General features: G+C 34.3%; 9 protein-coding genes and 3 long non-coding RNA genes across 20 annotated transcripts; 7 read left to right on the top strand and 5 right to left on the bottom strand.

Moving 5' to 3' along the window:
- Nucleotides 1-3621: 3621 nt before the first annotated feature.
- Nucleotides 3622-41310, top strand: LOC135135002 (dynein axonemal heavy chain 8). The gene is made up of 58 exons (XM_064063933.1): nt 3622-3777; nt 3847-4069; nt 4121-4269; nt 5204-5402; nt 5460-5623; nt 5798-5974; nt 6026-6349; nt 10689-10832; nt 11440-11714; nt 11771-12110; nt 12161-12287; nt 12340-12744; nt 12800-12979; nt 13039-13192; nt 13753-13976; nt 18383-18522; nt 18578-18758; nt 18810-19147; nt 19203-19621; nt 19687-20127; nt 20185-20356; nt 20413-20566; nt 20624-20985; nt 22784-22989; nt 30114-30334; nt 30390-30538; nt 30592-30728; nt 30781-31027; nt 31076-31188; nt 31367-31593; nt 31652-31749; nt 31803-31921; nt 31984-32212; nt 32264-32450; nt 32504-32851; nt 32905-33023; nt 33076-33412; nt 33465-33735; nt 33790-34019; nt 34078-34294; nt 34357-34675; nt 34724-34950; nt 35001-35400; nt 35457-35840; nt 36924-37061; nt 37115-37411; nt 37465-38198; nt 38252-38800; nt 38849-39125; nt 39184-39382; nt 39433-39694; nt 39751-39990; nt 40076-40243; nt 40353-40494; nt 40546-40735; nt 40790-40911; nt 40963-41124; nt 41185-41310. The coding sequence occupies exons 1-58, from the start codon at nt 3640-3642 to the stop codon at nt 41308-41310; spliced, it is 13821 nt and encodes a 4606-aa protein (XP_063920003.1). The 5' UTR covers nt 3622-3639.
- Nucleotides 41311-45169: 3859 nt separating this feature from the next.
- On the top strand, nt 45170-47108 carry LOC135134902 (ubiquitin carboxyl-terminal hydrolase). Its single transcript, XM_064063784.1, has 7 exons — nt 45170-45435; nt 45487-45498; nt 45553-45681; nt 45733-45878; nt 45936-46092; nt 46435-46566; nt 46613-47108. The coding sequence occupies exons 1-7, from the start codon at nt 45400-45402 to the stop codon at nt 46700-46702; spliced, it is 702 nt and encodes a 233-aa protein (XP_063919854.1). The 5' UTR covers nt 45170-45399; the 3' UTR covers nt 46703-47108.
- Nucleotides 47109-50615: 3507 nt separating this feature from the next.
- Nucleotides 50616-51548, top strand: LOC135135106 (transmembrane protein 223). The gene is made up of 2 exons (XM_064064092.1): nt 50616-51084; nt 51142-51548. The coding sequence occupies exons 1-2, from the start codon at nt 50733-50735 to the stop codon at nt 51444-51446; spliced, it is 657 nt and encodes a 218-aa protein (XP_063920162.1). The 5' UTR covers nt 50616-50732; the 3' UTR covers nt 51447-51548.
- Nucleotides 51481-61287, bottom strand: LOC135135105 (kinesin-like protein KIF11). The gene is made up of 9 exons (XM_064064091.1): nt 61088-61287; nt 60838-61032; nt 60599-60770; nt 60381-60546; nt 59604-60323; nt 59399-59531; nt 54865-55211; nt 54610-54813; nt 51481-51726 (listed from the first exon to the last, which is right to left on the bottom strand). Exons 1-9 carry the CDS (start codon nt 61268-61270, stop codon nt 51621-51623), a joined length of 2226 nt encoding a protein of 741 aa, XP_063920161.1. The 5' UTR covers nt 61271-61287; the 3' UTR covers nt 51481-51620.
- Nucleotides 61288-62795: 1508 nt separating this feature from the next.
- Nucleotides 62796-73927, bottom strand: Top2 (Topoisomerase 2). Of its 2 annotated transcripts, XM_064064581.1 has the most exons (10): nt 73728-73927; nt 67996-69844; nt 66912-67904; nt 66516-66711; nt 66117-66460; nt 65803-66065; nt 65088-65105; nt 64307-64474; nt 64093-64255; nt 62796-63690 (listed from the first exon to the last, which is right to left on the bottom strand). In XM_064064581.1, exons 1-10 carry the CDS (start codon nt 73740-73742, stop codon nt 62948-62950), a joined length of 4752 nt encoding a protein of 1583 aa, XP_063920651.1. In that variant the 5' UTR covers nt 73743-73927; the 3' UTR covers nt 62796-62947. The 2 variants fall into 2 exon arrangements, with proteins under 2 accessions (XP_063920651.1, XP_063920652.1); XM_064064582.1 differs by lacking the exon at nt 65088-65105.
- Nucleotides 73928-74254: 327 nt separating this feature from the next.
- LOC135135516 (N-acetylneuraminate 9-O-acetyltransferase) lies at nt 74255-77660 on the top strand. Its single transcript, XM_064064583.1, has 6 exons — nt 74255-74803; nt 74863-74959; nt 75023-75271; nt 75317-75584; nt 75635-75870; nt 76123-77660. Exons 1-6 carry the CDS (start codon nt 74677-74679, stop codon nt 77537-77539), a joined length of 2394 nt encoding a protein of 797 aa, XP_063920653.1. The 5' UTR covers nt 74255-74676; the 3' UTR covers nt 77540-77660.
- Nucleotides 77661-81916: 4256 nt separating this feature from the next.
- On the top strand, nt 81917-84943 carry LOC135134986 (cap-specific mRNA (nucleoside-2'-O-)-methyltransferase 1). Of its 2 annotated transcripts, none has more exons than XM_064063918.1 (12): nt 81917-82006; nt 82059-82165; nt 82226-82381; nt 82430-82594; nt 82651-83115; nt 83167-83350; nt 83410-83650; nt 83704-83894; nt 83950-84081; nt 84138-84357; nt 84411-84645; nt 84698-84943. In XM_064063918.1, exons 1-12 carry the CDS (start codon nt 81994-81996, stop codon nt 84743-84745), a joined length of 2157 nt encoding a protein of 718 aa, XP_063919988.1. In that variant the 5' UTR covers nt 81917-81993; the 3' UTR covers nt 84746-84943. The 2 variants fall into 2 exon arrangements, with proteins under 2 accessions (XP_063919988.1, XP_063919987.1); XM_064063917.1 differs by having other exon boundaries at nt 84411-84640.
- Nucleotides 84944-88419: 3476 nt separating this feature from the next.
- LOC135135536 (serine/threonine-protein phosphatase 4 regulatory subunit 4-like) lies at nt 88420-98124 on the top strand. 3 transcript variants are annotated; one of them, XM_064064621.1, is made up of 14 exons: nt 88420-88676; nt 88726-88805; nt 89923-90229; nt 90285-90397; nt 90539-90639; nt 90696-90824; nt 90878-91107; nt 94304-94484; nt 94534-94859; nt 94913-95144; nt 95201-95503; nt 95587-95728; nt 95790-96626; nt 98009-98124. In XM_064064621.1, exons 3-14 carry the CDS (start codon nt 89999-90001, stop codon nt 98034-98036), a joined length of 2853 nt encoding a protein of 950 aa, XP_063920691.1. In that variant the 5' UTR covers nt 88420-88676; nt 88726-88805; nt 89923-89998; the 3' UTR covers nt 98037-98124. The 3 variants fall into 3 exon arrangements, with proteins under 3 accessions (XP_063920691.1, XP_063920689.1, XP_063920690.1); XM_064064619.1 differs by lacking the exons at nt 88420-88676; nt 88726-88805 and adding exons at nt 89436-89660; nt 89712-89870; XM_064064620.1 differs by lacking the exons at nt 88420-88676; nt 88726-88805 and adding exons at nt 89436-89655; nt 89712-89870.
- Nucleotides 98021-99273, bottom strand: LOC135135537 (haloacid dehalogenase-like hydrolase domain-containing protein 2). Its single transcript, XM_064064622.1, has 3 exons — nt 98924-99273; nt 98341-98854; nt 98021-98292 (listed from the first exon to the last, which is right to left on the bottom strand). The coding sequence occupies exons 1-3, from the start codon at nt 99007-99009 to the stop codon at nt 98122-98124; spliced, it is 771 nt and encodes a 256-aa protein (XP_063920692.1). The 5' UTR covers nt 99010-99273; the 3' UTR covers nt 98021-98121.
- Nucleotides 99274-99770: 497 nt separating this feature from the next.
- Nucleotides 99771-103578, top strand: LOC135135538 (uncharacterized). Of its 5 annotated transcripts, none has more exons than XR_010281592.1 (5): nt 99771-100774; nt 100827-101797; nt 102752-103059; nt 103121-103291; nt 103339-103578. It is a non-coding gene; the product is annotated as an uncharacterized LOC135135538 (long non-coding RNA). The 5 variants fall into 5 exon arrangements; XR_010281589.1 differs by having other exon boundaries at nt 99771-100577; nt 100630-101797; XR_010281590.1 differs by having other exon boundaries at nt 99779-101582; nt 101688-101797.
- An 88-nt stretch (nt 103579-103666) lies between these two features.
- On the bottom strand, nt 103667-105592 carry LOC135135539 (uncharacterized). The gene is made up of 2 exons (XR_010281593.1): nt 105286-105592; nt 103667-105232 (listed from the first exon to the last, which is right to left on the bottom strand). It is a non-coding gene; the product is annotated as an uncharacterized LOC135135539 (long non-coding RNA).
- Nucleotides 105593-117515: 11923 nt separating this feature from the next.
- Nucleotides 117516-118070, bottom strand: LOC135135548 (uncharacterized). The gene is made up of 3 exons (XR_010281597.1): nt 117997-118070; nt 117800-117951; nt 117516-117751 (listed from the first exon to the last, which is right to left on the bottom strand). It is a non-coding gene; the product is annotated as an uncharacterized LOC135135548 (long non-coding RNA).
- Between the last annotated feature and the right edge of the window lie 2403 nt (nt 118071-120473).

A 120473-nucleotide genomic window follows, 5' to 3' on the forward strand; every position in this document is an offset into this window, starting at 1 on the left:
GCTCTGGACATAGAACACCTCAGCTCAGCACGTTTGTTGCTAGCGATAAACTGGGAGGCGACAAATCAATCCAATATAATAATTGTAGGTACATCTAATTGTTATAAATAATAAATAAAAATGTTACTTGCTGTTTTATGAAGTTATCAAGTGTTTGTAGGACAGCATTTTTGTTGGAAAGATATTTTTATTTCAAAACCTGCATATGACGTAAGTCGTGGTTAAAAGCTCATCCAGTGGATTTCATCATTTTTATCCTTTCTAAGAGTAAATTTAGTTGGAGAATGTGTGTGACACCTGATTAGTTTTTTTTTTTGTATGTCTTATCTATACTTCTATACTTATATAATAAAGCTGAAGCTGTTGTTTATTTGAACACGCTAATCTCAGAAACTACTGGTTCAAATTCAAAAAATCTTTTTATGTTGGATAGTCCATGTATCATATCTACATATAGGCTATATAACATCACGCTACGATCATTAGGAGCGAAGTAGCACTGAAAAATTCGGAAAAACGGGAAAATTATTCCTCCTTTGACAGCTTCCGTTGCTTACGCTGCTTAAACGGTTAAAGTTACGTAAAAATCATGTATGACGAAATTGTTCCCCTCTAAAAGTTCTAAAGAAAAGTCCGCGACAGCATATGTCTATCTTTTAAGGTCGAGTCAGTATAACCTTTTTTATGGTAATGAAATTTGTTCTAAAATAATAATGCATTATTATGTATAAAATTCTCGCGTCACTGTTTGTAACCGAACTTCTCCGAAGTGGGTTGACCGATTTGTATGAAATTTTTTATGTATATTCGGTAGGTCTGACAATAGGTTGTAAACTATTTTTTAAACCCCTAAGTGATAAGGGTGGCCCACCCTAAAAAATTTTTGTCTATTTTTTGGACAAAATTTTTTATTTTTATTTTTTTAAGATTTGGCATCAAAAAATACACATAACCCTAAACTTTCACCTTTCTACCACCAACCCCCATTTTTTAATCGTCTATAAAATAAAAATCAATTGCTGTTCCTGTTAGTCTCGCTAAGACTCAAAAACGGCTTGACCGATGTGAAAATTTTTTTATATTACGGGGATGGTTTATAAATAAAAAAATAAGGATAACTTAAAAGAACAGTTAAAAAATAAAAAAATTCTAAAAATTTTGTATGGGAATCGCCACTTCCAATTAATTTCAATAGTTGGCGTTTCTGACGGACCTGTCGTTTAACTGACGTGTCATACAAAACTAATTCTTCCGTGCGATTGTGAAAAGTATATTGCATTTCAAATCGTTCTTTGTTTTTTCGTAAAAAAAAAACGTCGTTTATTTTAAGAAAAGTCTTGGTTAAAGTGAATTTAATTACACATTGCGAAAGTTTCTTATTCATTTTGATCTGCCATTCTATTTACCTATATTCACTTTGTTGGTTTCGACAAAACCTCAAAGTTTACCGTTATTCGAGGATTTAATTTGAAGTTTTCAATATTTTAAAATTCTCAAGACAAAATTTACAGATTTGATTGACTGTGAAAATAATTCTGTGTCGTTTTATGACGTTCATTAAAATGCCGAGAAAACGACAAGCTCACATAGGTCCACGAAGTCAATCAAATGTGCGACGAACTACCTCAGGTGCAAACCGCAATGATTTATTTCATGGGTAATTCGGATATGGAAGTTGATCAGCGTTGTGCTCATAATCAACATAATCAAACATTGAAGCGAGACATTGGGTGGTATGAATAAAACTGAGTGGATACTCATATTCGAAGTACGAAGTACCTACTTCATTATTACTCTTACATACCTGAGCATCTACTCTATGTACTGAGTACCTACTTGGAAACATTGTATCTCTCCGGACACAAACTGAACATCTACGCGTTTTGTGAGCATTTAATCTAGAAATGAGCATCGGCGTGGCAAATAACTGAGCTGTCTGTAAAGCAGCTTAGAAAACCAGTAGGATCGTTGTAAGAGTGAATTTTAACTAAACATGGTGACTTTCATGAACGTGGAACGTCGTCAAAAGGTGCATTCAGTTTGAAAAACACATTAGGAGCAGGAATATCGAAAACTTTTCATGTAATTAACTTTTATTTATGCATAAATTGTGCAGTACTTATACTTTGGTGACTCGATTTTTGCCTTGATGGTTGAACACTGTCACTGTTGTCATTTTTTGTTGTATCGAGATGCTACTTGAGCATCAACTGTTACTTACTGAAGTATTAGTATCATCTAGAAAAACTAGAAATATTTTGATTTGATATTCGAGTAGATACTTCGTATTTCGAGGATGAGCATCTACTGAGTTTTATTTATATCAACCATTGTCAAAAAATTGATTGAACGATTCCTTCGCACTAAAATTATAATGGAACATATTCAGCATTTTCGAGTTGAGTCTTTTCTTCACACAATTTTGTGATGACCTAATCAACATTTACTATCAACACGTATACCACCTTGGATTGGTGCAGTGTAATACTAAAAATAACTGTATTGTATTCCCAAAATTATCTGCGAAAATCGAGTGAGCCATTCCATCAATTTTTTGGGGGGATAAATAAAAAATTTTTTTTTCAAATATTCTTAACAATTTACCATGCTTACAATAACTTATATACAAAGTATTCATTTTTGCAACTCTTGAGTTATTCACTAAAATAAATTGACTGATCCATATATTTTTTTGAGTCACTGTAAAAGCAAATCTAAAAAATATGAATGCAATGATAAATTACGAAAATATACTGATGATATTTTCCACATTTTAGATAGGATTTATTCGGCAAAATCTTGAGATGACGTCTTCAAGTTTTTGGGCTTGATAAACAGATATATATATTTTGATTGAAAACCTACCATGTCAAACAATAACTTCAAAACGTCTGCAATATTTCAAAATTCAGTTTTGCAATTCTTGATTAAATCAATAAAATAAATTGACTCAGTGATTAATTTTTTTGAGACACCCCCTATAAGCAAAACTAAAAAATATGAATGGAATGATAAATCACAAGTATAGTCTCATCCTATTTTGGACATTTTAGATAGGATTCATTTGGCAAAATTTTGGGCTGACGTCATCAATTTTTTGGAGAAGATAAGTAAATATATTTTGAATAAAAATTTCTTATGCTTATCATATGTTTAAAACATCTGCAAGATTTCAAAGCATTCGATTTTGCAGATTCAGAATTAAATTGTAGGTGAAACGAAGTTCACGGGGTCAGCTAGTGTTATATATATATATAACGTACAGTCACCAAAAATCGTCCTGTATTTGGAGTTGGACTTTTAACTGTCTTTTTCAGGGTAGCAGAGGATGAGAGAAACAGCTCTGATTTTAGGATGTTTTTGTTTAGCACTTTACTAAGACCAGCTATGCTACCAAATTCTCATTACAACTACAAATAATCCCTTTTCGATGCGGACAAACTTTAAGATAACAATCGTTCTTCAGAAACTACAAAAACCTCTTCAATCTAGTAGAATTAATTTTTGTAAATCATTACAGTAATTTGTTTTTATTTCGTTGCTATAGAAGTGAATTTCAACAACAAATGTCAAAAATCTATTTTCAATAGATTTACAATTTTATTTGTGTTTATTTCCTGTAGTTAAAAAGTTTTTAAAATGAGTCTAGAACCAGATAAAGACGACTTCTCCATGTTGATGGACGTTGCCAGATACATCGCAAAGTCAGCAGAAGCCAGTAGAAAATCAGGAAGTGCAACAGCATTTGCATTGGCGGAATCTTTCAAAGAAAAATTGGTATAGTTAAAAGAACAGCTTACGATAATTGTTGCTATTTTCACAACGTGGCGCTATAACTTTTGTTAGGTAAAAGCGAAGGAAAGACGTAGCCAAAGATATCAAGAATTACAATTACCTCATCGACATGTCTGTGATTTGATAGCTATGCACCTAGATATAGAGCCAAATGAGGTTCTTGAAGCTGCTGTAGATAGCGACACTAACATCGAATTGTTGGACAGGTTACTTTCAAAGAATGGTATTTTAGGAATGTTAGTTTATTACCAAGATGGACCTGGTTATGAAATCGGTATTTTAAATATTTGTAACAACAAATTCTTTTATATTTTATTTTCCCCAGATTCAGGAAGGTTTAATCCTAATGCTGTAGCAGACGTGACCATCAAGCGCTTATATTTTACTGATGGAATGGACTCAGCAATGAAAGAAATGGTACTTGGCATATACAAGTTATCAAATGTTGACATAAGCTTGAAAAATATTACCGACGTAAGTTTACATATATTCCATTTACGATCTTTCTGGATAAGGGATGACTGAGGAAATTTGGCTTTATTTTAGTTTAATAGCTTTAAAAATGAAGTTATGAATGCAATCATTCCTTGAGAAATATTGAAGCATGCGTTGCCAAAGTTAGATTTTCTTTATCGGGTGGTATTGTCTTTGTCATTTGTACTGAAACACCATCTGTTGATTTTATTTGAAATTTAGCAACTGGTAACAGTAACAGCTTTCCGTCGACTGTGCACGACTTTTTATTAGAAAATTGTCTGAATATGAACCTTGCCAAATTTATGATCTATGATTTATGATGATTCAATAGAAATGGCAAAGACTATACGATAAACTTCGCTGTTAATGAACTTTTTCCTTTGCTGACTTATTTGATGTTTTATTATCATGTTTAAGATCATACGTACAATTTATTACTAATATACGTAGGTACAACATATCTAAAAAATTGACTTAATTTCACCATAAACTTGGAGCCTTAAACATAATCATCATCAGTTTAAATATGTGATGTATAACTACTAGTTATGCCCCTCTATTTAGCATATTTTTTAAACTTCATCTTTGCTGCATAAATAAGTTAAAATTTGAAAACAAAGAAGGGTAAACTTACTGGCTGAGTTTAATGTTTGAGTACAATCAATTTGAAAACCAGCATTATTAAATCTTAACATAATAATAGCAAAGAAATATTTAACCTTAAACCGAACATAACTCTACCACCAAGGTTAGTTAATAGAGAATCTATTAAATGACTTTGTCTACCACTTAGTTCCGTATCCTTCCATTTTTCTAAAACAGTTTATCCAACACATAAAAACCACAACCACCCCTTAGCCAGAAAAATCGTTAATGGAATATATTTTAAAATGATTATTATTTTTATTTTCGCAATGATTTAAATTTCCAGGCTCTCTTCGTTACAAAATTCGACATTGAAGCTGAAAATGGCAATTCTGTAGCCGTTTCTTACAACCTGTTGGCACAACTTATTGACCCATCTGTTAAGTTGAACAAAGATTGGGGAGACCTGCCTAAAACAGAAGTTGGCCTTCGTCAAAAAATCAATTTTGAAGGAGATTTTAATTCATTTGTTGATTTTTTAAAACGTATGTACCCAATTTTAATCGTCGCTTTTCAAAAACCGTCAATTTTATTTGTTTTAGAAACTAAACTCGATCTTGAAATGGTTGTCAACTTTATTTACGACAAAAATTTATATCGTAGAGACTTAATAAACGAGAAGAAGCGTATTGAAGCAATACTGAACTCGGCAACCGTCCACCAAGTAGAATCGACTGTTAGAATTTGGTGTAAACAAATGGAACGGGTAAATTTGCTGCTATTTTACACGTGTATTTAGATGTTTTTTTTATTGCCACATTTTGTCTTTTAATTCTTCCTAAATTTGAATTAAATTAAGTTAGTTTTAAATGAAAAAATGTTTGATAGAAATTAACTTTTAAAACTAAAGTTGTTAACTAATGCATGTTTTAAACATCAGGCTCTAGTCCAATATCAGCAGTTAAGACGGGAAAACGAATTTGTTGGACCTCTTGTGGAAATTGAATACTGGCGGAGACAACTTGCACGCTTTACAAGTATAGTGGAATTTTTGCAAGATACTCCTTGTAAAACTCATATTCAGTTCCTCGAAGCATGTAAAAGCAAGCTTTTAAAGGTAAACATAAGGAGCACAAGTTTCATTACTTATTTAATTCTTTTTTCAAAGGTTTGGTCTAAACATGAATGTGCCGTAATCGAAGCAAAAAACGAATGTGCCGACAACATGAGATACTTATATGCTTTAGAACAATTTTGCCATCCACTTTACAGATGTGAAGCAACAGAATTATTACAACATATTCCTCCTCTGCTACATGCCATTCGAATGACTTATACAACGTCTAGATATTATAATAACACCGGAAATGTGACAGCGCTTTTAGTTAAAGTATCAAATCAGATGATTAATGTATGTCGAGCCTATTTAAACTGCAATGGTGCTAAAACGGTATGGAACCAAAAAAAGCAAGTTGTGTTAGACAAAATTAAGGTAAGACAATATCTGTAATAATATGTATGGGTATTTCTTCTGAAACTCGGATAACTTAGCAGAGAAATTAAGGATTACAAATTGCTTTATCTAAAATTATGTTTCTTTATAATGGTTTTGATTGAGCATTGATTAAATTGTGTGTGAAAGGATCTTTTATAAAGTAGATATATATTTTAGAAGACAATAACATTTGTTTATTGCTCTACCAAAGGGTTTGCAAATGTCAAAGCTAAGTTATGACTTTATCTTTGGTTCCAAGAGACTGACAAGTCCATCAAAGGACGAAAAGCAACGTTATTAAAAATGAGTTAGGTATATTATTATTATTATTATATTAGTTTGTTTTTTATTTTAATCAGTACTTTTAATTACATTAATTTTTTCTAAAAGCAAACATCCTTCTATGCTACATGTTATTATTTTTATAGTTTTACTTGTATCAAAAATTACAGAAAAAAACAAAAACAAATTTAAAGCTTCAATCTTACACATCAAAACTTAAATCCTTTTCAATCTTAAAAATTAAGAAGTCGTCTATGTTATAAATTATTATCTTTATCACAAAGTCTTAGTTTCAATGAAAATTAAAATAAGAAAAACAAACAATCATAAAAATCATAACGTAAATCTTCTTCAGTATTAAAATCCAAGCACAAATTAACCAATATTACCTTCTAGGGACTCATGAATGTTAAAACGAAGAACATCTTTTGATTAAAAGGAGCCTTATTTCTTTTAGTTTTCATACAATTAACGTTATAAAAAAGACATTAAAAGAAAAATTTATCAAAAACAGTAATAAAAAATTAAAGGAATATTTTTTACTAACGGACTGAAATTTTGACCACCACAACTAGCAAGGAATAGAAAATGGCTGATTCGCAAATAAAGACACTATAACTAACTTCAAGTGATTGCTTTATGTTGAAGTTGAACAGATATAATATGTTTTTAGCTTTGAAAAAAATAGTTCATTTTCAAATTACATGTTTGACAAAAAACTGATGACGGATGTTGAATGCGGTAATTTAACTAAAAAAATTTTACTCGTTCTGTCCGAAAATATGGTATCAGGGGCGGCTCATGACTTGAAAAATTGATGAGGCAAAGCACAAAACGCTCTAAAATATAAATAAATCAAGATTACTTAAATATTTTCTATTTAGTCAAATAAACAAATTTGTAAACTCATTTAACTGTCCACAAAGAACCAACGTGAAGGTGTAAGGAGGTCTTGCAAGGAAAGGATGAGAATGACAGGACAAAAGGAAAGGGAAGCGTGGTCAGAAAAAACTAATATAACTTCTAACAAAAAACAAAATTAAAATAAACTATAAAGAAAACATATCGAAAAAGATCAAATACAACATAAAATAAAGCTAATTTGATTTATAACAAAAAACAAAATGAAAAAAATATAAAATATAAATACGGATTTATTTTAAATTTTTTTTATGGATCAATTAACGATTTACTCAAATCAGGAACCGGCGGTTTTAATTCCTTAACTACATACAATTTATCATCATACGTGAAAGTAGAAAAAACAGAACTGCCATTGTCATTTAACGTTAGTAGAGAAAAATTCCGATTTACTCGTAATCTTAAATAACGATTACCGAAATCAAATTATGACAAGCACAAAGCACCAACGCGACCCACGCAAACGTAGGCACTTTTAAGACAAAATTCTGTTACCGAAATTTTGAATAAATTTATACACACACAGATTTGTGGCAAAACAATCAACGGCCTAATTTTGAATACTCCTGCGAATGCAGACTGCATTGTAATCGCACGTTCCACGCGCGCAAATATTATAGTTGTCCATCTCTTTTGCAAGCACGGAAATGAGGCTAGCCTCAATTTTGTCTTTTTTCAACTCATACCGCTTATGAGTGTATTGCAGGTTGCTTGCCTATTAACGACATGATTTCTATATATGCTGTAGAGGCAAGCTTCGAGTCGGCCTCATTCGCGTCAAAAAATACATGTTGTGCCGAGTGTTTAAGCGCGCTGTTTAATTAAGGGAGCAACGAATACCTACCGAGATAAAAATAAGAATATAATTTTCTATATTTATTTTTAAAATTTTAGAAAAAAGACACAAATTATTGGCCGAAATGTGTCCGTATAAAATAATAAAAATCCTAATAAGGCGTAAAATTCATTGGTGAGGCACTGCCTCACCTGCCTCATAGGACAAGCCGCCCCTGTATGGTATACCTACATTTCACAAAATTATTAAAATTAACGAGTGGTGACCAGCAAATTATAATCAAGTAATTTTGTTTGCAACTTGTATAATAATGGAACATCATTATAAACAGTGGAATGAGATCTACGTTCGTTTCTGTTAAAAAAGTGACCAAGAAAATTACTACAATAACAACAAAATAAATCGACACCCGCTGAATTTAAAAAATAAGAGATTTTAGAACGAATAATTAAATTAAATAAATTATTTATTATAATAAATCTAATCAATGCATATCATTACTTGGTCTTAGTACCCGTAATGATAGAAGTCTTGCCTGAATGCCGGTCATTTCCGGGTCAGTGGTGGGTCTTAATAATAATATATTATAATCTAATTTATTTAATTTTAAGTATAAAATTCCTCATCTTAATAAATCCAAACTTCGTCGTGAGGGAAGGTTACCAACGAGATTGGTATGTTCTCCAGAAGCTCTAAATAAAGTCCCATTGCATATAAATTGAAATGCATTGTCTTTATAATAGTATTATTAAATAAAGTTACAAATGTAGGTATACCTAAACTGACCATTTTTTTTTAAGTCAAAACGGGACGTCCATACATACTACTAATAAAATAAATCTAATATAGAATATAGATATACCATACATACATAACATAACATACCCCAGTGGGAAGGTTAACAACAAAAATAAACAGAACTTTTTAATCTTCTTTCTTTATTTTATGTTCACAAAAATTAAAAATATTTTTAGTATTATAAGTAGTTATGAAAAATAAGAAGCAATCACCAGCTTCATTAAAGTAAAGCACCATTTATGTGACAGTAATTATTAAATTCCAACATAATAATATTATATTTTTAGTCGTATTTATATTTCTCGGAGGAACAAATTTGCTTTAATATTGATGGTGATGCGCGGTTTTAGAAAACGGGACAATTTTGCGTTTCAGATCATTATATGGGGACAACGGGACAGGTGGTCCAATAAAAGGACAGTCCCGTTCAAAACGGGACGCCTGGTCACCTTAGGTATACCATAATTTCGGACAAAAATAAATTTAAAATGTATACCATATTTTCGGACGGAGGGAGTATTTATTTATATTTAAATTTTGTCGATTATTTACACTACGTAAAGTATCCTTAAATATATACAAATTAAAACTAACTGGGTCGTATGCTTTTCTTTTCGTTAAGTCATTCACTATCTACAATTTAATGAACGTCTCTACATATTAATTAAAGGAAAATAATACGAACCGCTGTGTAAACCTAATACTTTAAAACATACATTCATTCTAAAGTGAAAATATGTAGTAGTGACAAAACCAGGAACTGATATATGAGACAAGTAAGAACGATTAAAAAAAATCAATACATACAATATATTTGGTACTATGATATGATGATTCGGCGTGGATTAAAACTCAACAATTTATTTCTTAATAACTCGTATTTTCACGATTAACTATTACAGCGATTATGTACAAAAATTATTCCGGCGAATTTCACTGGACGCTTTTGACTCCACTAGCTGAATAATAATCCGTTCCCCAAAGGTGGATTCTATATAAACAGTACGCGGTCCTCGCTTCTAGACTTCTCCGGAATCCCCATTTGCGACTTTCGTTTCTAGGCGTTTCTTTAGCGCTCCGTCGCTCAGTCGCAATGAGGATGAATCATCACCGGTGTAAGACGAGAGAGTTTTCGACGGCCAAAGGCATCGTACCGAGGCGGCGTAAGGGTGTATTTCGTAACTAGATATATGATCGGGTAGTACTGGTTTTTGTGTATTTCTCATCATTAAAAATTATTCAATATACTTGATAGGTGTCTAAAAGGCATATGAATACATGACGTTACCCGAGTTTTGTAGAATTACCCGTACAGGTTGTACATTCGATATAAATAAGAGAGGTATTTCAAATGGTATTTTCTTGTTTAGTTCACTACCTATAAGTATGTTATAGACTTATTTATGTAGTACGTATAGGTCATCATATAGGTGTCCTCTAACAACGCGTGGCTCTATACATAAAACAATACTATTATGCATGAACAATCCAAAAACATCCGATGTTTAACTTTAGTAATTTGCAATATTTTTTTCACAGGTTTGCTTAGACATGTACCTAAAATATTACCAATGTTTTAAACACATCCAAGAAGAAATGAAAGAAGCAGGGGAATCTCCTTTTGAATGTTCTGAAATGTATGTTTTTGGAAAATTTGAAACATTTAAAAAACGAGTAGAAGAAGTAAGTAAAAAATTCTTGTTATAATAGTATATAATATAACATAAACAAACATTTTTTGTTGTCCTGTCTATTTCAAATGGAGATATTTATTTGCTAGTTACCAAAATAGCAGAAGCCGTAGTGAGGCAGACTGTCACAAAATTGTTAACCAATACATATATATGTTTTAACATCGACCGTCTAGGTTTAAAAGTCGAAATTAGTCTTTTCGTGTGATAAATCAGGCCTGCAGTCAGAATTTTTGTCACGTTAAAAATTGCTTTTTTAATAAATGATTTACCTGAAATACATAATTATGGATTTTTTCCATCTGAATATACAGTTTACTATTTGTTAATTGTCGATCAAGTCGGGGGTCACTACTAAATCAAAATTATTATTCACCGTATAAATTTTAAACACAGATACTAAACGTTAACTGAAACAATTGCTATAACTAAATAAGTACTATAGTAAAATCTAAATTGTGACGGATACAGTTTAAATATTCGTCTTCTGTTTCTTTTTGTTTAATAATATTTTGTTTGTTCCAGTTATTTAACAGATTTTAAGTTTTTGCAGCATAAATATATGAATATAAAATCTTACAAAATTTGTAATTTTTAAGATTGTTGATGTTCTTGAAACAACGACTAGATACTCCATTCTCCAGAGCAGTAAAATTGAAAACATTGATCTCTTTGCGAACAAGTTCAAAAGCTTCTTTCAACATATTTCAACACAAAAATACGATGCTTTAAATCATCGGTTACCACATTTTGATAAAGATTACAATGAATTTAAACAAAACGTTGTGGACACTGAGTGGGAATTGGAAGAATTTGTAGGCAGTTCATTGGAAAAAAATACCAACGTATATAATGTTCTTAGGTTATTACGAAGGTATCAAGGAACATTCAATACAAATAATAAAACCGTTGAATGCTTAATTAATTTAGGTTTGAGAAACTGAAATTAGAATGTTTGCATCTTGATGAACGCTATTTAGAAGCCATGGAAATGTTTCAAAAAGAACTTGAGGATTTAAGAGATCGCTATAATGAAGACAGACAAACGCCTTTATTGCCAAGGAATATGCCTCCGGTAAGCGGACGTATTATGTGGATAAGACATTTATATAGAAGAATGGAAGAGTGCATGGAAGTATTTATAACCAAACCTAGAGTGATGCGACACAGGGACGTTCAAAAATGTATACAGTTGTATAATGCCATGGCAATGGTATTCATACATTATGAGCAAATTTATCATGAAGCATGGTACAAATTCGCTGGCCAAGTATGGAATAATTGTATACAACCAGTTTAATTCTGGAATCTAACTTACAGGTTCGAGCCTGCTTAAATACACCAATTTTAACAAAAGATCCAAAAACTAAGAGGTACAAGGTCAATTTTCATCCTTATATTTTGGAGGTAATTAGAGAATCAGAATATATATACAAACTGGATCTTCGTACGAATGCCTTACTTATTTCATTCTATTTAACTTTATTTGCAAATTTTAGCGGTCCCTGATGTTGGTCAAGTTCTTGTGTTCTGTAAAGAAAAGATACTAAATTCGTACGAAGTTATTAAAGGCTTGGTTGAACGTAATGATAATATTAGAGGCAACATTCCACCGTTGTTTATACCTCTAATTCGTTTACAATTAATGAAAATGGAGGACGCGTTCAGACCCGGATTTTCCGTAATTACTTGGACTTCCACTAAAATACCGGAATATTGTGACGAAGTTAATGGAGTTTTGGATTATATTGAAATGTTTGTAAAAGAAGTTAAAGATATGAAGGAAGCCAGAATTGATGAAGTATTAGATGCTATTGCCTCAACCACTTTAGTGCATCTTCCTAATGTTGCTTTAATACCAAGCGAATTTTTAGAAGAAAATAAAAAATACATGGACCAAGGCGGTAACTACATTTTGTAATTTTACATACAATATAATTTCATCATACTTCTTTTCAGTCAAGGAAATAGAATTAAAGTCATCAACTGCTGAACGTGCTGTCATTGATTTGATTGAAAAATTTTTGAGCGTTATCGAACAACCAGAATTACAAGATAAAAAGTATGACTGGCTAGATCCAGATAAAGCCATCAAACCTGTTGGGTCCGCTTCTCGTCTAAATGTATCTCCAGAAGCGGGTATTGTTCTGTGAATTTTTAACAGGAATGTAATGTTTTAATGTTGTTTTTTTTTTAAGCTTTCAGAGAAATCGACAGAAATGCACCATTAGATTTAAATTCAATTCATAATGACTGTTTAGAATTGTTTGCTTTTTTTAATATGAAGCTTTCTGAAGCTTTGGTTAAATGCATTAAATTATCATTGGAACAAATTAAAAAAAGGACGGCAAGGTAAAACCATGTTAAAGTAACAATTTACCCGTGTAGTATGTACAGTCATGCTCACATAAATCCCGTACAGATGACAATCTGAATTTATATCCATGCTATTGATTTTGTATTGATTTTGACACAACGTAAAAGTGAGGTTGTACGGGATTTATGTGATTGTAGATAATTAGCGAAATTACGTTCCGTACAACGTATTTTACGTTAACGTACACAATCTCCAATAGGGACACTGCATTTTCTATGTTTCTATAGATATAACAGTTTTTTCTACGTTTTGCGTGCTGTACGTTCTACGGAACGTGGTTTCGCTAATTGTCTAATAACTGAACACTGTATGTCATTTTATGAATTTATAAATTGTTTATGTAAGCATCTGATTTTTCAAATTTGAGTTGTCATAAATAGCACTCTCTTCATTGACCATAACAAACAAAATCTAGAATTTTTCAAAATTATTTGCTCGCTACTTAAAATTTAATCATACTTGTTTATAAAAGCATTTCGCTTAACAATTTGAAAAATTACGGTGACATTGTCCAACAAACGTAAATTTATTGTAGTTTGAGAGACGACAGCAGCGCGATGAATTCACCAGTTATGAAAACAAATATGGAACTACAAATCCCAATCATAGTTATTAATCCTACATTAGATGAAATTCAGAATTATTTTACACAAGTTATAACAAATCTTCAAAATACAATGAAATTTGTTTGCATGTGGGGACAACGTGGTACTAAAAAGAAGGCAATAAGGGAGAAACCTCTGAAATTTAAGGAAGTGGGTAAGTATAATTATTATAGCACTACAATTTAAGTTAAAGGAAATCGATTTTTCTACGATACTATTTTTTTTTTTTTCACTGATAAGTACGATACAATGATGTTTTTTGTGATATTAATAATAAATTAATATTAAGACAGTATATATAAGTAGGTATTTATGCATTTAACTACCGTTTAATTTATTAAATTTTTGTTCTATTTGGCCATGACGTGTAGATTCTACGACAACTGGTCGCAAACAATTGATCGCGCGACAATTGATCGCAAGCAACTCGTCCGCAGCACAATTGGTCGCACGCGACAATTGATCGCGGCGACAATTGATCGCAGCGACAATTGATTGCACGTAAATTGATCGCAGCGACAATAGATCGTACGTAAATTTATCGCAGCGTCAATTGATCGCAAGGTAAAATTCATCGGAAGTATTTTCTTTTATTAAAACTAAATATTTTGTATTCTGAATTTTAAGTTGCAATAAATTTAGCAACCAGGTAAGGTGTAAATATCGAATTAAAAATAATTTGAATATAGATAAATGACGAAGTTTGTAGTTGCACTTTAAAAATTAAAAAATACGAGCGTAAACACCTTGTTACATAAGATTTTTTATTAATAAATTGTCATTTTGGTTATTTTTTTTTTAAGAGATTGTTTCTATTTATCTCGTTGTTTATTTTACCTATTATATTATAGGAACTAGCTTCATTATAATAAGTACTCAACATAAAAACAAGTGTTTATTGTTTTTAACTAGATTACAGTTATTTAAAAAATAATATTTTTAACAACCTTTAAATTTTAACACGTTTTGATACAAAATTGCCTCTATTGTCTATTCTTGTCTTTATACATATCACCAAACAATAAAATTTATGAACTAATAGTACATCTAGAGTACCCATATGCAGCGAATATAAATTCCACTGGAGGGATATAATACTTATTTTAATCCCTTGTAAATTGCAACGGATCTTTTACAGGGTTTGAGAAAGGTTTACGTGTATTGTAAATATATATTGCAAAAACTTTTGTTAGAGCGTCAAGAATAATTTTGTGTTACCGGGAAATCTAAGAAATGTAGGTACTTATGCAACTAAAAACTTATTTTTTAATTATTATTATGTGACTAGTATTGTACTGAAGAAAAATGCAGTTGTACCATATGTGGGTGTAAAAAATACTTATACAGGGTTAGTCACGAGAAAATTATTTCTGAAAATTATTTTTACGCAACCCAAAATACGAATATCATGTACCACTTGATACTAACTGAATTTAAAATGAAATGCTTAATTCATGATTGCTTTGACTTTGGCAATGTCATTTTGACAATTCTGGAAAAGGAGGTTACGCGAGTGTCCATGGTGGTACCGCAGCCAATTGGAGATCTCCGCTGGCGCCGCTAATAAGTTTGTCAGGGCTTGCTTCGAGTGCCTCTTGATCTTTTGCAACCGATTAATGACGAGAACATTATTTCTAAAAATTCCTTTTACGATAGATATTTCTGTGACGTGTAAAACAGCTCTCAGATCTAAAAAAAAAGGAAGAAATAATTGGTTCGCAGTTTTCCATGAATGACCCTACTACGGGCTGCCAGCTGATTTTATTCTTCTCCGCACTTTGCATCCTACAAAAATCTACAACATGGGCTGGAGAAGCCCACCTACATCCGGCAGATTAGGCAAATAATTCTGAGTGAATAGTCGGCCTTCCGAGTGAAAACTTTTCAAACTTCCCAAGCTAAAAATTAGTCACGCCATTGCGAATAACCACTACTCAGTGGCGTCGTCATCCTGGTTGTTTGTACTTTTTAACGGTATTCACTGTTTGTAGAGAGCGGAAAATATGCAGCAAAATTTTGGGAAATATGATCATATGATATGCATCAAATTTATGCAAATATGCAGTAACTTGGTTAATATATGCAGAGATATGCAGTTGCATATGCTCCAAAAATAAAAAAAAATCGTAATAACCGAACTAAATTTATTTACAAATTACAAAAATAGGTTTCCCGAGCATAAGATTTATTACAAAAAATACCTAAATCACATTGCAAAGTGTTTAATTAATTCTCACTAACACAAATCACATTCTTAAAGATAATATCGTTATACTAAAAAATAAATATAAACAGAACAAATTGAAAAATAGTAGTAATCGACTATTTAATTACTATTTTGGTAACAGTTTATTTTTAAATATTTTTCGAAATATTCTAACAAAAAGTTTTTCCGGTGATTCTAAAATATGCTTTTCTAAGTAGAAAAAGTGCGTCCAACGTTCACAGTTGTATAAAAATCCTTACCGGTTTAGAGCAGGCGCGACAAAACAGAGTTCCTTCTTGAAGAATAAGTTCAGGAAAAGGTTTAATCCATAAATTAATTTGAGTTATCGTCGCCATATTGACCCACCTGTATCGCTTTAAATGCTTTCAATGCAAACTCACGATGAAAATTAATAGGTAGGGTAACGTCCCTTCGACCACCATAAAACATACCATTAATACAATTAAGTAACAAACAAAAATATTGGGAATGAACGGTACTTCCAAAAGTAATTAGAGCCCGAATTTACCTGGAAGAATGGCTTAACACCCGGTGTTTCTCCAAACTACCATAAAATCCAAACCTTTACTAGTTATTTGAAGCTCAGGACAATATTTGCAATATGATTAATGAAATTTCGTTTTTCTAGATAAATGCCGATAGAATGACATTTTTTTTTTTTCAAATTAGCACAAAAATTGATAAAAATGCAAAATATACACCCGTTACGTGAAATATGCAGCAGAAGGCAAATATATGCAAATATGCAATTTTTTTATAGCTGTATTCATTTTTCATTAGCATGATTCGTTCACATTTTAAATATCAAGACTTATATGCAAAAAATAACGGATATGCAAATTTCATAAAATCCGCTCTCTAACTGTTTGTATTACTTGTTACTCGTGATGTGTTGATTGATTTAAATATTTTAAATAATATTAATTAATAGAGAACATAAATCTGTTATGTGCGTTGTTTTATTCAACAAATTTTATTCCATGAGCCGCATCAAAAAAAAAAAAACTGTACGTCACTGTCATCGGCAGTCTTATCTGGGTAATGAGGGGTACTGTTTATGACACTTTACCGGTTTGGCTCGAAACCATCATTTTAAGTCTGGCACTTCCTCCAGTATGACTATATTCCTTTGCTCCATGGTCAAAACTAATCTTTTTACGATCTTGTTTACAGAAATGGCGTAAAAGTGGAGATTGGTATGTAGAGGTACTTAGCAAAGGGAACGAGATAAATTATTCATTCTGTCGTATCTACAAGTGCCTTATTAACAGTGTGAGCGTTCAAAAAAGTTCTGAATGAAAAAACATCTTTGGTTTTATCATGGATTAAAGATAATGCAAAACTAATTTGTAGTGAGCAAAAAATTGTCTGCAAAGAATGCAATAAACTTCAAGATTAATTGTTAATATATAAATTCAAATTTCTTTGCACCAAATTTATTAAAAACTATATATATTTCATTTTTTAAACTATCAAACGTAATGAAAATAATACTTTTTCCCTTAAAACTGTAACGAGAGTTTTATCACGATTTATTTATAACTTTTTAATTTGATAGTTGTAATAATTTTAAAAGCATTTTTTATTAAAGAAAAATGACGTCTAACACGTTTTGAAAGCTATTTTTTTCACTCGTTTAATTGACAAACTTTAAACTTGTGAAAAGAAAAGCTTGAATGACTTACTTGAGCGTCTAATCAATAAGACCAATAATCCAAATGAACATTACAGTAGCATACCGACGAGATGTATTAGCATTAAAAAAAATATTTTACAATATTTTCACTTTTTTGCACTTTGGTTTAGTCGGAAATGAGCCTAATAGTTACCGTTTTTATGGAACTCGTATGTATTTATTTTGACACTATTTTTAGAAATAATGAAATTTTTGAGAATATAGCACATTAATTTATTTTCCTCATTCATAACAATTACTTATTTCTCTATAAACGCTATCATTCTTCGCCTGCGATCAATTGTCGCATGCGACCAGTTGTACTTGCGACGAATTGTGTTGCGATCAATTGTGACTGCGACAAGTTGTCGTTGCGACCAGTTGTCGCTGCGACCAATTGACGCTGCGATCAGTTGTTTGCGATCAATTGTCGCGCGACGAATTGTGCACGACGAATTGACGCGGTACCTGACGTGTACGTCAACAGTGAAATTCAAACGGAGGACGTAAGGGTAAATACCATCTAGAGCAGAAATTTTAAAAAATTATAAATTTTATTTCGAATACGGTGTTAATTTATGAAAAATAAGCAGGCTACACTTTGTACCACCACCCTATTTCGTTTAACTTTACGCTATAATTTTCAAATATTTTTCAGCTCAATTGGTAGCCAAAACACCTCCTGCCGATAGAAATTACTACAAAATCGTAACTGAAAACAAGGAAATTATCCGGATTTTTATGAGTCTACAAGGCGTTATGTATTTACTAAAACCAGATGTCGCAAAATTGTTACAAGTATGTATTTCAACAAATCAGTCAAATTACCAACAACTTATTTGCTTTATTGCAGAAATATCTGGATTATTCATATTTGTGGGCAGAAAACAGAGACGATGAAATTGAAGAGTTTTGTAACCAAAATCCATTAACAGTAGAAATAGCGGAAAAATTCCAAAGCTTTGAAAACAGAGCCGACATGATCCGAGACTTACCTGCATATCATATTGTGGATTCCATACAAATTGATATGGGTATAAAAAGCAAATTAATTTATCAGTTCTTATAATTCTTAAAACTTACAGAAAAATTTAAACTAGCATTACTTGTCGAATCAGATGCATGGAAACATATCTTAGGAAAAAATCTAGGAAAAAGATATAGAGGGAAATTGTTGGAACTGGTCGACTTTATCAAAAATAGAGAAAAAGTTTTAAATAAACCAATAAAAGATCTGGACGACTGCAGACTTGCCATGGCATGTTTAGAATTAATTAGAGAAAACTTTATCGAAATAGATTTGGATCTAATAACAATGGAAGAAGCTTACAACATATTTAGTAAATACAAAATTGATATTCCCAAAGAAGATACAGAAAGAGTGGAATCTCTTAGATTTAATTTTAACAACATGGTTAATCACGTAAGACTGTGACACTTATACTAGACAACCTAATTAATGAGATATCATTTCCTAGGCAAAAACTGTTCAAGAAAATATATGCGAGGTGCAAGGTCCTTTGTTGGAGGAATTAACGGAAGGTGTTTCAAAATTTAGGGATGAAGTTGAAGCTTTTGACATAGACTTTGAATTGAATGGTCCTATGATACCAGGATTGTCAGCACGTGAGGCAAGTGATAGAGTGCTTGCTTTTCAAGATCGCTTTGATGAATTGTGGCGTAAATTTGAAATGTATAGCAGTGGAGAAAAACTTTTTGGTTTAGAAGTTAATGATTATCCCATTTTACATAAACGCAAAAAAGAATTTAACCTCTTGAATAAACTCTATGGTTTATATTTAGCCGTAAACCACAGTATTGACGGATACTTTGACATTCTTTGGGTTGATGTGGACACAGAAGTTATTTTTGCCGAACTTCAAGAGTTCCAAAACAGGTATAATAAACAACCTTATTATATTTATTTGTATTATAATAACTTTAATATTATCTCTACAAAAGGTGCCGCAAGCTGCCCAAGGGAATGAAGGACTGGCCTGCCTTTTTGGATCTAAAGAAAAAAATCGACGATTTTTCTGAAACATGTCCGCTATTAGAGCTTATGGCTAATAAAGCCATGAAAGAAAGACATTGGAAAAGGATTACTGCGGTCACTGGTTACTCGTTTGATATTGACTCTCCTACTTTTACATTAAGAAATGTTATGGAGGCGCCTTTACTTCAGTTTAAAGATGACGTAGAAGATATATGCATAAGTGCTGTTAAAGAAAAAGATATTGAGGCAAAATTAAAACAAGTTATTGCCGATTGGTCTATAGTCGAATTATCTTTCTCCCAATTTAAGACCAGAGGAGAACTTCTCCTGAAAGGTACAGAAACTGGTGAAATTATTATGGCACTCGAAGATAGCTTAATGATAATGAATTCCTTACTGAGTAACAGGTACGTTAAAAACAAATTAACAGAAAAGTTGAAAACAAAGACGAGTTCATATTTTAGGTACAATGCGCCTTTCAAAAAAGATATTCAGACTTGGGTTCACAAACTTGTTGATACGTCCGAAATTCTAGAAAAGTGGTTAATAGTGCAAAATTTATGGGTCTATTTAGAAGCGGTTTTTGTAGGTGGAGACATTGCCAAACAACTTCCTGGAGAAGCAAAACGATTCAACGTAATATTTGATATATGTTTAACAAATACAAGAACTTTGCTGTATCTTATTTGCAGAATATTGACAAATCATGGATAAAAATTATGACGCGAGCTCATGAGTTACCCAACGCGGTTGAATGTTGTACGGGAGATGAAACAATGGGCCAGCTCTTACCTCATCTTTTAGAGCAACTTGAAACTTGCCAAAAGAGCTTAACTGGATACTTAGGTGACGAACATCTAGCAAAAATACTAATTTATTTATCTATTGATATTTTAAAATCAGAGTCCAAAAGATTGTGCTTTCCACGGTTCTTCTTTATATCAGACCCAGTTTTGTTGGAAATTTTGGGACAAAGCTCAGATCCAACGTCGATTCAAAATCATCTACCCAGTTTATTTGATGCAGTATACAGAGTGGAATTTGACCCCAAAAAAAATGATACTATTATAGCCATGTTGTCTGATCTGGGTGAATCAGTTAACTTTGAGAAACCCGTTGTGTGCGCTGGTGGCGTCGAAATTTGGCTGAACACTCTGCTAGAAATGGTTAAAGAAACAGTAAAAACTGTAATCGCAGGACAAGCACAACTTTTATCAGATCCAGAATACGACTTTATTCAGGGCTTTATACCACTATGTGCTCAGGTAAGTTATGAAGCACTTTTTATCAATTCACTTTTTGATTTTATTGACACTGTTGCTTTTGTTGCCTAGACTGTGGAATACTTATCCCTCTTACTATTTATCTTTAAAAATAATGCTATTGTAAAGATAGCAAAGATATATGTATGGTTTCATGCAATAAATAGTTCGGTTACAACATGTACAAAATAAACTTGCACGACAAAGCTGAAGACCTAATTCCAAAAATTGTGGTCCACGAATGTGGGCATGTGATGTGTACTTTTCTAAATATATTTTACATCCCTAGAGTAAGCTAAGGAAGATTATGATGAAGTCCATTGGGCGACTGGTTGCTTTCATATTTTCTCGATGGGTCATGATACTTATTAAAGTATGAAAAAGTGCGTTTCCGTCTGCCTGCCTGTCTGTCTGCCCGCCTGTCTGCTTGCCTGCCCGCCATCCGTTCCTTATTTATTCAATAAAACAAATTGACTCGTTCATTAATTTTTTTGAAACATGCTATATAAGCAATTCTAAAAATATGGATGTAAGATAAATCACAAATATAGACTCATCCACTCATATTTTTTTTGCACATTTTCGATAGGATTTATTCGGAAAAATTTTGAACTGACGTCATCAATTTTTTGGGAGGATAAACAGATACATTTTGTTTACAAATTTACCATGCTTAGGACGTCTTTATAAGGTCTGCAAAATTTCAAAGCAATCGATTATGCAGTTTCTGATTTGATCAATAAAATATATTGACTCATCAGTTATTAATTTTTTTAGTCACCCTGTAAAAGCAATTCTAACAAATATGAATGGAGTGGTAAATGACAAGTATAGATTTATGATATTTTGCACATTTTAGACTTATTTGGTAAAATTTTGAGATGATGTCATTAGTTTTTAAGGGGGTTGTAAACGGATAAATTTTGATTAACAATTTAACCATGTTTCCGACAACCTTAAAACGTTTTCAAGGTTGCAGAGCATTCGATTTTGCAATTTCAAAGTTAAATTGTAAAGTGTTGTTATACAATTTTGATTTTTTTACGAAAATATGAATGCCTAGGTAAAAGCTCAACACGGATTCATAAACTACAAATTTAAATAACATTTATAATAAACTTGCGATCATTAAAATCGGGCCACTATTCAAATATAGCGTATAGCGTGTTTGGACTGGCCAACACGTAGCCCGGATATGAATCCTATAGAATATCTGTGGGATGAACTTAAACGAAGAATTAGAGATAGGATCCCGGATCCTGGGTCATTCCAAAAGCTCAGAATATCCATTGAAAAAGAGTGGGCTAATATCTTGCAAGAAGTTGTCGTCACCTTAATTGAGTCCATGAATAGACGAATGCAAGCGGTTATTAGAGCTAGGGGGTGGCAACACCGAATATTAACATCATTTTCTTCTTTAAATTGTTGATTTTGTTAACATAAAAAATTTCGTTATTGAACAATTTTCTTTTTTGCCCAAAAAAGAATATTGCAAAACAATTTCATGAAGTTTTTCGTAACTCGTAATACAGTTCGGTGGAAAATTTGATTCAAAGTCAAATGTAAATAGTGGCCCGATTTGTGTGGCCCAATTTCAATGCTCGCAAGTGTATGTTGTTTATAATAATATAATTTAATATGTTGTTATACAGTTTTGATTTTTTTACGAAAATCTGACTACCAAGTTAAAAACTCAACACGGATTCATAAACTACATGTATATTATGCAGATATGTTCAACTATGGCAAAACTCTTCACTCTGCTGACATAAATAGCTGACATAATATTGTCTGTTTTTAGGCGGGACTTGTTGGTATTCAGATTTTATGGACCAAAGAAAGTGAAGTTGCAATTAGAAAAGCGAAAGTGGACAGAATGATTATGAAAATTACAAACGCCAGATTTTTGGATCTTCTTAATGCTCTCATCGATTTAACTGGAAAAGATCTATCTAAAAGAGAACGAACTCGTTACGAGACTATGGTAACAATACATGTTCATCAAAGGTAAAGCAGTTTTCGATTTTTAAAAGATCCTGTAGGCTATTCGAGCAGTGTATAAAGTTAGTAAATAATGCATTTTATGAGTATTAGCGGTCAACTAATAAATCACGACGATTTTCTGAAGAAATCTAGGCATAAATCTTATAGAATTTATCACAGTTGGGGATGGAATGTAGTGGTTCCTAGTGTGTGGGCGGTAGCTTTCCTTATTTTCGCAATGGTTCTTCGTCGTGCATTGCTAATTTGGCGTCCAATGCTTTATATCAAATCTTCAACTTGATACGTAGGATAATTAAAGGCGGCCGGAGACGATCGCTATTGTTCATAATGCTTTCTAGCGATCTTAATCGCTCTGGGATCGCTTCGGTCACGAAATTTTCAGAGATGACGATGCTTCGTAAATCGTGTGTCACATTATCAGCTATTCAGGGTTCGGCCGAACATGAGATATACTGAGATAAAACTACTAGATCTGAATGAAACCTTCTATTTTCAGATTTCGATTTCGCTTCCCCACGGGGTTCACTGCCGGGTGGTAAAACATTAAGTGATACCGAGACTAAAGTGACTTTCTACTTTGTAACGATGCGCTCCCGTCCGGCCGCCGAAGAGCGAGTGATTCCCTCCAGCCAGCGTACCAGTTCGGTCACCCCTCTTCTTACAGGCGGCCACGACTGATGTCGCGTGACGTGACGATAAGGCCGGCTATAAATTCTCTCCGTTTTCCGCAGACAAGTAGAGTGTGCCTCGGCAAACCGGTACGCTCTGCCCTTCCCTCTAACTTTCCGCCCTCCAGGCCTTAACCGCAGGACTTCCCGACATCCCCCAGGCATCAGACGGAGGATTACCGTCCCAACCGACCGTCCCCCAGACATCAACAGGGGGATATACCTTTCCGTCCTCCAGGCATTAACCGGAAGACTTCCCGACATCCCCCAGGCATCAACTGGGGATATTCTATCCGCCTCCAGGCATCAGCCGGAAGATTACTGTCCCGACCGACCGTCCCCCAGGTATCAATCGGGGGATATAACTTTCCGCCCTCCAGGCATTACTCGGAGGGTTTCCCGACATCCCCCAGGCGTTAACCGGGGGATATTCCGCTCAGCCTTCAGGCATCAACCGGAGGATTCCCGTTCCAACCGACCATCCCACAAGCATCAACCGAGGGATTACCGATCCAACCTAGCACCGCTCGGCATTAAACACAGCGTTCCGCCTCACAACCATCGTCCACTCTTTATACCTCAACTATATGCTTGAGTTGCTGATTGTTGCATGTGCTGCGTGTTAAATAAATATTCTCATATTATTAGTGTTTTCTTGGAAGTCCTGGAATTGCCATCTGCGACCATTCCCGCACCGAAAACGGAAAAAATCTGTTACAAAAATTTGGCACCCGAGCAGGCACGATGAAGACGATAGTGATCTTCCGCCTCCGAAGGATCCTCAGTCGCCCGACGCGGACGAGGATGAAGCAACGGTAGGTTTAGAAGTGGCTGATACGAGGGTGGGATGAATCTGCACCCTGAAGAAGACACAACTAATGGTCGATATGCAACGGTTTGGGCTGTCCATTGATGGAAGTCTGGACGAACTTCACCACAGAATGAAGACCTTTCCGAAGGAAGGACCCGCCGCCGCTGGCGTTACTTTCCTCCTGGCGCTCTCCAGCCGGATGTCACCCGAAAACCCAACCGATCCGCCCATAAGGAAATCTGCCGGAGGTATTCCTCGTAAAGCAACCGAACCATTCATGTGGAAACCCGTGATAGACGTTCCCCAAAAGGAAGCTGAACGTCCAGTGTAGCAGCATACTAGAGAAGTCCCGCGTAGGCCGAACTTCGATCCGCCACCGTTCGAGCGCTCACCTGCTGGCGTGTCGATTCCCGATATGCTGAACCAGATCCGGAAGTGGAACGTCTCCTTCTATGGCAAGGCAAACGCTGTCGCTTTCCTAGAACGGGTCCACGAGCTGGCAGGCGAGTACTCCATACCCCGTCATCACCTGGTGAGAACACTGCATGAATTGTTGCGTGGACAAGCTAATCCTGTGGTATCGCAACAACCGTCACCAAATGAACACTTGGGTCGACTTTGTGAGCATATTTATGACGTATTTCGTTCCGACCGGATATCAAGAAGGGCTGGAGGAAGAAATTAGTCGAAGAGTACAGAAACCGCAAGAAAAGGGTCGCAATTTTATTATTCCCATGCAGACTCTCATTTGCCGTTTGGGCACTTGGAATGCGGACCAAGAGCTGAACTGCATCTATAAACACCTACCGTCATACCGCCAATATATACGTCGCCGCGATGTCCGAAAAACCTGGGGTGGAATTTTGTTTCTACCGATACGTTACGAAGCGATAACGAAGCGATAAATGACAAGGACGAAAATATAAATTTCAGATACGAAAGAAAAAGACGACCAAATTTTTTCGGTACCAATATTTTATCGTTATAGAAACAAAATCCCACCCCTGAAGCGGGTTATCCTGGACGCAAAACGTTTTCCCTCTCAAATCAGTTGTAAGTCCAGCAATGTGAGAATTCTTCATCCGTCGAGTAGTACATTCTGCGTTTTACCCATTTCATCAATAAATCTGGCGTCTACGGTTTCCATACAAGTCTGATGCCTCGTCTCTTGTAATTGCCGACACAGACGCTGGCTACTACAGCGGTTCCTTCAGTTTTCTCAATCTCATACGTTTACGACCGGCCTGGAACGCGGTCGTATACTCTGTCAGTTGAGTGTCCAGAATCTCACATTATTAATGAGTACTCTATGTTTCTAGGTACGGAAGTAGTGGCGGATGTGCCGTTGCATCAAAAACAGTTACTGCAACACTTTCTCCATCACACACCGATTTTGTCGTCAAGCAGCGCTTTGCAGGACCGCTTGCGTCTTTGTGAGGCTTCCTCGTCTAACTCTTGAAGCTGCGGATTAACTTCAGAATGTTAGCCTCCCGAAAAATTTGATTACTCCTGACGAGACAGGGGCCCTGAAAGCTTGTCTGAGAACTTTTGTCTGGAAGACTTCCAGACGATGAAATTGGATTTTGCAAGGCTTGCAGCTCCAGGCTACTGAGGCATAAGACATGGTGGGGCGAATGATTGTTTAATAGAAAGAAATTTTTTCTTGATCAACATTTTGCGTCTGTCGATTAGTGACGCCAGGACGCCTTTGATTTCATTCGTCTTGGCTACAATGTAGTCAATTTTGTTTTAGTCCAGTCATTTTAGGATAAAAAAGGGATCAATCTCGGAATGAGAGATAATAAGCTGAATTTTTGTATATACCTTAATTTTGGCGTTTTAAAAGTTGTGTCAAAAGTCTCATAAAATCTCGTGTCTGCGTCGTAAGTTATTCAAGGTCAAACATGAAGAAAAACAGTTTTTTGCGATTATCTCGGTTTCTATTGCTCCAGTGATGTTAACATCTATTATCATAATTGTAGAGCACAAAATTTGGGACAAATTTTATTTGAAACATTTTTTCATACGCTCAATCGTTTTTGAGATAGAGAGCAGTGAGCGCGCAGCGCTCATCCATACGTACTGTAATGCAATCAACCGTGAATATCTATGAATACTACCTTGAATTTTGAAAAATTTGTATTATTTATCAATTAATACATTATATTTAAACATTTTACATATTTTCAACATATTCATTGAATAATACTTACCTACTTTGTGTAATTAAAAACGCATTTAATGAAATATTTACTGTATATCTCAATTTATTTATATCTTTAAAATGTGTAAGGTTTTAAATAGTTATTTTTTTTATCGTGATTATAACTGGAAGGTCTGGAAACAACGATTCAGGGCACCGAAGATGATAACGATGAAACAGAAATTCCCGAACGTCCAGAAGATGACGGTGAAGAAGAAGAAAATTAATACTTTTGTTCTTTAAATTATTAAAGATTTCTAGATTTTCACTGCAATTCAATTTCAATCATAAGAAATGTACAGGTACTGAACAAAGATAAAATTAAAATACATTAACTCGTTTTACTTCCTTAAATTTTTACTTTGAAAAAATTAATATAACTTTTAGATATATAATAATATAACAAGTGTAATATATTATCTAATATATAAAAACTTACACATTTGAAAGATAAAGTACTTAATTATTTTTCTACTTAAAATCTACTTTCAATAAATTAAGATATACATACAATAAGTATTTCATTTAAAGAGTTTTTAATTCCACAAAGTAGGTAAGTATCATTGTATTGAAAATATGTAAAATGTTATTAAATGCAATGTATTAACTGATAAATAATACAAATTATTCAAAATTAAAGGTAGTATTCACAGATATTCACGGTTGATCGCATTACAGTACGTATGGATGAGCGCTGCGCGCTCACTGCCCTCTATCTCAAAAACGATTGAGCGCATGAAAAAATGTTTCAAATAAAATTTGTCCCAAATTTTGTGCTCTACAATTACGATAATAGATGTTAACATCATTGGAGCAATAGAAACCGAGATAATCACAAAAAACTGTTTTTCTTCACCTTTGACCTTGAATAACTTACGACGCAGACACGAGATTTTATGAGACTTTTGAGACAACTTTTAGAACGCTAAAATGAAGGTATATACGAAAATTCAGCTTATTATCTCTCATTCCGAGGTTGATCGCTAATTTGACTGGACTATTTTGTCCTGCCAGGGAATGATCTGCCCGAACATCGAGACGTGTCTTACCGGACTTTGACGACTTTTCGTGATGAAGAGCGCAGAGCTTTTATCGGGATGTGATGAGCCAGCGTCTACACCATTCCTCCAGCGCATCAGTGGCCACCTGTAAGTAGATAGCCACATTGTGTGCCGATTTGGAGCGCACAAGGACAGCGATGTCGTCTGCATAGATTGCGACACTAGTTCGAAGGTGTTTAGACATGTCTACGGTGAAGATCGCATACAGCAAGAGAGAGAGCGCTGATCGCTGAGGGACTCCAGCGCTTATTGGATGTTCTACTGATAAAATGTGGCCTATGTGGGCACAAAAAGTGCGGGATCCAGAAATGAGTCGCTGTCGTGTTGTATCATCGCCAACGGCATGCCTACAAGGTGGAGCTTGTAAACAAGTCCCTCATGCCAGACACTGTCGAAGGCTTTGGCCACATGGAGAAACACTGCACCTGTGAATTGTTTCCATTCAAATCACTTTGTTGCGAATTCTGAGACCCGAAGAAGCTGGTGCGAGGTGGAATAGTGGGGTCGAAAGCCGAACTGCTCGTGGCGAAGGATGCTAGTTCGTTCACGATCTCGGCAAGCTACTTCCGTATGACTCTTTCAGCGATCTTCCGCACCGACGATAGAAGACTGATGGGACGATGATTTTGGGGAAAGGATTGATTTTTCCAGGTTTCGGAATGAAAATGACGTTGATTTGTTTCCATCTACGTGGAAAGAACTGAAACTGACAATACCTACCAAGGCGATGATAGCCTCGTCGGAGCTGTTCTTCAGTGCTTTGTTCGGGATCTGATCGGGACCTGGGGCTTTCCACGGCTTAAGACTTTGGATGATGGCTTGGACTTCGTCGGGATTGGTTTCGTTGTCGTCGGGTTCTTTCTCACGAAGATCTTCGACGATTTCTTCGACGAGGTCCATGTGTTCGTCGCCTGCATTAGGATCTATGTTCGTCTGGCACTGGATCTCGAGACTGTGAGCGAAGGCGGCTGCTTTTTCCTCTTTGGTGATAACGATCCCGTTGTTCGCGCTATAAATTGGTGGTAGTGGCTTCTTGTCGCTTTTCAGCGCTTTAGCCATCCACGTCGATTGGTCCTCGGTATTAAGGGATTGGCAGACGTGATGGAGGGAGCATCATCGACGATAACGAAGGTGTCGTCGGACGTGGTAGGTTTTTGTCCTAGGGAAGTCTTCTACGTCGCTAAAGAAGTCGAATAGGTTTCGCCGCGAAATCGGTGGCGATGGTGTGGGTGGCAGTCTCTTGTTACCGGTTTTAGGGGAAGCAGGATGCATCGTGGTGGGGGGCTCGGGCGTAAAGGCAACCTCCATCAGAGCTTCTTCTTATTCCTCATCTTCGGCAGAGGAGGAGGGGATCTCAGCATCGCCGAATTTCGCTACGACTTTTTCTTCGAGTGCGACGATGCGGTGTGTCAACGCGTTGACGGCATTAAGAAGTTAGGCGATGAGATCGCTCTCCAACATGGTGGTATCTCCTGTCTGCACCACGGTGGTACCGGCAACGGAAGCTGTGTTTGTTGTTGTGTTCTCCTTTCCCCTTGCAAAGTAAGAAGAAACGAGCTCTAAAAGAACTGAAAACTCACTGGCGACAGCTCGCTTGTTGGATCTAATCACAGCACAGTATCGAGTCCACAAAACATACAAAAACATTTAAACATGCAAGGAACTGGAAACGGGTCTTCACTCATGGACTGCACTACACGAACTGGTATCTGAAGAGGCAGATGACTGGTATGGTGCTGATCTATTCTTGCTGGGGCGAGCAGTGGCTTTTATAGGTCTTATCCCTCCTTCCTCTGGATCCAAGTGGGATTGAAAACAAATGGGTGCGTCGGGGGTGTCAATTCAAAGGTCCTCCGTTTCGTACAGCTATTACTGCTAAAATTCATTAATTTTCATGAAATTAACGGTGGTACGCGATCATGCCACTCTTTGGATTTTTCGACGGTTATTAATGAAGACACTGCTGTGATAGCTATTTCCTCAATATCTGACGGATTTTCAGGATCGGACATGTTTGTGTTGTACTTTTTGTGTATTCGCGTTGAGAAAATTATTATACAGGATGATTAACAAATACTGTTTGAGTTGGCAATAGAATTAACTAATTTTGAGAAAATTTTCTTGCGCTGCTATTGCCGAACCTGATTGAAATATTGGGCGCTATATTACTTTTAAGCGCTACTGTTAAAAAATGAACTAAAAGCCCTTTTGTGCAACGAGCCAAGCTTACAAAATGATGCCTTTCATAATTGGTTACGAAAATATCTGCTACCGATTTTTTCAGAAAATTTGTACGTTTTTAGTAGTTTTTGTATTATTTATGAAGTTGGTATGCTGTCAACTCAAAGTGCAACTAATAATACACTTACCAATAAATATTTCAGGGACATATTTGATACTATGTGCAAGCTGAAAGTAAAAACTTTACTAGATTTTGATTGGCAACAGCAAACCAGATTTTATTATAATGAGGAAAATGATGATGTACTGGTGAAAATAACAGATGTCATCTTTTTGTATCAAAATGAATATTTGGGAATTACCGAAAGATTATGTATTACACCATTAACAGATCGCTGCTACATCACGTTAGCGCAGGCCATTTGTATGTAACATTTATGACTTATTCAATAATCAATGTTTTCACAATTCATTAACAGGGATTAATATGGGAGGAGCACCAGCAGGTCCGGCAGGAACAGGTAAAACAGAAACCACAAAAGATATGGGAAGAACTTTGGGAAAATTTGTCGTTGTATTTAACTGTTCAGACCAGATGGACTTTCGAGGTTTAGGTCGCATATTTAAGGCAGGAAATTTATTAAAAATAGTAAAGCATAGTTTCTATTTTATTTTTTTCAGGGACTGGCTCAGTCTGGAACTTGGGGATGCTTTGATGAGTTTAATCGTATTGAACTGCCTGTACTATCAGTGGCAGCGCAACAAATTTATATAGTGTTAGTTGCACGAAAAGAGAGAAAACCGTCGTTTATATTTATGTATAACAGTTGTTAGCATACTGTGAATTATTAAATACAAATGTTATTCTAGGGATGGAGACACCGTCTCAATGAATTTAGAATTTGGAATCTTTTTGACAATGAATCCTGGATACGCAGGACGTCAAGAACTACCAGAGAATCTGAAAATCATGTTTCGTAGTGTAGCTATGATGGTGCCTGACAGACAAATTATTATTCGCGTAAAACTGGCTTCTTGTGGTTTCAAAGATAATATAATTTTAGCGAGAAAATTTTTCACTCTGTATGAGCTATGTGAGGAACAGTTATCAAAACAAGTATGACTATTTTTTTTTTAACTTTTCTTCAATGCATCATGATCGTAGGTACATTATGATTTTGGGTTGCGGAATATTTTGAGTGTTTTACGTACTTTAGGTGCTCAAAAAAGAGCTCATCCAGCAGATACTGAAGAAACCATTGTAATGAGAGTATTAAGGTATAATTTTTCGGTTTTTTTTTTTTATTATAAAACGATTTAGTTGTCGATAAAATGTTCTGGCTGCTAACATATTTTAATGGTTAAGATCTTAGCACATCGAACATAGACAAAGAAACAAATATTACTATTTATAAATTGTTCTTTAGTTGTCGATATTATACAGTGATACTTTTAGAGATATGAATTTAAGTAAATTAATTGATGAAGATGAACCACTATTTCTTTCATTAATCGAAGACATGTTTCCTGGTATTAAGTTACAAACACACTCCTGGAAAGATTTGCAGAAAGCTATTTCTAATCAGTGTAGTAAAATGGAATTAATAAATTATCCAGCATGGAATTTAAAAATAATTCAGTTATACGAAACTTCGTTGGTTAGACATGGACTCATGGTTTTAGGTAAAATGCAAGATGACATAATTTGATTAAAGCAGTTATTCTATGTGTATTCATAAAGGTCCGACGGGCGCAGGAAAAACTAACTGTATGCATTGTTTAATGAAAGCTATGACTGAAACAGGACTACCACACAAAGAAATGAGGATGAATCCAAAAGTGCGACTTTTCACATTCATAGAGAATATATTTCATTATAATCAAATTTTAAGGCAATAACAGCTCCTCAGATGTTTGGTAGATTAGACGTAGCAACTAACGATTGGACTGATGGTATATTTTCTACTTTATGGAGAAGAACGTTAAAGATTAAAAAAACAGACTACGTTTGGTAAATACTTCAAACATTAATGAAATTATTAAATTTGATGGTCGAAATTTTTATATTTTAAGGTTGGTCTTGGATGGTCCCGTTGATGCGGTGTGGATAGAGAATCTCAATTCTGTCTTAGATGATAATAAAACTTTAACTTTGGCTAATGGAGATCGTATTGTAATGGCCCCTAATGGAAAACTGGTTTTCGAACCAGATAACGTAGACAATGCTAGTCCGGCCACTGTATCTCGAATGGGCATGGTATTTATGAGTGCTTCCGTTCTACCGTGGAGTCCTATCTTAGAGGTATAATTTTATTGCAACATACGGTTTTAGAAACTGGCAATAATTTTGTAGGCTTGGTTGAAAAAAAGATCTCAGCAAGAAGGTGATGTGTGTAGAGTTGTATTTGGCAAAATTTATGAAGACTTACACGCTTTTATTCAAGTTAGACTTAAAGCCAAAATGAAAATAACTGAAGCATTATATATCCGTCAGTGCTATGATGTGTTAGGGGGGATTTTAGACGTCGGCGATGAGACAAGTAATACAGTGTTGTATCTATTTACTTTTTGTACATATTTAGAACACTTGTAGAAGTGTGGACTGACAAACAATTAGAACGTTTAATTTTATTTTCAATAATGTGGTCACTTGGAGCAGTTTTAGAATTAGATGACAGAGCCAAGATGGAAGAGTTTGTTACAACGCACCAATCTAAGTTAGACTGGCCAAAGTGCAGTGAAAGTGACACAATTTTTGAATATGTTGTAAATCCTAAGACAGGAACTTGGCAGCACTGGTCTGATAGAGTCGAACAGTTTGTTTATCCAACGGATACTGTGATAGAATTTGTTAATATTTTAGTACCTAACGTTGACAACGTTCGTACAGCTTTTCTCATTGATACCATTGCTAAACAAAATAAAGCCGTGCTGTTAATTGGTAACTTTATCTTTATTTATATGAAAATATTATTCACAATATTTAATTTTCAGGAGAACAAGGGACTGCTAAAACAGTAATGATAAAAGGGTATACCCATCAATTTGATCCTGAATATAAATTAAGTAAATGTTTTAATTTCTCCTTTGCTACCACTCCCAATATGGTTCAGGTAATATAACCGAAATTTGTGTGTTTTACATAACCCATATACCTTAAAACAGAGAATTATTGAATCATACGTTGATAAAAGAGTTGGCACAACATATGGACCTCCGGCAGGTAAAACCCTTACAATATTTATTGATGATATCAATATGCCCGTTATTAATGACTGGGGTGACCAAATAACCAATGAAATTGTCCGTCAGTTAATGGAATGTGGAGGTTTTTACAGTTTAGATAAACCGGGAGACTTTTCATCAATTGTAGATGTTAATTTTCTTGCTGCAATGATACATCCAGGAGGTGGAAGAAATGATATTCCACATAGATTAAAGCGTCAGTTTAGTGTTTTCAACTGTACTTTGCCCAGTATTAAAGCCATGGATGTAATCTTCAGTATGCCCAAAGGTATCGTACAAGAACTTTCTTGTGATGACAGTTGCTTTAGGTCAGATTGCCTGTGGATACTTCTGCATTGAAAGATTTGATCAGGAGATAGTCGATTTTGTCCCCAATCTTATTCCTTTAACAAGAAATATTTGGCAGCAAACAAAAAATAAGATGTTGCCTACCCCAGCTAAATTCCATTACGTTTTTAATTTGAGAGATCTATCTAGAATATGGCAAGGAATTTTGAATGTACAAAAATTAGAATGTAGATCTATAAGTTCGTTACTGAAGTTGTGGCGCCATGAGTGCACTAGAGTTATTTCTGACAGGTACTAAGACATTGATGTACATTTGACATTTTTCCATTATTCCATTTCTTTAAGGTTCATTAAAGCAAAGGAACGAGATTGGTTCCAACAACTTTTAAAGAATCAAATAAAAAAAGATCTTGAATCTGTTGCCGACGAATATCCGGAGCAACCCACTTATTGGGTTGACTTTTTAAGAGAACCACCTGAACCGACCGGTGACGAACCCGAAGATTTTTCTTTTGACGCTCCAAAAATATACGAAGAAGTACCGAGTTGGGAGTTTTTTAAGGAGAAGTTATTTGGTAAATTGTTTTTCCAATATTATTACTTTTTACTTAGTACCAACATACAACTTTTCAGGATTTATGGACCAATACAGCGAACAAATCAGAGGTGCAGCCATGGATTTAGTTTTTTTTCACGATTGTATGGTTCATTTAATGATTATTTCTCGAATTGTTAGAACTCCAAGAGGAAATGCCCTTTTAGTTGGAGTTGGTGGTTCTGGCAAGCAAAGTCTTACTCGTTTAGCTTCTTTTATTGCAAATTACAAATTTTTCCAAATTCAAATGACAAGGTGCAAATATATACATTGTAATAAATAAATCAACAATTTAACTAATTTTCGGATATTTATAGAACATACAATTTGGGTAATTTAATGGAGGATTTAAAATATCTCTATCGAGTCGCAGGTTTTGAAGGACAAGGAATTTCATTTATTTTTACAGACAATGAGATTAAGGACGAAACATTTCTGGAAAGTCTTAACAATATTCTTAGTTCTGGAGAAATAGCAAACCTTTTTGCAAAAGATGAAATTGATGAAATTCAGACAGATTTAATTCCTGTAATGAAAAAACTTGCTCCAAAAAAAGTACCAACAGGCGATAATTTATATGAATTTTTCATTAGTAGGGCTAGATCTAACTTACACGTCGTCTTGTGCTTCTCACCTGTAAGACAAACTTAATTCTGTCTTATGAAATATGTGCATATTTTTTAGGTTGGAGAAAAATTTCGAAGAAGGGCACTAAGATTTCCTGGTTTAATTTCGGGTTGTACAATTGACTGGTTCTTTAGATGGCCAAAAGATGCATTAAATGCGGTATCAGAACATTTCTTACATGAATTCAACGTAGTTTCCACTCCAGAAACAAAACAAGAGTTGATCTTTATTATGGGCGATATACAAGATTACGTGGCTTTAAGCTGCATTAGTTATTTTGAGAAGTACTATTACCTAAAAAGTTATACCACACAAATACCGCTTCCTTTTTTAGATTTCGACGACGAGCCTATGTTACACCAAAAACGTTTATATCTTTTCTAGAAATATATAAAACTGTTTACGCGCAAAAGTTGAAGAATATTGGTGAAATGGATACAAGAATGAGAACAGGTTTAACTAAATTAGTGGAAGCTCAACAGAATGTTGACGAATTAAAGAAAGAATTGATTATTAAAGAACAGGAAATGAAGGTCGCGACAGAAGCTGCAGAACAAGTATTAGAAGAGGTAATGGCAGCTTCCGAAATTACAAATAAAATTAAAGAGGAAGCAACCATTGTAAAAGACAGAGCTGAAAAACTCGTAGAGATTATTAGTGTCGATCAAAAAGAAGCGGAAAGTAAACTACTAGCGGCTAAACCTGCCCTGGATGCTGCGGAGGCAGCTTTATTGGTCAATAGTTCGCTGATTTATATTTGATTCTATTAAAATTTATTATAATTCTTCAGACTATTAAAGCGGCAGATATTGCAACCGTACGAAAGCTTGGGAAGCCACCATATTTGATTACTCTGATCATGGATGCTGTTTTAATTTATTTTAAAAGAAAACTAGAGCCTGTTAAAGCAGACTTTGAGAAGACGTTTTTGTCGTCATCTTGGACTGAATCATTGAAAGTTATGGCTGACACGAAGTTTCTTAATAAATTGCAGGAATACCCTAAAGATACAATTAATGCAGAAATTGTTGATTTACTCCAACCATACTTTGCTTATCCACAGTATACCTATGAAAGTGCTAAAACTGCTTGTGGTAATGTAGCCGGATTAATTTCTTGGACTGTGGCAATGGCTTCTTTTTTTGAAGTCAATCGTGAAGTTTTGCCACTAAAGGTACTTTTTTATCAATTCTACTCAAATCACAATTAAACTTGAACAATTCTTGATTTGACCACATTTTTTAAATAAACGTTATTGTTTATCTTCTTACGTTAATATTATGATAATTTATTAGTATGGACCACGACCGTAGAATAGGATGGGTCGGTCGATACACTACTATAAACATTCATACATCCCTCATCAGCGACGTTATTTGCCGATCACCTATTCTGGTTTTTGTAGCGCCGGTCCAATGGATCCTATGGGCATCTGTTCATAACAGATATAATTAGTAGAAAAAATTGTACTTTTCTAAAAATTTTGTATTGTTAATTGTCATTTACAGGGCACTTGTAAACGAAAATCCGTAAATTAACTAGGATGATTTCACATTCCAATGATAACGTGATCGGCAAAAAGTGTTATATTAAACCGCTAGTGTACATGGTTAGAATGAGAGGAGGGAAGATAGTGGGAAAATGTAACTAATACCGCGCTTTCGAATAGAGTCATAAATGGCTCTTCTGCTTCTGCAAACATAATTTATTAAGAGAGAGCATAAGAGCAGTAGGAGTAAAATTTACTTGAAATTTTATATTTTTAGAAATATTTTCGTTTTTATGCCATAATTTCACAAATAGTAAGACATTTTTATTCCCTATGAACCTATTTTAAACTAAATGGTACCGCCTCTGATCCCCTGCAAACAACCGACCGTTTCCAATGTGGTACAGAAAGGGCTCTTGCCTGGAACTGTTTTGCCGGGGTTTTTGGTCAAATGAGATATGCTCCCTCCTGTCATCCTACCTTCATGATACTAACCTACGTATCTATTCTACAACCGTGGTATAGACTCATTAGTATTGGTAAATGATCGGCGTTCAGGCATGATTTCTATCATTACGGGTACTAAGACGAAGTAGTGATATGCACTAACGAAATTGTTAACAAATGATCTTAGAATATATAAGCTTTTCGTATCCCTATTCCGACTGTAGGCCAGTCTAAGATGTTTATTTAGTATATTTTAAAATATTAACAAATCATGTACATTCACTAGTTTTTAGTGTTTATTTAACGCACTAATGTTTTAAGGCAAATCTGGCTGTACAACAAGCTAAACTTGATAGAGCCCAAACGGAGTTGGCTAGTGCTATGCAGTTACTAGCGGAAAAAGAGGAAGAAGTACGATTGTGTCAAATTCAGTATGAAGCGGCGATGGCACGTAAACAAGTTCGTAAATGTGTACTACGAAAAATAATTGCACGAACTAGCGTATGTTATAGGAAGTTTTCGAGGACGCAATGAAAGTAAAAAATAAGATGGATTCAGCAACCGCGTTAATCAATGGTTTGGCTGGCGAAAGAATCCGCTGGACTGAACAACTTGCTCAATTTAAGGCTGAAACCAATAGATTAATTGGTGATGTAGTTTTGTTAGTCGGTTTTCTGAATTATTCTGGACCTTTTAATCAAGAATTTCGACAAAATTTACAAAAATTTTTATTGGACAGTTTATTAAAGCGTAAAATACCAGTGACAATGAGTTTAAATTTGATAGATAGTCTTACTGATACAGCAACGGTATGTTGTTGATGGTGGAAAAAAAAAGGTTTTTGATAAAATGTTGATTCCAGATCGGTGAATGGAACCTACAAGGTCTACCTAACGACGAACTGTCTATACAAAATGGGATTATTGTTACGAAGGCTGCAAGATATCCGTTACTCATTGATCCACAAAGCCAAGGAAAATTCTGGGTCAAAGCAAAAGAAAAAGACAATAGTTTGATTGTGACTTCACTGAATCATAAATACTTTAGAAATCATGTGGAAGATGCTGTGTCATTAGGATATCCTCTGATTATAGAAGATATTGTCGAAGATTTGGATCCAGTTTTAGATAATGTGTTGGAAAAGAATCACATTAAAGTTGGAACAACATATAAAGTCAAACTGGGAGATAAAGAAGTAGATGTAAATGCTCAATTTAGATTGTATATAACAACTAAACTGGCCAATCCATCGTATACCCCTGAAGTATTTGCCAGAACTTCGGTTATTGATTTTACAGTGACTATGAAAGGATTAGAAGATCAGTTATTGGGTAGAGTAATTTTGACGGAAAAGAAAGAACTAGAAGCAGAAAGAACAAACTTGATGAGAGATGCCACAATTAACCGACGAAAAATGCAGGAACTCGAATCAAATCTTCTGTATAAATTGACAACAGTACAAGGGTCACTTTTAGATGATCCAACAGTAATAGATGTTTTAAATGTAACGCGCAATACAGCTAGCGAAATTCGAGAAAAGTTAACTATTGCCAAAGACACGGAAATTAAAATTAATACAGCAAGAGAAGAATTTAGGTATATTCGTCTTATCTTTTTTTGTAAAAACTATCTTTAATTGTATTTAATAGGCCAGTAGCTACCAGAGGAAGTGTTTTATATTTCTTGGTAGTGAGCATGGCAATGGTTGACAATATGTATCAAACATCGCTAGTACAATTTTTAGAAAGATTTGATTTGTCAATGATGAAATCAGAAAAAAGTACCATAACTTCAAAAAGAATTCAGTTTATAATTGATTACTTAACGTACGAAATTTACAAATATAAATCGCGAGGCCTCTATGAAAGACATAAATATATGTTTGTACTTCTGATGTGTTTAAAGATTGATGTGGAGAGAGAACACATAACCCATGAGGAATTTCAGTTTTTTATTAAAGGAGGTGCGGCATTAGATCTGAACACCTGTCCACCAAAACCAAGCAAATGGGTCACTGACATGACTTGGTTAAATTTAGTAGAAATATCAAAACTTAGACATTTTCAGTACATTATCCAGCAAGTTACAGCAAATGATAGACTCTGGAAATCTTGGTTCGACAAAAATGCACCAGAAGAATCTGTAATACCTGATGGTTATAACAATTTAGACGTTTTTCGAAAACTTCTCCTCATAAGGTATTTTTCTTTTTTTTTGCTAAAAATGCAAAAACAAATATTTGTTAGAGCATGGTGTCCTGATCGTACTGTGACGCAAGCCACCAAATATATTGGACATTCACTTGGTCAGAAGTTTGCCGAACCTGTAATTTTAAATTTAGAAATTCTGTATAACGAATCCCGCCCTTTAACGCCTGTTATATGCTTCTTAAGTATAGGTTCTGATCCTACACCTTATATAGAGCAATTGGCAAAACGGTTGGAAACTAAAGTTAAAGCAATATCTATGGGCCAAGGACAAGAAGTTCATGCAAGAAAACTTATCACACAAGCTTTATCGGAGGTTAAAACCGCGGTGCACTGCAGATATACATTGTTTTCTGATTTTTTTATTTCTGAAGGGTTTTTGGGCTTTGCTTCAAAACTGTCATCTCTCTTTGGACTACATGAATGAACTTCTTTTACAATTTTTGGATCTTGAAAAAGGAGCAGGCACATTCCACCCAGATTTTCGACTGTGGATTACCACAGAAGGACACGGAGAGTTCCCTATTAGTTTACTGCAAATATGTATAAAATTTACAAACGAAGCACCTTCCGGTATTTTATTTTCTAATCGCTTTTTTAAATTTAATTATTCCCCAATTCAGGCGTTCGAGCGGGTCTGCAACGTACGTACACCTCAATGAATCAGGACATGTTGGATTATTCGGATGCATGGCAATACATACCGCTGATATATGCTATATCATTTTTACACACCGTAGTACAAGAAAGGAGGAAATATGGGCCCTTAGGTTGGAATATTCCTTACGAATTTAATTCAGCTGATTGGTTAGCCAGTTGCTTATTTGTTCAAAACCATCTAGACGATTTAGATCCCAAAAGAGGAGTTAGCTGGCCGACGGTTAGGTTTGTTAAAAAGTTCATTTGCTCCGTAACATATGAACATGTTATTTATTTTCAAGGTACATGCTAGGAGAGGTACATTATGGAGGTCGTGTTACAGATGACTACGACAAGAGACTTTTAAATACATTTTGTAAGGTTTGGTTTAGTGACGAAATGTTTCAAGACGATTTTATATTTTACGAAGGATATAAAATTGCCAAGTTCAAAAATGTGTCAGAATATATAACTCATATTGACACATTTGCCACTGTTGACCCACCCCAAGTTTATGGGCTTCATCCTAACGCCGATATTACGTATGCAATAATTTCACTAAATTCTCATTTCTTTATCCGATATAATAAATTGTTTCATTCATTAAAAATTTTTCATACACTGCAGGTACCAAACGAATACAATTAGTAATATGTTTTACACAATGGTATCCATTCAGCCGAAAGAGGCTGGTACTGGTGGCGGAGAAACAAGAGAAGACGCCGTTACTAGACAAGCGAAAGAGATGTTAGAAAAACTGCCAAATAATTATGATCCGTATGAAGTAAAAGACAGGTAACAATGATAGTTTTTATTAGTTTAAATTAATTTCATTAATAAATTGAGTAAACTGCTCTGTTTGACAAAAAGCTTTTAATAACATATGGTTGTGTTTCCATTATAGATTGCGAATTATGGGAATACTAAATTCATTAAACATTTTTTTGAGACAAGAACTAGATAGAATGCAGAAAGTAATAACAAATGTTCGAACCACACTTAGAGAGCTGTTATTAGCAATTGAAGGAATAATAATAATGAATGAAGTAAATGCAAATTTTGCTTGTTTTGTAAGATGCGAATTTTACTTGTTATAGGCACTCAGAGATGCTTTAGATAATATTTATGATGCGCGTGTTCCTTTTGTTTGGAGAAGAGGATCCTGGACAGCAAATTCTTTAGGATTCTGGTTTACAGAACTGTTGGAAAGAAATGCTCAATTTAGCGACTGGTGCTTCAACGGACGACCACTTACATTCTGGATGGCTGGATTTTTCAATCCACAAGGTTACATTATGCTGTATTTTCTTTGCATTCATTTCGCTAAAAGCAAAACGAAAGGTTTTCTTACAGCAATGAAACAAGAAGTAGCACGAGCTCACAAAGGATGGGCTTTAGATCAAGTCAAACTGCAAAATATTGTCACAAAAAATACAAAAGAAGAAATTGGTCAACCACCTATCGTAATATAAATCTCAGTCCAATATAGTAAATCTCATCGTTTTTGTTTTTAGGAAGGCGTATATGTCCACGGATTATTTCTTGACGGTGCCGGATGGGATAAAAGAAATGCAAGGTTAAATGAATCTATTAACAAAGTGTTGTATACACTTATTCCAGTGGTACATATTTTTGCTGTGTATGGAACTGAAATAAAAACGACAAATATTTATGTGGTAGAAAATACAAGTTACATTTGTAGATTAATTAAATTCAAAAAATTAATACATTTTTAGTGTCCTGTTTACAAAAAAATGAGAAGAACTGGTTTAAATTATATTACGATTTTGTATCTCCAAACTGTAAAACCTCCAGATCACTGGGTTCTTCGTGGAGTGGCTTTGCTTTGCGACACACAATAATTTATTGTTTTTCATTTTGAAATAAATGTTTATTTATCTCCCCGTTTATCATTTGATCAGAAACATTAAAACATTTCTGAAAGTGAAACATTCATATATAATATATATATGTATACAGGTTTTTAACATTACCCACACGGTCGTTACCCCAAGCAGTGCACGTGTTGGGTCTTTTAAAATAAATAAATAAAAGATTTATTTGCCCAACAGAAATAATTCCATTTATAGAATAAATCAATTAGGTACACCTCTTAATTCGTAATACGTCACAATAAAGAAAAATAAAGAAAAAAGAAAAAGGAATACTTAGAAGAATTCCATGGTTTTCAGTAAATTGAATTGCCAGACTTAAACCGCCATGCATGTGTTACATTGCTCTTAAAGCGGCCACACAAATAGAGGGAAGAATCAAGACTTGAATGTAGGTACGTTCCACAGGGTACAGTTAAAACTGCTAGTGTGTGGGGAAGAATGTGGCATCTGCAGTCAAGTCTGTTGGAATCAAAATTGGCTTGATTTTTAGCGTGCACAGTTATAACTGCGTGAAGAAAACTCAGTGTGTGGACACAACTGATTTTTATACAGGTGTTCGCTAAGTTGAGACATTCCTTCAAACACGTGCTATTACACTTAATTCTAAAGGGTTTTAGCCTAAGTCACTTAAGCAAAAGTGGCATTGTAAGAAAGTTAGATAGTTATTTGTAATTGTACTTTTCTAAAATTTTGAGTTCGGTCCTGTTCATTCTATCCTAATTGGAATACGATACCTACCTATACAATATCCATTGTTACCATGGTTGTCATATTTTCTAATAATGTCAATAGTACTTGTCCCTTTATGACGTTTCAAAAATCATTTGGAAGTTTCTGATTTTAACTCTTCATTTCTATTTCGTAGTTCAAAGTTTAAAACGTCTACCTATTCGAAACGATAAGAAAAATTTATAAACTATCTAGGTGAATCACAACGGTAAGTTGTTAGATTTATTCATGTACTAAATTGATAACTGAAATGTAACAACAGAATATAATTAATCAGATGGCTAATTATTTGAAAAAATAAAATGTAAAAACAAAGAAGTGATGTTTCACGAAATGTCTAACTTAAGAATTCTCACTGCAACTGCGCACCTGAGGAATTCACAGCAAATGCTCAAAATTGTTGCCGTTATTTGCAATGCAAAGCCTTGATCTTCGTATCCAGGAATTGCCACAGGACAAGAGCCCTTGCTGCTGTCGAATTTGGTTAGCGGCATTAAAAATACGATCTCGTAGCTCCTCAACTGTGTGTATTTCACTCGTATAAACCAACTGCTTCATGTGTCCCCATAAGTAAAAGTCACAAGCGTTTAGGTCCGGCGAACGGGGCGGCCAGGCAATGGGGCCATTTGGCCCTATCCACCTATGAGGAAAAGCGTAATTTAAATAATTCCGCACTTCCAGACGATAATGTGGTGGTGCGCCGTCATGTAGGAACCACATGTTCTGCCTAATGTTTAATGGAACTTCTTCCAGTAATTCAGGCAAAACGTTTTGCAAAAAGTTGAGATACTGCATACCATCCATGCGATCCGGTAGAATAAATGGTCCAATAAGTATACCATTTACAATGCCAGCCCATATGTTTATCGAAAATTTGTGCTGAAAATTTGTGCGGCGAATTGCATGCGGGTTTTCAAAGGCCCATACATGGGTATTACGAAAATTCATTGTACCATTACGAGTAAATGTTGTTTCATCAGTGATCAGAATTTGGTTAATAAAATTTTCATGGTTCATAGTTTGTTCCAAGAGCCATTCTGAAAATCGTACTCTTTGGGGTTAATCAGGAGGTATTAAAGATTGCACACGTTGGACGTGATAAGGATGGAGCTGATTTTCACGTAATGTGCTCCATACTTTGCTGTGACATGTATTTACTCGATGAGCAATTTTTCGGGTTCTAATTGCTGGATCTTCGCCTATTATTTCTAGAATTTCCTCTTCTAGATCTAACATCTGTTGGAGTCTTGGTCTACCGGCGTGTCCTCCACGATGTTCCTGTAAGTTTCCAGTTTCTCTAGCTCGCTGTACGAGATTCGTAAATTGACGAGGCCCAGGGGATGCCTTCGGAGGAATCTTTCTGCATACATTCTCGACGCCGCAGCAGCGTTTTGGTGACATTCTCCATAGAGTATTAACATATTTACAAGCTCACTTTTTCAAAACGATAAGCACCTTGAAAATGAGCCATGTCAATAAATTTCAATGACAGCTCTGACAATACTCTAAATTCATATCCATGACAATGATATTTTTTGTAAACGCTAATCTTTAATTAGAAATTTTGGACAGGACCGTCTCTAAAAATTTCTAAAATTTATAAAAAGATGAAATCAATAAATATCAAAATTTTACTAAGGTAATAGAAGCTAAATCGCTCTAGAGCAAGGCATAAAACTACGTGTTAAAAGGAATGTCTCAACTTAGCGAACACCTGTAGACATGGCATTGAAATGCGTCTTTTACTATGGTGATATACAAAGGTCCGTTTTTCTGACATTTGAAGAAAAATGATAATGTTCTTCTTTGATTTTTTTCACACGGGGTTCTGGAAATTCTTTTTCCTATGTTTGAATTCATTTACTTTCTCTTTTATCCATGTGTGAAGTTTAAATTATCCGAGGTCTTATTACAGCTGGCGAGGTTGTTTATGCCTCCAATTTGGAGATGTAAAAACAATTTCAAAATAAGTCGCTCTTTATGTAGCAGGATTTATTCCCCAATAGAAAAATCCTCTCCAACTCTTCATCTCGTCTCTTTTTGCTATTTTTTATTGAAAGTGCTAAATTAAGAACAAATCGGAAAACTGTCCACGTTGACATCCCTTTTACAAGTGACCGCATTAATCTGAAATTTGTACTCCTCAAGTTCTAACCTCGAATAAATAAATTACTGAACTGCAAAGCTAACTAACAAATTTCTGTTATGCCACACTGTATCAAGATCTTTAAACAAGCAATAAGTTACATGAAATTAAATTATACCACACTTGGTCAACAAATTCGAACAAAGAATTTACACGAAGGTTAAATAATGTGTTATTTCAAATTATTAATTATGTTGAAATGCGTCCACCGATTATCTCGTGAACCGAAACCCCCACATTACATACAAACAAAGAAACACGCATAGTCAGTATGAACAAATCTCTGATCTCGGAAACGCTCGGCGTAGAGCGGCGCCGTCGAGAATAAATGTTCAATTCAAGCCGCAAAAATATTATTAAACTTTCTTGAGAAGAATGAGACATGAAACAAACGATTAAACGTGTAACCAAGGAATGTTGAAAAACTACATTCATGAAATGAACTGACATTAGCCCATGGTACTATAGTAGACTCCCGCATCTGGTGCGTACACTCTAAACGCATATTTAATTTTATTAGACGGCCAAACTTTGATATATCTCCTGAGGTCTTCGCCGGTCATAAGACTTATTTCGTTGAACTGTAACTGGAACTATCTATTTGAAAGTACATAATTATTTAACCAATGATAAAGATCGTCAGGTAAAAAGAATCGTATTACTGGTTGTCTAATTGCTGAAATTTTATAATAAAATTGAGTACAAAAAAAATGTACGATGTTTTTCAAAGGTAATATTCAAGACAAAAAAATCATTCTTTGTGTGTGCAACAAACACAGAAAGAACCAGTACATTTGCTGTTTTTGACAAATATAGGTATTAGAACAAAATCTTTCTTTTCATCAATCAGTACTAAAAAGACTCGTCATCTATATAAAACAAGGAATTCTTTTATATGCCGTCGTTTGTCCAAAAAATTAAAAAATTCACTGTTAGACTGTCTCTATGGAATTTGAGCCTTTTCTTTTAATTTCAATTCCGAGTCAACGCCACAGACACATCAGAGCGTGACAATAGGCATACAATAGGTGTGATAGTGTGATGTGTGATGTCTGATGTGTGTGACGATGTGACGTCAAGCGTCAAAATCAGTTGTAAAGCCGGTATCGTCATTTTTGGAATCCTACTAATTCAGCAATCATTATTATAAATTAAGTAACAAAAAGGCAGTATCGATAGTTATGTCATCACTATTACCATTGGAATCTAATCCCGAGGTAAGTTTTGGTTACGGCAGGAGATCTTTAAATAACATTATTTTTTTATAGGTTATGAATAAGGTGAGTACCCGTTGTTCACATTTCAGCTATATTCAGCAAGAAAAAACATTGTAGTTTTTACATTTATTGGGAGTTCCTAATAAGTGGAATATTGTTGATGTTTATGGTTTAGATGGAGATGCCTTAGCTTGGGTTCCTCGACCGGTATTAGCTTTAATTTTACTGTTCCCATGCAGTGAACAAGTAAGCTTCACGTTTTTCTCGGGATTTGTTTTATTAATATACGCTTTACAGTTTTATAAACATGCAGAACAAGAATGTTCGGATTTAAAAGAAAAAGGTCAAGTTATTGCATGTGATTTATTTTATATGAAACAGTATGTTTCTAATGCATGTGGCACTATTGCTCTCATACACTGTGTTGCAAATAACACAGAAGAGTAAGTTATATATAAATAGAAATGTTTTATTTTTATTAATTGTGTTTGTAACTGAAGGCTCGGCCTTCAGGATGGACCATTTAAAAAAATTTTAGTTGATGCCAAAGACTTAACTCCTGAAAAGAAAGGAGAAATGCTTCTAAATTCAGAAAATAATGAAGTTCTTAACTTAATAACAGCTCATCAAGAATTAGCCATGGAAGGACAAACAGAGGTAATTTATATTTGAATTTAAAAAACAAAACATTTTGCATGTACAGTTGCAGTGACTGAATCTTGGGCTCTTGGGCAGAGTTGTCAGTGAACTGTCATAAACTCTAAAACATCCTTTAGAAACGTTTAACCCATTTTTTTGTTTGTCATTACTGTCTAATTAAGTTGATTTATAAAATGACGTGCCAAAATTAATTTTACTTTTTTTAAAGCATTGATCACAGTGACAGTAAAACTACATTTACATTTAGAATTTTGAAAATAACACATGAAACTTGCCCAAGATTCAGTGATTGCGACTGTATAAATGTTACAAAAAATTTTACATCAAATTTTTGTTAAGGTCAATCCCAATGAACAAGTTAACCACCATTTTGTCGCACTAGTGGAAAAAGAGGGTCACTTATATGAGCTAGATGGACGCAAAGAATTTCCAATCAATCATGGACCAACAACAAAAGAAAATTTCCTGGAGGTAGGTTAGGACTTATTTAATTTTTTTCTAACATATGTGATTATAGGATGCAGCAAAAATTTGTCGTGACTTTATTGCCAGAGATGCAGAGGATGTAAACTTCACTGTGATGGCTCTAACAGCGTCAGATAATTAGAATCAAAAACTATACATTTTGTATTTTGGATTATTGGGTTTTATAAGAAAGAATCTATGAAATGTAATCTCAAAATGTGAATACTAGTATAGTATGTTTATAAATTAAAAAAAAAAGAAAAAACACCAACATTGCATTTTAATGAAAAAATACATTGAAAATTTGACTATCAGCATCTTAAGCGTTTGTACTCTATGTGGCATAAGTGATGTCTTTTTAAGTTTGTAACGTTTTGCGAGAATTTGTAACTTTTTGTCTTGGGTGTTTTGCAAATGCCACTGAAGGTGACACCAGTCGCCTTCAGTTTTGCCAACAATGCAATAGTGATTCTTTAGTTTATACATAAACAATATTATTTTTGTTATGTCATTTTATGTAGCTTTGAAATAAATAGCATGACTAATAATGTGACTTGTTTTATAGTGTGATGTTTCATGTGGAAATGAATTTATAAGAAATAAAATAAAAACGTTTAATATATAAATACATATACATTTGCTTAAAAATAATGGTTCAAAGAACTGCTATACAAATACCGAGTGGTTATTAATGATTAAACCAAATTTTTGTGTTGACCATTCTGAATTATTGGCAGCCATGCTAATATGTCAATTCACAGTTATAAATTTTGACATTTTGACTGGCAGTGACAACATTAAATACGTTGCCAACCAGAAAAAAACCAGAAACAATAATAGACTTCTACCAAAGTCATTTAATAGATATTCTCTATTAACTAACCTTGGACTTCTACCACCTCAGTCACTAGTCACTACCGCCTAAAATATATCGCCTATATCATGTTTCTCTTTTGAGTTTATTGTTCATAATGGCTTACTTATGTATAATACATATAATTAATAATACTTATTAGGGATATGCTACAATGCTTTGTGAGATAATTGTTTTAATTATCGTTTCATCCTCACCTGACTCATGACATTCCGGCCTTTAAATTGAACTTGAAAGAGTTTGAAAGGCCAGCGAAAAATTCAAAATTTGGCCTTGGCTGCGATCGTTTTTTTTTTTAAGTGGCGGGAAGACGTTCTTTCATACAAGTGCATACACTGTGCGTGTGATTCGAGAGCGCAAGAAATAATAGACAAAATTGTTTTGGAAGGGGAGCACGGCACCCACTCGCAGGAGGAAAGAAGCTGCGAAGATTTACTCCTCAGCGCCAAAACCCCCTTGTTATTATTCACGGACATATTACATTTCAACACCTTAAGATATATGAAAAAGGGACACTCGCGAATTGACAGACATACACATATGAAAAACGAACAAACGCAACATCCTAAACATCTGTTTGGAATCAATGCAAATACATATTTGAATATCACAAACTCAATAAAACAACAAAGCAAAGTCTGAATTAAGTAACTGGATGCAAATACACAACTTATTACGGGCGTGTGGCGGCAGATTTTAAAATTACGGCAGTTAACAGGAGCACAGCAAAAGTACCCCTGGGGTGTTGTAGCACAAGCGAAGTTTGGCGTTACCGGCCTGGGGCTGTTCTCCCCCCACGACGGTGATTCTATCTATCACAAAGCCTACCCGCACGCATATCTCCATTACGAACGTGCCCTGCGAAACTAGGCCATTACGGTCGCCAGACCCGCAAGTGGATCTCGACTATTGGTCCAAGTCGAGAACTTTACAACATCAGCGGCCGCCCCTGAATCTATCCAAACCTGTAGACTCGTACAGGTGACACGATTAATCTCGCCAACTCGACTAGGAACCGAACTTCGCTTCTACCACGTTTTCTGTGTTATTTAACGTCAATTCCATTTTTAAATATTCAATCTCTTATAACTCAAATATTAACAACAACTGAACAAGTGTTAAAGTTTCAACGAGCAATAAACAACATTTAAATTCGCCATACAAACTTGTGAAATTTTGAACAACAAATAATTCTTATGTGAGATTAAAATTGGACATCAAATAATTTATATGATAGAAACATTCATCAACAAAATATTTACAAAACAAACTTAGCAAGGATTTATGAAACAAAAGACCTGGTGTGAAATGAACTTGTACAAATAGAAATATTATTTAATTTAGGTTAAAACTGTTAAAATGAAATTTACGTTCAATTAAAATTATACAACAAATAAAATTACTGAAGTTAAAACTGTGAGATTGAGAAATATTGTATGAGGTGAAAATTTGCCAAGTTAACAAAATTTACATGAGATTAATATTTGCCACACTTTTTCAATGATTCAAACAAAGAGTTTACATTATGTCAAACTATATCATGATCATGATCTAGGTGATTGGTTACTTAAAAAAGAAACAATTTACTTTGAAAGTAAAGGGCGGGCATGCCTTGATAAATTTATCAATCTGTAGCGTTGTGAGGGCATGCCTTGATAAATTAATCAATCTGTAGCGTTGTGAGGGCATGCCTTGATAAATTAATCAATCTATAGCGTTGTGAGGGCATGCCTTGATAAATTAATCATGATAACAATGATAGCCGCATAAGGGAAGAAAACATTTTAAACCCCTCCCGCCAGTTCGCAGTATAATGAACTTGTTTAACTGCCATAAATGAGCTATTAGCAATCTTGTGTGAAGAATTTAGAAGTGTTATAATGTAACACTTACGTATATGCATCCAGAAGCTTATTCGTAATTAAACAATAAGGTGTTTTCCTGACAAAGTGAATTTCAGGAAATCTTCTAGCAAGTGGTTTATTTAAATAATCCTGATTGTTAAACTGTATTTGCACTAGCTGACTATTAAAAAAAACTAACTTGATTGGTGAATTTACAAACAATGAAACAAATTTACAGCACGTGCTTCGCGTTGACCGGAAGTGCGCATTTCTCCGATTAAAAGGCCGCAAGAATTAACCGCGCGGGTTGGGGACAACTGTGTCATTATGAAAGTTACGATTGATTGTGGTTAAACAAAGGCTTCCTCCCATTTTATTAACTACCAAACCAACTAATTTAAACCTAGCGCTTACCACGTGGTTACACTCACACAAGCACATTCCGAATAACGCTACGCCATGCAGCTTCTCTACCTACCCTCTAACCCTGTAACTAGCGGTACGTGCCGCCATCTAACTCAGTAATCATGCAAAACTACCCCTAAGCGCTACGTGCATATTTGGTTGCCTACGTTTAACGATTTCCTTTTTTGCGATTGAATTTTTTTTTCTTTCAAATTCAAATTATTCAAATGTGATTTCGCGCCGCTGTTAATTAATTTCAGTGCGAAAATTTTGATTTAAATTCGGTCACCACAGTGTGTTGGTATCCGTTAATCAAACATTTCATTGTTTGGTCCATGGCAGTTTCTTTTTAAATTTGTGAACAGTTTCAGGTACTATTATTGAAGAGTAGGACCCACTCAATAAAGAAAGAAAGACCTCGCTGGGACCCAATAATATTACCTAAAATAATTCTCGGAACCGAAGAACAAGACAATATTTTTAAATAGGAGTGAATAGTTTGCTTGGTGGTAATAATTTTTTTTTATGAATTTTGAGTTTTAAGTTTCAGTCACAGACTACATTTCAGTTGTCTAAACCAGTAAGATCATAGAGTAAGATTGAATCGTGCTACTACATAAAACTTTTCAGTTTTGTGTGCTCTTGACTTTTCCACTCATTTAAAAATATACATATAATAGCAAATAGTCCACAGCCACAGCTATATTTATGAGAAAGCAGAGAGGTTTTATATTTACACCAATTTACACGTTCGTGTTTAGTCTTTGGAGACACAGCCTTTTTCTCATAGAACAACCACTTTTTCTTTTTTAACTTGGGACTTTTTATTCAATGGTCCCCAGATTGCCCGCTGCCCCAATCAAACTTCGATTTAGAGAAAGAACGAGAACATATTCTTATTCTCCTCTCCCCAGTCCCCTCCTCATCTCTAAGTTCGCACCTCGTTGCGATTTGTGAGGTGACATAACCTAGATTTATGAGAAAAACGTAAATAAAGTAACTTATTATCAATCTTTCGATACTTTAACAAGTTGTGGCAATTAAATAACATGATTGGACTGTGTAGAGCGCGGGATGTGTTTACTAAAATAATTACAAGATCTACCGTTAATAATTTTCAAATAAGCAAGATTCGATATTCGAATGAACGCCCGTTAGATGTTAACACCAACGTTGCTAAAGATGTTATATTATTTAAATACGATAATTCTCGATTTTTTAAAATTGTGAATATTTTTGCTGCGTGTCAATTTGTATTTTGGTCTTACCTGTCTGTGTTTTCATACACTACCCTTCGAGATGCCCCAGTTGATCAGTCAAAAGAGACTGCGTGGTGGAGGAAAATCAACCTCGGCGAAAATAAATATAGAAATAGTTTAGCGTTAATTTCGTTCGCTATAGGTTTGTTTTATATCAATAAATTACTGAAACCATTAAGTTAAGTATATTTGGTTTCAGGTTATGGAATTTTAACAGTAACTTGGATGTATACCCTAAAATCAGTTCGTTATCTGATTTTACATCAAGGTGGTCAAAATATATCATTAGTCACTTACACGCCATTTGGCGGCAATCGTATCCTAACAGTAAATTTGAAAAATGTAAGTTGTAAGGAATCGAGAACTGTGGCAAAGTCTCAGTTACCAATTAAGGTAAAGGGTCATTACTTACACTACATACTAGATATGCGAGGCGACTTTAAAAACCCAAAATTATTTGATTATACTGCTGGCTTACAACGAAAATGGAGAAAAATAGGTTAGCCTTAGGTTTATTTTGGAAAGAATAACTGACAACTTTGGATGAATAAAACTGTATTTTTGTACAAACATATAACAAACATAAAAATCACTCTTGTAGAACTATTTAATTTACTCATTTGTACCCATGTATTATATTCAGTTTTAAACCCTATTTCTGCTATGCTTTTGTGGTAATTAATTTCGTAAAAAATTTTCTGCCATAAATTTGTCGTACTTTTTTTCCGTCCAGTAGGGCATTTCTTTCAGATCAGATATTGACTTGAATTTGCCCTTTAACAACCTGAAACGTTTTCCTATATGTAAACAGATGCTCACAAACAAATGATAATAATAATTGATAACAGCGGTTAAATTTCGGTAACTTTCTATTAAGTACGTTTTTCAGTGTTTATTTACAAATTTTTTGTATAACTTCGTCGTTCATAAATAAAGTATAATAGTTTGGTCCAGAATATCTAATATTATATTAACAAATACATAATCCCCAGCTCATGGTGAGATAACATTTCTTGCTTTGCTTCCACTCGGCTATACTTTGCCAAGTCTCTGCGTGCCAAAAACAAGTACAAATCCAATTTTCTTTTCTTTTCTTTTTCAGTCGAAGATTTGTATAGGTGTCTCTAGTTTTTATAACTTTAATGGTTTTTTCACCATAATAAGATAGTAGATTGAGAAAGATTTTAAAACATTTAGTTGGCAGTTGTCATTTAGAATATTTTTTAATGCCTTCAAAAACGTTAAAGGCTGCCGAATTGATGAACGACTTTATTTATACAAGATTTCCTAATTATTATTCATATATCCAACTGGGCACTGACATATTCCGTTTCTTTCGAAATGTGTAACAACGAAAGTTTAATTTATCCATAATTATTCTGACAGATGCCAAATGTCTACAGCATTTATAAATTCACGGGTAACTACATGTACGAAACTTTTTTGAAAATCTGTAGTCCGCACGATTTAAGTTCAACACAGTTATAATTTTGTACAAAAGTAAAAAATGCGTCGGCCGAAGTCCACTTAATCTTAAAGGATAGGTGCATCCTCAAAGGGGCCCGTCGTACTTTCTTAGTCACAGCAAAGAGTAGAAATATTCAAGAGACGACACTCGAACAAGGAAACACATTTCTAGACGCAGAAAGGAAATCTACCCCAAGTTAAAAGTCCTGTCGTGTACCGCCGTCACTATTCGTATCATACTGGTTCGAAGTGATTTTTATTGGTGAAGACAAGCAACGTGACCAAACGCACGCGTAATTATCAGGTCAATGTATTTTGACAGTGACAGCAGAAGCAAATAGACCTATGAAATAGACTACCAGCGAAAAGTGCATTACGGTACGGGTGTTTTGTTTTCCTAAATTTTCAGTTACTCTTAAATTTAAGTGAGTTTCGTGAAGTATCTGTTGCATCTTTAGAAATTGAAGAAGCTGCAAATAAGTTATCTTTTGCTGTTAACAATTGTGATTATCATACTCAGCCTTTACCAGAACAGAATGCCTTCAAATACGTGTGCGGTTATCTGATTCACAAATGTCTTCAAGCTCACAAATGTGATGTTTGTACACAGTTTGCTACCGTCAATCAACAGTTAGACGATAGTAACTTGTTTGTTCATTATAAAGCGTATTCTAATGAATATTCTTTATTTGGAGGACTAAAAACACCTCATGAAAGTTTTTATAATTATATTTACTTATTAGAAAAAGTATTCTTTAGTAATATCGAAGACAAATTTGTTCAACCTAGAGTTGGTTATAGTTTGTATCTTTCATGTAAAGAAATTGTAGGTTTTACGCATCCTTGTACGAGTTTTCCTTATGATTATTTATTACGATTGTTTGTTCGTCTAAGACTTTTTTATGTCATAAAGAACAGTAACAGAAATTTCAAAAATACTTCAAAAAAGAATCGTAAAATCTGTATTCTGATGGGTTTGTGAACTTGTAATGCTTGTTATCCAAATAAAGACCTATTAAATTCTGAAACAGTAATAGTCAATCTTCTTCCCCTTATCTGTATTAAGAGTGTTTACAAGATTGTTTATCCCTCAATAAATCAAAAAAATATCTTAAGTTTTTTGCGAATGCTAACGTGCTTAATTTGAACTTCGCGCCGAAATTCTACCCCGATTTAAAGGGACATGGAGTTTCAAGGTCAATGAAATTGAGCTGTGAACATCAAAGATTCCGACAGGAGTGTCTCCTCTTGAATATTTCTCCTCTTTGGTCACAGTAACTTTTCTACCTGGGTATCTCGAATTTAATGTTTTATTCATTTCCATGTTAAGTTTACTTAAGTTTGCTTTCCTTTCTTATTACTTGTAATTTAAAAACCAGTTCTTTGCAGAGACAAAATAAATAAAACCACTCCCTTCTCAAGAGCACAAGTTATGGTTCTGTTGGCTCACTATGTTGAACTTAAAACGTGCAAACTATTTATTATGGATTGCAGTATTTATTCTTCCATTGTTACGGTAACAACACGCAATGAAGTCTTCCATAGTTTTAGAAAGATAAAAAATCTTCAAAATTTCCCCTTTTCTTGTTAATGTAAGGATTAATTAATAATGTAGAAATATTTTGAGAGAAACGCACCAATATAACGTAGTAGACGTAAAATGCAATCGTCCGTATATCTGGAATTTTATTTTTATGACTTTACGAAGTATTATTTATTTATATTTATTTTCCTTCTTTAAAATAAATGTCTTAAAAAGGTTTCTATTTGTAACTTAAACATAAAACGTACGTAATTTGAAAGTTTCTTTTAATAGTGAAGAAATTCTACTTTGTGTATCAGCTCGAGCGTGTACTCACTTGGACATGAACTAAACGAACGCACTCAAACAATCTAACCACATGCGCAAATGAAAATCTACTGCACACGTTGATTTTTTCATTTTCAGATAATATTCAACACACAACTGACTACAGATGTTCTGTGCGGATTAAATTTACCGAATTAAAATGGATTCTATTTGGCGTAGCATGTTTGCTAGATACATTGTCGCAAAATTTGTTCGAGCATTCGGTTCGTCCATGCCCGCGTGAATATCTTTTACACTAAGACAATTTTTCCAAGTATAGGTACTAGTCAACAGTACAAAGAAAAATGTTGGCTCACTTGTTCACATTGTCCGAAACAAGTGAAAACTTACCTGAACAACAATATTTTTTCAGCAGTTTTAGTACCAACTGTATGTAATTTTTCTAGTTGGCGAAGAGTTCCTTCGTTTAGTATAGTCAAAATCTGTTTTTTTCGAGCGGTTAGAAGGTTATCTTGCGGACTTACTATTAACGTTTGAGATCTACTGGCCTTCTTACAGGTACATGCAAGAGAAGGTGAATAAACTCTTGTCGATCTAGAAATTAAATAAAATTATACAACAATGATTCATTTATTACCACGTTACTCTTTTGATTGTTGCTCAGGACTATCTAACGGTAGTGTGTCGTCATGACCGCTGTTGACTTTTTTCATTTGTAATCGTACACTACGCCGTCTGGATATATTCTCCTTTGCACTGATTTTATCGTTTTCATTTACTTCACCATTTTTCATCTGAATTCTTAGACTTCGTCTTCTGAAGGTATTATCTAATTGTGTATCACATGACTTCTTTGGTTGTAATTGTACACTATTTTTTCTTCTTAAGTTATTTGTTTTAGCGACTGGTGCAGGTACTTTAAAAATTGTATCACTTTCCGCGTTCAGATGGCTGCTTTCATGATACAATGAATTGTTATTATTCGAATATCTCTGAAATAAACATGTGACATATTGAAAAACATGTTTCAAAGAATATGTAAATTTGCAAAAATCAATTTAAGCAAAATTACTAAAAGTTTTAGAAATATTTTTGTTTTTATAGTATAATTAAGCAAAGAGTAACACATTTTTACTTCATATGAACCCATTTTAAACCAAACTGCACCGCCCCTGAAAGAGTCATAAACGGCTCTCGCGTGGAGCTGTTTTGTCGGCATTTCTTTAACATTGGTCCAATGAAGCTGCTCCCTCCTATCATTCTACCTCCTCTAAAAACTTGACATGTGAAAATTTTACTGAATAATTTGTATCTAAAATATACAAACATTGAGTCTATACTTGTCGTTTTTTTACGAAATTTTGTCATTAGTATTACATTGATGTATCGTGGCTAAAAATTTGATGGTGTCATTACAAAATATTATGAACACGGCGGTTGAAACATACGCATAGTATGCTCCTTGGCCCGTAGTTTGATAATCCATGCGTATCTTTATTTTAGTTTCTAGGGGTTATCATAGAAAATTAAAATTTGCAAAATCAAATTTTATTTTTATCTACCAAACTATAATTCAAGACCTCAGATGTTCTGTCCAAAAACTTGGGACGATTTTTTTTTACGAATATTACGTCCTTGACAGCTAAAATAATGGTAAATTGTAGTATACATATTGGTTATGAAAACTAACTGTTCTAATTGTTTGTATTTTTCATTCATGGTATGATTTAACAAGAAAAAAAATCGAAATTTTTGTTTCACTTAATATTTATGTACCTAAGGCGTTATAAGGATTATATCTAACCCGAGGGATCGATGTTGCCCGTGGGCATTATACCAACTATAATAACGTCCGTTGTGCAAACATTTTATTCTTCACCAGTTTCATGAATTAAAATAAGTTTAGACTGAGTTTTGAAATATCTCGACACCATATAGGGTGTTTTTGAAATATACTACCAAAAAGAGCAGGTAATTGGTGATAATAAATAGAACCAATTGGCAAAAGATACTTTATATAAAGGTTTTTTCGTTTTCGAGATAAAATTAATCGAATATTCGGTTAAAATTTCCAGTACGCCAATGTATTAAAGGTAATTCAAAATGCAATCTTGTTCGCTTAGCAACAATAACTTTTATTTGTCAGGGTATTGTTGTCAATTTTGTGTCAGTTGTATTAAAATGGTTTACATAAATGCTGAAGTAACTGATATGGTCCTACTGGTACTTACTAAAATAAGACCGATTTTGGCAATACACTCTTAGAAAAGAAAGGGTGGGTGGGCGGGGTAGTAAGATAAGAGTGATTTTCGCAAACGCGATCCCTCTAAGAAAATAGAGGGCGGGTGGCCGGGTTTAGTGCCTGCTAAGATAAAACTGATTTTGGCAAATGATATATCCTCTAAGAGAAGAGAGGGTGGGGGGCGGGGCTAGTACCTACTAAAATTAGACCGTTTTTGGCAAATGACATTCAGGACTTTTTCAAATTCATAAAAAATAAAACACTAAAAGCTCAAAAGATTTTTTCAAGTTCATCCGGCAACAAAACACCAGATTCTGGGGCTGGTACTTACAAGATAAGACTGATTTTGCCAAATGACATACCCTCTAAGAAAATAAAGGGTAGAGGCAAAACCTTGGCAAGCATTGGCCCCGCCCACCCAGCATTTATTTTCTTCGAGAGTATACCATTTGGCAATATCAGTTATTTAACCTAGCAAGCACTAGCCCCACCCACCCGCACTTTATTTTCGTAAAGGGCTAGTACCAGCTAAGGTAAGACTGATTTTGGCAAATGACAAACCCTCTAAGAAAAGGGAGGGTACCTGCTGAGATAAGAGTGATAAGAACACTGCGGCACTCAAGACTTTTTCAAATTCATAAAAATAAAATACTAAAAGCTCAAAAGATTTTTTCAAGTTTATCCAGCAACAAAACATCAGATTCCTTTAAATTTATCCGAAAATGAAACACCAGGAGACCTAAAATTAATTGCACCCAACCACCCACCCTCCCTTTTCTTATTTTAGCAAGTACTAACATGATGGAGCCCCTGTCCACTATACACATGACGTGCGGGAATAGTTAAATCAAACATTTCCAAGAAAATGGATAGGAAGAAATGATCCAGTACTGTGGCCTTCTAGGTCGCCAGATCTAAATTCTTGTGATTATTTTTTATGGAGGCATATGAAACAATTAGTTTACGCAGCACCTATTAATTCCATTGAAGAATTGACAAAACAGGATTCATGATGTTGCGGCTACTATCAGAGCAAATCCAGACATGATAAGAAGAGCGCAAAAATCACTAATACGTCGAGCTCGGGCAAGCATTGCGAATAATGATCGGCATTTTGAGCAATTTCTATAAAAAATAAATCGTTTTTGTTTCACTACTCGCTTCTGTAATTGTTCAATCTTAATTTAAAAGGCAAGATTTCTTTTCAAAATCCAAGGATTTTCGACTTGTCAGATCTGACTTTACCTTTCCTCACTATGCATTTTGATTAAAAATTATTTTAAATTCGTTGCTAGGTTTTCATTCAAATTAAATGCAATCAATCTTACGTGATATTTTCATCAGTGGTAGTCTAAGCAGGTGGTTAAAGGTGGTTTTTTTCATCGTTAAAAAAAATTGAGACACCCTGCATAATAAACTTGAGCATGGCGTTCGTCTGGTTTGCACAGAAAAAAAACTACGGGTTGATGAGGGTTGTTTATTTTGAACCTCATTTGTCAGGTTTAAATTAAAAACTGGAGACTCCATCACAAATCGTTGAACAAGCTACAAAAGGCAAGTCTCTCTATAGTGCCTTAAGGCGTTATGAGCTGGTTGCTACAACTATTTCTTTCATTATTTAAGTATTTAAGGTTGTAATAGCGTTTTACCAGTTCGAGATCAAAATTTCCGATATTACGCGAAACTGGTCGCTATTACGCCCCTGGCCCTGGTGTTTATTACGTTTTTTGTACGATGGAAACCACGGTGGAAGATCGGAGCAATGAAAATTACAATTCGTAGCGCGTCACAGTGCGTAACCCCAAGCGCTACCTGCCTTCACCCCTGTGGGATGACACTGCCTGCTAACTCCCCCGCAAGAGCCTCGTCTTGCCGCCCGATATAAAGGGACCCTAGGCAACCCACCGGCATCTTCCACCGCCATTGGACTTCTACTCCACGATCAAGTTCAGGGGTGCGATTTTGTTTCTCGATCGAAGTGATAAATTATCACTTGCGATAAATGTCATTGCGTAGCTTTTAAATGCAAAAGTTTGCATTTATTCTTTGCATATAAGCTTATTAAATGCTCAAACGTTTACAATTACCTTAATTTTAAGAACTTATAACTCAGAATTACGATTTTGAACTTCTATTTTGACATTAATTTCGAGGTTATGTATCCAAAATTTATCAGAGCTATCGAGCAAATATCACTCCATGAAGACGTGATTTCGTGACAGAATCGAGAAATGTGACAGAAATGTAGCATCTCAACCAATCAGCAAACGAGATTTTATCGCTATCGAGTTTTTTTCGATCGAGAAACAAAATCGCACCCCTGGATGCGAGCTCCCGAGACTTACATCACGCAATGCAGAAAAAAAAAGATCTTTTCAAAAATGTTAAATTTGACCCCTCATGCCATTGTTGATGGAAATTTGAATATTTCAGAGGATATTTACTTATCTATCAAATTTCAATGAGTTCTGATAAACCGTTCCCGCGATATTCAACTGTTTCCATACTCTAGCAACCCTGCATAGAAAAGTTTCAAAGTATGTATGTATAAGTATGTATTAATACATATGCATGTAGATGTTAAACGGAAGGAATATTATTTTCTATGGAATAGACCCATTTCATGTAAAGAAAGAAAGAAAAATATATTATAGAGAAAATTATGCTATTGGTGGCTTTTAAATCGAGAACAATGAGAATAAGAAACGCGACTTGACACAATAGCTACACTTTTGTACACAACATTGATGCACCATTTTACTCCCTTACTACTCTGATTCCGCAATTTATTTACATAAGCATTCATATTGTCGCCATAACGGAAACACTTGTCTGTATCATGTCAGGTGCTTGTAATGCTTCTTTACCTGTCCTGGTGAGAGGGCCAGGTGGGCCTACCAAACTTAAGGTCTACATATAATCAAGCCAAACACTTACATCAGTTCTGCTACAATTCAAAATGTGTGGATTGTCCCTTGCAAATACAGGACTTTCAGTTGTTATTGAGGAACCAGATCCACTAGTTATCAATTTGGCTCCGTCATCGTCAGACATAGCATCTTTGTCAAATCTGTCCCATGAAATTCCAATATAAAAACAAAATTATAACTATCAAAATCGCGATAAAGTGACAAAAAATTACCTGGCACACATTTCATTTTCTTTGTCTTCTTTCGGAAATTTTATTCGTGCGGGGCGTTTCATTGTACTTGTAATGACATCTTGCAACTTATTCATCAACGAGCTTTCCATCTGATTCATGTATTTTCTAAGCACAGGACTAAAATTTTGTTGATGATCACTTGTTACAGAGGTCATACTGGAGGAAAACAGAGGCGAGATATCAAATTTTGAGTCATTTTCAGAAAGAGCAGGTTCGTGAATCAAAGGCAAAACATTTCTACGTTTTTTAAATGGAGTCTCATGTAACAAGCCATTTGACCTCTTTAAAGGTGTCTGTAGTTTTGGACCATTGTTGGTAAATAGTGTTGGATTATCTTTACGATACTGTACAATAAAATCATTTACTTCAGGTTTATTTTTCATTTTCTTGACGCGATTTGAAAATTCTAACGTCTGTAAAGTTTCTCCCAAATCATCTGAATTAGAACTAACACAAGCAATGAGCGAGATAAAATTCCTCTTATTCAAGGAATCTTGAAGAATGGTTGTTATTACTGACTGTCGATATGGAACATGACCAGAATTACTTGATAATGCTGTCATGACTTGTCCAAGACTCAATAATCCTTTATTGATATTAACCCCTTCATAAAAACTAGACCCTTGATTACCTGTCTTTCGAACACTTTCAGAACCTGCTAGATCTACTAAATTCAGTTTTGCAACTGTTTCGAATTCACTAAAAAATAAAAAATTTGTAGAACTACATATATTTTTATATATTTTGTTTTGTTACCTATTGCGAATGCAACAATGAATGGAGAAAATTGCATGTGATCTGGAGCTATTTGTATTTTGTTTTGTTCCTCCTATATGACGTTGTCGACTTCCACCTTGTAAATATCGTAGAGCTTCATTCATGTTGTGAACCATCACTTTTGTAAAGCCTTGAACTGTGAAACCTGTGGAGGTCAATGTATGTATTAGTAAATAAAACATACTTAGGTGAAATACCCTTTATAGGAAGAGGGTGTTTGGGTTTATTTGACTCTAGCAAGTCAAACACTTTTTCATTATAAATTTCAATGAATGAAATGGTAATTTCGACTTCATTATCTTCATCAGCACAATTAAAAAAATCCTCCAAAGCTCTCGATATTAACCCAGCCTCGCTCTCATTTTTTATCTAAAAATCATAGCGTCAATCTGTGAAAAGTTCCCTTATTTTTAACATGAAAACTAAGGTTACTTACATCCGGATTTGTACCAATTGTGTATGTTTTACCAGTGCCAGTTTGCCCATAAGCAAAAACCGTACAGTTATAGCCAGCTTTTACTTTCTGAACTAAACGTTTTACAGTGTCATTATAAATCTCTTTTTGTGTCGTCTCATAAGTAAATACATTATCAAAATGGTATGACTGGGATTTATCAACTAGTAGCAAAATCTGCAAATAATTTCTGTATTTTTTCAGTCCTTGGTGAAATTTTGATCATATTTACCGCTGGTTGTTTGTTAATAACTTTTAACGAACTGTTTAATATTTCTTCTTTTGATGGTGGTCTTATTCTAACAGAAACATTTACAAATTCTTCCATTATTTTAAAACACGATGAAAACTTATTTTGATTGTATTGCGTAAATATTACACGTTCAAACAAGTCATGAATTACGACTGTTGTCATAGAACTGTTGTTTTGGTTCACGGATTTTTACCGTTTGAAATTTGAATTGTACAAACAAGATGACGCCTGCGTATTTTGTGTGAACATGTGTGAATAGCAATTAGCAACGAGTGCACCGACAGAGCGCTTGCGCATATTTATTAAAAAAAAAAAAAAAACTAATTAAAAACTTAATCATAGTAGGATAAAAATTCCTACTCGTTACGATTCCGCACTTGATGTAATTTTATGAGAATTATAATTAATATGTATTTTCTCAGGACTGACGCTTGGCCATTTGTTTAGATATCCACGTTAATATTAATAATAATAAGATTTTACAAAAACATAACATGATTAGTTAATATAAATATATAAATACAGTTATGACATATATAATATTCTTAATAGTGAAGTAGATATAAACAATGCCTATGTGAAATTTAAAAAATCGCACGGTACAGTATAGGTAAAACGTTTTGCGACGATGCATTACGTATTAAATAAAACCCTTCATAAACCACAGTAATTGTATTCATAATTTAATGTGTGTGGCACTGACAATCTCAAAAATGAGTAATTATTGACAACAATCAGTCTAGTAGTTTAGATTATGTTTGTTAAGATAACATCAACACTGAAACAGAAACTGTTTTGGGTAGTTCGTAACATGAAACAATAATTATGAAGTTATAGTAGCCTGCATAGATATTGTAGCCGTCCATAGAGTCGAAATTTGCGAATAAAAATAAAATAAAACCGGTTCAAACGGAGCCGACGGTGGCTCTCAGAGTCTGACGTCACTCTGGCACACGTTGCACAGAGACGTATTTAATATTAAATGTCATTTTTTCCGTTATGATATAATCTGTTTAATTTCTGAGCTGAACTCGTCAATAAAATCGAAGCTTTGTTCACTGTACACAAGTTGTGGTATGGTATATTCATCGTTGCGGAGGCAGGTGGAGCGAAAAACCTAGTCATCTTAGCAGCAAACACGCCTATAAACTAGTCCACGTGGACTGTTTGTTTCCTGTCATATTTTACTTTGCTTGAACCAATTGTGTTGCACCAAACGGTTATTACACTTGTTGAAATAAATTTTCAAACTTCCATCTTTCTCTAGATCATCGGTTTCGTAGCTGTGTGACAAATCGTTTGTCGTAGATAGAAAATAGTAAGATTACAGTGACCCTAAGATTTTGTGCAAACAGCCTTAAATACACCCCTGTGTGATATGACGCGTGCCGTAGTGACAGAACTTACAAGCCGTCGTCGGCTCCGTTTGAGCCGGTTTTATTTTATTTTTATTCGCAAATCTCGACTCTATGGACGGCTACAATATCTATGCAGGCTACTATACAAATAAAACGGTGCCCAATAATTTTGTACATTCGTTTAAACGATCGCATCTGCATATAGTGAACTACCAAAGAATTTTCAATTTGCATATAACTGGAACAATATCAAGTTTTGTTTAGTTTCATTTTAACAAACTTGTATCCAGCATCCACCTTAAATGATCAACTTTTTAAAACACCAAATATGTTTTTTATAATAATTTATTATTAAAACTTTATGATACGGAAAAATAATTAAATTCTTATAATTAAAGATACACGTAAAAGTTGCTAATTATTACAAAAAATACACGAATTTTTACAACAGAAAAATGTCCAAACTGAGTAAAAATTACACTCAGTCTGATTCATCTGAATCAAACACGTACTTCGTCTGTTTCGCATTTCTTCCAACTCGTCCGGTTTTGATGGGAGGAGATTCTGATTCCTCATCTGAATCACTGCTGGCTTTTTTCTTTTTTGATTTTGTCTTCTTCGTAATTTCGAAATCTTCGTCCTCTGACGATTTTTTCTTCTTAGATTTTGGTTTTTTCGCCACTTCAATATCCTCGTCGTCTGACGACTTCTTTTTCTTTTTAGGTTTTTGTTTCTTACCTTCATCTGAATCAACTTTCTTTTTCTTTGTTTTAGGTTTACTCATCTCTTTCTCAGAAGAAAACATATCTGAATCTGAATCAGAATTAATCTTTTTCCTTTTTTGTATTTCGCTTTGTGAACTATCAACAGCATCATCTTTCTTTCTCCCAATAAGGGTATCAAACATATCTTCTGATGTTTCGTTTCTTGGAGGCGGCGATTCATTTTCACTGTCTGAACTCAAATTAATCTTTTCCTGACGTTGATCATTCTCTTTGATTGCAACATTGTCAAACAGCTCTTCTCCGCCTGAAGACGATGAATTATCTTCTGACATATCATACTTTATCTGTTTTGTAGCCGCTCTTTTGCTCAAAACTCTTTCTTTCACCATTGGACTTACAACATTAGAAAATTCAACATCAGATCCACTATTGGCATCATTGTCTTCTTCACTGTCTAGAGCCGTAGCTTTTTTGCCCCGTTTTTTAGGACTTCCGTTAACTACAATTTAAATTAATTTTAAATTACAGTACAACTTTCATGTGGATTAAAGTAGGTTGATTAAAAAATGGCGCACGTATAACTGTATCACACCATGTTAAGGACTGTATATTGAGCAAAAAAATATATATATAATAAATTTGAAAAATCCTTTAGCCCAAATGTAACGTGTTCGGTACATGAAATCGATCGGAATTTTATTATTCAAAATAATTTTGGAAATATCGTCTTTAACCATAGTTGTTTTCATTTTATAGTATTACAAAAATCTTTTAAAATTATTCAAAGTGAATCTGGCAACAGTGGCTAATTTCACCTATATGTATCTAAACCGATGCTGTACCGTTGAATTGGTGCGCTATTTTTAAATCACCTGTACTATTAAACAATCAATGTGCTTACCTTTTCCATCAGGACTTTTCTTTTTAAAATTAAGTTTCGTTTGCTTCAAGCCATCTTTTGCTTTTTTAGATTTTACTTTTTTCTCAGCCTCTTCTGGAGTCCCAACTTTATCCTTCAAGGATTTTTTATTTTGTACTAACACGTCAAATTCATCCTTTTCCTCCTAGAATTTGTATTACTAACAACAAAGACAACAATCTATAAAATGTATTACATTTAATTCATCAGCCAAATTTTCTTTTTTGATTCCCCTTTTTCCTTTGTTTTCTTTACTTTTGGCAGCTAACTGAATCCGTTTCTTCAATTCATCAGAAATAGTTGGTGCAACTCGTTGAGCAACTGGCGACGGCATTGTCTCTTGGAGCTGAAGCTTCTTCCTTCCCTGTTGGCAGAATAAAATTACCCTTCCATTTCTAATATAAAACTACATATATAGCTCCTTGGGGCTATAATACGTATGATCATACACGCATGCTATATTCTGATAAATTACGACAATATATAAGTTTCTAGAACTCATTCACCAAGGTACTAAACTGTCACAATAACAACAACTAAGGACAATATCAAACATCGTAATTGAAACTTAACAGCCAACTTAATCACTCGGTCGCTAGCACGGTTGTAATTATTTGTTATTGTTATAAACGGCACATTTAAAAGAACGCCAAATTACTCCTATAATAAAAATGTACAACTGCGACCGAAAGAAGAAAATTTTCATATTTAAGCATTGAAATATGTTCAGCGCAATGATTAAAATTAATTACTGTGTAAACCTATCAAATGTGTAACACTAACAATGAATGTACTGTTTATACATTAATTGTAATCAAAACAAATATTTCAACTGTTCAATAAAACTTTTAAGTTGTTTCATATGAACTAAATTAGAATAATAAAATGATCCTTAATAATAGTAATAATAACAAGCACAAGCAAATTTATTGAATGATTCTTTTGGCCGCAATGTGAATTACTACTATGAAACTTACCCGTCCAGTTTTTATCTCCTTGAGCAAGACATAAATAATAATACAATTAATACATACGAACAAGTTAGTGTTAAAAAGAAAGAAAAAAAAAATCGAAACAATTTACCATTATCATTTAAAGAGCACAGCATCTTTGATTATTAATAGTTATGGTCTATAAAATTAAAAAATTTGATTTTTCTACTTAATACTATATTTCATTTTGTCGACCGTGACAAATTTTGAACAAGGTGATAAGTTAAAAGCTTTAGTTTAGGTTTAAGTTTGGAATAAAATATTGAATGAAAATGTCTTACTTGCTTGTTAAAAACGAGCTCATCTCTTTTGCACACAAAAAGTGCAAAATGCACTTTCAGTTTTGTTAAATAGTATTAAAAAAAAATGGATGTTTATCATTTTTGGTCAAACAAATTTCAGTCCAATGGTGTGCTACAACGGGTGTGTATGTGTGTTTTTTTTTTTTTAAATAAGGAATTTGTAACATTTTTCTACAAATTTCAATAAATACAAGACTGTAGTAGTACGACTACTACAATCTGTGAATTTTTGTATGCTCTGTTGAGTTTTAAATAGTTGTTATTATATAATATAAACACCACAAATCAATTTTCACAGTAAGTCATGTGTCAAAGCAATATGAAAAAATGGTGTTATACCTATATTGTTATTGAACTTTGTAGGTACATTTTTTAAACGTACATAGAACCACACTTACTGGCTGATTCTTTTTGGCAGGTTTTAAACCTTGTTCCTCGTTTCTCTCCTTTTCTTCCACTTGATCTAATTTTTCCATGAAAACATCAAGATCTTCCCTCCATAAGTCTGCTTTAGTTTTTTGCTTCAATACTTGCAATTCTGCTAGTTTATTATCACGCTGGCGCAACAATTCGTTTTTCTTTTCTTCAGTCAACATCCACATTGACATTCCCAATAAATAATCAAACTTCTGAACGTCACTTGAATTTCTAAATGCTTTTTCTAAAAATCAAAAATCAGCACAAGTATATATTTTTCGTTTTATTTGCTAACCAGGATCAGCTGGTGGTTTCTTGGAGGAAGTGGATTCAGTTTCAGCACTCTCCTCTTCATCTTCTCCAGCTTGTTCTTGTTCCTCTTCTTCTATACTTCTTTTCTTCCACTCTTTGACAGGATCAGGTGCATAGCCCTTATTTAATAATTCTTCAACAATGATCTTCCGTTTTTTATTTTCGACCACTAGTGTGTGATTACACTTTTCCATTATGAAGCGGGCTTGGTTACTTAGTTTTGCAGCTTCTGCTTCCAACATACCCTCTAAATAATCTTTTCTCTTCTGGTACATCGTCAAACGTAAAACGTAAAATTCCTTCAAAATGTCGACTACGGAATCAAACCTTAAACATTTGTGCAAATACTATAGAAGAAAATTAACATGAAAATATTACAAACCTTTTAATACAACCAAGTTCATCAAAGGTACACATGGAACCTGTTGTGAGCATTGTCTGCAATTTGAAAATTTTATGTAACCCTTCTCTTTGCATATTTTCCATTTGACCAGGTTGTAGCGTCAAAATAAATTTGACGGTTATATCAGTGTTATACTCTTTGTAGTCATTTAAAACAGCTTTCACTTTTTCCGAACCTAAGAATAAATAGGATATTGAGAGACACTACATTTATTTTCTCCTGTACATTAATGCAACAAAAAAATTTTTAAGCAACCATTAAAACTTTGAACATTAGATGTATAGAAAAAAACATTGCATTATGTAAGCTATTCAGAAGATAATACATTTATCGCAATTACTTTTGCCTACGTTAGTATAATGACTAACCACTTACCATGAACCAAAGGCTCTAGTACATTTTCTTTATAACTCTGTGTCCATGTACCAACAGGTAGTTCAGTAATTTCAAGCTTGCTGTTACCGATGATGGCAATTTCTCCACTGACAACGTACCTCTGATCACCAGCGTCGTCTATAGTACCCTTGAAGTTTTTGTACCATGGTAACATGGGTGCAGGATCTTCACCATCCAGCATTCCACGCAAATGCGCAACAATCTCTCTGGGGTTATAATTTGGAATTTTTGTCATCCACCCCGTACCAATACCGTCAGCACCATTAACTAATACCATTGGTATAATTGGAATATACCACACTGGTTCAATTTTTTGATTATCATCGTATTCATGTTTCAGTAAAGGATCATCGTTTGGATGAAAAATAAGACGTGCCAAGGGTGACATTTTTGTAAAGATGTACCTTGCACTAGCAGCATCTTTTCCTCCTGCCACTCTCGTGCCAAATTGACCTATTGGCTCAAGTAAATTTATATTATTGCTTCCAACAAAATTCTGTGCTAAATTGACAATTGTCATAGCCAATGAGACTTCACCGTGATGATAAGCTGACATTTCAGCTACAGATCCTGCTAACTGAGCGACCTTAACTTCTCGCTTATCATTACGTTTAAAACAGGTGAACATAACTTTCCGCTGTCCAGGTTTGAGTCCATCCACTAAACAAGGAATGGATCTGATATTGTCCGCATTTGAAAACAAAACCAATTCAAGATTGACGAAATCTGTGAATGTCACGTACTTTGTATCTTTCGCGTACAAATATTTTTCCGGTAGACCAATTTCTTTTCGTCGTTTGCTTTCTACCATAAAATTAGTTAACCACTCTTTACGATGCTCTACATGCTTTTTACTGAAAGCTAAGACTATGTGATCGTCATCCTGTTGACCTTGATAGCGAAATCGAATGCGATGCCTGTCCATATTGCTGAAATATTCTTTGGCCTCCTTGGAAGTTGAAGTACCCAAACCTAATTGAAATGCGATTAAATGAAAGAATTGCTTAAATTAAAGTGTCCAATAATTTTTGGTACAATTTATCGTGAGCACAAAATATCATACCTTTGTAGTACTTTATTTGATATGTGTGATGATTTGGTGTGTTCGATTTCCATTCTTCAAATTCTGGCAGTGAATAGAATGATAACTCCTCATTTTTCTTCCTAGCTTTCACAATAGGTGTAATGAATTCTTCTAAGAAATTCTGTCGTAGCAACTCTGGCCAGTTGTAGTGAATAAAATTAATAAGTAAACCTTTAATATGAGATCCATCCTGATCTTGATCAGTCATTATCATTACTTTGCCATAACGTAAAGTTTTCATGTCTTCTTCAGAATTGTATTTCTTTTTATATTGCAGCCCAAGAATTTTAATAAGGTTGTTTATTTCTTGATTTTCCAAAATCTGTTTATGTGTAGCCTCTCTTACATTTAAAAGTTTACCTCTCAAAGGAAACACTCCGTAATAGTCTCTCCCAATGACTCCCAATCCTGCTACAGCCAACGTTTTAGCTGAATCTCCCTCAGTCAATATTAAAGTACACCGTAATGCATTTCTGGTTCCCGCTTCGTTTGCGTCTTCCAATTTAGGAATGCCTTTGAGCTTTGACTGCTTCTTACCACTAGTTTTGGCGAGTTCATTTTGAGCTTTAAATCTGGCCCAAGTTAACACTGACTCAACTATACCACTTTTTGTGATTTGAGTAATAAATTTTTCAGGTAAATTACATTTAGATCCAAAACTCTTTGCTTGTAAAGTCATGTTCTCTTTGGTTTGGGAGTCAAATGTAGGATTTACAATCAGGCAATTTACGAAAATCCACATATGGTTCTTAACTTGAAAAGGTTTAATAGCAACACCCCCTTTGTTCTTTTTCTTCAACACCTCAATCAACTGTTTTACAATCATATCAACTACGTAATCCACATGACGTCCCCCTTTTGTAGTAGCTATGCTATTCACAAATGACATTTGTTGAAATCCTCGATCTGAGATAGTCATGGCAACCTCCCATCTCTCGTTTACAGTTTCATGAACAATTTTTAGCTGACCACCTGTATCATCTTCTTTCCCTTTTACAAACAAATCAACGTAATCTTTGAAACTTTTAATAGGAACCCTTTTTCCATTCAACATTACTTTGACGCCTCGCGTAGAGGCAGCTACGTCAAACGCTCTTCTCGACATTAGCGCCACAATGTCATCATCTAATTTATCCATTTTAAACTTCTCCAAATCCGGACTAAACGTGATCTTCGTATAATCGTCCCCTGAGAATTCCTTAATTTTTGGTTCAGACGCTTTTGTCATATTACTTCCCCATGTTTGTTTATACTGTCGTTTGTACTCTTTTGTGGCAGTTTCAACTGTAAATTTTGTGCTAAATATATTACAAAGTTTCGCACCGTAACCGTTTCGACCTCCCGTAACCTTTTCTTCTTCGTCGTTGTAATTTGAGGATGTTAAAAGATGTCCAAAAATCATTGTGGGTACATACATATTTTCATCTTTATGCATTACGACTGGAATCCCCTGTCCGTTGTTCCACACTGATACAGTATTAGTTTCAGGATTGATTTCAATTTTTATGCAGTCCATTTTTTTATCTCTTTGTTTATTATCGGCAGCATTTACCAAAATTTCATCAAAGATTTTATACAATCCAGGAACGTATTCAATTTGTTTTTGTACAATTACATCTTTTTCGCCGTCATAGACCCACATAATTTCCGAAACTTTCTCTACCGAACCTATGTAGGTATCGGGACGGAGGAGAATGTGTTCTAATTGTGATTTCTTTTGGTACGTTTTTTCAATAGTTTGTTTTTTTGAAGCCTTTGGTTCCGCAATTACTTCGCCGTTGTCACCACCACCCCCGCTGTCGTTATTTGTCATTTTGGCGAACATACTCTGTAAAAATAAAAATACTATTGTAGTACGTAAAATTGACTTTATACAAAATAATAGAAAGCACCATCATAATGCTAGTTTTTTATGTTCACGTAAAAACAAGTCTTCACTGTATTCTCAAAAAAATATATATAAATAGACATGATCATGTAAGCAAGTCTTTACCAGTAATACCTAATTTAAATTTACATATTTAAGTAATGAATGTTTTAACAATATTTTTTAATTTTTCGTTTTCAAACATGTACCCGTCTGTCAAACATTGTGCATCTCGAATTGCCTGCAATAATGTTGTTTCTCATAACGTAGATTGGGCGCTCCTCTATTCTTGTAATATTGTATACAAAACTTCCTTGACATACACCTTGTAAAATTTTTATGACTTAAGCGGCTTAAGTTAAACCACCCTTATAATGGACCCGATCCGCAAGTTATTACCACTGTCCTGCCACAAATCTACCAAATGCAATCGCCCAGGTATTGTGTGGCACTCTTCGCGCGCACTAGTGTCGACCACTCGATGCGGTCAGCTACATCGAGTGCAGTGGCATGACCTGATACTCGCGTGTTTACAAACTGATGTAACAAATATAAAATTAAATAAATAATAAAAAATTATTATACACAAAATAAGGTTATGCGCCAACTTCTGAAGAATTCTTGTTATTTTGAGAGTTTCTAGCTGTATTTAAAATGTTGCATCACCACATACTGTTCTAAATGATCTTCTCTAAAATAATTTCTTTTTGCCGTTCAAACATCTTTAAACATGGAAAACGATCTTTCCACATCACAACTTGTTACTGGTGCATTAGAGAAAATGTTAATCAAATCCGAATATTTTTCACACAATGCATCACAAGTAAATGCATTAAAAGCTATGTCTATAGCTATAGAATTACTTTTTTTTGTTAGTTTTGTACTCATTTGTGCATTAATTCCTTTCAGCTGTTCAAATAAACCCTCAATTTGCAATATTTTGTTTTTCGAAAAATTTTATTGTAGGTATAATGTCGTTAAAATTGGTGCTTATGAATTCCACTTGTTCTAGTAAGGTTTGTTTACATTCTTTTATACTGACCGCTTCATCAGGCAACTGTAAAACACAAGATTTTATTAAAAGAAAATTTTGAGCATAAAACAACGCTGCTTCCAACCACGTACCCCATCGAGTTATAATTGGTTGAGGAAGCAAGGGTAAACCAGGGCAATGTTGTTTATATAACGTTACCATAGATGGAGCTTCCAACAAAATTTTTGCAGCTGCTTATTAATTTATTTACGTCTGGAAACTCTTCCCAAATGACTTCACAAATTCTGTGAATTGCATGTGCAAAACACGTTAGATGCAAGACATTTGGAAAAGCTTCCTTGAGAAGTCGGCCTACTTTTAACATTGTGGCAGCAGCATCGGAAACAAAAAGTAATATTTTTGAAACGTCTGCGTTGATAATGTTTACCACAGCTTGTTTTACGATTTGGGCAATTTCTTCAGCGTTAACACTAGAGCGAAATTGTGTTGAAATTAAAAAAGGCTCGTATGGTATGTCAGGATGCAAAATACCAGCAATAACATTGACAACACACCTACCTTTAATTTCTATTGTTTCATCCGCGCTAACCCAAATATAATTATCAGATAATTTGTTTTTTATTTTACAAATCGTTTTGTCATAGTGCTTTTCGACGTAATATTTTCTTAAGGTGGACGCATCGGGTAAATTACGACCCGTATATTTTTCATAAATTGTTTCAAAACAGGGTGATTAACTTTTTGTAACGGTATATTTGCCGAAATAAACGCTTCACATAACTCCCCAAAAAACTCTGTATTTGATGTTCCTGCCACGCTGTTTGAGTGCTTTTTGGTCTTTATATGTCTTCAAAGACATTGTTTGGTTCGCATTTTGATGTTTTGAGAACAGAAATTGCAAATTACTCTACCTTTCTCTATAAATGTAAACGTGTTACCAAAATCTTTAATAAGGTGTTCCATTATTTGCACTAAAATTTAGCTTCTAAAAATATAAAAATAAATCCAAACAATTCTAATATCTAAATAAAAAAGTAATTTTCTAAAAGTCAGTAAGCAATCGCAACTAGATCCACCGCTTATGATAAAACTAATAAAAAAACAAATTCAAAAAATGTAAATCAGAACTCAACTATTTTATTCAACAGTTGTAAATACTCTCCAACCCTTTAACAATTTTAAAAATTAAAAACGTTAAAATTACAAATGATAAACGTAAAGAAAAAATAAAAATTCTCAACCAATGAAAATCAAAACTAAACGTATTCTTCAAAATTATAAACGACGTTTCTAGCTAATACGATCTAGCCAAATGACCACACTGCACGTGGACGTAAACACTGAGAGCTTCAAGTATGCAATAAACATTGACCATCGGGGTATCGGGTAGCAGCTCCCGACCGTCCGACACGTTTACGCCAAGGCATCCTCTCTCTCGCGCGCGCCACTGTTCGCGTACTTGGTAGATATTTATCAAGACTTTAGTTATTACTGTCCATTGTTGCGTAATGGAGCTGTAAAGTCTTACTAGGTAAATGTGAACTGAGTTAAGTTATACACTAGCCAGTCTGACTTATAAATTATAAGGGTGCTTTGGCTTAAGCCGCTTAAGTCAAAATTTTTATATGGTGTATGGTATGTCAAGTGAGTTTTGTATAAACAGTAAGAGAGGCAAAGCGGATTAAATGTAAAAATTGTATCAGTTAAGATCTAATAAAATTCATGAAATTAAAACTGATATCCAAAAAGGTACAAAATATTCAAACCTAAGTAACACATGATAACCTTTTGATTTAAGTTTATTATTAAAAAGTATTTATACTTTAAATATTGCAATGGTGTTACTTTACATGAAGCCTATTGTAACCAGTGTTACAAAAAAATCATATGTCAATAATTTTTAAACTTTAAACATTTGTTAATTCTAAAAGATAGAATTCCACAACTGCTGATATGACATATGTGCATGTACTATCACGGCCAAAAAAATGGAAACACCTAACCTGCTCATGCCATCGATTTTTATTTAATTTTTCAATTGTATTTGTTAAATTTATTTTGTGTCTGCTTTAGAATGAACGCCTTTGATTTCCTGACGTCTTTTAACATCAACGTGACAGAGAAATTGCACTTACAATAGAAAAATTCAATAAAAATCGATGACATGAGCAGGTTAGGTGTTTCCATTTTTTTGGCCGTGATAGTACATTTGGAAAGTCTGTAAGAAGTGCCAGTTGTACTTGACCACTGCTTTTTCTATTGCGGACTGTAACCAAATTGTCGCAGTCGATCAACATAGAAACGTATAGTGTAAATTATACTTAGTACGAATATTTTATACCTATATAAATACTACTACACTATCAGAGCGTTGGTAATTTGTATCACAAGCATGTATACCCAATTAAATTTGTCGTCTGTCGTGTTGAAGTTTTTATATAATTTTAAATCATAATGAATGCTGAAATCCCTGATCTAAAATGACCATATTATAGACCATTCCTTATGTTTTTTATATTATATATAATGTTTTTAATATTTAGTCCACACCTTACCACTTTGAATTAACTCCAACTAAAAATGGAATCCTGTAATCGTAATTTTATGAGGAAATTATGAGAGCCCTGTTTGTTCCTGTTTGTTTTGGCTGAAACTACATACAGTACAGATGCACTAAATTTAACTTAAATAAATACATATAACAATTCAAATATGAGTATGAATATAAGCTTAAAAAGCTATTCGGTTAATTTTGGCTTGTGTTTGTAATTTTAAATTATAAAGGACGCTACCACATAACCTTAAATTTAAAAAAACGTTGCTATTCCACCCTTGAAGACAACTTTGTACCTTAATATCTGCCATTATCAGTCACTAGTAGCCTTCAGTTGGCTCTTCACTGCACAAATACTGTTCAAATATAATTAAAACACATTTTTATGCTTCTTAAAGTCTTAACAACAAATGGCCGGCTTCTTTGCGCCAAACCACACAGTTCACACACTCACAGTACACATCGCAAGCGAAGCTCCAGCATCACGACTGCCATACGACTGCCTTCGTGACATTAAAAAAAATTACTTCGGATACTTCCGTAAATAATGCAGAAAAGTAGCCAATCAGTAACGCTGTGAATATTTTACTGTTTCTTTTTAACCAATTGAATTCAAAATTTTGAACAAAACAACGTTGAGCCAGTTCAAACTTCAAATCAATATGGCTGTTGCGTTTATCTGGCAATCCACAGAGCTTGTTGGAAATTTTCGAAATGTATTATTTAGAGAAAAGTTCATAAATCATTTGAATAGTTTCGAATGTTAAAAGTAAAAAAGGTATACTACTGAGCTCAGTATTTCTGTTAAATCCATTCTAAAATTTAATTATTATTACTTTATAAACTGCGGCGATGTGACGTGTAGCGAAGAGATCGGAAAGATATTAGGTGGCGGTCACAAGTGAAAGTATTGCTCTAGTCAGTTTAGCCATGAAACACCGACTATTGCCTGGAATCCTGGAAACTGGAATCTACAAATCAGGAATTGACAGGATTTACAGGACTCTGTCTCTGTGGTCATAAACGACCTTCTTCCGCGTTTGTGGTTTTTGCCGTCGCGTTCAAAATACTCCATATGTCAGTTGGTCGCGCTAGGTACCAACTACTGATAACAAAATTTCCATGTGATTAATCCACCAAAACTGCGGCGACAATAAAATGACAGTTCCCAATTTGTCAAGAAAAATTTATAAATTCTCATGTGACTAAAGTAGAATGTAGTAATCAAGTTTTGAAGAAACTATTATGAGCAGTGATAAATCTCGGATAGAAAAAATTATAGATCAAATTAACGCTTCTAATGCCAAGAAAATTGCACTCTTGTTAGTGATAGGATTTGCGTGTTATCATGGAATTCTTCATGTTAGATACGGTAAACTTGGTTTGCAGTCCTAGTATAACACCTACACCACATAATTTATTTGTTTATAGGAACGAATTCTTGCAAATGGTTATTGTCTGATGGTCGATATAAAGGTGACCAAGAATGGCAACCCTATGGATGTATGCTGCATAGGTATACGAAAATGTAAGATTATATGTTGAAGTGAAATAAGTTTTATTTTACTATATTACTGAATTATTTTTTTAGTGATACCAGAAAATGTTTACGTTACATAGCATTTTATGGTACCAACACCCACTTTGTGTTTATGGGCGATAAAAGAGTTCAAGATTTGTACGTGACATTTATTAATCACCTCCTAGAAGAAGATGCAGAGGTTTTGCGCTCACCACAAGAACTTGCAAAAAATTTAACCCACATAGATAACAAGTTAAAATTAAAAGTTGAATTTTTTGGAATGCCCTTTATTTCTAAACAAATGATTGATAAATTCAGGTATGTAATATTGACTTAATTTTCTTTTATGATAATATTTTTAAGACAGTGGCAAGTATCTAAAGAATCTCCATCTATTATAATTGCTGGGTGTGCACTAGAATCCATTAAATTATCAAATGCTTCCCTTGCAACTGTTGAAGAATATAAAATTAATTTAACACGACTTGTTCTGCCTATCAACCATCTACACAAGAAAAAAACAAAAGTTCTGTGGGCACTGCAAGAACCAATTAATCCAGAAAAACTTTTACCAGAGCTGCATATGATCAGTAACAATGTGATTAATTTATACAACAAGGCTGTTATTGAGGTTGTTTAAAATACAATTTTGAAAATTTTTAATTTAACTATTTTTTTTAGATTTTGCATTTTTCTGAAGCAGAATTATGGCGAAGTATTAAACTGGTTGGAGAAGGTATGATGTCAGAAAGTCCGAATGGTATATATTTAACAGCAAGGCCTTTACAATATGACATTCAAATTCTTATTAATATGTATTGTAATGATTACATGAATTTTAATGATGGTACATGCTGCAGTTCCACTGAATCTTACACAACGTTACAAATTGTCACATTTGTGATACTTTGCATGTGGTAAGTTGTTATACAAAATTTATGGAGTGCATCAGTCTCCTGTATATCACCCGTTTTAACTCTTTTTTTATTGTTAAAAGCACTAAATGTTATCATATTTTTTATATGTTAATAATAATAATTTGTCTTATCTTTGTAGCTGAGTTTTAAATGTCAGAAAGTGTGTTTTACTCAATGTTCTCTTCCGTTTTTTTATTTGTCAATAGCATCTTACTAAGTAACTTACTGATTGACAAAGGACTTTCTTTATAGTGTAACTGTTGCTGTGATAATGATATTCTACCGATTAATCATGAAATGGAGAGGTCGGCCTATCCATGAATACAGTGCGTTACCTGAAAATGAACTCCAGAATCAATCACCCGCTCCCGGCAGCTACTATAATCTCTTCATTTCACTGGCGAAAATGGCTCTAATAATGACATATTTTTTTGTGTGTGACCGCACCAATTTCTTTATGAAAGAGAATAAATACTACTCTGAATTTAGTTTCTGGCTTCCAATAGGCTACATCACTGTTTTAGGTTTATTTTTTACAGAAGATAGTAAATATACCAAAGTATTGCATCGTGATCAGTTGAATGAATGGAAAGGCTGGATGCAAGTTGTCATTTTAGTGTATCACATTACGGGAGCTAGTCGCATCTTGCCTATAAACATGCATATTAAAGTGTTAATATCTTCGTATTTATTTTTATTAGGTTATGAACAGTTTTGTTGTGTTTGGCGTCGTGGCGATATCGGTATAGTAAGTTTTTTTCGAGTTCTATTCCAGTTGAATTTTATGACTGTAACACTGTGTTTATGTATGAATCGGCCGTATCAGTTTTATTACTTTGTACCGTTGCTTTCATTCTGGTATTTAATGACATACTGCTTCCTCGCTTTTCCACCTCATATAACAGCCCAAAGTTCAGAAAACAATGTAATGCAATACTTTTATTTACTTATTAAATTTATTGTATTATTTACCGTTATTACCATATTGTTTATGTCGGAAGTATTCTTTGAAAAAGTATTTGTTACTAGACCGTGGAAAGCATTATTTGTTACGACAGACGACGACATTAGAGAATGGTGGTTTAGATGGAAACTAGATAGGTACTCTATAATGTATGGAATGAGTTTCGCTCTCATTTTACTGTTGGCACAAAGGTATAACATTTACGATGACAACAATCACAGTAATTTATTTTCAAGAGGTTTAGCTTTAACTGGTACTTTAGCAGCAATAATTGGTATAGGCTGTTACATCTTCATCACGTTTTTATGTTCTACTGAATTAGAATGTAGCGAAATTCATTCTTATATTACTTTTATACCTATTGTAGGGTATATTGTTCTGCGAAATATTTCTGGTGTGTTAAGGACAAGATATTCAAGTTTATTTGCTTGGTTTGGCGAAATTTCGTTGGAACTGTTCATTAGTCAATACCACATTTGGCTAGCGGCCGATACTCATGGTGTATTGGTACTTATTCCGGGTTATCCCGTTTTAAATGTCATGATTACATCTTTTATATTTGTATGTGCTTCTCATGAAGTTCATCGTTTAACCAAAGTATTGTTGCCATATGCTGTACCATCTGACTGGAAATGTGTGTTGCGAAACTTTATATTATTTTTGGCAGTTTTAGTACCTATTGGAATAAATGACGGTATGTTTTAAGTAATATTAAAGTATATTTTGTATTTTTAATAACGCACTTATTTGCGTACTGTACATATGTTTTTACATTTATAATGTTCCATGTAGAAGTTAACGAATAAAAACGTTTTTGTAAACTAAATGTTTACTTCATTAGGATTTATTTAAGTAATGGGCTACCTCTTTCTATATCTTTACTTTCATCACAGCACCCATAGTGTGGTTAAAAGTTTGCGTCTTAAATTATTATGCACCGTAAAGCCCGGCGAAAGAGTAACACATCAGTTCCATATTCTTCTCCTGTACATTACTGCTTTCTAAATTTTAATAATTGATGAATTTTGTATGATTGTAGGGTAAAATTAAATACATTTTTAAAAATAAAACATTTTTATTATAGAAAGAAAAGTAGAATAAAATAAGCACAAACATAGGGAACAGTTACAACCAAACACCTACGTGATATATGTTGTTAAATAATTTCAACTAATACGGGACAAAATAGAATGATGGCTATTGTAACAAAACTCGAATAAATAACAGAAACAAACATAATGTCAAATACAGTAAAAATACCAACAATGATAAGCTTTAAAAAAAAAGGTAAAGATAAAATTAAATCGTAAGAACTGGAATTTGGTAAGCTGTAGATCCTTTAGCTCCAGTCACTGCTTCTATTCATCTGGGCATACTGTTGATTAAGTTCTGGCTTGTTTCGTTGAGAATGTTCTTGTGTTCGTTCGACAAGAACGACGTGTTCGAGGCAAGCTATAGGGGCAGGTATATGGTGCGTAACCGACCGTTTTAGTGCATCCCATAAATATTCTATGGGGTTCATATCTGAGGTTCTTGGTGTGTAGAATATTCACGAATCAAGTAGTCCATTACCTCTCTCGCAACGTAGGGCCTAGCATTATCTTGCATAAGCAGGAAATTGCCACCGATAAATGGGACAAATGGCATCGCATGTTCTTCTAAGATGTTTTAAGCGTAGAAACGTGCATTCATGGATCTCTTCCATATAGGGACCAAATCCGTACCATTATTGAAACAAACTTCTCTCCAGAACATTATTGATCTACCAAAAAGGTTTATCAAATTCTGTTGCGTTAAATTTTACTGAAGTTTCTGATTCTGATAAAGGTGGATCTATTTCTTCTAAGTTATCATACTGAATAAGACATGACAGATTCTCTAGCATCCTGTGACTCAATTTCACAATTGGGCGGGGTATTCTATGGTCGCAATCTGTACTGTAGATAAACAACAATTTTTAACGTAGCTATAAACTGACGTTTGCCGTACAATACTGATGAAGACCTCTGAAGGATTCTGATCGAATGCTCTTAAACTCATGACGAAAACCGTCTATATTTTCGACCGGTCCGAAAAGAATAAACTAACTGATTTAAATAATTGTGGTCTGTCACTCCTTTTAAATGAATGGTGAAACTGGTGACATCACCACCACTTTTGAAATTAAAAGCAAAGAGTTGGGTGTTAAGGTGCTGATACGAGAAGGCGGCAGGTTAGGGTAAACCTAACCATGAGAGCAGTGTTAACGCGTAAAATCTCCGCCAGATATCATGGTATGTTACCCGGGCACTGAGGGCGTACTCAGGTGGGCCTTCTTTGGTTCAAGACATAGCAGGTTGGCGAAATCCGTGAAAAAGGTATCCTCATTGAGTGAAGCCTCCTATACGCTCGCGAGTGTAATCAACACAAGAGAGAAATAGCTAGAGCGGTTATGCATCAGTGGGGTAAGGACGGCTGACTACGTGTCACGTGCTGGGTGGCAAGAAACGCTTCATGTGAACGGGAATTAATATACGTTTAGACGTTTTCTTACGAATTTGTTCAAACAAATAATTGTAACAAACGTTTGTTAATGAAAACTATATTTTTATAGTTTACCTTAAAATTATATGTAAGGTGAAATAACAAAAATCATGTTAAGTGATGCAATGGTGGAGATAATCTTTTAATAAAATGAACATAACAGAGAATGTACAATACATTATACGAATTCAGTTAATACAATAGTCTTCTACAAGTTAACTAATGTTATAGTTATAGTGTATGTTCATTGATAAATCTGAATTTTTTAGGATAAAAGTAATTAAACTTTCGAAAAAAGTGACACGGTGCCTAATTTAATTAAACATATCAAACTGTGTGAATTTTCTTGTAAAATCTATTTTTTAAATCCACGTACTCGTATAATTTACAAAAACAATAACTAATAGATGTAAAATTCCCTTTTTGTAGCAATAATCCATTTTTTTTCGTAACTCGGAATGTTTAGGGAATCTAACAAATAATCTTTAAATTATACGAAATCATTTGTCTGTATACACAACCTAAGAAGACTGTACTAATTTGAATAAGTGTAACTTGAGTCTACAAAACGGAAATCTGCAAAAACACACCTTCAAACACCATGCGACAGCACAGAAGAAACATCCGGAAGCACAGTGCTGTGCAGTTTCGCGCCGATGTCTTGCCACCCAGAGAGCCCTATCTCTTGTCCCACTGTGTTGACAACATTGATCTAATAAAGGAGTGGATCTGGAGCCTTGTATACGTTTCCATACGCGAGCGAGTGTAATGAACATAAGAAAGACATAGCTAGAGCGGTTATGCATTAGTGAACAAAGGACGGCTGACCATGTATCACGTGCTGGGTGGCAAGAAACGCTTCATTTGAACGGGAATTAATACGTTTTCTTACGAATTTGTTCAAACAATCAATTATAACAAACGTCTGTTAATGAAAACTATATTTTTACAGTTTACATTAAAATTATGTGTAATGTGAAACCACAAAAATCATGTTTAGTGGTGGAGATAGTCTTTTAATAAAATGAAATGTATACAGAATCTACAATATATTACGAATTCAGTTAGTAATACAATAATCTTCTACAAGTTAACTAATCTTGTAGTGTATGTTCATTGGTAATTCTAAAATTTTTAGGATAAAAATGATTAAACTTTCGATAAAATTTTTTCGTAACTCGGAATGTTTACGGAATCTGACAAAATTTTTAAATTATTTACGAAATCCTTCGTCTGTATATTATTATGTGATTATTACCAATGAAATGAAACAGGATTGCTTTCTTTGCACGTTCTATGCAATTATACGCACAACACGATTTCACGATGTTTAACAAATAGTCCGATAAAATACAAAAAAAGACTGTAGACATTTAAATAAGGTAACTTTAGCCTATAAAACGTAAATTTGCAAAAATACACCTTCAAACACCATGCGACAGCACGAAAAAAATGTCCAGAAACACAGTGCTCTGCAGTTTCGCGTCAATGTTTTGCCACCCAGAGAGCCCTATCTCTGTCCCACTACGTTGACAACGCGCGTCTCTCTCTAAGTTACTTCCAATGGATTAACCCCGTTTCTGAAGGACACATAGCGACGTATGGACGTGGAGGGAACTTTGACTCTTGCTCTTTTTCTAACAAGTTTTGATGTAATAATTTTAAGTATTAAATTTTAGATAAAATTACATCTTTAGCTTTCTTATCTTCTAAAAACGCGAATTTGTTAAAATACATTAATTTCATCATTCCACAATAATCATGGTCTTGAAACATATAGTTATCAAGTTGCTTGTTACCTACTCCTGCCCTGTGTCTTGCAAATCGAGGAAAAACAGGTTTATTACACACATATTGACTGAAGGTGGTGAGGTCATCTTCTGTTGTTAAAAAGATTCGAATCTTTTTCCGTTACGTGATTGAGATTTTCTAAACATAAGTAAATATTTTAATAATAATGAAAAAACTTTCAGAGTTTAAATAATATATTTATAGTCACTGCTACACGTGTTTCGGTACACAGTACCGTCTTCAGGCAGAAGAGAAACTAGTACTACTAACTACAAATATATTATTTAAACTCTGAAAGGTTTTTCATTATTATTAAAATTAATATGGAGTTTAAACACGTATCAGCCTCATCAATACAAACATAAGTAAATATGTACAAACTACTACTGCTTCTAATGCAAATGGTTCATGATTCAATACAGTCAATCACGAACACGATCAAAACTTTCTTGTTTTTGAACGTGTTAGACTCGTCATGTTGTACAACACCTAGGGAAGACCTTACTAGGGACTCCCAAAAAGATTCCAGGCTTCCAGGTGCGCAGCCAACAAATCCCCTTGTTTATGAGTTGCGCGGAGCTTTGTTAACCTCTACGAAATTAATCAGTATAATCAGTATCAAAGATATCGTAGTAGTTATTACAGTGTTTTTAGTCAATAAATACCGTGGTCAATAACCTCCACAACGCCCTGGCCCCATTTACAGTCGCCACCACGCCGTCACACGCAAAACTGGATGTTATATGCACGTGATCATAACATAACCTTAATTTGTTGTGAAATTGTTCTAAATAAGATTTTATGAGCAACCTTATTATTGCGAAAATATAACCCTACTATCAAAAATGGAGAAAAAAGGTAATGCATACCTAAAAAAAAACACAACAACATTGTTGGTGTTTTGTTGTAGAAGCAGAAGACAATGTGGAAAGCTCTTGGCAAGAATTAGCGTTTAAAGATAAAGAAAGAGAACTTTCGCCACCAACATTTGTTGATAGCAAAATTCTTCGAATGATGGTGATTTTCATTGGATATAAAATTTTTGGTCAATACTTTTTTAAATGATTATTATTGTAGAAAATGATGGGTTACCATTCAGGTTTAGGCCTGGGTAAAAATAATCAAGGCATAATACAACCTGTAACAATTGATACCCAATTCCAAAGAGAAGGATTTGGTTTGAAAGTTGAGAATGGACGAAATATAAGTGAGACTTGGGATTTTTCATTAGATGTATGCAAATACTGCAGCAATAATCTTTTTATAAATGTGTTGTTTAAGGACCCATCTCCCACAGAACAAGTAGTGTGGTTGTACTGCAATGAGATGTTGGTAGTCGACATTAATGATATCACATGTCCTAAAGAAGAGAAATCAAACATTAACATTGAGGAAGAATATAATTTTTGTGACAAAGAAATATTGCATGACGTTATAGCAGCAAAAGTAAATGAACCTAATGAAAATGCTATAATATTATTATTATTCTTATAAAATTGTAGAATATTTTTGATGAGTTAGATTTAAAAGATTTATGTCAGGCACGAGGAAGAGCAAATCCATTTGAAACAGTTCGTTCTGTATTCTTCATGAATAGAGCTTCACTTAAAATAGCTAATATTGATGCTGCTACAGGTTTTATGTTTTCAAATATAGATAAAAATCCACATCACAAGGACAACACAGGTCCGTATTATTTTGCGGATGTATGTGCAGGACCAGGGGGATTTACAGAATACATTCTGTGGCGGCGGAAGTGGCACTTTAAAGGGTTTGGTTTTACATTGCGTGGTGAAAATGATTTCAAACTAACAGACTCTGTTTGTACCTCTCCAGTTACTTTTCTTCCTCTGTATGGTGCATGTGGTGATGGGAATGTTTGTTGTCCCAAAAACATAGATGATTTTACAGATAAAGTTTTGTTTGAAACAGAAAACAAAGGAGTTCATTTTATGATGTCAGACGGTGTATGTCAGAATGAGTGTTCCAACAACAGAATACAATAGAATTTTTTGTAGGGATTTTCTGTTGAGGGAAATGAAAATCTGCAAGAAATTTTATCTAAAAATATTTATATATGTCAGTGTCTAATGTCTTTGGAAATATTAAGAAAACATGGTCACTTTGTTACAAAAGTGTTTGATATGTTTACGTGTTTTAGTGTTGGTCTTTTATATTTAATGTCCAAATGTTTTGAAAAAGGTGTGTAGTACATCCTTTGACATTTTTTTTTTAAATTTGATTGTATAATTTTGTTGTAGTGTGTATCTTAAAACCAAATACCTCAAGACCCGCCAACTCAGAAAGGTACATTATTTGTTCCAACTACAAAGGTCGAGAAAACGTGCAAATTATAAGAACCTATTTAAGAAAGTTGGTAGATAGATTATGGGAGATGAAAAATGGTGCTGATAGTAATTTTGATATAACTGAAATAGTGCCTTTGTCCATATTAAAACGTGATCAAAAATTTTATTCATATATTTTTAATAGTAACAATCGGTATTAGTGTAAGAATTTGTAATTGTACATGTCAAAAATAATTTTTTTTTTAGAATAGCAAAGAACCAAACTATCAATCTTCAAAAACTGGTGACCTTTTATAGAAACCCTTTACTTATAGATCATCGTCAGGAAGAATTAAGAAAACGTTGTTTGGAATATTGGCAAATACCAGATAAACCAAAAGTACCTGTATCAAAATATGTTGTGGAGGATTTACTAGAAGAAACCCTTCATAATAGAGGTAAGTATCTCAGTTATGCTAATATTATACTAAGGCTGAAAATAATTTTTTCTAGAACTGTTATTTGTACAATCGCGTAAGATTTCATGTCTTGCCGATTTTAAAGAAATAGGGGAACATTTGGAAGAATGGCACTATGTTCCTATGCAATGTAGGGAGAATACAAATATTTGTAATTTTTATGCTGGTAAGTGTTAGTTTTATATTTGTATACAATTATGTCTGACGTAAAATAATTTGTAGGAGTAGGATTCTCAAAAGTATACCGCTTACAATATAATAAGTGGGTCAGAGTAAAAAATCTACAATTAATTCGCGGAACTCTATTATATGGTGAATTAGTTAAGGAAAAATATTATGCAAAAGATTCCTCTGACCAACCGCAATATAAGTATAGTTTACATGTTATAGACGCATTGCGACTGGGAGATTTGAATTTAGCAGACTTGGATTTTGAACAAAGGTTTTTAGCGCTTAGTTCGATAGCTTATTTTCAAATAATAGAGGTTTTTATAGGAAGAATCTCATACAGTTGTATTGTAAAGCTGTCAACCATGAATTCAGAACTAATACCATACGAATTCGATACAAATGTGCTAATGAGTTACTGTCTTTGACACAGAATTTGTGTGTAAGTAAAGACAAAACCGGAGAAAGTTTTATCACGCCGTTACCTGTATTAGGATACAAGGTTAAAGAAGAATGCTATGAAGTCAATTCTATCCTTTTCTTTAAAACGAATAACGGTAATGTACATAGAGATAATATATTTATAAATTTAATATTAAATACTTGAATTTTAGATCAGTCTTTTCACTCATCATATGTTTTACGGATACAGTTCTTTATAAACAAAATAATTGCACGAAAAAATACGCAATTACAGTTGCAATCGTTAATAGATTTTATAAAAAATGAAACAACGTCGTGCGAGAAGGCCTAAGTTTTATTTCCTGACTTTGATAACAGAAAATCTAATAAGGCTGTGAAGTCAAAGTTACTGTGGATATCAAAATTCACTATAACTTTATTAAAACTTTTACGAAGTATTGAGTTATTTTTGTTCTTTATCCACCCTAAAATATTCAGTTGGTTCCGAAATTGTTCAAAAATCTTTTTGTAGGTAAGCGAGGAAAAATGTTGCTTCTCCGGTGGGAATCGAACCACACGTTTACCGCTTGCCGGGCGGGTGCCTTTACCACTAGACTACGGAGGAGCTTATCTTTCTCCGCTTACCAACGTGTTATTGTGGCGCCACACTTTTCAGAAGATGGTCCCAAACTCAAAGTATTCAATATTTTCCACGTTGCGGAAACCTAAACATCTCACCAAAATTAAATATGATCACACACAATTTTAAAACTTGCGAAAAATTCAAAACCCGGCCTTGAACTGTGATGGTCAACAGAATGGAAACCTACGTTGTGTGTTTTTTTAATGGCGAAATGCGTTCAAATGCAAAATGATGCACCTCAAGTTTGGAAAAGGGCTGTTAAAGCAAAGTGCATAATATGGCAAATTGTTTATCTCTCCACTTTGGAGGAAGGAACTGGATGATACCATAGAATCATAGATGATACACTCACTCAAGTTAATACGATGTTGTGGCGGTAAATTTAAATATGAGCAAGAATCAAATACTGTATCGGTGTCTAAATCATAGGTTACGGTTGTGGGATGATGACTCTGGTCAAGGCGATCGAGCTCACCCTTATGTTGTGTTGCGAAGTTCACATAGACTCATTCTGGCGGCGCAGGGGCTGTTCATAATTGATCGCGTCATCTACTTGCTTGGTGGAAGAAATAGGTACTTCGAGTAGTGCACTTTGCTACTTTATAGCCAGACTGCGACTGGGCATTTATACACTCGCTAATAAGTACCTACTAAAAATGATAAAATCAATTAAAACTAAAAACACAAGATTCTTAGATGAATTAATTTATTTTTTCTAAATTACAGCAGCTGTAAGTTTTATAAAAGGAAAAATGAGAAATTTTATTTAAAATAATTGTTGATGTTGACCCATTCTTTTTTGCTCTATACTTTTTCTATGTTAATTTTGGAACACCTGTATGTGAAAATGTGACGGCCCTGTTGGCTGTTTTCTAATTTTGCTTATTCAAACATTTAGGTAGTGTCTGAGTTTTGGGAGATCTTTATGTCCGAGTTCTTGGCGATGGGCGTCCCAACAATTACCCGTAGGTCTCGGACTTGCAAAGGGCCGCTGCGGGAATTGAGAAGGGTAGGTATGTAAGCGGCAACCGTTTATGCTGACGCCAGTAGTTCCCCGAACTCCGGGATGGTGGGGATGACATCACCGCCTTGGGCGACGATCGAGGGGAATGGCAGGACGTCAGTACAGAGAACATAGTCAGTACGTGGTCAGTACCACTTTGGACACAAGATGCGCAAGTTGCTAATCGTTCATGTTTTCAAATAAATTCATAAAAGACTTTTCTGGCTTATAGGTAGAGATGCGATTTCGCTCCATAGGTTGTCTAAGCGCGCCACCTTTTTCTTTTGCTTTTTCTTTGAATTTGAATACAAAGTAGGCCACTACAGAGATAAGTTCCACCCTTATCACGCGACATTAGAAAATTTTCCCAGAAGACTCCAATTTTGTAATTTTATGCAAAATCAGCAAAAATTAGATAGCAATTTTTTATTCAAAGTTTTGTTCAGCGATGAAGGAAGATTTGGCAGTAACGGGGTTCTTAATTAACACAACTGTCACTATTACTCCCAAAATAACCCACATTGGATCAGAACAGCTCATTTTCAAAATGTTTATTCCGTAAACGTGGAAGCTGGTATTATTGGAGATTACGTAATAGCTACATCATAATAATACACACCTCAAAAAAATTAACGCAACACGTTGATTTTGCGAATTTACTGTAAGAGATGTGCCTGTAGGCGACTGTAGCGTTTATAGTGAAGTAAAATAAAGACAAAACAAGCAAAAACAAAATTTACTACCAGAAGTTAGTCTTTTATCTTAGCCATTAAATGTTAATAACAATTCAACACAAACAAAAGTCAAATTAATACGAAGTATTTCCATCTCTAGCTCTAATAACAGCCTGCATTAGTCGAGGCATACTCTCGATTAAACCCCTAATGTGCTCGTACGGAAGATATTCCCATTCTTGCACGATGGTATTCTCCAAGAACCAATCTGCGCTCTTTTATCCTCAGTTTCACATAGTCCCATACATGTTCAATGGGGTTCCTGTCGGGAGTCCTGGCTGGCCATGGTAGAAGCGGAATTTCAACCTCTTCTAAATATCGTTGCACAATGTGGGCTGTATGAGGCCGCGCATTAGCGTGCATATATGTAAAATTTAGCCCAATCTAGGCTCCATAGGGCATAACATTAGATTCCAAAACATCGGTAATATACCGTGTAGTTGTTAAACGAGCCCCTGGTAGCGCCACCAATTCAGTATGTCCGGTGTAGGAAATGCCACCCCAAAACATTATAGAGCTTCCTCCAAAATTCACTTGTGGAAGAATATTGATAGGCAAGTATCACTTACCAGGTCGTCTGTACATCGGCATACGGTGATCTGAGGAATACAGGCAAAAACGAGATTCGTCTGCAAACAGTATATTGCTCCAATCCTCGACATTCTAATGCTGATGATTTAGCGCAAATTTTAAACGCGTATCTTGTGTGCCCTGGTGAGCAAGGGTGCTTTGACAGGTACTTTTGGACGCATACCAACTTCTCGCAAACGATTTCGTACCATCTGAGTACTCAGCACCACATCGCGGGCAGCTAAAATCTCTTTTTGGAGCATTTTTGCTGTGCAGTGTCGCGACCTGAGTACTGTTAAGCGCAAAAATCGGTCGTCTCGTTGTGATGTTTTCCGTTTACGACCTTGTCCTATAGTCTTCTATTCATGCTTCCAGTAGTATGGTACTTTTGCATTAGTTTAGAAGTGGTCGAACGATCAACGCCCAGCAGATTGGCCACATAGCGTTGGGTCTAACCATCTTCAATCAAAGCTACAGCCCAAATGACCGCTTCTTCGATAAATTACGCGTAATGCGATTAGGAACATTCATTATAAGCGAAAATGACGTTTTCACTTCAAACATTTCACAAACATGTGATTTAGAATTGGATATAAGGGTACCATGATAAGATACTTTCTTTCTTTTAATAGATCTACCAGATACAAATGATAAGGAACTTTTTTTTTGCGTAGATGAAACAAAATTCGTTCTAACTAATCATAAGGCATGTTTTTTAGATTTTTTTTTAAATTTTTTCAGTTGTTATTAACAAATTTGAAATGTTGCGTTAATTTTTTTGAGGTGTGTATATTGGTCCATAGTTTTTTGAAGGGCAGAGTTATCGACAATTTTTGGAAAATGATTTGCCGGAGTTATTAAAAAGTGTTCGTCTCAACTTTCGACAAGAGCTGTGGTCACGTTATTATAATACTCACCCTGTATATTTTTCATATAGCATAGCACACAGAGATACCTAGATAAAATCACCGACTGTCATCTGTAACTCACAAATCAAAATTGTTTTTTTGAAAATTATACGTCAACTTAAAGAGTACATTTAAATCCTTGTATTATAGTATAAATTTCAGTATGGTGGACGAAGAATTAAACAATTTACAGTTAGACAAGCCGTCATCAGCTTGGGGAAAAGTACTGAGAAAAAAAGAGAAAATATATGAAGCAGACCTTCATAGATTTAAGCCTTGCATGTTAGCTTACACATTGCAGTAATTTTGAATGTTTGAATACCAAAAACAAAGGTTAGCTTCATATAACAAATAGGATATTGTATAAAAACTATTTTTTTAGACAAATGAACAACTTGCAAAACATACCGTTGATTCACAATTCGAATCAAAACCCATTGAAAGAAGTTTGCATTTATTAAGGTAAGGCAAACTTGCTTTTCACTCATATAGTGTTAGAGGATGATATACTTATTTAGACAGTTGTTTTCTGTTCTGAGGAATTAAACTATTTATACTTACCAATAAGTGTAAAATTAGAAGTGTCTAAATTTTGTTCACATTTTAAAAATCCACGATTATTTTACGATTCGGTCCAAAAGATACGTGTGCTAACACTGCAAAATTTAAATAAGTTTAAGTTAGTTGTTCATGAAAAATTAATTGATGAAGTTTAATACTGTATGCACTATTTTGTTTTGCTACTGTTTTTACAGTACGTAATAATTTTTGTGCGTATACCCGAGTTCATTTCTATTTGTCCATTGTAGTACAAAATTGTTACGGTATCAGAAGAATCAATTACAGCAAATATTTGTTATTGCAAAAGTGCCAGAAGGCGTGTGTAACCTAGTATCTTACAGGTAAATAACTTAACTTCCCAAAACCTTTGCAAAGATGGAAACAGTTTCCACCCCAATGAAAGCAGATGTGTGATGCGATCTTGGGTTTACTAATTTAACCCACAAACCACTCATAGGATATAGGTTTCACCTATGAAACAAACAAACTGCGACGATTAGGGTGGGCTGGGTGGGCAGTCCTGTGGTCGTCCTCTTCCTCATCACTTCCCTCACATTCTCTGGTGATATCAGGGATGATATTTGTGTGCATACATTAACATAATTATTATGTATGTCATCAGTGGATTCGTGCTGGTTATGTCATATTGATGTCAATGATGTCATGCTGGATAACCACAATATGCCACAATATCCACATGCATAATAATAACATAACCCCAAGCAACGTCAGTGCCGTAACGGTTTTATTCGTAATGTACCAACAAAAATTGGTGTTAGTTAAGAATAACTTTAATAATATTTCTAGGATAACACTTTACGATTTACTTTTATAAAATATAGAATAAGTACTATGCAGTACTTTAATATTAGAAATGTTTATATTATAACGAACGATGGATCTAAAATTATATAATCCCGAATTATTCCCGGAAAATGATAGTTTATTATTGCAAGAGTTGTACATGTACTGGAATTGGTGTAAATATTCTGATCTTTGCTATCTTTTTTTTTTTTAGAAAAGGTGATGATATCCAAAAGCTGAGTGTTATTCAAGCACTGCCACAACTCTTACAATATGATCCAAATGGAACAATGACAAGAATTGTACCAAAAATTCAGCAGGAGTTACCAAAATCTTCATGTGAATTTCATATTGCAACCAGCAAGATTTTCAAATTACTTATAGAAAAGCAGTTACCTTTGAACCTAACAGCAGCTGTCATTCAGGGAACTGAATCTAAAGATCCCGTAGTCTCAAATGCATGGATTGAAACTCTTCTGGCTGTAATTCCAATTTTACCAATTGATCAAATTAAAACAAATGTAAGTACATGAGTTATTTATGAGGAAGCTCCAAAACACTTAGGTATGTTTCTAGGTTATACCATTGGCTTTATCAAAATCACAACCAACAAGCCCTGTTTATTGTCGTGTTGCTAGTTGTAAGATTCTTGGAAAATGTGCTGCTCATCAAAAAATGCAGAATGTAGAGTAAGATTATAATATAATCATGTATAGTCTTCCAGTTTTACTCATAGTTTGAATGTAGTCTGTGAAGTACATTGATTCATAATAATTAAAACTGGTAGTCTAGTAATGTAAATCACACTTTGACTGATAACAATGTTTCAGTGTAAAAACTTTCCTTTTACCAGCAGTGCAGAGCTTATGCCAAGACTGTTTCCAAGATGTTCGAGCGACTATGTGTTCTCAGTTACATTTTATCGCACAGGGTTTGTATCACAGAATTAACAAACAAAATGATTCTTACAATTGTTTGATTTTACAGGTTTGGGTGAAAGTTTGGTAAAAACTAGTTTACTTCCAAGCCTAGTAGAATTAGCATCAGATGACAACATGGCTGTGCGATCAGCTGCAGTAGCTTCAGCAGTCTTAATTATACCATATTTAAATAAACGTATGTAAGTCATGTAGCCTCCACTGTTCTTATAACAGTCTTCAATTTTTTAGAAACAAAAATTGATACAATTGTTCCGTTGATTAAACAATTGTGTTCAAAAACATCAGGTCCAGGTGATACAACTTTTCCAACAATAGCTAGAGAATTTGGAAGATTAGTTCAAGCTTTGCAAAATGTCTTAGAAGTGTCTGATAGTGTATGGATACTACAATTTTATAAGACTTTGGCCACAAAAGGACAAACTGTGCGCATCAACAAAGATAATTTGGAAGTAACACAAGTAAGTTGTTCTATTATCTCAATAATAGTACATTAATTAAAAAAATTGGTTGAAAGTTGTTTCGACAGAACTTCTCTCGCTCCTGATATACAATGATAATTTTTTTGACCCTGTATACGCAAATCCAAAAAATAATAATGGAATGATTATACTAATTATATTTTGTACATTTTAGATAGGATTTATTCAGCAAAATTTTGGGGTGATATCATCAATTGTTTAGGGGGGATAATGCAAATACATTTTGATCAAAAATTTTCCATTCTTATGATTACTTGAAAACATCTCCAAGATTTGAAAGCATTCGGTTATGTAGTTCCCTACAATACCGAATGTTTTGAAATCTTGGAGATATTTTGAGGTTATCATAAGCAGGGTAAATTTTTGATCAACATGTATTTGCTCATCCCCCCTAAAAAAGTAATGACGTCAGCTCAAAATTTTGCTGAATGAATCCTATCTTAAATATGCAAAGGTATGAGTCAATACTTGTGATTTATCACTGCGTTAATATTTTTTAGATGGCTCAAAAAAATTAATAACAGTTTATTTTATTGATTAAATCAAGAATTGCAAAATTGAATACTTTTAAATCTTGTAGACGTTTTGAAGTTATTGTAAGCATTGTTGTAAGAGCAATATTATATTTATGATACAAATAGCAGAGTGGGGATGTCACCCTCTATCTTGGAGTAAGCAGGTAGTTTTTAGGAAGTCATAGCGGAGATGTGAAAGACTGTACGTGGCTAGGAAAATAAACGTAAAAAAAAGGGAATAAGCGTTTGACTAATCACCCTCGCGCCGCGAAAAGGTCCGCAAAATACAACAGCATGGTAACTTTTTAATCAAAATATATCTGTTTATCGATCCCAAAAATTGTTGACATCTCAAAATTTTACCCAATGAATCCTATATAAAATTGCAAAATATGATCAGTCTATACTTGTAATGTATCATTGCATTCATATTGTTTAGATTTGCTTATACATGGTGACTCAAAAAAAATTAATGAATCAGTAAATTATTTTACTGAATAAATCAATACATGCTTTGAAATCTTGCAGACGTGTTAAAGTTAATGTAACCCTGGTAAATTGTTAATCAAAACATATCTGTTTATTTTAAGAATGTGAAACCTCGTTTTTACTCCATAGAGGTTATTACGAAAAAGTAAAATTCCGCAAAATCAAATTTTATCCTTTTTCTTAGAAGCAATATTTGTTGGACTGTACTTCAGAGGCGAGGGAAGTTCTGTCGAAATCACTGTCGATCAATTTATGTAGCAGTGTAGCTTATTTTGAACAGAATCTTCAATATAGCCTTCTGTCACACTTGAGGATTTCCATCCTCCATGTCGCTTCAAATATGTAATATTCGCACCCAAATCAGCCAAGAGCGTTGTTGTCGAGTGCCGAAAACAGTGACCAGTATAACAAGAAGTATTAGGCAATTTCAGAAATTCGGCTATTTTCGCGGGCATCAGCCCAAATGTATTTTTCCCCATAGGTTGTCTGAAACATCTTCCATTTATAAAAGAAATAAAAAACCGTTTGTGATTTATCTTCTGTGGTCTTAGTGCACCGTATTTGCGGTATACTCCGAGAAAATCTTCACTGTTATTTACAACTGTGAATTTTCTTGTAATGTTTGTCTTGGTTTCTTGCAGTTTTATAATTAATGCAAATCCTAAATCCTCAATGTGATCAACTCCTTTCGTCTGCAAGCTCCGGTGACACCGAAAATTAACGCAACCTATAATAACACATTATTAATAAAACAACCAATAATATTGATACATATTACCTTAGATATTAGAAGGGTATTCTTCTCTGATAAATTTTTCGATATGATCTCTTATTAAAATTTTCAATTTTTTAGGTTTGTATTTATCAGATTGCCTTTTTTAAAAAACGATCAGTTTCCCAAATTTACTTGTATCGATATTGTTTTTTATTGAAAGTGTAGCCTTCAGTATTGAAAAATACCTCCGCAGAGAAGATGCTTTATATTGCTTCGATTTCTCCAGAAAATATACCAAAAGAACACTTTCCGAGAACTTCTCGATATTTTTTCGTCTCCACCAGTTAGTACAGGCTGTGTATTCTTTCTCATACAACATTTTTGATTTTTCCGGCAAAAGGGCTGATCTACCTCAATTTTTATGCAAAAATACACTTTCACACCATTGGCACTCCTACAGTGACAACTTTTCTATATATTTTTTTTTCAATATGGCTACCCTTGTTTACGTTGTTAAAATCAAACTTGCCCGTCAGTAAGATAACAGAATTTTTGGAAAATGTGAAATTTAGTGAGATCTCTAAATTCTTTCGGTCGTACATAAAACATTGTATGAACCTCGAGGGCAATTAACGCCTATGGGTCTCAGCGTGTTTCACGCTTCGGACCATAAACGCCTCTTTACGCCCTTGGTACATAAATAACTATTATGTGTATGATACGATATTCATTATGAAACTCATTAATCATTATGCACTAGGACGTAGTAAGCAGGCGTAATGATTATTTTCAGCAATCATTCGAGATATTTTGTTTTTGGACGGTATACTATTTTCGATATAACCTGAAGCAACTTTATCGCTTTTCCATTTTCCGTATCTTTTCAAAGTCAACATGTCAATATGTGTGTGGAGAGCTTTTGACGCTCATTCAATTGAATTATTAATTGCGGAATATCTTCTTCCATGAAGCACGTTAAGACTGAGACGCAGTTCATCGATTTTACCTATGGATTTTACAAATTCAATGAACAATTACACCCATATTACACCGTTGACATGGATAGAACAGAAAATATACAGGCCAAGCAGTCATGTATTTGATTCATAAAAGCGAATTCAAAATTTTTTTTCTAGGATTTTTTATAGTTAGAGTGAATAATAAAACCTTGTATGTACCGCGCGCATTAATTAATGTTTATAAATGTCAGGCGACGGTTGCACTCGAATATAAAAATGTAACATAACTTTTATGTACGAAGGACGAAAAAATGCCTATTATAGTCGAGTCTGCAGTTTGATGGCCGAGGCGAGGCTGTAATAGGCACTTTTTTATCGATGTGCATATTACATTTTATATTTCTTTCACTTCATGTGTTAATGTTACCAGACAAAATAATACGAATTACTGAATTTTTGAAAAGACTGCACTACACGTCTAACATTTTGTTAAACAGGACGTGATATGCAGAGAACAGTGTGCTTTCAACTTACCGCAAGTGACCACTTTCACAATGGCACGTATACCAAACCAACTAGAGCTGTGGCATTCTGTATACAGTGGACTGGCTAATGATTCCTGCTACCTGGTCAGAAAAACAACCGCCGCATGTGTTTTTCAGGTTGCAAAAATATTGGGTTAGTTGACATTATATATAGTAATTTAACATAATACAGTTTTTTAAAGGCCCTCAGAGTAAAGTCATAAAAGATGATATAATAAAATTATTACGAGACGATGCTGAAGAAGTTTTGCAAATGCTAGTCCCAGATGTTGGTCCAACTTTAGAATTACTTTGCACACATGGTGTTCTTTCGAGGGAAAATACTCTTCCATCTTGTTTGGAGATTACCAGAGCATTGTTGAAATGCCAGGCAGAATTATCCAAATCGTACAACTGGAGAATAAAATCGAATTTTCTTCAACAATTAGAACGTTTGCCCAATTGCATGCCGTCCGATTTCATTCATCAACACTTCAGTCCGGTAATTCTAGGCTGTGTTCTAGAGGCGGTTTGTATTTTCTGCTATTTGTTCTTTATTTCTTTTTTATTGTTGGTTCGTAGAGACCTAAACCAGTAAGATCGCAAGCTTCCAGAACGTTATTAGTATTTTTACGATATAATTTGAAAGAAATTCAAAGGAAATGGATTCGAGATAATTTGATAACTCATTTGTGCTTGTCAAAGTCATGCTATACCAGACATATCTTCATCTTAGCGTGTTATCATGCTGCAGAACTTTTTAGCAACAATTATTTTAAGAAGTTCTTTTTTGAATCGTTATTGTCATTAGCCGGTTTGTTTTTGGTATATGCTTAAAATACTCATTTATGGAAACACGATTTTTTTTAGATGATCCAGTATCAAATATACGGCTAAGTGTAGTAGGCATTCTTCCGTTGTTGTATAAAATGTTAGTTTTACCAGAAGATAAAAAACTTCAAACAAACATCGACAATTTATTTTCAAAACTAGATATGATGGAAAAAGATAAAGATGTTAAAGACATTTTAAGAACAAAACTTAAAGAAATTCGTAGTTCCGGTACATCCAATAAGCAGGATTATTTATTTGACCAAAAACGTAAAGAAGAAGAAGAAAATAAAATTCTACAAGGCAAGCTGACACTAGCCGCTCCAACGGGGGGAGCACCAGGTATTCTTATAAAATACGGATTTTCTTTGATTTAAATAAATTTGTATATCCCGGTTTTGTATCGTACTGTTTTGATCTTTCAGCCAGACCAGTACAATCGATAGCATCTCATGCTTCGAGGGACAAAGAAACTGTCAGTACGACTAGATCTCACCCCATTATTGCCAGGTCTCCAAGTACATCACCACGAGTTTCGAAAACACCTTCAACTAGTTCAGGTCCAAAGTATGTGACATTCTTTTACTTGATATTAGCAGCAGTTTGCTTATCTTGGTTGTGTTTGTAGCGATATGAGCTTTTTAGAGCAACATTTTTACATAGATGCTGGTGTAAGCTTACCACGTGATGAAATGGAAAGTAATATACGACAACCAGAAAATTTTATTTCAAATGTTGTCAGAGTTTTTGACCAGCAGCTGCATTTACATGGAAATAAAGGGAGTGAAGGTGATTCTTCCTGCATACCAACAGTGTCAGTGGAAAACGTAAATATAGAAACAATGGTTGAAAGTGAAATAGAAAAGCTAGAAACATCAACGACAAACATAACAGATGATGTTAAAGTAAATTTGCGAAAAAGAAATAAGAGGGGTCCAGGTACTTCATCAAAATCTCTTTTAAGTACACCAAAAGAAATCAGTTCAATGAATTTCAAATACAAAAGATATTCAAGTATTTTTCCATCATCAAGTGGAGACTCTGCTAGTATTAATACTGTTAATACAAAAACACTTAACCGAAGAAGTTTAAATATTGGTGTTGCCGATGGAAGTAAAATACCTGTTTGTATAAAAAAATCACAAAGTAATGTTGAGATAAAACATGAGGTAAACAGTCAAGAAGCAAGTGGATTTAAGGCCAGTCAATCAAAATATCGTGGCACTAGAAATGATTGTTACTTTAGTGGTAATTTGAAGACGAAAATTAGACCAAAATCTGAAGTATTAACAATGAATAGTGGTAATAATGAAAGGCGCGTATCTATTGTAGAAACGAACGAAAAGTACACAGAATGTGAAGGAAATCATGCTAATGCAATAAATGTCAGTATTATTGAACATATGCCAGTAAGTAGTATTAATAGCAAGCCATTTAGGACATCAGGATTACCTGTTCTAAAAAGGTATTTAATGATTGTAGTAATTTAGAGAACATAAAGCTTTTTAATGCATGCTTAATAACGTTGGCGAGTACACTGAAGTTTTTTTTTTATGGGCAGTGTGTTTTACTTGAAACTTCAAACCATTATAAACAGTACGCGGAATTCTATCTCACCGCTGCAATCCCCCAGTTGAAGTAAGGTGTGTTTTACGGCGAGTACTGGGAACGCTTTGATCTTGGTCCACAAGGTCGTGACCAGTGCGTCGCTACGAGTGTTTACAGCTAGTAAAAAAACTACTTCTATATTACTTCAAATAATAATACTCGATGCGCTTTTTTATTTTTCAACCACAGGACCACAGATTTGTGATCTTGAAATGTTATATAATGTATAGTCCAAAAGAAAAATATATTTGTAATCAAATTATCGCCGCGACAGCACTGGATCTAGCATACGCGAGATACTATTCCGCGTGTTGATTATAAAAGAGAATTTCTGAAACTCTGAACACCTTAAATTATTAATTTTTAAAGAGTATCATAATTATTTTCATTAAATATATGTATAATGGTATAACTCGTTTATAATAAATATTAAATTAAGTTGTTGCGGAATTACATTGCAGTATTTAAAAATATAATGTGCAAAAAAGTTAGAACTCTTGATGCCAGCCTAACAGTTGTCCGTTACTGAACTGTAGTATAGTCGGAGAAATTTAAAGTGGCAAACCTAATTTTTAAAGTCGCCATAGGAAAAGTATTAACTTGTGTCAAAGCGTATTCTATGGTCAAAGCACGTCGGTATTTTCTACCTGCCGTTTCGTTTGACTTATTTTCATTTCGCTCGTGTGCAAATATTTATTCCTAAATATACGGATAATGAAAATTATTTGACAGAAATTAATACTTTTATGATAATACTATGGCGGTTTTAAAAGTTCGAGGTACCACTTTAAATTTTCTTCTTTTTACTAAAGACATGAGGCATCTAAGCATGAAGTAGAAATCGAAATTCTTATAAATATTGTAATAAATCTAAACTTAGTTACACTCGTAATACTATTGATTTGGTTTTGAAAGTTTCTGCTTTGTACTGTAGATTTTTAGATTTAATATTATGTCAAGCAAATTACTAAATTTGTGATCAGAAATCACGGTATAATCTAATTATGACCCACGTGCCCTTCTTAAACTCACTTTAAAACACTGATGAATAAATATATCCTTTGAGTTCCCATTGATTTGAGTCCTGCAGAACACAAAAATTGAATATTGCCTCAAAATTGAGATTGCTAAACGAATCAAATGTGTGTAGAAGACATTATTTAGAAGCAATTAGTCAATTTTAAGGCAATCTTGTGTGGACTTCACCGATACCACTAACTGTATTTATTTCTGTTGCAGGAGAACGCAATCTGACGCAAGAAAATGAAAATTTTATTTTTTATATTTTTACTTGTATTAACAATTTTATATATTTCTATTTACAATTTTTAAATATATATTTCTGTTAATTATTACTTTTGTATTTCTTTGAGAATTTTTTCAACAGCTTCTACAAAACTTGATACAACTGCATCTGGTGGAGGAGTTATTTTGTTTTCATCGCCTAACTGATATTTCCCCGTTTGAACTAAATATCCTCTAATGCCAGCCTTCATTGCCCCTTCAACATCATCTTTTACATCCTAAAAGATCAGTATGAAGATGTGTCAATATTTATTCAAATCACCTACATCGCCAATCATGATAGCTTCTCCTGGTTGAATGTCACCCAAAGCAGAATGAAAAAACATTTTTTGGGGTTTCCCTACAACTGTGGCTGTGCACTGCGCCGAATATTCTAAACCTTTAACAAAACATCCAGGACCTAATGCTAATCCATCTTTACGTTTATAGTACTTTCCAGCATGAATAGCTATTAACTCTGCCCCATTTAATAAATGCCTAAATGCTTCATTTAGTCTGTCATAGTGGAATTCATTTGGGGCTAAACCAATAACAACGGCATTCGGTTTTTCATTTGTTGGACATGATAATCCTTCGAAATCTTCTAGTGCTTCAGGTGATAAAAGTAATAAGGGCTTCAGCTGACGATTAACAATAAGTGTTCTGGCGGCAGCTAACGAACTATATATTTGTTCTTTTTTAACAGGAAATCCCAATGTTGTGAGTCTATTGTATAGAAAATTTTGACTTTCTTTAGTTGTATTGGTTACAAATTTAATAGTTAAGTTTGTTTGAATTAACCTAAAATTATTTAAAGTTTACATTCTAATAAGTTATCTCATGTTATGGAAACTGCCAGTAGATACTCACCTTTTCAACGCTTCTACTGCACCAGGAATCGCCTGGCTTTCGATGTGCAAAGTACCACTTAGGTCAATGAGCACTGCTCTTATCATGTTTATTATGTTTTGCGGCTTCTAACCAGTTTCTCGTTGTTATAATTATTAAGCGAATTTTCGCGACTAACTAAGTAAGTTACGGTATCTTATTACGTGTAACATTAACATTTTCGCTTTGGAAAGGTATCAGAGGAGAAGGTGTTGTGACGTCATATCGACCTTACCATGAACATACTGGCACTAACGGCCTAACGTTGCATGTATCTCGCGGTAACCAAATGTAGATCTGTCAAATGGGTCTAATGTGTTTCAAGTTTTGTTAGGTTATTTTCTTTGCCGCCTAATAAATTAATTTGCGTTCTGAGACTGATTGAGTGTTGATGGTGCAATTTTATATTAATTTGTGAAAAAAAAATGTGTTATATATACAAATTTGTGGCATTTGTTTTATTGAGAATCCAGTTACACAACAGAAGTTCATCAGCATCAAAAAAGTACTGTTCACATAAATTAATTACGCTGAGTGGCTCCATTTTCCACCAAAACTTTAATGCTGCACAGTTTTTGCAAATTGCAAGGTTATATTTTCTTACGTTCTTGTCACACTTCTTGACAGTCAATCATATTACATTATTTTCGTGATAATCGTCGCAGTATGTTGATTACGTCATTGTCAGTAGGTGGGGATGTTACCAGTATCATACTTTTCAGTTACAAAAAGTTAGTCGCGAAAATTCGCTTATTATTTTCGTGACAATCGTCGCAGTATGTTGATTACGTCATTGTCATTAGGTGGGGATGTTACCAGTATCCAAGATACATAGAAAGAATGGTACACCGACTTTTGACATTTGTAATGAAAACAGTTTACTCAATTTTAGGGTCCAGATGAAATCTCACCTAGATGGCGCCAGCGTAACGGGGGACTGTCAGTGTTGACATTTGTCAAGTATGGGTGCTGTCATCGCTGTCATGCTGTGTTGGTCGTTAAAAAATAACGTGTTGATTATGTTATTTTTGTGATTTTTTAAAGTTATATCTGGTTTCGTCGTGATTGTTGCGTAAGATTTTGAATGAAAATTACCCGAACAGTGAATGTTTGACGAAGAATAACGCAAAAGTTGTGCGATTAGTGGGGTTGTTTTTATCTTACGCCAGTCTGTTTCCAAGAAACGATCATGCGGCAAATATTATTCAAATATATTTTTGAAATTTCTCCTTCAATAACGATGGCTTTGTCTATTCTTGGGACGTCAGTTGTTACGTGGCTTATAATAATTTTATCTGGCAGTTGATGAATACCCCATGTGAGAGGCAACAATTCACAAATTTCTGAATAATTGTTTCTCAACATACTGAGAGTATCCGAGGATAAAGTTTTGATTGGGGAGGAACGTGATATAGGGTTTCTCTGTGTGGATGTATCGTTTTCAGGATCTGCATTACTGAAAAAAAGATGCGCGTTTTTATTTATTCACATACGTATATGTATTTCAACGAACTCATTGTAAATTTTAAATATTGACGAATATTATATAAAAATCATCAAGAATAGCAAAGATGTCTCCTTTAGTGTAGCGTAACTAAAGTAATTTTCCACTTTTTGGACATGACTCAACCAAATGGTAAGTCATGAAAAGTGAGGCTGTTTAGAAATACATACCTATATATCGATAGCATTTCAACTGGATGGGTTTTATTGCTCCTAGGATATTGTTTAATAGGATGGGTACTCTGGTAGGAAATGTCATTTTTGGTATTGGTATAACCGAAGTTTACAACTGGATCATCTGGTGTGGAATTTCTTCAAATAATATGAACGGCAGGCTATTAGGATAAATCAGGATATTTTATACATACATATTTCCTTGTAGTGGTGGAAATGGATAGGTTTGTTCCTTTTTGGGGCATGTAGGAAAAGGATGTGTGGAAACACAGGAATTTCCAATGCTTGCACAACCTAAATTTATAGTCGGTATAGCATCAGGAGTTAATGTTCTTCGAACAACATGTTCATGATCATAGTGTATTCTTATATATTTGTTTTCAAAATGCTGCATACAAATATATGTCTTGGGAATAAATAAAAACCCGGCAGCTTCAGTCCAGACTTTTATTCTTTTTCCATCCTATAAATAATCATATTTTTGAAAAAAAATGGTCTAAATAGTGTTAGCTGTTATTGAATTGTTATTTACCGCAGGAACCCGAAATAACGAAATATCGCGACTGAGAAGTTTAATATGCCCACAAAGAACACACTTTTTCATTTTGAACGGCTAGAGAACGGCTCCCTTTTACAATTTGTGGTGTTTCTGCTGCAAACACGCTGTAAATTTCAAAAGCGTCTATTAATGTCAACTTTGACAGCGCATTTGACGGTCCCTCGTGTACTACTGCGCCATCTAGTGGAAAAATTTTAAACTAACATCTGGTTCCTACATTTGGGTATCAATTAATGGCGGAGTCGGTATACCATTCTTTCTATGTATCTTGCCAGTATCATACTTTTCAGTTACAGAAAGTTAGTCGCGAAAATTCGCTTATTATAACCAACTGTCAAGAGTGTCAAGTGTCATCTGGTGCTGTGTCAAATTATATACAAAATTTGAATCGCTGTAAGCATAACTGTAAGGCATTCTTTCAAGTACATTCATATTTTATTCCAGTTCTGATTACAAAATTCAGAATCATGTAAATACTTTCTCTGAGTCATAAATGTTTGGGTATTTTAGTTTCAGACATTAAAGGACCATTTACATCCACGTTGCATATGCGACGGAACAACATAACGTAAGCCGTAGAGTAGTAAGCAGAACGAAAGATGACATGGGCGGAGCTTCAGGTGCGCGCTTATCCCTTACTAGTGGCGTAACTGACTTATCATAAAAGGTTCTTAAAATAATAAATGCTCTGAGGACCTTATTCAACAAAATTTTTAATGCTAATAAATATATACGCGATCTAAATAATGTGACTCGATCTTGAAATGTGTGGCAATTAGTAACTTTTATGAAATAGAAATATATCTGTGTCCTTGTTATGCTCCGTCTTTTCGACAGCAGGTATTTTTTGCTTCCAGTATGGCGATCCTGTTACTGTCATTTGGCCGTCAATTGCCTTGGTGGTAACACGTCTTCCACGACTGTTTGCTGGTTACCGGTGACACTTTCTCGTTGAATAGGGCTAGAGTTACTTTGGGACTGGAATAGTGTTCTTTCCGGTCCGTTAACTCAATAATTCTAGTACAGTCTGTCGTAACCTCAAATCGTAAACACATCAACCTTTCGTTGACAGATAGCGAAAATTACTAGCCTCGCGCTATCTTTGTTTAACACATAGGTTAGGTTCCTCTCTGTCGAATTCCGACCACAGGCAGTTTGCCGTACTTTCTAAAAGTAATAGTAGATCTAGTGACTTTAGATCTAAATGATCTGATACGACACCTGGTGTCAAAAATGTGCACTACTCAGGAGCATAGTGAAAGATGTAAATACTGTTGGTTGTACAGTGAAATTTCGTTGTTTTATGTTAAACCAACAAAATTAAATAAGTTGGTCCCAGTATTCCTGAAAAAATGACTGTTAACAATACAAATTGTTGTGTTTTTCGCTGCCATAGCAAAAACAATAGAAACAGTGGGCTCTCTTTTCATAAATTCCCCATAAAAAACAAGTCATTTGTTTAAATGTTATGAACAGGTAAGTATTCATATCAACAGTAAATTTAGTTTAATCAGTATTTAACTAAATTGTTTTTGATTATCAGTATAATATGTATATATATATTATATTTTTAGGTTAGGAATCAGGGAAAAAAATGGACAGATATAAGACTTGGATGGTAAAGCTAAATATGGGAAAACCAGCAACAAAGCACATGAAAGTGTGTTCACTACATTGTAATCAGGATGATTTCATCTTGAGGATTTGATTTGAGGACCCAGGTGGGTTAGTTAGCTTCGTGCTTGCCCACTACACCTTGGGTCGTGGGTTCGATTCCCGCCTTGCCTTTTGGGTGTTGTGTATGTCATGTTTCCTGTAATTGGGCCTCCAGCTTGTTAGAGACATCATAGGATAAAATAAATAAAAATAAAAATATTACCTGGTAAGTACAGATTTGGGTAAATGTTGTTAATGTATAATAGACAATAAATGAAATATTGTAGATGTAAGTATCATTACTAAAGAATTACTACCTAGAAGGCCCAAAAATCGAGACTTTAAAGCAGTCAGAAGTACAACAATGAGAAAATCTGAAGGTTACATAATTTCAAGTACAGATAGAACTGATGTAAATTGCTTCGACAGCAGTCAGTTACATCAAAAAACTGTTTCAAGTATGTATACATTTGATGATATTTAAAAAATACAGATTATTTTCTAGCATTAGAAATGGAAACCGTGCAGGCTTTGTTACATTTACAAAATTCACAAAAAAAGGATAAAAATATTCAAGTGACAAGTGGAGATTTAGTGGCACCTTTTATAAGTACACTTAAATCTGATAATGATTTAAATACAATGGCTGGAATACCATCCTTTCTGTTATTTAATGCTATTGTTGCAAATTGTGAGATGTTTGGAAAATTCTGTAATAAACATAAATTAAACTTGAAAGAACGTGTTCTGTTAACTTTTATGAAACTGAAAAATACATTTTCTTATGCTGTTTTAGCAGTTTTGTTTAAAACGGTGACAGCAATAACCTGTAATATTATTCATGCTTTATTATTTTATTATTATGCATTATTCCACTCATACATAGTATGAAATGAACACTTAATTTAAAAAACAATAATCGCTATAATTAATAAAGTTTTCACAGAAGTTTTTTAACACCACATGATTTAACATGTGTTCACTTAAAAAGTTAAACAAAGGGTTAATAAAATGAGAACTACAAAAAAAACTGACACAAACAACGAAACAGGCTGTAAACTGAACAAATCCACTACAAAAACGCTCGATTTATTAACACAACACACTTTTTTCACACGATGGACACTTAAGGACACTTACTCAACGAATCAGCATGGGTTTGTTCCTGGAAGATCTGCACAGACTAATCTAAGTGTCTTCACTCAATTTGTTTGTAAAGTTTTGGATCAGCGTGGCCAGGTGGACGTGGTGTATACCGATCTCTCAAGTGCTTTTGATTCAGTGGATCACTCAATTTTGCTAAACAAGCTTGATATGTTCGGTGTTGGTTCATCATTCCTTGCATTGTTACGTTCGTATTTAATCAACAGGCTCAACTATGTCTATTACAATGGTTATAAATCATTTGATTACATGTCCACTTCTGGCGTACCACAAGGTTCCAATCTTGGACCCCTGCTGTTCCTGTTATTCATTAATGATCTCTTAATGTCCACGTCTTGCTCTATCCTTGGCTTTGCAGATGATGTAAAACTTTTTTCTCCTGTCTCGTCAGCTAATGATGTTGACCATCTCCAGAATAATATTAATCTTATTGTACAATGGTGCTCTGATAATCACTTAAAATTAAACACTAACAAGTGCTTCTATGTTTCTTTTTGTCGTAATAACAGCGTTATACCTTCTATTTACTACATAAATGGTCAATTTTTAGTCAAAACTGATACCATCAGAGATTTGGGGGTTATATTTGATCATCGGCTCAGTTTCTCTCAACATATTATAGCTATAACCTCATCTGCATCCAAAAGTTTGGGATTTGTAATGCGTTCCGCCACGTATTTCAAAAATACAGACCTGCTTAAGTCACTATATTCTTCCTTTGTCCGTAGTAAGCTAGAATATGTCTCGATTGTGTGGTCTCCGTGTTATCTTACTTATCAACTACTTATTGAACGTGTCCAGCGTCGTTTTCTCAAATTTCTATCATTTAAAACTACAGGTGTATACCCAGCAAGGAATGTTCATTATGAAACTTTACTTCAGCAACACAACATGCAGTCCTTGACATCAAGAAGAAATTTGCAGAGTGCTCACTTTATGTGGAAAATAATCCATGATCAGGTAGATTGTCCCAATATTTTGTCTGAAGTTAACTTCCAGGTACCGAGAAGAAATGCTCGTCATTCAGTGACATTTAGTTTTCCAACCTCGCGAACTAATATTCTGAAAAATTCACCACTCTGTCGATTGTGTAAAAATGCCAATGATCATTATGCGGACATATTTTTTCAGAAGAAGTGATGGAGTGTTCTCATTATCTTTATATTTTATTTTATTTTAATTTTAATTGTAAAGTCTGAATTGTATTTATTTTTGTCCTGTTAATGGATTTGTATCTGTTGGGCAAATACATATTATTATTATTATTATTATTATTATTAAGACTTGCCATAAAGGATACGTCAAATATGCCTTAGAGCGGCCATGTTGCAGTTAACAGTGGCGCCCCCAACGGTCATTTAGTTCGCGTATTGTACAAAGTGGCAAAATAAATAATAATAACTTCAAAAAACAAGAGACACAAGACTATGGCACCACACATTCGAAGACAGTACAAAAGTAAGACAAATTAACTGCGCTACTGCCTTATATTTCCATCCCCCGAGAGCTATGAATAGACTCGACCAACGTAACTTGTTTTACTGCGCAAGTCACGTAATGGGTCTTTTCGTTTTGATTGTCACTCTAACTTTTTAGTTTGCATTCATTTCACTGAATTTTCCTACATAATTTATGCAGTTCGCGCCTTTTTAACTGTCACATCACGTCAAAATAACCTAACTTTTGCTGAAGACTTGAACCTCATGTGAAGTAGGAAGATACTTGGAACATGCTAGGAACTAAGTTACTTCAAAATTATAATTTACAATGGCTAACGGTGCGGAAGACAGTGATTTGTTTGATGCTCACTAACGCCATTTATAATAACTAAAGTTCGGAATTAGATGCAGAAAAAACATGTAAATATGCGCATATACAGCGTGTTATTGAAAGGTACGTACAAAATAAAGTCGGCAATTGGTCTCGAAGTATGGGTGCTAAAAGTTAAAAAAAGTTCAGGTAAAACTGGTCTCCTTTTAGAGATAAAAATTATTAAAATTTATGTCCAAATTCGTTGTACGCCTCTGATAAAAAGATCATCTTTCGTTTCTATAGCAACATTTAGTCTTGACAAAAGTTTTATTGTTACAGTTGCTAGAATTTACTAAAATAAATTAATTTTACCTATTTATCCTTCAGTAGCGTCTAAAAAGGTTGGATAAAGGTTAATTTTCCCCTTATAATTTTGATAACACAAAATAAGTTTTTCAGCTTTCTTAAACTTCGCGAATAACTGTCAATTTTGTTGTACGTACCTTTCAATAACAGCCTGTATATGATGCAGCATCAGAAAGCATTAAAACGATTTTATTAAATGGTATAGCATCGGATAAAAATAGGTTGGTTAAACTTTCTTGGGCAAATCTACTTATAGGTACATTATTCGCCTTTTCTAACTCTTTAACAGCAATTAAATAAGAATCTGGCACAAAGTTTGCAGATAAAGTACTAACTAATAAATTTTGCTATATGTCTGTTGGATACATCTGTTGCTTCGTCAACAACAAAGTAAATAAAGTTATTTTGCAAACGTGTTTTAATTTTAGCAGCAGGTTCGGTATAACATTTATGTACAGTTGTTTTCCTGAGAGTGCTTTCGCCTGGAATAGTCCTTTTACAGTATTTTTCGAATAAAAGTGGCCATTCGTCCGATGGACTCGATTATAATACTTCCTTCGCTTACGCTCGGGAAGCAAAAATGAATTAAATGTAGAATTACTTAACTTATTAATGGAATATTCGAGACAACCATGGCCTGGCATAAATCGAACTTGAATGTTTCCTTTTCATTTTTGGCTGTATTAGCAGATAAAGTTTCTCGTATTGATGTTTGAGTTACATTGGTTGAGTTTCTTTTGTGAAGAGGCGTTTTGTGAGATCGAGAAAAATCGCATGAGGTGAAAAATTGCAAAGCTAACAAATTACATGAGTTTAATATTTGCCACACTTTATCAACGATTCAAACAAAGAATTTACGTGATGTTAAATTATCCCACACTTTATCAAGGATTCAAATGATGTTAAATTATGCCATGATCCAAGTGACTCGTTACTTAAACAATTTTTGAAGCTTTGAGAGTTTATATTGTGGACTGTCCCCAGCTCATCCCAAACAAACACATGATAAATAAACACAAAATGCATCCTACGTCGCGAGAAATGTTCCTCGGTGGTGAAATTTTCAACGTTGCGAGAAAATATGTCTCGGTGATTGATGATGATAACGATGATAACTGACTTGTGTGAGGAATTACGAAGTGTTATAATGTAACACTTAAGTATAAACATCCAGAAACCTTATTCATAATTTTATAAACAAGGGATGAGTCTTGACTAAGTGAATTTCATGAAATCTCCTGCAAGTGCCTTATCTAAACAATCTTATGACTGTTAAATTGTGTTAGAACCAGTTAATTATTAAAATCCTAACATGAACAGTGAATTTACAAACAATAAAACAAATTTACACCATGTGTTGGCGTCGGTCGAAAATTCGCATATTTTGACTTGGAACCGCAAGAATTACTTACGCGTGTTAGGGAAACTGTGGCATCGTCGTCGTTACGATTAATTTTCGTTAAACAAAGGCTTCCTCCTTTTTTTTAACTACTAAACCAACTAAACTTAACTAACTCATGACGTGGTTTCACTCACAACAAACAAATCAAAAAATTGGAATGAAGAGTTTAGATAGTACTTCCCTCGCTGTCGGAATTGTGCCTATTATGTCTTTTTTCGTATTACATTTTTGTAGCGGGGCATTTTAAAATAAATTGAGTATTAATTTTTTCAATTTTGTCATTATTTGGCATTGACATCTTTGTCATTTTTTTTGTGAGAGCTATGACTGCTTATTAAAAAAAAAATTAAATTGGTGGAAGTCGTCTCTGGGGTGTATAATATGTTGCCTATGCAGAAATTGTCAGGCGTGAACAGATAAAAGGAACAACCTGTATAGTACTTGTAATTTAATCAATAGTAATAGTATAATAGTATCAATCTTAGACGTGACGGTGAAACATAAATTAAACTAAAATATGTTTTGTACGAATTGGAATAACTGGATGACAATGCCGACATTTACTATGTACAATTTTGAAGTGACGTCATCGTATTAGTAGTGGGGATGATTAGACAAATTTTGGTTAGCGTTTTACCATATCTACATGATATTCCTAATACAAGTACAAAATTTCACAACAATCGGTCCAGTACTTTCGGAGATTATCTGTCTAATAAAAATCCGGGACGGCAGACAGACGGACAGACGAACAGACGGACAAACAAACGGAAATGGGAGACCTATTTCTTCGTCTTCTAGGGGCCATGAAAGATCGAGAAAACGTAAAAGTAGAGAGTCGGCCGATGGACGCGATTACAATACTTCCTTTGCTTACGCTCGGGAAGTAAAAAGTGACGCGTTATGACCCTCTAGCCACCAAATCAACTTCTACCAACCCTCTCAACAAAAATTCCCTAGGAGAGCTACCAACTACCAGAAAAGAACTAAACGTGCACATGGTTGCGTATGTTTAACGATTTTCTTGATTGAATTTTTTCAAATTCAAATTATTCAAATGTTTTGTTTTTCAGCGCGAAATTTTAATTCAAATTCGGTAACCATAAATGTCTACTCACTTTGCTTACAGTATAAGTGTCAATTGCCACTTTCATATTTTCGTGACGTGTCATGACCTCTAGAGTACGAAAAAAGTGGTCTCCCGTCTGTCTGTCTAGTGTTGTATCCATTTTTATTAGACTACTAGCTGACCCCGTGAACTTCGTTTCACCTACAATTTAATTTTGAATCTGCAAAACCGAATGCTTTGAAATCTTGCAGATATTTTAAACATATGATAAGCAGAATAAATTTTTATTCAAAATATATTTACTCCCTCCAAAAAATTGATGACGTCAGCCCAAAATTTTGCCAAATGAATCCTATCTAAAATGTCCAAAATAGGATGAGACTATACTATACTTGTGATTTATCATTCCATTCATATTTTTTAGTTTTGCTTATAGGGGGTGTCTCAAAAAAATTAATCACTGAGTCAATTTATTTTATTGATTGAATCAAGAATTGCAAAACTGAATTTTGAAATATTGCAGACGTTTTGAAGTTACTGTTTGACATGGTAGGTTTTTAATCAAAATATATCTGTTTATCAAGCCCAAAAACTTGATGACGTCATCTCAAGATTTTGCCGAACAAATCCTATCTAATATGTGCAAAACATCATCAGTATATTTTCGTAATTTATCATTGCATTCATATTTTTTAGATTTGTTTTTACAGTGACTCCAAAAAATGTATGGATCAGTCAATTTATTTTAGAGAATAACTCAAGAGTTGAAGAAATGACTACTTTGAGATCTTGCAGACGTTTTAAAGTTATTGTAAGCATGGTAAATTGTTAAGAATATTTACTTATTCCCCCCAAAAAATTGATGGAACGGTCCACTCGATTTTCGCAGATAATTTTGGGAATACAATACAGTTATTTTTAGTATTACACTGCACCAATCCAAGGTGGTATACGTGTTGATCGTAAATGTTGATTAGGTCATCACAAAATTGTGTGAAGAAAAGACTCAACTCGAAAATGCTGAATATGTTTCATTATACTTTTGGTGCGAAGGAAGTTCTGTCGAAACAACGTTCGATCAAATTTTTGACAATGGTTGATATAAATAAAACCCAGTAGATGCTCATACTCGAAATACGAAGTATCTACTCGAATATCAAATCAAAATATTTCTAGTTTTTCTAGATGATGCTAATACTTCAGTAGGTAACAGTTGATGCTCAAGTAGTATCTCGATACAACAAAAACGGAAAACAGTGACAGTGTTCAACCATCAAGGCAAAAATCGAGTCACCAAAATATCAGTTAGTATGGGGTAGACATCTTGAGTTGGGAATCTCTATGGTCAGTGTTAGAAAGAACGCACTGCACAATTTATGCATAAATAAAAGCTAATTATCTTACGACTTCAGTTTTAATTCATCGGATTCCGTGATTCCTTCACTCGACAATGTTTAAATTTTGGGAAAATTTTCGAAACGATTGAAGTCGGTTGATCAAAGCTATACATTTGCATGATATAAATTAATAAATTTTAAACATAATTAATGTCACTTATAATGTTTAAATATGATAAGCATAAATATATATGATAATTAAACCGAAACTCGTTGTCCTAAAAGCCCGAAATTATTAAAAACAAATCAATTTGTTTAAATAGTGTTAAATTATCCCCGAAAATGTGCATTTTCTCGGCCAAAATATGAAAAATAAATTTTGCAGTGTCATGGTGACGTACGATGACGTCAATGTCACGTGAGCTACCTGTATAAAGGTCACGTTTTGCGGTCCTTTGTGTTCAGTATTAATTTCTGTTTGATGGCGGCAAGATCGTCGCTTCATTTTGGCGTAAAAGTGGAGCGTTTTAGCGAATTTCTACTTTATTATTAATAAATATTACGGAAAATATGTTGTGTTAGTGCTGTGAACGCGAACGAAAATGGATATTTTTCCGAAAAGGACCGAAAACGAGGTAAGTACGATTTCAGTTTTAATTTATGGGATTCCGTGATTCGTTTATTCGACAATGTTTAAGTTTTGGAAAAATTTTCGAAACGATTGAAGTTGGTGGGTCAAAGCTATACATTTTCGCGATATAATTAAATAAAATTTAAACATAATTAATAGAATTCATAATGTTCAAATATGATAACTATCAATAATATAATTATCAATATTATAATTAAACCGAAATCCATCTTCCTAAGAACACGAGGTTAGCAAAAACAAATTAGTTTGTTTAAACATTGTTAAATTAACCCCGAAAATGTACAATTTCTGATCTAAAATATGAAAAATAATTTTTGCAATCTCATCGTGACGTACGATGACGTCACTATCACGTGAGCTACCTGATAAAAGGTCAGTTTTTCCATCCTCTGTGTTTAGTTTTGATTCCGATCTGGTAGCAGCAACACTGGAGCTCCGTTTTGGCTTAAAAGTAGTACGTGTTCGCGAATTTCTAATTTATTGTTAATAAATATTAGCGAAAATGTTTTGTGTTACGTGCTGTGAACACGAAGGAAAGTGGATATTTTTCCAAAAATGCCCGATTTTTTTTGAAATATGTTGTTAATAACATGCATTCAGGACTGATAAAGTACGGCTTTGGAATATACAAAGTGCAGCGTTCATAATTCACAAAATACCGTATGCATCATTTTTAAACTACGGCGTCCAAATTTACAAAATACGGTGTCCTTCACCCATGCAGCAAACCCTAGTCCTCTCTTTTAATGGCAAGACGCACTCCAGACCTCCTCGTATTGTTTGGTTCTTGCTGGGCAACAGTAACGAGCGAGCACAGTCATCGCTCTTTGTTGGCAAACGTGGAGAAATTTGTATATTGTAACTTTTGTAATTGAAGCATTTTGTACTGTATATTGTATGTGTTACTAACTTAACTTGGGTTGTTTTTTTTTTTTTTTAGCTCCAGTGGTGCAAATGCTTTGTTTTCACGGTGCATTTGCTTGGGTTTTAATTTTGCAACAGTGCATTCTTGCATTCTTTGGTTCCGGGACTGAATTCTCCATGTCGTCAGACGCTCTGGCCTGGGGGGGTCTGTTGGCCCTTAGACGTTGGGTCATCATCCTAAACGGATGAGGTCAGTCGGCCCTGTATCTATGCGGCTGCGTTCTCCCTTGGGCGTGTGAGCGCTGCGACCTATAGATTTCGTTTCGAGTTCCATCGGTGTGCTTGCTTGGGTATTAATTTTGCAACAGTGCATTCTGTGGTTCCAGGTTTGAATTCTCCATGTCGTCAGACGCTTTGGCCTGGGGGGGTTCTTTTGGCCCTTAGACGCTGGGTTGCATCGTTCTTTGAGAATGAGGTAAGACGACCTTGGATTTATGCGGCTGCGTTCTCCCTTGGGCGTGTGAGCGCTGCGACCAATAGATTTCGTCCCGAGTTCCATCGGTGTGCTTGCTTGGGTTTTCACTTTGCAACATTCTCAATTTTTGGTGCAATTTCTTCCGGTGGTGTATTGGGTACTAACTTTGCATTTGTATTGTATCTGAATTGTATCTGTATCTGTAGTGTATTCTGTATTGTAGCTAGATTGTAGGTACCTGTATTGTATTTCCGTTGTATTGTACTGTATAACGCTCTATCCCTCATTAACAATTCCTAGCCCTCTCCTTTCCTAGCGAGATCTGCTCCAGACCTTCCCATGGTTCTTGCTGAGCATCAACTATCGAGGACAGAAAATTTAAATTCAAAACCAGCAAAGTTTCACAAAAATCATGAAATTCGCTCGTTGGTGGCCAACGTGGAGCAAACGAGACTTTTGTAACTCAACTAACTTTGTTAACTCTATATTCTTAAGGAAAAAAAAAATAATATTACATTTAATTTATTATTTATAAGGACAAATAGTCAATTGCCATGCCGATGCTCATTTTTAAATTAAATGCTCACAAAACGCGTAGATGTTCAATTTGTGTCCGGGGAGATACAGTGTTTCCAAGTAGGTACTCAGTACATAGAGTAGGTGCTCAGGTATGTAAGAGTAATAATGAAGTAGGTACTTCGTACTTCGAATATGAGTATCTACTCAGTTTTATTCATACCACCCAATGTCTCGCTTCATATTTGATTATGTTGATTATGAGCACAACGCTGATCAACTTCCGTATCCGAATTACCCATGAAATAAATCATTGCGATTTGCACCTGAGGTAGTTCGTCGCACATTTGATTGACTTCGTCGACCTATGTCAGCTTGTCGTCTTCTCGGCATTGTAATGAACTTCACAAAACGACAAAGAATTATTTTCACAGTCAATCAAATCTGTAAATTTTGTCTTGAGAATTTTAAAATACTTAAAACTTCAAATTAAATCCTCGAATAACGGTAAAGTTTGAAGTTTTGTCGAAACCAACAAAGTGAACATAGGTAAATAGAATGGCAGTTCAAAATTAATAAGAAACTTTCGCAATGTGTAACTAAATTCACTTTAACCAAATCTTTTCTTAAAATAAACGACGTTTCTTTTTACGAAAAAACAAAGAACGACTTGAAATGCAATACACTTGTCACAATCGCACGGAAGAATTAGTTTTGTATGACACGTCAGTCAGACGACAGGTCCGTCAGGAACGCCAATTATTCAAATTAATTCGAAGTGGCGATTCTCATACAAAATTTTTAAATTTTTTTTATCTTTTAGCTGTTTTATTTTTTATAAATATTCTTACATATAAACCTTGTCCTGACAATAAGGAACACGTAAAAAAAAGAATCATCCAATTCGGTGCAGTCGTTCTGAAGTTATGAGCGTACATACATTTCGGCAATTCATTTTTATTTATAAGTATAGATTAGAAATTACTGGAGCAATTGTTGTCAGATTTTGTATGTATATTAGGAATATCATGTAGATGGTTAAACACTCGCTAAAATTTGATTAATTATCCCCACCACCAATGGGATGACGTCATCTCCAAAATTTATAACATTTTTTTTTTTAATTTTATAAAATGAAATACTCCTGCACTTGTGGTGTGTGAATCCACGTCGAATTTTCACCCTAGACATCCAAAATTTTTGGAAAAAAATTCAAAACTGAATAATACTATTTTAAGGTTGTCGTAATCATGGTAAATCGTTAAGCAAAATTTATTCGTTTATCCTCTCTCCAAAAATTGATCATGTCATCTCTAAATTTTGCTGAATAAATCCTAGCCAAAATGTGGAAAATATAATGAGTCTATACCTGTTATTTATCATTGCATTAAAAGTTTTTAAATTTCTTATACAGGGTGATTTATAAAAAATTAATGAAAGAGTTCATTTACTTTATTGATTAAATCGGGAACGGCTCACTCCGTTTTCCCGAAAATTTGTGTATTATTAATACAATACTATTATCAATTATAATATAACAAGTGATATGATTATTATCGATAATATTTCGAGTGAAACCGAGCGGCAGATTCAACGAGTGCGAAGCACGAGTTGAATGTGCTGCTTCGGTTTCACGAGCCATATCTTCGATTATTAATCATATCACGAGTTATATTCAACATGAGAATATAATAAATGAACACATTTTTTGATAATAGAATTGATTTCGTCGTTTTGAGCTTGCCCCCAACGTTGGCAAGCCATAAAAGACAAAAAAATTTACGAAATTTTAAAATTTGTCAATTTGACAGTTTTTAAATTTAGGTAGCAACAGACCACAATAAGGCAATAAAATTATTATCGCTGTGATAGACATGTAACTACGGGCATGAACAAATTCTATTGGAAGAAATGGAGTCATGTGATTCATGAATTATATTCTCATTAGTATTACACTGCACCTATTCAAAGTGATATACGTGTCTTTGCAGAAATGTTAATGACGTCATCACAAAATTTTGTTAATAGAAAACTCATTTGGAACGTACGACCCCGCACGCTTCTTTACATTTACATACATACTTTTATTTTAACTTATAAGGGTTCTCATAAAAAAAAATAAAATTCGCATAATCAAACTTTATAATTTTTCGAAAAAGTTGGATTTGTTTTATTGTATTTCAGGGGCGAGGGAAGCACTGTCGATATAACCTTCGACCAATTTTTTTTTCTAAAAATTATACGGTCATTTCCAAAAAAAATTGGACAAGATGAGCAAATCAGGTTCTCATAGACCAATAAAAAGCAACAGAATATGACCTTCATGCACGATGTATAATAAGTTTATTTTTGTTAGTAACTTATTAACTTATTATACACCGTGTTTTCATGTCAATGTCATTTGCGCGAAATTTTTTGGAAACGTAGTAGGAATATGAGAGAAAAAATGTCGGTAACTTTTAGCGTCGCGTACCTATCTATTAGTTTATTAGTAAACCTTTTAAATCAAGTACAGGATATTTTTATTAGTAAACCTTTTAGCTTGAATAGACAAACACATTAGAATGATGCGGTTGTAAGTGAATGTTATTATTAACCGTCGTTAAGTACATGGATCTCGAGGAATTTCTCATCTATTGCTATACACAAAATTTAACAAACATTATTGTAGATGTTTTATTAATGCAATGACATTTATATAAATTGCACGTTGAAAGAATTATTTTGGTATATATATCTATTCATACCTGTGTCATGTTATCATGTGTATCGCCACAAAATTGTGTCCCGTATAAAAAATAAGCGAATATGCTTATCGCAAAATTATTTCTTGTTTATTTTTTTATAATGCTTGATTTTACACATGCTTTGTTAAGAAATGATGAAAATAAAAATTTAATCGACTGTGTAACCCAAATTGTGGACAAGAACTTCATATTTTCACGTACTGTTATTATCACGGAAGAATATTTAGAGATCCGTAATGTTTCTGGAATGATACGTATTGATTTTACACATTTGCATCTTTTGACGACAATAGAGGAAAAATTTAATAATGTAATTTTAAGTTACAATAATCTAAACTTATTAAACGAAACAATGATTGTCTTAAAAGATTCGTATGGTTTTGATTCAAGGAGCAAATATGTAGTAATTACAAAAAAAATCGATGATTTAATTTATCTGGCCAAGATGTTATGGTCTTATCGTTTATATAAATCACTCATAATATTGGACAGCGAAACAAGTGTGGACATATTTGAAATTGACTTTAAAAACTCCAAATGTGGAGAGTATATAAAACCTATGAAAATTGGTCATTTTCATGGGACGTTGAAAATGCAGCATGGATTGTTTAATCCTAACATGAAGAATCATTTTTATGGGTGCCCTTTAAAGGTAATCTATTCTCATTCATATCCTTGGATTAATAATAACTCTTCTGGTATCTTTGTTGGGGTTTTAAACATTTTTGCGGAAAGTAATGGGTTCAAGTTACTCTACATGCCTGAAAATCCTATTTATTTTCAAGAATTACAAGAAAGTTATTCCTTTGAATCAGTGGAAAGTGATTTTGAAAGTGGATACGCAGATATATTTCTCGGGCTGGGAAATAATTTGCCAAATGCCATTGTTGAAACTACAACGACTGTATATGACGACAATATTTATTGGGCAGTTCCAAAGGCTGTCAGAATGCCTTACTGGAAAGCGATGGTCCACTATTTTCCTTACCCATTTTGGTGCTCTATGCTATTTTTGTTTTTAATAATGTGTATAATATTTTGCATCATTGCAATGAAAATCTCTCATGAAGACTACTTTAAGGACATTGTTGGAAACATCTTAAATCTGTTTTCAATTGCTTTAAATTTGCCAGTCTCAAAGTTACCTGTGAATAGAGCTCTAAAGACAATAATCACTATTTATTGTTGGATATCGTTACTGACGTGTGTAGTATTGCAAGCCAAACTGTATGACATATTTAGTAATCCCGTTTACGAAAACGACATAACAAATCTGGGAAAACTATTGGAATCCGATTTACCTTTAAAATTTTCAGATGGCTTAGCGCTAATATTTTTGTTTACTGGTCCCCAAAATCTTCGTGTGTACAATACATACATTGGTACTAATCTAACACTTATGGAGAACTTGGATGAAATGCTGATTAAAAAAAACTTTGCGACTATAATTGACAGAGGAGTCTTAATAATGCGCCCCAACCTACGCGAAAGCGTCAACGTTTTTGAAATTATGTATTTTCAAATATGTTTTTATGTGAAAAAGAACCACGAACTTTTTGATATTCTTAATGCCTCTATTAAAAGAATTGTTGAAAGTGGGCTGGTAAACAAGTTGGTGTCAGATGTTAGGTGGAAGTACTTTCTACAGGATCGTTTGGACAAAGAGAACGGTTTTTTTAAACTCTCTGTAACCCATTTTCAGGGTGCTTTCATGATTTTATTTTATGGATTAGTGTTTGCTAGTGTAGTTTTCGCACTAGAGTTGCTACTGGCAAAAATAAATAAAAAATAAAATGAAAATTAACAATTTTTAGCCAAGGTAAATAGATAACTATTACAAAATTTCCATCTGCAATAAATTATTACACACCTGCGCTTTAAAATTATCACAACTCATTGTTCGATGAGAATGGATTATTTTCAAACATATTATCTAGAGGACTTTAATAGTTAATAAAAATATATTATCCACAAAAACTGCCTTTTTGTTTTTGCGAATAATAAAATTTTTAGCAGGACTTTATAAAGTAATACTAACCTTTTCTGTTGTGTCTTTTATGAAGTGTAGCGACCGACATACTAAATTTTAGATTTTTTTCATAATTAAGTCAGTTGATCTTAGGTGTGACAAGTCGTGATCGTCTGCACCAGCAATGTGACGACATTACCTCAAAATGTTAGATAATGTCAGTTTTCAAAACTGGCGTGCTAAAAAAAAAACTTAACCGCCAGAACTTTTCGTTTTGTTTTAGTTTAACCTACAGTGTATATTTTACAGTTTCTAGTGAGAAGAAACACAAGCGCAGTCTGCATACTATGTAACAGAAAACGCACATTTATTGCTGAAATCTGAAACACACTTTATTTTTCATGGTTTTTGTACAATCGCTGCACGTCTACAATAAAATGAAAATTTTCGTTATCTTGAAATTAGCTCATGCACAATCGGCGTCCTTTTTCACCGTGACGTCTAACAAACCTTTGTCATTTTTGCTACACCAAAACTTATATAGAAGTGCTTTTAAGAAAACATAGATGCATATGGAAATCAGCAGAGCAGTAATCCAAACAGATCTAGAGTTCACAATGATATAATAAGGACGATTCTGACTATATACTTACAAATTGATGTACCAGTTACAGCAACCCTCTTTACAACACCACGAATTGTAGCAACTTATTATTGTGTACGTGACATTGGTTCCATTGACATTATTCTGCGACTTTTCCTTTATTAGACAGATACGGGGTTGTACACGGTACTGCGAGGCTGCCTGAATCAGTCAGTTGGGTGAGATTTTTTTTAAATGGAAACATACCAATGCATTGGTAGCAGTTAAGACGGAAAATATGATATCTGTCAGAAAGAACATTTTAGGAATTTAAAAACGTAACAAATTTTACTTGTTGCTACGATAGAAAAATATGCTATCCACCTTTTTTTTTTAGATAAGAGCATTTTGTAAGAAATGTAAGCTTAGTAGACAAGGACATAAGACACATTAGCAAATATACCATTAAATATATTTTTTTTTATTTAACTAAATAAGTATGTAAATAACACAAAAACATGTGTCAGAAGCGGAGGGCGAGGTTCCTAGTCGAGCTGGCGGGATTTATCGCGCCATCTGCACAAAAGACGCAGGTCTTGAATAGAAGTCAGGGTAGCGATCGGGATGACGCGACAGTCGCGGCTTGGCCCAATAGCCGGGATTTCCAACCACTAGTTTGGGCCCGTAACGGTCTGCTAGCGCGGCACGTTTCTTCGTTAGATAGAGGGGTGCTGGGCGGTATCTGCTTACCAGTAGAGTAGAATTACCGTCGTGGTGGAAGAACAGCCACAACCAGGAGCCCCAAACTCCGCTCGTGCTACAACGCCATCTATAGGTAATTTTGCTGTGCTCTAGAATAAATTTTGCTGTGCTCATCAACTTTTTAGTAAGGACAAGAAAAATGGCAAAAAGGCGACTGATTTCACAAAAAATGCGGAAAAACGACTACAAAAAAATCACAAAGAAGCGACGAAAAAAAGACAAAGGACAAAAAGTTCTTAAAAGAGGCGACTATAAAAAAAAACAAAAATGCACAAAAGTCACAAAAAACATCGTCAAACAAATACGAAAACAGAGGACAAAAAAATAAAAATTGAGAAAAAGGCCACCGCAAGAAATGACGAAAAATGGGGGGTCTGCAAAAAAAATGGGCACAAAAGTGTTAAAAAAGGGGGATTAGAATAAGTTACCAAAAAAGCAATGAAAAAAGGACAAAAATGCGATAAAAAGTCTGCAAAAAAGGTGACTACAAAAAGTGATACATAAACAACCCCGAAAAACGAAAAAATTCAACAAAAATACGAAAATAGAGGACAAAAATTACCACTACAAGAAGTGACGGGAAAAGGAGGCTAAAAATGCGAGATTCAAAAAAAGGCGACAAGAAAAGGTCACAAAAAACAACCACAAAAGTCCACAAAAGAGACCACAAACACGGAAGGATAAAAGGCGACTACATAAAGTGACAAAAAAGTCTTTGAAAAAGCATCAAAACCGCAAACAAGTCATCAAAAGAAAATAAAAAAAAGAGGATAAGAAGTTGACGAAAAGGTGACAAAAAATGCGAAATGTTTGAAAGATGTTCTTCCATTGAAGTACGATTGAACCGTTCTACAATTCCATCTGACATCTGACTGCGGGTGCAAGGCGTGTCTTCCGCATTCCGAGTAACTCAGTGACTCTTTGGAATAGCTTTGACTCGAAATTTCTACCTGGATTCGAATGCATTGCCATTGGAACCCCAAACGTGCAGATCCAGTTGTCAACCAGCACCCTTGCAACTGTAGTAGCTTCTTGGTTCGTTATGGCATAAGCTTTAGGCCATTTGCTGAAGGAATGACTGATGATCATTATATGCTTGTTCGCGTCCTTGGTCGCTAGGAAAGGACCCGCTATATCCACTGCAATTCCTTTTAAAGGCGAACTGACGTTGTATTGTTGCATCGGACCTCTCGCCTTAGTCGGTTCCTTGACCCGCGCACAAGTCGAACATTTCTTGCAACAGCTCTCCACGTCTTCTCGACAACCACTCCAGTAAAATCTCTCCCTAACTTTAGAAAGCATATTGTTGATTCTCAAAGTAATTCCGTTGTTCTGATGGCCGGAAGAACTAGTTGGTGCAGTTGCATGACGATATGTTCCCCATCCGGGCTTTCCCAGGCTCGCTTTAGCAATCCGCTCTCGACTTGCAGGAAGTTCCACTGAGCCCATAATATCTTGAAAGAGGGGGACTCGTGTGGTATTTCCAATCAGACAGACTGTTCCATCTCATCTTACTTTCGTTTGAGCGGCCCGATATCCACGTCTTCCTCTGTGTCTTTCCTAAGCTGAGCGGTAGTCTATTCTTTACCCTCTGCGACTGCAGTCTTCCCACAGTTGAACATCGTTTCGCGCTCATCAATCTTGTCGCATTGTTTGCAGTTCTGACACGGTCTTTTCGACAGAGAGTTTGCATTATTGTGAAGTTTACCGGCCCTATGTTAGCTCTTGAAGTGATAGTGTTGGAATCGTTCAAACCACCTAGTCACTTATCCTTCGGGATTCTTCATTTGAAGGAGCCATGTAAAGGCTACTTAATCGGTTCTAATTAGGAATTTTCGTCCAGAGATATTTGTGCAAGTAGTGTCCAACAGTTCTGACGATCGCTAACAATTCCTTCCTTGTGGCACAGTGGTTCTTTTCGGGCTTCGAAACTACACTGCTGAAATACTCAGTGACTTGCACCTCGCGTCTTTGTCCAAAAT

Source organism: Zophobas morio, unplaced genomic scaffold, assembly GCF_036711695.1.
Source record: "Zophobas morio isolate AGI-343-1 ecotype UQ-CSIRO unplaced genomic scaffold, CSIRO_AGI_Zmor_V1 ptg000024l, whole genome shotgun sequence".
Lineage (NCBI taxonomy): Eukaryota > Metazoa > Arthropoda > Insecta > Coleoptera > Tenebrionidae > Zophobas > Zophobas morio.

Excerpts from the sequence above, each read along its gene's own strand:
- LOC135135002 (XM_064063933.1), top strand. The coding sequence starts at position 3,640 with ATGAGTCTAGAACCAGATAAAGACGACTTCTCCATGTTGATGGACGTT. Across the intron at positions 13,977-18,382 it reads TCTGAAATTTAAGGAAGTGG|CTCAATTGGTAGCCAAAACA; the intron begins GTAAGTATAATT and ends AATATTTTTCAG. Across the intron at positions 30,335-30,389 it reads CACGTTAGCGCAGGCCATTT|GGATTAATATGGGAGGAGCA; the intron begins GTATGTAACATT and ends ATTCATTAACAG.
- LOC135134902 (XM_064063784.1), top strand. The coding sequence starts at position 45,400 with ATGTCATCACTATTACCATTGGAATCTAATCCCGAG. Across the intron at positions 45,682-45,732 it reads TGTTCCCATGCAGTGAACAA|TTTTATAAACATGCAGAACA; the intron begins GTAAGCTTCACG and ends TACGCTTTACAG. Across the intron at positions 45,879-45,935 it reads GTTGCAAATAACACAGAAGA|GCTCGGCCTTCAGGATGGAC; the intron begins GTAAGTTATATA and ends TTGTAACTGAAG.
- LOC135135106 (XM_064064092.1), top strand. The coding sequence starts at position 50,733 with ATGATTGGACTGTGTAGAGCGCGGGATGTGTTTACTAAAATAATTACA. Across the intron at positions 51,085-51,141 it reads GTTAATTTCGTTCGCTATAG|GTTATGGAATTTTAACAGTA; the intron begins GTTTGTTTTATA and ends ATTTGGTTTCAG.
- LOC135135105 (XM_064064091.1), bottom strand. The coding sequence starts at position 61,270 with ATGACAACAGTCGTAATTCATGACTTGTTTGAACGTGTAATATTTACG. Across the intron at positions 55,212-59,398 it reads TGAATTGTAGCAGAACTGAT|AGATATTCGAATAATAACAA; the intron begins GTAAGTGTTTGG and ends TGTTTATTTCAG. Across the intron at positions 51,727-54,609 it reads GAAAAAATATTGTTGTTCAG|GTTGTTAAAGGGCAAATTCA; the intron begins GTAAGTTTTCAC and ends AAAACGTTTCAG.
- Top2 (XM_064064581.1), bottom strand. Across the intron at positions 66,066-66,116 it reads GAAACCACCAGCTGATCCTG|AAAAAGCATTTAGAAATTCA; the intron begins GTTAGCAAATAA and ends TTTGATTTTTAG. Across the intron at positions 64,256-64,306 it reads ATTTGGCTGATGAATTAAAT|GAGGAAAAGGATGAATTTGA; the intron begins GTAATACATTTT and ends TACAAATTCTAG.
- LOC135135516 (XM_064064583.1), top strand. The coding sequence starts at position 74,677 with ATGAGCAGTGATAAATCTCGGATAGAAAAAATTATAGATCAAATTAAC. Across the intron at positions 74,804-74,862 it reads AATTCTTCATGTTAGATACG|GAACGAATTCTTGCAAATGG; the intron begins GTAAACTTGGTT and ends ATTTGTTTATAG. Across the intron at positions 74,960-75,022 it reads CTGCATAGGTATACGAAAAT|TGATACCAGAAAATGTTTAC; the intron begins GTAAGATTATAT and ends TTATTTTTTTAG.
- LOC135134986 (XM_064063917.1), top strand. Across the intron at positions 82,166-82,225 it reads GCAAAATTCTTCGAATGATG|AAAATGATGGGTTACCATTC; the intron begins GTGATTTTCATT and ends TTATTATTGTAG. Across the intron at positions 84,358-84,410 it reads GACTTGGATTTTGAACAAAG|GAAGAATCTCATACAGTTGT; the intron begins GTTTTTAGCGCT and ends AGGTTTTTATAG.
- LOC135135536 (XM_064064619.1), top strand. The coding sequence starts at position 89,800 with ATGGATCTAAAATTATATAATCCCGAATTATTCCCGGAAAATGATAGT. Across the intron at positions 90,825-90,877 it reads TATACCATATTTAAATAAAC|AAACAAAAATTGATACAATT; the intron begins GTATGTAAGTCA and ends TCAATTTTTTAG. Across the intron at positions 96,627-98,008 it reads GGATTACCTGTTCTAAAAAG|GAGAACGCAATCTGACGCAA; the intron begins GTATTTAATGAT and ends TTTCTGTTGCAG.
- LOC135135537 (XM_064064622.1), bottom strand. The coding sequence starts at position 99,009 with ATGATAAGAGCAGTGCTCATTGACCTAAGTGGTACTTTGCACATCGAA. Across the intron at positions 98,855-98,923 it reads GCAGTAGAAGCGTTGAAAAG|GTTAATTCAAACAAACTTAA; the intron begins GTGAGTATCTAC and ends AAATAATTTTAG. Across the intron at positions 98,293-98,340 it reads AAGCTATCATGATTGGCGAT|GATGTAAAAGATGATGTTGA; the intron begins GTAGGTGATTTG and ends CTGATCTTTTAG.